This window comes from Phragmites australis, chromosome 2 (assembly GCF_958298935.1).
Source record: "Phragmites australis chromosome 2, lpPhrAust1.1, whole genome shotgun sequence".
Classification (NCBI taxonomy): domain Eukaryota; kingdom Viridiplantae; phylum Streptophyta; class Magnoliopsida; order Poales; family Poaceae; genus Phragmites; species Phragmites australis.
Genome location: NC_084922.1, coordinates 9,266,683 through 9,406,641, shown reverse-complemented (window position 1 = coordinate 9,406,641; position 139,959 = coordinate 9,266,683). Strand labels below are relative to the sequence as shown.

The 139,959-nt window shown below is 43.8% G+C and overlaps 13 protein-coding genes and 1 long non-coding RNA gene across 25 annotated transcripts; 8 read left to right on the top strand and 6 right to left on the bottom strand.

Annotated features, from left to right (window-relative positions):
- Window positions 1-9,739: 9,739 nt before the first annotated feature.
- Window positions 9,740-10,618, bottom strand: LOC133898601 (monothiol glutaredoxin-S2-like). Its single transcript, XM_062339300.1, has one exon. The coding sequence runs from the start codon at window positions 10,516-10,518 to the stop codon at window positions 10,150-10,152; it is 369 nt and encodes a 122-aa protein (XP_062195284.1). The 5' UTR covers window positions 10,519-10,618; the 3' UTR covers window positions 9,740-10,149.
- A 33,329-nt stretch (window positions 10,619-43,947) lies between these two features.
- LOC133898593 (BTB/POZ domain and ankyrin repeat-containing protein NPR1-like) lies at window positions 43,948-47,576 on the top strand. Its single transcript, XM_062339295.1, has 4 exons — window positions 43,948-44,610; window positions 45,612-46,359; window positions 46,550-46,750; window positions 47,094-47,576. The coding sequence occupies exons 1-4, from the start codon at window positions 44,080-44,082 to the stop codon at window positions 47,330-47,332; spliced, it is 1,719 nt and encodes a 572-aa protein (XP_062195279.1). The 5' UTR covers window positions 43,948-44,079; the 3' UTR covers window positions 47,333-47,576.
- Window positions 47,577-48,058: 482 nt separating this feature from the next.
- Window positions 48,059-49,004, top strand: LOC133909838 (EPIDERMAL PATTERNING FACTOR-like protein 3). The gene is made up of 3 exons (XM_062352386.1): window positions 48,059-48,463; window positions 48,577-48,626; window positions 48,745-49,004. Exons 1-3 carry the CDS (start codon window positions 48,361-48,363, stop codon window positions 48,955-48,957), a joined length of 366 nt encoding a protein of 121 aa, XP_062208370.1. The 5' UTR covers window positions 48,059-48,360; the 3' UTR covers window positions 48,958-49,004.
- A 23,173-nt stretch (window positions 49,005-72,177) lies between these two features.
- On the top strand, window positions 72,178-75,174 carry LOC133898584 (protein IQ-DOMAIN 6-like). The gene is made up of 5 exons (XM_062339288.1): window positions 72,178-72,678; window positions 73,326-73,622; window positions 73,714-73,941; window positions 74,049-74,186; window positions 74,278-75,174. Exons 1-5 carry the CDS (start codon window positions 72,610-72,612, stop codon window positions 74,884-74,886), a joined length of 1,341 nt encoding a protein of 446 aa, XP_062195272.1. The 5' UTR covers window positions 72,178-72,609; the 3' UTR covers window positions 74,887-75,174.
- A 15,907-nt stretch (window positions 75,175-91,081) lies between these two features.
- Window positions 91,082-94,753, top strand: LOC133898557 (uncharacterized). The gene is made up of 4 exons (XM_062339269.1): window positions 91,082-91,648; window positions 92,805-92,981; window positions 93,132-93,542; window positions 93,639-94,753. Exons 1-4 carry the CDS (start codon window positions 91,097-91,099, stop codon window positions 94,455-94,457), a joined length of 1,959 nt encoding a protein of 652 aa, XP_062195253.1. The 5' UTR covers window positions 91,082-91,096; the 3' UTR covers window positions 94,458-94,753.
- A 69-nt stretch (window positions 94,754-94,822) lies between these two features.
- LOC133898566 (uncharacterized) lies at window positions 94,823-96,096 on the top strand. 2 transcript variants are annotated; one of them, XM_062339276.1, is made up of 2 exons: window positions 94,823-94,979; window positions 95,221-96,096. In XM_062339276.1, the coding sequence occupies exons 1-2, from the start codon at window positions 94,823-94,825 to the stop codon at window positions 95,787-95,789; spliced, it is 726 nt and encodes a 241-aa protein (XP_062195260.1). In that variant the 3' UTR covers window positions 95,790-96,096. The 2 variants fall into 2 exon arrangements, with proteins under 2 accessions (XP_062195260.1, XP_062195267.1); XM_062339283.1 differs by having other exon boundaries at window positions 94,857-94,979; window positions 95,147-96,096.
- Window positions 96,097-96,669: 573 nt separating this feature from the next.
- LOC133898532 (protein ALWAYS EARLY 3-like) lies at window positions 96,670-105,845 on the bottom strand. Of its 4 annotated transcripts, none has more exons than XM_062339261.1 (16): window positions 105,524-105,845; window positions 104,491-104,634; window positions 104,233-104,328; window positions 104,074-104,136; window positions 103,758-103,835; window positions 102,390-102,564; window positions 101,770-102,216; window positions 100,813-100,896; window positions 100,560-100,705; window positions 99,489-99,755; window positions 99,222-99,403; window positions 98,838-99,120; window positions 98,080-98,280; window positions 97,778-97,957; window positions 97,520-97,669; window positions 96,670-97,433 (listed from the first exon to the last, which is right to left on the bottom strand). In XM_062339261.1, exons 2-16 carry the CDS (start codon window positions 104,596-104,598, stop codon window positions 97,236-97,238), a joined length of 2,658 nt encoding a protein of 885 aa, XP_062195245.1. In that variant the 5' UTR covers window positions 104,599-104,634; window positions 105,524-105,845; the 3' UTR covers window positions 96,670-97,235. The 4 variants fall into 4 exon arrangements, with proteins under 4 accessions (XP_062195245.1, XP_062195237.1, XP_062195233.1 ...); XM_062339253.1 differs by having other exon boundaries at window positions 98,068-98,280; window positions 105,510-105,844; XM_062339249.1 differs by having other exon boundaries at window positions 98,068-98,280; window positions 105,524-105,844.
- A 1,061-nt stretch (window positions 105,846-106,906) lies between these two features.
- On the bottom strand, window positions 106,907-108,840 carry LOC133898519 (uncharacterized). 3 transcript variants are annotated; one of them, XR_009906253.1, is made up of 3 exons: window positions 107,881-108,840; window positions 107,585-107,739; window positions 106,907-107,495 (listed from the first exon to the last, which is right to left on the bottom strand). It is a non-coding gene; the product is annotated as an uncharacterized LOC133898519 (long non-coding RNA). The 3 variants fall into 3 exon arrangements; XR_009906252.1 differs by having other exon boundaries at window positions 106,907-107,371; XR_009906251.1 differs by having other exon boundaries at window positions 106,907-107,739.
- Window positions 108,841-114,239: 5,399 nt separating this feature from the next.
- LOC133898496 (uncharacterized) lies at window positions 114,240-119,415 on the top strand. 6 transcript variants are annotated; one of them, XR_009906249.1, is made up of 11 exons: window positions 114,240-114,900; window positions 114,981-115,163; window positions 115,888-115,997; window positions 116,825-116,933; window positions 117,103-117,258; window positions 117,591-117,706; window positions 117,858-118,024; window positions 118,327-118,457; window positions 118,554-118,694; window positions 118,795-118,853; window positions 119,088-119,415. XR_009906249.1 is itself a non-coding variant. In XM_062339229.1 (10 exons), exons 1-9 carry the CDS (start codon window positions 114,307-114,309, stop codon window positions 118,659-118,661), a joined length of 1,674 nt encoding a protein of 557 aa, XP_062195213.1. In that variant the 5' UTR covers window positions 114,240-114,306; the 3' UTR covers window positions 118,662-118,694; window positions 118,795-119,415. The 6 variants fall into 6 exon arrangements, 2 of the variants coding, with proteins under 2 accessions (XP_062195213.1, XP_062195205.1); XR_009906250.1 differs by having other exon boundaries at window positions 118,776-118,853; window positions 119,102-119,415; XR_009906248.1 differs by having other exon boundaries at window positions 118,776-118,853.
- Window positions 119,416-121,876: 2,461 nt separating this feature from the next.
- LOC133909837 (glutathione S-transferase T3-like) lies at window positions 121,877-122,887 on the top strand. The gene is made up of 2 exons (XM_062352385.1): window positions 121,877-122,318; window positions 122,391-122,887. The coding sequence occupies exons 1-2, from the start codon at window positions 121,911-121,913 to the stop codon at window positions 122,697-122,699; spliced, it is 717 nt and encodes a 238-aa protein (XP_062208369.1). The 5' UTR covers window positions 121,877-121,910; the 3' UTR covers window positions 122,700-122,887.
- A 316-nt stretch (window positions 122,888-123,203) lies between these two features.
- On the bottom strand, window positions 123,204-124,556 carry LOC133902445 (uncharacterized). Its single transcript, XM_062344036.1, has 4 exons — window positions 124,312-124,556; window positions 123,796-124,239; window positions 123,518-123,705; window positions 123,204-123,469 (listed from the first exon to the last, which is right to left on the bottom strand). The coding sequence occupies exons 1-4, from the start codon at window positions 124,554-124,556 to the stop codon at window positions 123,204-123,206; spliced, it is 1,143 nt and encodes a 380-aa protein (XP_062200020.1).
- A 384-nt stretch (window positions 124,557-124,940) lies between these two features.
- LOC133898487 (F-box/LRR-repeat protein At4g29420) lies at window positions 124,941-128,191 on the top strand. The gene is made up of 2 exons (XM_062339207.1): window positions 124,941-125,956; window positions 127,108-128,191. The coding sequence occupies exons 1-2, from the start codon at window positions 125,437-125,439 to the stop codon at window positions 127,956-127,958; spliced, it is 1,371 nt and encodes a 456-aa protein (XP_062195191.1). The 5' UTR covers window positions 124,941-125,436; the 3' UTR covers window positions 127,959-128,191.
- Window positions 128,192-128,663: 472 nt separating this feature from the next.
- LOC133909836 (uncharacterized) lies at window positions 128,664-134,765 on the bottom strand. The gene is made up of 3 exons (XM_062352384.1): window positions 134,708-134,765; window positions 129,053-129,779; window positions 128,664-128,960 (listed from the first exon to the last, which is right to left on the bottom strand). The coding sequence occupies exons 1-3, from the start codon at window positions 134,763-134,765 to the stop codon at window positions 128,666-128,668; spliced, it is 1,080 nt and encodes a 359-aa protein (XP_062208368.1). The 3' UTR covers window positions 128,664-128,665.
- A 1,028-nt stretch (window positions 134,766-135,793) lies between these two features.
- On the bottom strand, window positions 135,794-137,442 carry LOC133909835 (dof zinc finger protein 4-like). Its single transcript, XM_062352382.1, has one exon. The coding sequence runs from the start codon at window positions 136,725-136,727 to the stop codon at window positions 136,101-136,103; it is 627 nt and encodes a 208-aa protein (XP_062208366.1). The 5' UTR covers window positions 136,728-137,442; the 3' UTR covers window positions 135,794-136,100.
- Window positions 137,443-139,959: the final 2,517 nt, after the last annotated feature.

The following is a 139,959-nucleotide window of genomic DNA, read 5'->3' as shown; positions in this document are numbered from 1 at the left end:
AAGTTTGTCTGTGATACTATAATTGTTGTATTGTGCATATCAACTACTTGATCCAGGGACTGATATGAATGGCACATGAGATCTCAGGTTGGGGTCTTACACTCCTGCTCCTTTCCAAAAGTAAAGACCTCACTTTTATGAAAATTTATCTTGAGTCTGGATACCCATTCAAAATAGTAAATAATGATCTTAAGATTGAGGATGGAACTGTCAGAGCCATCAATCATCAAGATTGTGTCATCAGCATATTGGATATGGATGATCCCTCCTTGGATCAGATGTTCAACCACTCCCTCAAGCAGACCCCTAGAGGAAGCTTTATCCATCATAGTATTCAAAACATCTGCTACAATGTTAAAGAGTAGAGGAGAGAGAAGATCACCCTGCCTTAACCCCTGGTAGGTGTTCAAAAACGGTCTCCATTGACCATTAATATTAATATGGACTCTGCCTCCCTTGACAGATTGCATAATCCAATCCATTCATATGGGGGATTCTTTCTCTTTTATGACTCCTTCAAGGAAAACTGTATTTTAACTTGTCATAGGTTTTTTCAAAATCTATCTTCACCAGCAGCCCTTACTTTCTTCTTCTTCTTAGCTCATAGATCACCTCATGAAGAGTCACCACACCCTCCAGGATGTTCCTGCCCTTGATGAAAGTAGTTTGGCTTAGGTCAATAGCCTCCTTGGCTATTGGGGTGAGCATATTATTAAGAACCTTTATGAAAGCTTTGAAATCCATATTGGGAAGGCAGATAGGTATGAAGTGCTTGATAGTGTTGGCCTCTTTGATTTTAGGAACCAAAGTTATTACCCCATAATTGAGCCTTTTGATATCTAGCCTCCCAGCATGTAGGTCAATGAACATGTCAAAGATGTCCTCTTAACATAGTTCCAGAAAGCTTTAAAGAATGTAGCAGCGAAACCATTGGGCCCAGTGAATAGTCTTCCTTTATGTCCTTGAAGGCATTTTCAATCTCCTGGGCAGAGAAGGGTTGGATCAATGCCAATGGCCTCAACTAGCAACCTGCTATGGTTGTCCTAGAAAGAGTCAGCTAACATCAAGCCATCTCTTGAGTCAGCTCCAAAGAGGTTTTTGTAGAAACATATATGTGACTCCTGAGTTGGTCTTGAGAGGTGATCTGATCATGATCAGTCTCCGTAGACAGGATGAGATTCTTTCTCCTTCTCCCATTGGCCAACATATGGAATAATCTAGTGTTGTTATCACCCTCCTTCACCGTAGTTTTTCCACAATTATGTTTCTAGAAGATCTGCTTCATAGAGATAATTTTCTCAAAACTTACTTTTAGCTTGTATCTATTCTCCTAATCCACCTAGATAACCCTTCTGATTCTACATTGTCATCGATGGCAGCCAGCTGAGCCGACAAGTCATGCTTGTGTTTGTTCTATTCACCGATCCTTTGCCTATACCAACCTCTCATAAAATACCTAGTGTCACATAGGCTGACATACTATTTATCCATAGAGTAGGCATTTTCAGGTCTTTTCTCTTTCTTTTTCAACCACCTCTGACACACAAATTCTTTGAAATTGTCAACAAGAAGTCATTGGCTTTCAAATGTGAAGTTTTTGCACTCTTGAATCCCAGCCTCCCCTGAGTCCAAGCAGATTGGGGTGTCATCTGAGCCAACTCTAATCAAGCTCCATACATGACATAAAGAAAGTGTTGTTCTCAATCAATGTATATTAGGAACCTATCAAAGTTTACCGTTACTTGCATCACCTGTTTATTAGTCCAAGTATATTTGTATTCAGCTCTCTTCACTTCTTAAGTGAAATTTTCCAATAAAACTATTGAATAGGTCTATCACGTTCTTATCTGAGTTCTCATTATTTTTATTCTAGACCTCTCTGATGAGATTGAAGTCCCATTCTAGAAGAATTGACAGTGACATCTTATCACAAATGTCCTCCAATTCACTGATAAACTTCTTAATTTGAAGTTATATGGTCTGCAGAGCCATATACTAAGATGAGCTTGCACCTGAAGTTAGTGATCCTCATCCTCGTAGTATCTTGAACATTGAATTGATGGAGCTCCCAATGCTCTACTTTTAGAAGGTCATCCTTGACCCACCAGAATTCCCCCAAATGACCTTGAGCAAGCAGCACCCTCTAAAAAAACTTCTCTGTACCAGCAACGCCTGTGCGTTTTACGCAGCCGGCCGGTGCTCGATGCACGTACCGTGTCATCGACACGCGCGCACGTTGGCCGGCCGCGCACTTGCCTGCTGCTTCGGACTCGCGAAGTGGCGCGGCACATCCATTCTTACGTACCGGTTAGTGTGCCCCGCGCACATATGCATGGCCATGCACGACTCCGTCCGCCGGCCGGGATACATGGATCAGCATACGTACTACGAGTGGCAGTTTTCTGCACGCATAATAGTTTACTGAACATTAAAGAAGAAGCTAGTTTGATCTAATCGCCCCAGGATTTGCACCTGTCAGCAAGGTTGGCCGTCCGGGCAGAGACATGTAGAAACAAACAAAAGATGATGATCTGAAAAGATGCTGATGCAAGGAACAGTTTACAGACCCGTGGGTTTGCTTACCAGCTGGGTCGCAAAAGCGCATTTTCAAATTCTATATAGCATAGAGTATTCAACAAGGTGGACCTTTGAGGATTCCTTTGGAGCCAAGCAAGGGATAGATATCGATTTATAGAGAGAGTAATGTATGGTGCATACACAGTTCCACCAAGTTCCTTCTGTTGATTTTGTAAAAGCTTCAAACATGTACAATGTTAATTAATTCAAACATGTACAAGTAGGTAGGATTGGTTGCTTGCTTTTACCAAAAATCCAAAATGGTCCCATGATCAGGGTCCCAATATTGTCCGGAATCCAATGTTGAGCTAGCACATATCAGTCCTACTGGTAGCATTGAGGCAAATTAATTATGCATGACTTTTGCCCAAAATATACTATTATTTTCATTCGATCCTTAATAAGGAGTACCTATTAACACTATATAAAAAAGATAAAACAGATACAAAATTAGTGACGGATTATCATAACCCATTACTAATATGCCATTTGATCCAGACCAATATAAAACCATCACTAATAAGTGATCATTAGTGGCAGGTCATAACATGACCTGTTACTAATGATAATGGTGACATATTAAGTTATGACATGTCACAATGATACCCTCGTTAGCGACGAATTATTTTAGGCCAGTCATTAGTACTGGGTTATAACTTGTGATCCATCACTAATGACCAATTTCAATAACTAATGATGGCATTCACAAATATATTTTTATTTTTCTTATATTTTTCTTTTATTCCTTCTCACCTTAGTAGCACTAGAATAGAAATCATTGCATATTTTTTCTCAAGTTTAAAGTAAGGGATAACGACTATAGATATAAACACGCGTTTCAAAAATAATGCAGAAACTTTAGAAGGTGATAACTCAATTTGCCAGGCCTAATTTGGCCTCAGTTTTTTTTAACCTAACATATTCGAAGAGAAACCGATGTAGTTTTTTCTATAGATGTCTGTAGAGTATAAAAACATCAAAATTAGAGTCTATATGTAAAAGTTATGCTTATTTAACCAATATGAGAAAAAAAAATAAGAGTATGTATATAAAAGTCATCAGTGACGAGAAACTATTACGACCTTATCACTAATATTCAGTTATTAGTGATAGATCATGATTATTACCCGTTACTAAATGATCTTAGCCAAAGAAGATTAAAATAAAATATCTGGTTTCTATTGTAACTACATGATGTGAGGTGGTAAGAGGTTTACATGCGCGATGGGGAGGTTGCGGGTTTGATTCCCATGGAACGCAGACTAAAAACATAGTATGAAAAATAATGTGGCTTGTGAGACATAAGCGATGGGCCTGCTAGGGGATGGATTAGGTAAAAAAAATTAATTTTTTTAAAAAACATAAAAAAACACTCATAAGTTATTATTAAAGGGTCAAGATTACGACCCGTCACTAATATTCAATTATTAGTGATGGGTCACGATTATAACCCGTTATCATTAGTGATGAGTCATTATCTATCACTAATAATTTCTCATTAGTGACGTGTTCAGAGTGAGTGATATAAAATCTATCACTAATATCGATTATCATCTATTATTAAAGACTTTTTCACGTAGTGTATGGACATAGTTAGGATAAATCGCTAAATTTAGGAATGTACATGTATCGATCCATGGGTTAGTTAGTGAATTAAGTTCGATCCATGCCCATCGCTAGCCAAAGTTCGTAGTTGATCTGGACTCATACTCTCCTGTTCTATTAAAAAAACACAATAAGAGCAAATTGTAGCAGATAGAGCCAGTGCTTCAATAACCATGTTGACGTATATATATTTCCATATTTGCAAAGCGATGACTCGTTCGATCGACGTCCAGTAGCAGATGGATGGACCATGTTGGTCGTTGTCTAGCTACCTAAACCACATCCTTTGCCATTTCTCTTGTGTTGTTGCGTTCTTGTCCATGAGTCCGTGGCATTATGTACCCAGCTATGTACTTGGCTACTGCTGCGGTTGCACGATTAACGTGTCGGCGGTGAGGTACACTAGGGCTACCTACAATACTTTTTGATCAGATCGAGGCATCGAGCAAGTATTGGGAGTTGTTCCAGTTCCTAGTGGTCGGATGGTGCCATCGTTAGTACTCCAAAAGGTTAGTGTAAAAAAAGAAACAGCACGAATGGCTGCTCTGTAGAAGAGAGCAAGTGAAGGCCGCCAAGGATCAAAATCCAAAGAATAATGTCCGATCAAAATGACAGTTTGACACGAGAGTACGAGACAAATAGTTGATGGCCGTGAACCATGTGATGTCACTTGACTCCTCAACACTACCTGTTTTTTTTTATCTTGTACTGAATCGTTGCCAAAAGGAAATGCAGGGCACTGTGCACTACCACCAGAGAGCGGACGAAAGGGTCAGACGGCTGAGAAAATTAAACCGCTAGCGAACACCCAAACGGCCAAACACCGGCTCAGGCATATCGCACATCGGGTAAATCATACGCTAGCACCGAACCAATTAGGCCATCTTTGCAGATTCCGATGGTAGTACTGTAGCATCTGCAGTAGAATCGGTCCTTAGTGCTATAGTGCGATACAATACTACGGAGAGGGAATGTAGTCCTGCGAATCTGTGGAGTAGTGTAGCACCCATAACACTGTAGCGATACTGTTTGCAGAGACTAACAGTGACCGGAGGAAGGAAACAACATCGGTTACTGTAGTAATACTGCAGCAGTACTGTTTATATAGGCTGACAGCGGGACCAGGGAGAGAAAAAGAGGAGTAGAAGTTAAAAAAAATAAGGTAGCTGCTGGAGATGAAAAAATAAAGGATACTGTAATAGTGATAGGGGATACTATAATAATATTTTTAAGGATGAAAATTTAAGATAGCTACTGGAGATGATCTTACGCTTTCATTCTTAATCTTTGAGATGATGCTTTGGATGCCTCTAGGCTTATATGTTGGTTTTCTTGCCCCTAAACTAGCAAGTGGAATAAATAAACATCCTCTCACATATATACCTCTTACGGATCTTAATGTATTCAATCAAATTTGGATGAAAATAAAATTGTCTAAATAGACCGTGTCTATTGAGCTGGTCGAAGACATGACATTGTAGGCATGACATGAGGCCATAGGTCATGCCTAGGCTTAGCGTGCGGTACGGTATGACCCGATTGAGTCGAGCTGTCGCTAGCACAACATGGATGGGCACGACCCAGCCCGGCATACCTGGCCTAGCTATTCTCTATTTTCTTTATATATTTTTTTAATTTTGTATCTATTTTTTATCTCATTTTTATCTATTTTCTATATTTTTTAAACTTTGTAGCTATTTTTTATTTTTTCAACTACCTATGGCACCGGACCGCCCATGCGCCGTCGAGCTGTTCGTAGCACTGTGCCGATCGTGCCGCCGTGCCCATCATGTACGTCGGGCCAATCGTGCCGCTATCGTGCCCAGATCGACCTGGCACGATACGATGTCTGACGGACCATGCTGTGGACCGAGAGCATGACCCATTATACTAGCCGAGCCTATCGGGTGAGGATAAAGCTATCTAAATAGACCGTGCCTATTGGTTCGGCTTGAGACACGACATTATAGGTATGACATAAGACCACAGGTCATGCCTAGGCCTAGTGCGTGGCACAGCGTGCTGGCACGGTACAGCCCAACTAAGTCGAGCAACACTGGCATAACATGGATGGGCACAACCCAGCCCAGCACATCTGGTTCAGGTATTCTCTATTTTCTCTATATATTTTTAAATTTTTATCTATTTTCTATCTCAATTTTATCTATTTTCTATATTTTTTAACTTTGTAGCTATTTTTATTTTTTATTTTTTTGGCTACCCATGCCTTTGGACCGCCCCACGCACCGTCGAGCCGCTCGTAGAACTGTGTCTGTCGTGCCCACCGGGCTAGCTATGCTTGTCGTGCCCACGGGCCTTCGTGCCCGTCATGTTCGCTGGACCGACCATGCCACAATCGTACCCGGATCGGACTAGTACAATACGTGTTGTGGACCGAGAGCACAACCCGTTACACTAGTCGAGTCTATCGGCCAGGCCATAGCTAGGCCGCCCCAATAGGCCATTTGGACACCTCTGAGTGGGGATGTTACAATTTGCATTTTAGACTTTTGGTCGCCGAGGCGTATAGTGAGTCATGTTTAGTAGATTTATTAGCCAAAATCAACAATATTGTAACTTTAATTTCAACTAATATACTATCCAAAAAGCTAAAATTTGATCCTTACAAGTGTATTCAGAGGCGCAATGTGTATAATCTATTTGTGCTCTTGTGCTTATGAGTAACAAAATTATTCAGATCGACTTTAGGCCTACCGTAGTTCTCTTGAAAAGTTGGTATACTTTCCCCAGAACTTTATGGGAAATAAGTCAAGCGAACCATCGGGTGTCCATACAAGTTACAGCCCAAGTATTTGTGCATGGGTCCATGCTCTTCTTTATTGTTGGTTGAGGGCTGTTCAGGAGCAATGTGCCCCTTTTCAGAAACATATTCTTTTTAGCGATTTCTGAAACATAACTAGAGGAAACGACCAATCTCGGTATATTACCAGGTCTCACCAAAGCTGTCGAGAAAATACGGCTCAAAGGGTAGTGCAATGTAGGCCCAGTTAAAGATGTAGAAAACACTCAGTTGGGCCGAACTAGTTTACCAGAAACCATAGTGGGTCATCTCAACATTGCTAACGGATAATGACATGTAATGCTTGTGGGCTATGACACACCCTCAGGACGAGAAAATAATTGTTAGGACCTGTTTGTTTTAGTTTTCGAAGCTAAAATAAATAGATAATTTTTTTTATAGTTTTTTAAAATTTGCTGAATGGATTGTGGGAATCTGAGAAGCTGATTTTTCTCAGTTTTTAATAGATTATGAAAGTTTATTTTACTAAACTGTTCATCAAAGGTTTTTATAATCTACAACCTAAAAACTTTTCATAATTCAATCCAGCTTTTTATAATCCAGCTTCTATAAACTGTTTTTCAAAATCTCCAACTGAAACAAACAGACCCTTAAAATAGAGAATGAACTTTGTTATCTATTTCATTGATTAGTGCTTGATTTATAATGATGAAGGGATGATTGCCGTTGAGGAGACACCTCTCCCCGAACGGACAAGCAACCGTCATTGATCATATGCATTGGTTCGTAACAATAATGAAGTGCAGCCGGATAGATGCAACTATGCAAAGCATGTGTTCCTTTCTGAAAAAAGATGAAAGCATGGGCTAAGATGAGTCTGATTACATCCAATTTGATTAAGCCAGCCGGAAACCGAAACCCAGCATGAGCTTGCCTTACACAGAAGCTGTTCATGCAAAATGAAAAACTTGTGTGCAATTCTGCTTCGGGGTTCATCATCCAAACTGCAGGAAACACTATGAGAGTTCAAAAACTCGTGTGAAGAAACAAGGATGCTAAATTGCTAATTGCCACCATGAGTAACAAAGGGGCAAAGGCAGAACCACATAGTTCAAGGACATCTTCTCGGGAGAAAAAAAAGGGGAAAAAACACGGTGCAAGGACACCGCAGCATGTAAGACGATTGCATCTGAACGGAAAGAAATTCTGTGAGACCGGGTCTCACAGAAAGACCCTCATCTTTGTGTGACACGTGTCCTGTACTTATCTCACATATATTTAATCAGACCGTTGGATCCAGAACGAACGGCGTAGATCAGGATCTCACGGAGACCTTTCTGCAGAAGGTCTCATATAATTTTCTTCCCATCTGAACCACCGCGGAAGCAAAGATCAGCACTCACCAGCCCATGGGTTGGCGCACAGAAACCAGTGGGCGACCTTCTCTTCTCAGCCAGCAGGGCATCAGAATTGGATCTCACAAACTGAACTCTGCACTGCACAGCTGCTAGAATCTGTCTATAATACTCTACTACAACCCCACTGCCCGATTAGCTACCCCTTCATGTGTGCACTCTACATACATAACTACAATTGGGAGAGAACGCTCGGATGGTTATTGAAGACGATTGTACTCTTTACATATCAAGAATTAAACTTCAGGTTTACTATTTATATGTCACATCAAGATGGATTTTTTTTACACCACATAACCGTTGATAGCGAGACGATCTTTAAATTTCATATATTTAATCTTAAGTAGATGTTAAAGAAGTACGTATGTGATAATATACATGCATCTACGTGTTGTACTATATTTAAAAAAAACTACGACTTGCGATGCTCATCAGCTGTCACGTACCTAATTACGAGTATAAAAACTGAATCTTGTAGCACTATCCGACAAACAATCAGCCAAAAAAGTTTAGAACACCGGTAGCTGCCAAACGAGTTGCACGCTGACAGTCAGTGTGACGTGTCCGGCGAGGCTCCCAGTCGCAGAAGCAGACAACCCAATTATACGGACGCTAAAATAATGCCACTCCATTAATGAAGTGCAGGGGCCTCTAGAGAGGAATATTTTGCACTCTACCCCTCTGCAGGTAGATCAGGTTGTATGGTTCGTTTGTCACACCTAAAGTTAGCTAAGCTATTTTAAGATCAGCTAAGTATAGCTTGTCACCTCATCTCGTCAGGAATTAAGCTGCCTCAAACTCGGACACATCGTCTCCCTCGCCGCGCCGCATGCCCTGCCTTGCCGCGTTGCCAACCAGAAATCTCACCTGGACTTCTCCTCCGTCCATCGATTTTTTATTTCTATACTTTTTAAATAAAAAAATTATGAATATATGTATCTGTTCTAAAAATAATACAGATCTAGGCTCTTTAAAAGGAGCGAGATATAGGCTATAGCCCAGCCCAAGCAGTGGAGCACTAGTTCTTCCAAAATCGACCACAGAAAAGAACAGGAGATGAGAATATCAAAAGCAGGCTAATTGCGTCATTAGTCAAAGAAGAACATCAAATGAGCAATAGTTTGCGGACGAGTATGAAGCTCTAGCAACGCTTCCAAATAGAACCGAGTCGATGAGGTTCAAGCCCCCATTCTGCATCCCTAAACCTCCAACGAAGACCGCGCTGCGCGAAATACTATTAAAAAAAATGAGCAGTCGTTCAGGTGACAGGCAAGATTAAAGCAGCCATTAGGGTTATTCTAATTAAGTTCGTGGTGACGTCACCCTCCATTACCCGTCTTCACACCCCGGGACTTTTAAATGTTATCTTCCAGGCATAAAATAGTTGATCATGCATCTTCCAAGTAGGATTATACGGCAATCATGTGTGCTAGTTTAAGTACATGCACCGAACTTAACAAAGCACATCACATCGGGACAAAATAGAAGCACATGAACTAGGTACTTAGTAGTAATGCTGTAAAAACAAGTATTACTCCTAAGTAATCACATTTAGGTCCAGATATTTCTCGGAAAACCCCCTGGTAAACTGTTTCCCCTCGCAAACACCTCCCTCTGGTAGCCTGGTGGAGTAGTGGTGGTGGTAACTTATTGTAGTGTAGTTTTGCATCCCGCGCCCTGAATCTCGTCCAAATTGCGGAGGCGGAGCCCGTTGGAAGTATGTACATGCGGGGAGAGGCGAGGCCTTTGGAACGGAGCGTGCGGCGAAGTGCCCACACGTGTGGGAGGGAGCTAGGCGCAGAGGGCGCCGACCTCCCTGAGCCGCGGCACGAGGCGGCCGCTGAGGTGGAGCCCCATGAGGCCCTCGAGCCCGCCCACGGGCGCGCCGCCGACGAAGAGCGCCGGGACGGCGCCGTGGCCCGCCTCGGCGCCGGCGTCGAGCTCCTCCAGCTCGGCGGCGCCGGCGTCGAGCTCGATGACGGTGGCGTGCGCGCCGACGGCGGCGAGGAGGCGCTTCATGACGTGCGCCATGTAGCAACCCCGGCGCGCGAAGATGACGACGGGGCTCTCCCGGACGAGGCGGCCCACGCGCTCCGCGGGCGCCTCCTCCTCCCCCGCCGGGTCGATGGTCAGCCCCCGCCGGATGCCCACCGCCTGCATGCTCGAGGCCGACTAGGTGGCTAGCTAGCCCTCAGGTCGCCGTCGCCGAGGCAGCACAAGATCCGGAGCTAGCTAAGCTAGGCGTGGACGGGGGAGGCGGAGGCGTGGCGCGCATATATAGCCGGGGCGGCACATCACATGGGGAGCTGACGTCAGGCGGCCGGTGTCAAGAGCGGTGGGGACGGAGGTTACGTCACGTGGCCGGGCCGGAAGAGTCCAAGTCCATTATCGCAAGTTTGGAATTGCTTTTTTTTCAGTTTTTCCAGAAAAAAACTAGAAACTATGCACGATTGGTTTGGATTCGGTTTCCAGGAGAAACGTTTTTCGGAGGCAAGTGATTTCGAGAATTGGAGATACAACTTTGAGACTGTTTCACGTTTCAACAAGAATCATCTCACCGTTTTAGAGAATCAAATCACCGTTTGGTATGGATTCTTGAAAAAACGCTTGAAAATTAGGTGAGAATTTATAACCAAACACGCCCTAAATAGCTTTTAGTAATGATTTCTAATGACTTTTAATGGTTAAGAAAGCAATTATGGTTAAAATAAACTAAAAACTTATAAACATATTTTGATTTATTTTTTTAACTTTTAGTTGTACTAAGAAGATAAAAATTTATTATAAAATTTAATAACCAAAATTTAACAGTCACGATCACTTACTCAGCTAATCAAAAATTTCAAAACCACGTTCTATTCAAACGGCCCTAAATCCAACACCGCACTCCACTGCACTGCACCACCCACATTTAACAGTGACACCGAGCGAATTTTGTATGGGAAAAAGAAAATAAAAGAAAAGAAATCGAATTCTTTTTGGTGGCGATTTTTGGTGGGAGCGAGCGATATGGGCCAGTCAATGAGGAAAGATTCTGCGTGCGTGAAGCTCAAAGATCGAAATTCTAATGTACCATTGCTCCGACCCTGCTAATGCTTGCGCTATGAGGTAACTCAGGCCTCCTCCCGACAACACATCTTCTTTTTTAAAAACTTTTTTCCATTCAAATATTTTTATTTTTGATAAGCATGGCTTAAAAAATTAAAAAAAATAGTTTAAAAGTTTTGAAAAAAATATGAGAAAAAATTAACTCAAAAGTTTTGAAAAAAATTAACGAGAATTTTTTTTTAGAAAAAGTTCGGTAGATAAGTCGTGCGTGACTTGCTAGGCTCACGTTGGTGCTTGGAACAGGATTTTCGATATTGTTCTCACGTATTGGTCAAGAAGAAGCTCATAAATTGAGAGCCTTTCCGAGGCAGCGTATCGACTGGGTTTCGTCAAACAAGAAACGTACGTACGCAAGCCAAGTGATCGAGAAGAAGACTGGAGTACTTCTACAGTTCTTATTACTACATGCAGCTGGGAGGGAGCGGTGCGCCCCACGTCAGCACGACGCGAGAATCAGTGCGGTGACGTCAGCGCGCCGCTCATCCTCCCTCCCCTCTTCCCTACTGGCGCGCCCATCGTCTCGTCTCGTGCCGCGGTCTACTTGCTCGTGCGAGGCGAGCGGCTGGCGCGACGCGTGGCGCGCCCGGCGGCCGTTGGCATCGCTCTTCCGTTTCCCCGCCGCTCGGGGCGTCCAAAGCCCGGCGCCATCGCCTCCGATCCACGGCCCATGGACCGAGCCCCACCGATAGCATAACCCCTTCGGTCCACGGTGCACCACCCTCACAGCTCACTCCGGTTCACAAATCCCGTAGACCAAGTCCACAGAACAGTAGCCCCTTTCTTTTTCCAGGATTTTTATTTCCGGTAAATCTTTTGATAGCCATAACTCCTTCGTTTTAATTCCGTTTTTGTTGATTCTTTCGCCGATATTCCTCTAAAATCATAATCTATCTCCTTACTGATTCTTGTAAATTTTGGAGTTTGTTTAATTTTCTCGTTCGGTATTTATTTTTGTGTCGCGGTGTTTAACCTAGATTTAGTTTAATTTTTATAATTGAAGTGAGTTTAGATAATTTGATAATTATGTTTAGGTTATAATCACAGTATAGTCACATGTGATAACCTAGCTTAGAATAACTAAAGGTTGCTTTGTTTAATGTTTAGAAATATATTGTTATTTCATGTTTAACTCAAAAGGTTTAATCTTATTTTTATAAGATTAACCAATGTAGTTGCTAGATAAATAAATATCAGTCATTAAAATATGATAGAATAATTTAACATTGGTAATTAATTAATTGAATACCTTTTTAATTAGATTAATATAGTAGATTAACCTAATTAATTAATTACATGTATGCTCTAGAAACAACAATATTTATAGCTTAATTAGAGTAGTAATTAAACAACACTAGGTAATTAAAATTAATTACTAGATAACCTTAGTTCAGTGTTATAGCTTAGATTAATTAATTGGCACTTAAGCAAATAATCACCTAAAGTTATACTTACGCATATATGTACACATACTCACATACATATAAACGTAAGTATCACACATACATTTATATAAGTATATGTGCACTCACCTGTATGTAGAAACCCTAACTGTCGTCTTCTGACAATTAGGCTAATAAACGCACACCTTGTTGTTAATAACTTGTTTATGCTTTCTCTTAAGTTAATGAAATAATTAAGTTAACAACTTAACCTAGCTTCGCTAGATAATCCTGCTAAGCTCCATACACTAGTTTCGTATAGTTTAGAATTGCCGATCGTCTTTTCGTCAGATTAGTTTTGTCATTTTCCCAGTCGTTCTTCTTTCGTTTTGGTGTTCCTTTGGTTTTGTTCTGGTGTTCCATTGCTTAGTCGTTGTGGGCTTTTCGTCATTAATCTGCGTAGGCTCGAAGTCAAGGATCTAAGCAAGAACGCGAGGAAGGAACTGAAGGCGAGGCCCAATAATGAAGAACCTCGGATGACTCAAGCAACAAGACCAATCTTGAATTGACCTTCGTAAAGGCAAGTCCTAACTCCTTGATCATATTTAACCTATACTTTCAGATAATCAAACATGATCAACTAAAACTGGACTTATTATCGCATGTGCTATGTATTGCGTTTTCGTTCAAACTACTTATAGTAGTTAATCATATCAACATTGCCATGCCTTACATGTCATCATCTAGAATAAATATCACCTTAGGAGTGTATGTTAGTAAATATATTAACGATGGGCGAGGCCTTAATATCTAGTATGCTTAGGATGGAATACACCTCCTCGGAGATGTCACTTTTAAAAATACGTCTTTTCAGAGATATCGATTTACTGTTATCAATGATAACTCATATACCATGAATTCTTGATGGTTGTGAATCTGTGATGGTTGTGAAGTCCTTGATGTCGTGTGGGATATGACGGGAGATGTGTAAAAATATGTGAAAACTATTTTGGCAGGAGCAAGCGAGATAGTCCTCGGAATTGGAGGCTATCCCATAAGTTGGAGGCTTGAGTTGATACTCATTGCCAACGCTGAAGATGCCTGCCACGACCGCTTAAGTACCGAGTCTTGGGCCGTCATGCTAAGCCACCCTAGTGAAATCATACATCCTGAATGAGCAGGACTTAACTCTTCTTTCATCGGACTAGGTTAGGTATAATACTAGGAGGCTTGAGAGACAACGTTAAGCCAAGTGTCTTTAGGTTCTGCGCGAAGGAGCTTTCACCCCAGTCGATCATCGAGGGTTTTCCCCTCTATTCGATACCTGAATAACTTGATGGATCACGTAGAAAAGCCCGATAAGAAAAGTGATTGAAGTGTCTCGGTATGATTCGCTCCTCCGCTTGCAACGGATGGAGGCTGAACATATCGTGTGGGTACAGTGTACAACCTCTGTAGAGTATAAATCTAATCGAATAGTCGTGTTCGCGGTCATAGATATGTGAAGTATTGACCTCACTTGCTTAGTCTAAGGGATGCTTATGTCTTGTTGAGTGAATGTGTGGACTAGATGTTATTGTGATGAGGTTTCTGGCTCGATCCGCTAGAAGTTGTGTGGTACTAGAGGTACATCAGATGTGATACACAGGGACTGCTGAGTGTGATGTAGCCCCTCCTAGAATCGAAAACCCACCAGATATAACTTGTTACTGTTTTCTGGATTTAAAACTATTTCAAAAATTTTGTTACCAAGTTACCTTGTTTTAAACCATTTCAAAAGCTTTGTTACCAGGTTACCTTGTTTTAGACCATTTCAAAAGCTTTGATACTAGATTACCTTGTTTTAAAAGCTTGTTATAAGGTTATCTTTGTTTCAAAATGTTAACAATAGAGAATATAACTGGATACCTGTATAAAATCTGCTTTGCGCTTAAAACTATACCGTAAAGCCTTATTCTTAAAATATCCATTATGTATCTATCAACCTCTTGAAGTAGTATAGGACTTGTTGAGTATCTTTCATGCTTAGTCTTACTACTTTCGTATTGTTGAGATGGAGATCAACCTCAACCCCGATAAAGTCAAAGAGAAGAAGTCTAAGATTGTGTCCGCACCCGAGTTGCTTGTGGAATTAGGTTGCATCATTCGTTTCGCTCTGCTGTGCTGTAGGCTCTTCTGCTTGGTTGGTCTGCAGTGGATTCTTGTATGTATTTGATTCATTTTGTTGAATTTTATACGTATCAGCTATTTGATCTAGGGACTGATACATGGGACACAGGGGAACTCGAGGTCGGGGTCCTGACAAGATGCGATGTGAGCAGGGGCGGCATGTACCGAATATGACACTGTTCATCGTATACAGGGAGTTTTCGGTACTTGAGGTACCGAATATGGTAAACAGTGCTATATTTGGCACCTCAGGTGCCGAATAAAGAAGTTTTCGGTACCTCAAGTACCGGAATCGATTTTTCAGTGTTTAAGGTGCTGAATACGTATGCTAAATTTACAAATACGCCGATATGTTATCTATTTTAGCAAATATGGTGATATTTGTTGCATATTTTTGTATTTTTGTCACAATAAGGTCGTATCTTGGGGTGTGCAAGATGACCGATGGCACAAGGCCCCACTAGATCTGGGGCCCTAATTTTGTGATTAGTGTGTGGATGAGTTGGTAAAAATTTAATTGAGGAAGAAAAAGAAATTGGGAAGACTTCGGAGAGGAGATAAACCTTTTAGCACATCTCAAATTATTTACACTAATAAATGTGTCCGTATAAACAAGAGGACCAACTTAGTATTTGTTTCTTATGCTAACTTTTATTATTATTTTCTAGATGTAGCAAGCTTCTATAATAAATGTATTATTTTCTACTGTTTTTATAACACTTCTCTTTTTTTTATTATCAATGAGATTAACCTAACAATTATTTATAGCAACAATATGTATGAATTTGCTTTTTTTGTCCGGTTCTTGTATTAAGTCATAACTTCTAATGGAAGTAATTAGTCTATACTCTAGAATTTTTTTTCATAGTGTACACTGATGGTCATTACGGCATTGCACAGGTAGTAAAACATTTGTGGAAGAGAAAAAATATATATGCAAGGGTATAAATTTTGTCTTAGAACAGGCCCCAAAAATCCACGGTACGGTCCTGATTAACAAGTCAGTCGGCAGTAGGTGGTCAGCAGTGCCAACGCTAGCTTAGGCTCGATCGAGTACGTAGGTATATAAAGCATCGGGATGCATGCATGCCGGCCACGTCGACCAGATGTTACAAACGCACATGTGACACGTCAACCAGATGTTATTTATTCAGTCGTCGAGAACAAGCACATGTTGATCGTCGGTGCACAATATAAACCGCCAGAGATAAGTAGCCCAAAGCACCACGCCGTAAGTACGTCTCGATCCATCGATTGGCGATGGTTAGTCCTAATCGCAAGGACGAAATAAAGCCTCGGCTTTGATCAGTTCAAGTTGCTCGAATGGTTGGACTTTGAAGACGTGTTTGTACGCTGCTGTTGCTGTCAGTGTGATCTGGGCCACCTCCTTTGTTCTAGCTAATTACATTTTGGTTCAACAGAAGTGGCAGGTTCTTTTTTTTTTTTTTTTGATTCAGTACGTTCCTGGTGGATCGAACAACAACGACCGACCTGGTGGAGCCTGTTCGTGGTTCACCGTGCACCTAGACGTACGTACATGCTGTTAAGGAAAAGCAAGGCAATTATATACCCAAATCATCTCAAAGAAGCATGCATGCATGATCGATGCATTGTCACGGCTGACATACATAGCTTGATCCTTCACTGTCTTTCTCCCAAGTCCCAACCACTTACAAGAAAGAGTACAAGCTAGCTGACCCTCTTGCGTCTCAATCCTTTTCCCGTAGCTTGCATCTAGATCTATGTGCTGCTGCTGGCGCAAACATGCACGAAGTCTCTTCGTGAGGAGCAGTTTCATTGCACCGTGGTTAAAGGTAAGTGGAAATACAATTCCTCATGTTCTTTAGCGTATGATCTACCTTATTTGTCTATTTCTCTTATATAATATTTATTCATCTATTGATTTTTTTATTTATTCCACTATTTTTCATATGTATTTTCAACACAAACCTTAACATAAATAAAACGGTCATGATAAGACACGCGTACTCAAGAGCTAACAGAAATCTACTATTCAAATGTAAACCTCGTCTCGTTGCTTCCTCCAACCATGTGAGGTGGTGGTGCGAATGTTAAAAAATAAGGCATATTTAAGTTTAATTTAAGCCATAATGAGTAAATTGATATGATCATATTATCAGAGTATAATTTAGACATGTGTATGAAAGCACAACATATGACTAGATTTACTATACTCAAAATTAGAAATCGCAGAAAATAAAGTACGATTAACAAAGGTTTTACATACTGGTCATACGTTGTGCAGGTCAGTACTGCGTTGTGAAGGTTGCTGAAGATGACGGTTGCACTGTGTTGACGGCACGATTGATCATGCTGATGACACACCGAATTTATTCACGATGGCAGCGCTCAAGCGACTAGGAATACGAGTCGTGGTAAAGAACTTGAGTAGTCACATTAAGCACTTTCAAAAATCTTATTCGCCATCTCCCGGTGCAAGATCTCAAGAGCGGGAGTTTTGGAGATCTGCTCTCCCGTTTGCTGGTGCACGCCAACGCTGGGATGAAATAGACTACAATGGCAGCACAACCGAGAGACAAAGAGGTTAAACTCTAACTTTTATATAACCCACGTAATGAGAATATTTTTAATTTTAGAGCTACCCTCAATTAGCAGTCTATGTTATACGTGTTCCCAATGAGGTGAGGTCTGTGCATATATATAGGGAGAAAACCCTCACCTATACCTCCATTATCAATATGGTACTAATAGAGGATGGATCTTAACATAGGCCACCTCTCCATAATATGGGCCTTTGAGATTTATTAGGAGTTATTACATGGGTCAGTCCCAATAATTCTAATAATCCCCCACCAAATCTCAAAGTCCTATAGAGAATTGACAGTTTCTCACGGTTGTTTGATATACCAATGTTTCAGTATAAACTGTTAAGTTGAATATCCACCTAGAACATCAAGCTACACTCATTCACAACTTGAACAATGGACTATGCTATAAATTGCAAGTTTGTGCAAATAATTTTTACTTAAAGTCATAACTAATACTTGACTGCCAGTAGGCTACCTATGGGTGGAGCATATAAGTCCTACTCCATGGTTTCTTCATGAGTTTACTATAGATCACTCAAATCTCATAAACTGTGACTAACAGTTAGACTCATATAGGTGTATTCTTTCAAGAATGCACTGTAGGTCAGTACCTTAGCTACTTAAAGCCAACAGAACACATTAAGGCAATAGCCAACCTGCCTTACAGATCTTTGAGAGTATTGCATCTTCACTCGAGTGGGTCAAACAACATAAATATTCTCCTCCAGTTAGACCAATAGCTTGTTCTTCCCATGTCCTAATTCACGGATCTCCAATCACATAGATTGGGTTACCACTATGGTATAAATCACATGGGTCTCATACCCATCTCCTTCGATGCATTATCAATCACACTCTATGATAGTCCCTTTGTAAAGGGATCTGTCAGGTTCTTAGCTGTTTGGATATAATCTAAGGTTATCACTCTGGAGTTTCTCAATTTTCTGACAGATTTCAATTGTCTCTTTACGTGCCTTGAGGTCTTGTTATTATCCTTAGAACTATTTACTTTGATAATAATCGTCTAATTATCACAATTCATAAGGATAGCCTATACTAGTTTCTCAACCACAGGTAAGTCCATCAACAACTCACGTAGCCATTCTGCCTCAACAATAGCTGTGTCTAATGCGATAAGTTCTGCTTCCGTAGTTGACCTCGTCAAGATGGTATGTTTGCAAGACCTCCATAACACAATAGCATCATCTAGAGTGAATACATATCCACTTATGGCGTAAATCTCATCAACATCAGATATCCAGTTTAAATCACTATAACCCTCCAGTAGCGATGGGTACCCAGAATAGTGAAGATCATAACTCATAGTACCAAGCAAATAGCGCATGACTCGCTCAAACGCACACCAAAGTTCATCACCTGGGTTAGAAGTAAAGCAACTCAATTTGCTCACAGCAAATGAGATGTCAGACCTTGTACATTAGCTAGGTACATGAGTGATCCAATAACCTGAGAGTATCTCAGTTGGTTCCTGCCACTTTTTTTATTATTTTGAAGTATCACACTGGTATCATAAGGTGTTGGAGAAGGCTTGTTGTCCTGTTAGCCAAAGCGGCTCAATACCTTCTCAACATAATGAGATTGTGAAAGAGTAATCTCATTCTCTCCTTTGATTAACTTGATGTTTAAGATTACATCTGCCTCATCGAGATCTTTTATATCAAAGCTTTGGGATAAAAAAGACTTGACCTCATTAACTATGTCAAGGTTTGTCCCAAATATCAGTATATCATCAATATACAAGCACAATATAACTCCCTCACCCCCACCATGGTGATAGTACACACATTTATCTACCTCATTGACCGAAAAGCCTGCAGATGTTAAAGTTCTGTTGAACTTCTTATGCCATTGTTTAGGAGCTTGTTTAAGGCTATACAAGGACTTCAACAACTTACACATCATGCCTTCTTGACCTTTTACTACAAACCCATCGGGTTGTTCTATATAAATTTGCTCATCCAACTCTCCATTAATGAAAGTTATCTTAACGTCCATGAGACCATATGAGGCTACCAAGGAAAGTAGCACTGGGATAGTAGTAAATCTCACAACAGATGAATAAGTATCAAAGAAGTCTTCACCTTCCTTTTGGGTATAACCCTTGGTCACAAGCCGAGCCTTGTACTTTTTAATAGTATCGTTAGGCCTAAGCTTCTTCTTGAACACCCACTTGCAACCCACAGATTTGCAACCATATGGTCGTTCTGTGACCTCCTAAGTCATATTTGCGAGGATGTAATCTATTTCGCTCCTAACAGCCTCCTTCCAGCAGTTTGCATATGGAGATGCAAACACTTCTGAAATAAACTTGGGAGTGTCATCCACAAGGTACACAGTGAAATCATCATCAAAAGACTTTACAGTCCTTTGTCTCTTACTCCTCCTAGGAGCATCACTGTCATCCTCCTCAGGATCTTGCTCATGTGTTTGTTCAATAAACTCAAGAGGTGGAGTAAGTTAAAAAATTATCTCAAAAGATAATCTAGACATGCTATGTAAATCTTTCATAGGAAATATGTATAAAAAACGTTGCATCATGAGACTCCATCATTGTATCGACATGCACGTCAGGTACCTCAGATTTGACCACTAAAAACCTATAACAATGCTCCGATGAGCATATCCCAAAGAGATACAATCCACAGTTTTTGTCCAAGTTTGCACTTTTTAGTTATTGGTATATTGACTTCCTCCAAGCCAAGTGCGTAAATAAAAAAGTGATGTTTTTCTCCCTTCCTATTATTCAAATGGGGTTTTCTCCTTATCCTTGATAGGAACTCTATTCAGGACATGACATGAAGTCAACATAGCCTCCCCCACCATGTCTTAGATAATCCTGTAGTGTCTAACATGTCATTAACTAAGTCAGTCAATGTGCGATTCTTCCTTTTGACAACCATGTTTGATTGGAGTGAATAAAGAGGCATCCTGTCATGTCCCAAATTCTTAATCACGCAATTAAGCGTAATCATGTTTCTTAAGTATTATATTTAATTTTGCGTAATTTTAATTCGGAATGCTAATGCACTTCATTAAAAGTCAATTAGATGAGAGAAGGAAATTCGAGAGAGAAAAGAGTTGAATTCGCAGTCAAAACAGACTCCTTTCTCTAACATGTGGGCCCCACACCTCACCCACTCCCTCTCTCAAGTGGGAAGCACCCCACCTGCCCTCTCCCTCTCCTCCTCTCACTCCCTAGGTCCCCACCCGAGCCGCAGGAGCAGCAGCAGCTCCCCTCCCTCTCCCTCAAGCTCACTCTCTCCTTCTCTCTCAAAATCCGACTGCAAGAGAAGGATTCGAGGTGAGTATGTGGTACCTACATGATCACAAGCTCATAAGTTACTCATCCATCCAATTCATTTTTGTTTTCGTGAAGGATTCGAGCCGATTTTGATATTTTTTGATGATTAGGGTTGAAACGTGAAGAACACCAAAATTCTTCGTCTCTCGAGTGTTTCCTCCATTCCCCGGCGGTCACCCAACTCCACAAGCATCTTGGGTAAGTTCCTTAGGCTTCCCATAGCATGAATTCGTGATTTGGGTGGTCGATTTTGAATTGAGCAAAGTTCATGAGTTTTGAAGTTTTGCACCAAAATGAGGATTTAGATGAAATTTGAGTTAGGAATAGAGTTGCTAGATTGATGAGTGAATTATAGACTTCATCAACCATCTCAAACATGTTCCCCTTTGGATTGGAGAGGATTGCAAATCGATTTGGCAAAGTCCCCCCCCCCCCCAAATGGAGCTTTTCTGGACAGTCCGGAAGTTCCGGACAATTTTTTGGAGGTTCTGCAGTCCAGAACTTCCACAAAAAATCGCGAATCTTTCGCAAAAGTTCGGAACTTCCACAGAAATTCGTGAATCTTCCGCAAAAGTCCAGAACTTCTACAGAAATTCATGAATCTTTCGCAAAAGTCCGGAACTTCCGCAGAAATTTGTGGAACTTCTGTAGTTACTATTTATCACGCGGTCCGAAAGTTGTAAAATTCATAATAAATTCTCCGTAGCTCCAAAAATTATTAAACCAATTTTGCTAGTCTCCTTATGGCTTATTCTATCTAGAAAAATTGTTTCCCTGCATTATGTGGCATTTTTTTGGGCATTTCTTCATATGCGCCTTGTGGCATATATTGTTGCATTTCATTCATGCTTATCATTGCACGTGTTATGTTTCATAGAGCACACCGATCCGTCGATCCTGGAAGCCCAGGACGATCCCGACGCGCCCCACCTATTTGAACCAGTGCAATAAGGCAAGCAACTAAGCATATTTATCCATCTTGTGTAATTGGATAAGTCTAAAATTGATGAAATATGCTTATATAAGTATGCATGTTTAGTGAGTCAACGTCGGGTACCAATGGGTAAAACCTATGCCGGTTGCATTCTTCTACTTTGAATACTTGTGTATTTACATTCTTTGTAGCCTTGAGATGTTGTGAATGTCTAGGTATGAGTTCGACTTATATGCTTAGCCATGCTTAAGTCATTCGGTAGAAGTCGAACGACGGCACATCCCGTTGTTCGCGAGCATAGGACCTTCTTATGATTATATACACTTGTTGAGGTTGAGATGGTTATATGAGTGGTGAGTATGACACGAGGTGTGGGCGGTGCTAGGAGGTCTTTTGTCCTGCCCAGATGTGGAGTTCCCCTAGGTAGGTCGGTAGAGGAAACCAGACACTGTAGATCGCTTTGCACCGGTTAGGCACCGATCATCGGTATTGTTGGCTTTAGCACTTACCTTACTCACCACATGCCGATATAATGGTAAGGCAAGCCGAATACCTTCGCAGCTGTGGCTTTTTGGGCGTGGACATCGACTGTGTGAGCGGGCGGGCTTGTAGCGGTACTAATTTGCTCCGAGAGTAGTTCTAGTACCGCTGCGCGCGAGGGATGCATGATCCAAATGGTTGGGGCTGGTTGGAAAAGGTTGTCACGAGTACCTCTTGTATGCACTTTGGCCGGTGGTACAAGCTGAATGGTCCTCGTGTCGTATGGGTTCAGAAGTATCCCCTGCAGGGTGTATAAATAGTTCGAATTGCCGTGCTCTCGGTCATGAGCATGCTTCTGTCCATCTGCATCGATCGTAGAGTTTCGAGCATGGTTTGTGGTTCGATATGTGGGAGATGGTGATATTGGTTCTTATTACTTATTGATACACATGTTGGTTACAGTTATACTTGTTCAATTGTTAGTTACGGGGTAGTTTTCATATGTTTTGGTTAAGTTTCAATCGCTCACACATATGTCTAGGATACTTAGTGCATATGTTTTACCTAACATGTGGCTCATCCTTGCTCTATATGGTTTAAGTTTTGCGAGTACCTTCGTATTAATGCTTGCGCTTTCAGGTACTTCTGCTGCTAAGGAAGAGACTATTTTTGGCTACTTCGTGCTTGCCGATCTTGGTGACGGGCAAGAGCAGTGCGTCCTACTCTAAAAGTGGCATTTTTGAGACAGTGCCTAAGGGCATGCGGCGCCGTTCTCTTTTGTTGTTTATAAGTTTAACTTTCCGCTGCGTAGTTCTTTTATTGTTAGGAGTTGAGGGTTTTGTCTCCTCCTAGCTCGCTTTTGTTGTAAATTATTGAAATTAGTTGCGTGCTTAATACTTGTAATATAAATATTTATTACTCGCTCTTTATTATGCTATGTTGTGATGTATATGTTGGAAGGAATGTCTTCCGATCCTTGGGCACAAAACACGTGCCGGGACTACTGGAGCGGTATTCTGTTTAATCGCTGAAGTCAAGATCATGTCAGTGATCGACTTATTGATTAGTTAGAATACTGTTTGGATGGTTCCTCACATGTCCTCTCATGAATAATCCAATGTTTCTCACAGAATAAATCGAAATCACTAAAGAAACACTCTCCACCGTGATCCGATCTAATTCTTTTGATCTTTCTCTTTAGTAATTCTCAACTTCTGCCTTATAGATTTTAAAGTGATCTAGAGCCTCATCTTTCGTTTTCAACAAATAAAAATAGCAATATCTAGTCGCATCATCAATCAAAGTCATAAGATATCTTTTTCCACCCTTTGTCAACACACCATTCATTTCATACAGATATGAATGAATGAGTTTTACAGGTGCCAAATTTCTCTCCTCTGCTGCATTGTGGGCCTTACTAGATTGTTTTGATTGTGCACAACTATGGTACTTAGAACTTTTGACCATAGAAAATTTTGGAATTAAACTCATGCTAGAAAGTTGAGTCATAGCACCAAAATTCAAATGACATAACTGTAACATCCCAATTTTGGCCAAATCAGTTTCAAAATTTGATTCAAATAAATTCTTCCAAAACAATTCAAAAACCATTAAGTCTTTCTCTTTCCAAAATCTCAAAACTCTTGTCACCTCTCTTGGGCTCAGACTCTCTCAGCCGGCCCATCACCCTTTTTCTTCTTCTTTTTCCACCCGGCCGGCCCGCTTCTCTTGGCTCGGCCTGCCCTTTTCCTCTTCCCTGGGCCGCCCCTCCTTCCCCGGCCCGTGTAACCCTCTTCTTCCTGGCGACCGCACACCAGTACGCACCGCGCTAGAGCTCGTCTGCCGAGCCGCACACCGGTGACCCCCCTCCTCTCTGCCGCACAACGCGCGCCCACGCCGCCGTGCCGTCCTCTCGTTTCCCCCCCTGCTCTAGCCCGTCACATCCCCGCGGTACGTTCGGCGACCGAGCCCAGGGAAGCCGGCCACCGGTACGCCGCCGTGTCGATCTCTCGCCCTTGACCCCCTCTGCCTCCGCGACAGCGCGTCCGCGCACGCGCGTACGAAGTCTGCCGCGCCAAACCACTCACCTACGGCCGCCATTACGCTGCCTGTACCGAGCTCGGCTAAGCCGTCCTTGCCGCCGTGCCGTTGCCGGCGAAGCCCACCTCTCCTCTCGCCTATAAATGGCCGCCCGAGCTCCGCCTCTCTCCACCGCGACCTCCCAGGCACCTTGAGGCAAGCCTCTCTTCTTTCCTACCCTTCCTCACTCCCGCTAATCTCTCTCTCTCTCTCTCTCTCTCTCTCTCTCTCTCTCTCTCTCTCTCTCTCTCTCCCACCGAGCCGAGCCCCCTATCGATCTCCTCGACCGAGCCCTCTACCATCGCCATTGTTGGCCGTCAAGCACCACGTGCCCTACCATCGCCCTCGAACACACTTTCCACCCCCTCCCATGCACTCATCGAGCCACCCACCGAGCTACTCGAGCCGCTCACATGGTAGCACGCCACCAACCGCCTCCACTCCCTTCCTCGCCCGGTTCAACGCAAAAATGGATTCCCCTTTCCCTCCTCTCTCTCCCGGTGTTCCCACCGCCGTGAGAGACGGCTGGGAAGACCAATCCGGCTGTTCTCCGGCAAGACCGCCACCGTGTCCCGGCAAATAGACGGCGGCGCCACCCATGAATCGCTCGGACAGGGCATCGATCGCCCCTGGGCCGGCATTAGGCTGCCATGGCCGAAAGGCCTGCCTCGGCCCGGCGTCACTTCGGCCCAATGGCCAGCAAAGAAAAGCCTAGCAAGCCAAAAGCTAAGCCCAATAAACATTGCGGCACAGTAACTCTCCCAATTTTTCCAGAATACCAGATTTTGGTGGAATATCCCGGGAATACTCCCCCTTTTCTCTTTTTCCCAAATCAAACCCCGGCGAACTTCCAAAGCCCATAAATTCCTCGTTCCAACTCCAATTTCGACAATTCATCCACCAATATTCTCCTAAATTTGAGTTCTATCTATTCATACCATTTTCATATTTATCCAAAATTTATTTATATATTTTATTTATTTTATTGTGTGCTTGCCTTGTTGTATGTCGCGTTTAGAAGTCGGAGAGTTCGTCGAGGAGGAGGAGGAAGTGCCAGGAACCTAGGAGTTCGAGCAGGACCCCCTCGAGGACTTCAACGAAGGCAAGTCTCAATCCATTTCCCTTTGACCATATTGAACCCGGTTTTATCAACACCTCCTGTAGCAGCCGTTTACTTCGATAAAATGCATGTAGTATTACTAGTGGGCATAATTTAAACTGTTGATCTAGCTATGACCTAAAGTAGCAAAGCCAACCATCGGTGTCTATCCTGTGAGATTAATCTTGGTAAACCTAGGATCTCGCCATGGCTACCTTACTTATGCCTACGCGATCACCTTGTAATAGCATGCTTAGGAATGATAACCTCTACCATGATTTCATGCTTAATCACATCTAGCTTTTAAAAAGGTGTAAAACTTGGTGTTGGTGTTGTGTGGTTTATGGATGGGTAAAACCTTGTTAGATGATAATAATAAATGCTTGGGTTGGGGTTAGAATCGGGGCAAATCTGAGTTCTTTCGGGAATATCTAGGGAGTCGGGGTGCTGTCGATATGACAGGCTTCGGGAGGAGTGCTGCCCGTGGAGCAGACTCCATGTGGAGGTGTTTGCCCTGGTTCGTTTAAGGACCGAGTTGATGTGACATCCTACCTAGTCGATACAGTATAACCACTCGACCCTGTATGGGCAGGGCTTAGTCTAATTCCCCCAGCTAGTCTACTACCGTCTGGAGGCAGTTGTGCAGCGGGAAACCATGGAGCAGGTGCAGACGGTGCAGGCTTGGCGACCCGGTTGGAGGCCTAGCTTAAGGTCATGAACCCCTGGTTAACTCCCGTAGGCGGCTAGTGTGATAATGCTGTTGTGGGTAATGACTTTGTTGAGTCGCACCTCCATAGCGGTGGATTGTTGTCGAGCTCAGCTTGTGGGTAAAGTGTACAACTCTGCAGAGGTAAAGCTATTCGAATAGCCGTGTCCGCGGTCATGGACGAACTGTGGTTCGGTCACAGCAACTAGCGTGGGTTGCGTGCGTGTTCCTTGTGAGTGAGTGGGCTGGGTATGCCCTGTTTTGGAATATAGGTCCGGCCCTGTGCCGTGGGTTGCCGGGGATAGAGTGTCCAGCAACAATAAAATTTGGACAACCATTTTTATTACCGATGTCGTTTACATAAACTGCTTTACATAAATTGAACCATGCATGTGTACAACTTAGCTTTCTGCAAAATTTAACCATACAGCTTATTCCTTGTCATCTACTTATGCATGTATTCGTAACCCCTGCCGTAGGGCGAGGGTTGGGACTTGTTGAGTACTCTTGTACTCACCCTTGCTTGTGCTTTCAGAGGACGACTCGGACTTCACCGAGGCAGACGGTGAGGCTAACGAGTAGGCCCGGTCGCGTCCGCACCCGAGTTGCCTGTGGAGTGGCGTGTTCGTCATGCTGTCTCTGCTGTGTACTCTGTTGTCTTGGACCCTTTCTTTAATGCTCTTAAGCTTAGTATTGTACGTGTTGCTGGGATGGTGGATTATGCTCACTGTCCTTCGTGTTGTATGGCATTGATAATACCTGTTGTAAGACTCTTATTTACCAGCGACTGACCCAGGGACTGGTATAATAATGGTTTTAAGTACCGGGGATAACCTGGGGCGCTTCAATAACCGCGAATGCCAAACACTAGCATCATCAATAACATTGCCACAAATATGGTTCATAGACTTATTGCTGAAATCAGAAAGGGGAAACGGAACAGGCCTCCACACTCATAGTCTTTACCAATAAATTGTTCATGCTTTGACACTACTATTTTATTAGACTTTAACACCACCTTAAACCCTTCTGTACAAAGAAGATAGCTGCTAACTAGATTCTTGTTCATTGTAGGGACGTGCTGCACATTCCTCAGCTGCACGATCTTTCCCGAAATAAACTTCAGATCTACCGCGCCAATACCACGAACAGAAGCATGTGACCCATTTCCCATTAGGTCGGAAGAATCATAGACAACTTGATAAGAAAAGAACATTAAGATATCAGCACACATATAAACATTGGCCCATGTATCAATCCACCAATTAGTGGACTGAAATACTAAAAATACTGAAGGTAAATTTTCATACACTGCAGCTCCATTTCCAGCTTCACCAATGGTCACCACATTAGTAGTCTTTGAGTTCTGCTTTTGTGGAGCCTTCCTTCTCTTGTGGTCTGGATAATTCTTGGCAAAATATCCAATCTAACCACAAACAAAGCAAGACCGTGTTGTTATGTTCTTCTTCTTCTTCTTGAAGGTGGTAGTTTTATTTGGCTTATTATCTTTCCCTTTGTTCTTGTTGTGGAAGGGATTTTGCACCATATTGGCGCTAGTCTGTTCCTCACCTCCTTTTAGACTCACATCCTTAGCCCGAGCTTTCTTCTCAACATCAAGAGACACGATCAAAATCTCAACAGTAATCTCTTGTCTCTTGTGCTTTAGAATAGTGGCAAAATTTCTCCACGAAGGGGGTAACTTGGCAACAATGCATCCAGCCATAAACTTATCGGGTATATTGATCTTAAGGAGTTTGAGTTTCTTCACGTTGTACTGAACCTCATGAGCCTGCTCGATTACAGAGCGATTTTCAACCATCTTGTAGTCATGATACTACTCCATGATATACAGTTCACTTCCTGCATCTGATGCACCAAATTTAGTATTCAGTGTATCCCACAGCTCCTTTGTGCTTTGTATGTGCACGTACATAACACAAAGATGGTCACTAAGAACGCTAAACATGCATCATACAAATAGTGTATTGGCATCCATGAACGCCTTTTCCTGCTCAGCAGTATGGGTTCATTCCGGCTTGCCATTAGCCACCCAGTAGACATTCATAGCTTTCAGACACATAGTGACCTTGACTTGCCATCTCTTAAAGTGCATACTAGAAAATTTGTCTGGCTGTCGAGACCGGTTCAAGAAACAAACCAATCTCATCTATGTGCTGAGCCTAGGAATCAATCCCAATACATAGTGACTTCACTGATAATAATCATTACAATATCCATACTTAATCGAATTAACCGTCTTACAAAAGTGACATTCAAGGATCGAAGAACCAAATAAACTACAGTGAAACTAAATGAACTACGAAGACTCTAATCCTTTACGACTCTTCTACATGCATCATCTATGTAAAAAGCATCTTAGAACGATCCACCTTTAGCGTACTTCGCGATACCTTCTCCAACTGAGTGTTTGGTGATAGCAAGAGTGAACACTTGTCGTACTCAGCAAGTTGTGAAGGAATAGTATGCATATGAAGGTTTTAACAAAAAATGGGTTGAATGGCTCCTTTCCATAAATCAACATTTAAGTAAAAACATTTGAAAAGCAAATAAAATTAAGTGAAGAACCAACCACCTCAAGATTTCATCCATATTGACTTAACCAACACATTAACCAAAGTTCCATCCACTAAGGTTGAACCTTCATTCATAGTTCTCACCACTATGATTGATCACCCTCAACTATGATTCCCACCATCACATTTGACATGACTAACCAAAACATCAAGTTATAATATGGTAGGTTTTCAGTGCCGCTCGTGACCGTGAGCACGGCTAAATATTCAGTTTTGACTCTGCAGAGGTTGTACTTTACCCATAATACGTAGCATCCCGTTTTGCCGAGCATTCATGGCCGACGGATAATTCTTACACACTACCGAGGTGTGAGCTAGAAATCCACTACAAAGCCTTTACAATGCCCCCTCTCAGCACATGTCTACCCGCTAAGGTTTCATTGCCGCGTGATTCCACCTCAACAACGAAAGCCCCCTATTGCGCCTTTCGGATCCTAATACTTTGTCCATTCACCGCTCTTCTACCTGGTCAACACTATGTTGAGAGTAAGCAAATTTCTTGGCTAGGCCTGTCACATTCTAGGCTTGTGACTGTACTATAAGCACAGAAAGATCACCCCACGAATCGGTCCTTAGATTTGAGCAAGGCTACCACTTTTTAAACCATACATCCCATCATACCACATGCTTAAATCCCTATACCATGTTGCTACAAAAGTTATTCCATCATATTTTTATCATTGTTGCATAGGACTATTATCAAGTTCGTAGAGTATTAATTATGATTACCATCCAAAGCAAAGCTAAGCATCATCTTCCCATCCATAACCCAAAACCATACTATAGCGACCAAGATGATAAGGGAAAAACTAGGGTAAAATTTAACGCTTGGGATTCTCAATATATTATTAGCATGCATGTTTATAAAATAAAATATTTGTAAAACTAGGATAAAATGATAAAGAACACAACTTGCTTTCACTCAACTCAGTTAGATCTTCAAAATCTTGATCCTACAGACCTTCTAGCTCCTCCGAAACATTGGCATCTACTTGCAACATACGCATAAAAACATCAACACATAAATACCAAGAAGAACCAAATATCACACAACAAACATCATCATCACAAGATTACACTATTCCGGACAATTTAGCAAAAAAAGGGTCAGAACGGAGCTACGACTTACAAGTTATGATTTTCCAAAGATTAAAACAGGACTGAAAAGATTATCTATAAATGAAATTATGTTGCTAGAAACTTTCTAGGATTTTTCAAAAGTCAGGTTTTTCTAGGATTCTAGAATTTTTTAGCATTTATCTGAATTATAAAACTATTTAAAACTATTAAACATAATTAAATACCTATAAAACATTTTAAGAAATTAATTACCTAATTATTATTAATTTTTAGTATTATTTTCTCATTGGAAAACTATTTATTGCACAATATTTAAGCTTTATGATGTCAGCAAAATAGATAAAATAATTTTAAAAACAATAGCTGACTAGGCACTAGAGCTGATGTGGCATGACATGCAAGCAGAAGCACTGATGCGGCTAGGGATGTGGCGAGGTCAGCTGACTGGGATTATGTTGCCACGTGTCGCGCTCAGGTTGGCTGGTGAAGGGGTATGAGGGGTTTCTAATCTGCACCGTTGGCTTCAGATCGGATGACTGTCATGGCTTGGCGCTCGGCTCCGACGGAAAAGGAGGCGGCGACGTCTCTCCCGCGGCGGCGCTCGGCCAGAAGCTCGCTGGAACGGCGCTCTAGTGACCTAAACTTGACGGCGAGCGGTAGAAAAGGTTCGGGAAGGCACGGGGAGCTCACCTAGGGCACGTATCGACATCGGAGAGGCTTTAGAGAGGCTGGCGACAGCGACAGGAAGCACAAAGCTTTGGAGCTCACTAGGGTTGGGCTCTGGACGATGTTTTTTCTCAGAGATATGGGCAAAATATGCGGGATGGTCTAAGGAGGGCGTAGGATCACATATATATATATAGGTGGGAGGTTACCTAATCTCTAAATCGAATCAGATTTGAAAGAAACTAGCAGCGGTGCCTCAACTCGATTCCAAGGATTCAAACGTGCTCGGGACTCTATCTCTTAGGCAAAAGCTCACACATAGGCTCTGGAATCTTCCTCATTTGAATCCATCGCTCGCATCTATCTCTATCTCATGAATTTGATTGGACGCTCGTGCGGCTGGCGGACTTTCTTGCGTGTTCATCTCGAATTTGAGTCGGGCTTAGGCAAAAACAGCGCGGGCTTGAGCTTCTAGATACTTGGGTGAACTCGTTCGACAGTTGGGTGTTTGCTCTTCAGCTCAGACACGACAACGGCGGCGCGCGCGTGCGGTGGTCTGCTGTTGCTGCTACGCCGAGCTGAAGCAGAGAGGGAGAGAAGAGAGGAGGGGTGCTGGGCCGGCAGATGAGCTGGGTTGTAGCCCAGAGAAAGGAGAAGAGAGGGGAGGGAGATGGTGATGGGCTGGGCTGGGCTGGCTGGATCGGACCGAAACTGAGAGGGGGAGAGAAAGAGATATGGCTTCGGCCTTTATCATTTTTAGAGCTTTTCTATTTCAAAACTCACTCACACACACCCATATATATATATATATATGCATACAATGCATATATACTACTTATACAAACACCTTAGCTCACATAATCAAGCAATCAAACAAGAATAAAAAATATATGCATATATATTATTTGATTTTTTTTTTTTTTGATTTCTATGGTTTTAAGAACTTTGTCTGTTACATTGGCCTCAGTGCATCAACAAATTCAGCCATTAATAAACCTAATTACCTACAATAAGATTTTTGGATTGTTAGAAAATAAGTCACATTTAGATTTAATTTAATTCATAAATAATTCATGAGTAAACTGATATGATCGAATCATCAGAGCATAATCTACATATGTGTACGAAAATACAACATATGAATAGATTTACTATACTCAAAATTAGGAATTGCAAAAAATAAAGTACGAGTAACATAGTTTTTACATACTGATCCTGCGTTATGGCGGTTGTTGAAATTGCTGGTTGCACTGTATTGACAACATGATTGATCCTGCTGATGACGCACCGAATTTGTTGACAGTGATAGTGGGCAGTGCCAAAGTAACTACAAAGACGAGCCGTGGTGAAAAACTTAAGTAGTCGCGCGGAGCGCTTCCCAAAAATATTATCTGTCATCTCCCAGTGCAAGATCTCAAGAGCAAGGGTTTCAGAGATCTACTCTCCCGTTCATCGGTACACGCCGACACCGGGATGAGATAGACTATTGCGACAGTACAACCGAGAAGAAAGTGGTAAAACCTTAATTTTTATAGGGCTACTTTCAATTAGTAGTCTATGTTATATGTGTTTCTTGTAATGAGAGCGTTCTCAATTTTAAGGTTACTCTTAATTAACAGTCTATGTTGTACGTGTTTTCAATAAGATAGAGGTCCTTGTATATATAAGAAGAAAACCCCACCTCTTCATTTATTAGTAATATGATACTAATAGAATGTGAATCTTAGCATGAATCACCTCTTCACAATATAAGCTTTTAGGATTTATTAAAAATTATTATATGTGCGATTCAATAATTCTAACAGCGAAGTGGACCATCAGTTTACGCATTGGAATTATTTGCCTCCTCCACCCCCCGATCGAAACTAATGGCCGTAGTTTTCTTATCCGGGGGCGACGTTCGTCTTGGTGGAAAGGCCGCCTTTAGTACTGATTTGCAGCACTAACTTTATATTTTTGCGAGGAATTTGCAGCACTAACTTCATCAGATAGACAGACAGATAGATAGACTGATCGATGGGTGGTGCATGCCATCACGATCATGAGCATGTTTCACGTCCCACGGCTCTCTGATGTGGATCCATGGCCTTAGAGAATCCATGAATCTTCCGAATCTCCCTGGAATATTAGCTACAGAGGTCAACTCAATTTGTGGTGGCAGCTCGATCAGCGCTTGTTATGGGGCTCTGCCTTGTTTGGAGACGTAAGAATCAGCCTCAGTTTCCTCGGATTTGCGGGGAATTCCAGATGATCTTTTTCTGTCCATGCATCTGAAAGGATTGGTACAATCCACGTATTGAAACTACAACTCAAACAGTATTGTTTACTGCCAAAAAATTGGACCTACCTTTAACAGCACCGGGGGGCACGGTCTCATTACCCTGCAGAAGGTACTCTCCTGTATTGGATGAACGCGAGCTTCTTCGTTTTTTTGGAGATCAGGATGAACACCAGCTTCTTCTTCTTGTTGTTTTTTTTTTTTTTTTGGAGATCAAGATGAACACCAACTTTGTGTGATGTGGATGGTTCTGGTCTGATGTCTGTTCATTTGCGTTCAAGACAGCCAAGGGCCCAGCAAAGTAAATAATTAATAAATCTTATAATTAGTGCAAGCATATCAATATTTACCCATTGATTGTCATCTTAGCCCATTCTCCTTGAAGAGAAATGGAGGTCAGTGCGATAGACTGATAGCAAGGTCTTCCAAATCCTACTTGAATGGGCAAACTTTTTGTAGAGAAAAGAACAGTGTTAGGTTGCATTAGTTTCCATCGTGTGAGAAGCCTTGCTAGGCTAATGCATACTGATACCACTATCGTCTATAGATTTGGATTGATGCATACATGTCATGGGCCATTGGAATTATTGAGTTGCCAAAGGCTAGCTGCTAGTTGTCATCACTGATCACCATGCATGCACCAGCACCAGCACCATATCATCAGTCGTCGTCTTCCTCTCTCGTTTCTTATTTGCCTAGCTATCATGTGAAGGGTCTAGTTCCAACAGGAATTACTACTCGTGTTCCAACTTCAACCGGGGCGACCGAGGCTTGAACATAAAACACCAGTAGACAGTAATGGATCGAAGACTATTCCCAACAGGCGATAGATTTTTCAGATCAGTCTAATAATCACGCGAAGCGTATAATCATATAGTAATACATAGAAGAAACCTCACACGTGGGCATGCAGGCCCTGTCCAACCACTGCCCTGTCAGCCTAGCTAATTGTGTCGGTTAGCTACTGCGGTCGCATCCTGTAGAAACGTATGCACATTCAGATCCATAAACATCATCATCATCAGCTAAAGCTCGGAAAGGAAAGCTTCCAAAGCGTGTCCAAGTTTTGTCACCATCGATCTCGCTGTGTCCTTGTGATCCATCTCAACCGATGGCGCACCTGACCTGCAGGAGAGACACCTCGCCATCTTCGCCCGAGAAGGTTAAAAGGAGGAAGCAACGAATGGTAGCTCGATTCTGTATGCTCGCTCGGGGAAAAAGCTTCGATTCTCGATCTCCTCCGTGCACGCCTCGATGCCCGGCGGCCCGCGCGCGCACGGCCGCGGGCGTACGTCCGGTGGTACAGCAACAGCAACCCTGTCATGGCAATATGGCATGGCATCAGCACATGGGCACGTACGGGCTCCGGCGGGGCGGGCGTAAGCCCACCGTCTGCTCGCGCCATTTTCGTCGTGATTCGGCAGAGAGGAGCTCTGATTTAGCCAGCTGCAGGTGTTGGTGTTGGCGAGTGAGGAGCAGCGGCAGCAGCAACCAGCGGCACCTGTGTCCTCTTGGGAAATGAGGAAGAAATCGGCAAGAGGTGGGCGTGGGTGGACCGGCCCAGCCCACTGTGCGTTGCTAGGCTAGAGAGAGCCCGAGGAGAGGAAGGAACTCTCGCCATTCTGTCCAAGAAACTTTTTATTTTTTAAATAAAAGAATAGTAGGAACCTCGCCGTTCTCTCTGAGAAACTTTTAGAATTTTTTAAAATAAAAAATACTAGAAATATGTATCTATTTTTGAAAATTAGATATTTAGACTCTTATCGTCTGTTACAAAGACAACATATTTAAAAATAAAAAGTAATAATATGTTCCAATACTCTTATAATTTAAAATACTGTCGAAGTAGTCACGAAAATTCTAAAAAAACTATGTGGTGTATAGTATGCTACCATCTAGCCCTTTTATTGGCTAACATGAGTCTAGATTTATAATTTTTTAAAATAGATATATATATATAGTTTTTATTTAAAAATATATAAAAATTAAAACTTTTATATAGGCCCAATACTATTGTATGAAGGTGGATGACTGGGCCGAAGCAGATGTGATAACCTACGTTCAAAGCACCAATCAATTTGTTACTTTTATATAGGCCCAGTACTATTGTATGGAGGTGGATGACTTGTCATATATTCTTTAAAGTAAACAACCCATGATTCCATTATCGCAAATTAAACCGGTGACTTGTTTGAACGTTGAAATTTTCCCAAATTCGTGCACAACTGAGATAAACTCCAGGTGCATGCATGCATTCGTACTTTTTTAAGAGAAAACTACAGTTTATATTGAAAGCCAATAAACAGATTCATAGCATATCAGAAAAAAAGAAAAAGAAAAACAAAAGTAACAGCTGAAGATACAAGCAGATTAGGATGCACATCCATCAGAATGATAGAGTAACAAATAAACAGATCGATCAGTTACATGTTTGAGTGAAGACACCAAAACAAATTTCACAAACGTCAGAAACTGGACCCTCAGCTGGGGTGAAGCTCCGTAGACACTCTCGGACCTGAGTTGTTGTCATGTTCACCTTAGCCCTGTCATCTTGGCTGAGGAGGATACTCCATTTCTGCACAAAGGATACAACGAGTGTGAGCACTTTAACAGGCTTGTGGGGGAACTTCTTCTCGATCGCTATAGTGTTTCGCATCCTCCAAAATGCCAAAGTAACCCCTAAAAAAAAGACCTAGCTTTTGAGAGATTTTGAAATGCTTCGGGAGCCAGCTCGCCCCTAAGTCGGTTACTGAGACAGGGAACCCATTCCAACCAAAACTATCTCTCAGAGCACTTCAAGTGAATTGTGCCAAAACGCATCAAAAAAAATATGGTTGGAATCTTCAGGTCTATTACACAAGCAGCAATACATGCTCCCTTTTCACCCCCTCTTCTTGAGGGAGGTGGACATATGAAGCTTATTGTGAAGCATTTACTGTAAAAAAATCTTAATTCTCAAAGGGAGTTTACAGGACCAGAGGGTTATTGCCCCTTTGCAAGACACCCATTCAAAGGTGAGAAACTTGTATAGAGATTTAGTGGTAAATTTCCTCAATTTATCTAGAACCCAAGCCACTTCATCCTCATCAGCATTCAACTGAACATGTTGCAGCATGTGCAGCAGCTCCTCCCATTGGTGTAAATTGCTAGTGGTTAGACTCCTTTTGAATTGCACCTCTCATTCGTTATGACTCCAACAATTAGAGACCACGGCATCAGGGTTAACACAGTGGTTAAACCGATCAGGAAACTGAGTTTTTAAGGGAGTGTATCCAAGCCACACATCTCTCCAGAAGGAAACTTTATTACCATTATTCACTTTGTACACCGCTCCCTATTGGTATAAGTATTTAACCTTATGCAAGCACTTCCAAAACTAAGAGGTGCCTCTTTGTCTGGATGAAAATAAATTACCAACTGGCATGTATTTAGCCCTAAGCAGCCTACACCAGATGCCCTCAGAGCCAGATAAAATCTTCTAAATCCATTTGACCATCAGACAATCATTTATTATCAGAGTGTTTAAAATACCAAAGCCCCCATAGTCCTTAGACCTGAAGATGACAGTCCATTTAGCCATATGGTATTTGTTCACATCCTCAGCCCCTATCCAAAAAATCTAGACCTGATAGTGTCCATTTTCCTGTGAACCCCTTTAGAAAGGAGGTAAAATCCCATGGTATATATAGGTAAGCTAGTGAGACATGAGTTTGTCAGTGTCAATCTACCTTCATAGGTCAGATTTTTACCCTTCCATGGGTCTAACCTTTCGATCATTTTTGGAAGGATCTCAATTGAGGCAGCAACACCTAAATGGTGTTCAGACACGGGAATACCCAAATAATTCAAGGGGAGCTGTCATAGTTTGCAATTTAGCATGTTTGCCACATTTTCCTGTTCTTCTTGCTGCATACCAAATCCAAATACCTCACTTTTTGTGAAAATTAATACTAAGTCCAAACATCCATTCAAAACATGAAAGGATGATTTTAAGATTGAGGATAGATCTATCAGACCCATCAATCATCAAGATTATGTCATCAGTATATTGAATATGGGTGATCCAACCTGGAATGAGATGGTCAACCACCCCCCTGAGCTGGCCCTTGTTTGAATCTTTGATCATCAAGGCATCCGGAGCATCTACTGCAATGTTGAAAAGCAAGAGGGATAGAGGTCCCCTTACCTTAAGCCTTTGTAAGTTATAAAGTATGGTCATCTTTTACCATTAATATTTATGCAAACTCTGCCCTCTTGACAGACTGCATAACTCAATCAATCCACATGGAGGGAACCATGTTCCTATCATGATTTTCTCTAGATAGTCCCATTTGACCTTGTCATAGGCCTTTTCAAAGACTATTTTCACCAGCACCCTCTGCTACCTAGTTTTTCTTAGTTCATGTATGACTTCATGAAGGATCACCACCCTTTCTAAAATGTTCCTACCTTTAATAAAGACTTTTTGACATGAACTTATAACCTTCTTGACTACTAGTGTCAATCTGTTGTTAAGGACCTCGGTGAAACCTTTGTAGTCAATATTGAGTAGGCAGATAGGTCTATATTGTTTAATGATGTTGACCTCCTTGACCTTAGAAATCAATGTTATGATACCATAGTTGATTCTTTTCAGATCCAAGTTACCAACATGAAGATCAGCAAACATGTCAAAGATGTCCTCCTTAACATAGTCTCAGAAGACCCTAAAGAAGGTAGCAGTAAACCCATTAGACCCTAGTGCAGAATCTTCTTTCATTCCCCTGAAGGCCTCCTCAATATCTTGTGTAGAAAAAGTTTGGATCAAGGTATCTTTGACATCAGGTGGCAAACTATTATGATTGTCCCAGAAAGAATCACCAAGCCTCATCCCACCTCTGGATTCAGATCCAAAGAGGATTTTGTAGAATTCATAAGTATGATCCCTAATCTCCTCTTGTGAATTGATTTGACCTTGATCAGTTTTCATAGACAAGACCAGGTTCTTCTTCCTCCTCCCATTGGCAAACATATGAGAAAAATTTAGTGTTGTTGTCCCCCCTTTAATCAAGATCTTTCCATATTTTTGTTTTCAGAAAATCTCCTCCATGAAAAGGATTTTCTCAAGTCTTTCCTCTAACTTATATCTAAACTCCTATTCCTCCACGGCCAACCCTTCAGAATCTACTTTATTATCCAGCATAGCAAGCTGAGCTAACATATCATGCTTATTTTTGTTTTTTTCACCAATATGATGTATATGCCAACCTCTCATAAACTGTCTAATGTCACATAGGCTGTCATGTCATTTATCCATAGGATAACTATTAACAGGTCTTCTCCCTTTCTTCTCCAACCACCTTTGATGGACACTCTCTTTGAAGCTGTCAACTAGGAGCCACTATCTCTCAAAGTTAAAATACTTACATCTCTGCACCCTAGCTTCCCTCAATCAAAACAAATATGGTTGTGATCAGAGCCAACCCTAATCAAGCTCCATGCATGACATAAGAGAAAATATTGTTCCCAGTTACAGGACACAAGTAATCTGTCCAGATTCACTATTATTGAGGTTAGTTGTTTATTAGTCCAAGTATATTTGGCTTCAGCTCTTTTCACTTGCATTAAGTGAAATTGTCAAATATCTATGTTGTTAGTGTTTCTGTCCTGGGCCTCCCTAATAAGGTTAAAGTCCCCTCCTAGAAGAAGAGGTAGTGACACCTTGTCACAGACCCCCTCCAATTCACAGATGATGTCTTTGGAAGTATTATGATTCGCATGACCATATACTATGATGAATTCCCATCTAAGATTGGTGGTTCTCATCCTCATAGTTAACTGAATACAATATTGGTGCACCACACTCTGCTCCACTTCCAACAAGTCATCCTTGACCCCAACAAGGATACCTCCAGAGTGACCATGAGCAGCGAGGACACTCCAAACAAGGTTTTCATTCCCAGCTATATCCTTAAGTTCCTTTGCTATTAAGTCCTTCTTCACAGTATCCTGTATGTCTATGATATCCAGCTTTTCCTGCATGATATTTGTTTTCTCCTTACTAGTTTGTCTAACCCTCTAGCATTCCATAAGAGAATCCTCATTTGTCTTTTTCTTTGGTCTGCCTCTCCCCTTTTTATGTATAGCTCCGCTCATTGTGGGCTCCAGAGCTCTTGAGTTAGGATTATCAAGATCTCTAACAGAGTTCTCAATGACCTCCATGATCATATCTTGTTCCAGGCCCTCCACTCTTGAGGCTTCCTACTCACTTTATTTTTGCATGAAGGCTTTATAATTTGCCTCTGCAATTCTAGCCCTAGCTACTTCCTCAGCTTTAAAGGCATCAATTTGAGTATTAATGTTATTGACCACTAAATCTAACTCATGGATGATATTAGCAATATAATATAAGTATTAGAGTAGTTGTTTAGAATAGTGAACTGGTTAGGTGATAAAGAAGTACATTCAGTTGAGTTTTTTTTTTACTGAGCTCTCTTCATAGCTTTGGCTTCAACTGGTATGCCATCTTTAGGGATCCTGGAGCTTGCTCTGGTGGCAATAGTTGGACCCTTTTTCTTGAGAATTCTGATCTTGTTTTTTTGGATAGGCACCCATCCTTTAGAGCTATCATCATCCTCAGTCCTAGTGCTAAAAAGTGAGAGATTGTCAAAGTTGTCCTCCTCTTCTCCCATAGGCTCAGTTGGCTATAGTTCATCAGATGTGTGAACCTCCTAACTCATATGAAGATGCTCGGTATTAATGTCTCGTGGGAGTGACAGGTTTGGTCAAGAATTGACACAGATCAGGTGGGGGCCCTTCTGATTATGAACATGCAACATTCCATCAGAAACATGGAAATGGAGGGGTGGGGTTGGCATCAGTGTCATATTAACCTTACTTGTTGGGCTGAACCTCCAACTGTCCTACTTCAAAATTGTGTTGTTCCCCCATATAGCAATCTGCATTTGTAACCTGGTGGAAGGGAGCTAAAGCTAACTCTAAAAGAGAGTGATGAACTACCTTCATAGCAGAATAAGTCATCAGGGGCTTATCTCTTGCCTCAATTAAGCTTTGTGATAGAGAAGGGTATTCCTTATGACTCTTCCCTACCTCCACTTTACTATAAACTTTAAGTTCTCTTATAATTGAATTAAATGATGCAAGAAGAGTGATATCCTAGTAGCTTTCTGAAGATATCCTGGCAAGGAGAGTGATATCCTGGCAAGGAGAGTGATAGCCCCCATGCACTTGCTTCCTTTTTCCCATTAGTTGGTGAGTACGTGCTTGATGTGTCTTATTCATAATTTTTATATCTTTCTTTGCCAGGTCATCATGACTGGCTTTTTATCAAAATTAGATAAATAATCATCTGACTCTTTATCATCATTTTCACTTTATGTTTTTTATCAAGATCTTGTCATTAAAGCATTTGCATTCATCACAACGAATGGAGCTCGGTACACTGTAACAGCCCTGCACCTGCATCCAAGTCTCGTGACCATCTCACTCGGAGCTGGAAGACCAGACCAGGACAGGTGAGCAGCTTGACACTGAGATTTATTTATCAAAGGAAAGCCCGAATCGCTTCCACGCATGGAGCCCAACCCAACCACATGTTGATCAGGCTCGTCGGCCAGTTCGGCAAACCACGCGTCGCCATTCGTGCTACTTTGACTTTGACTTCTTCTTTTTAACTAAAGCTTTCACTGTATATATATTCTTATTCTGCCCCAAAAAGTTGGCGTTGCACACAGGCATGCTCACCTGATACGTTGCGTACCCAACCCGGGCAACACCGTGTTGAACAACTTGACCCGTGTTTTGTCGGGCGGATGGATCGAGCTTGGAAGTATGTCTTCGGGTGTAACTAAATCAGATACGAACGGATATTTTTTTATATTTTATATTTTATTATATATTTTTTATTAGAATCAGAGTTGGATATGGGTGATATCGAATATAAATACGAATATAAATAGTTTCGGTCATAAATACAGATCAAATATGTGACGAGGTAGATACAGATAATATCGATTATGAATATTTCTTCGAATATTGAGTAAAAGTAACAACTATATATATCACATGTGTTATGATTGTTCGACCATTTCATATATCTAAAACTCAACTATATTAAAGATCTAACAAGCAAATTAGCAATATACTCAAATAGAATAAGTTATATTAGAGAGAAATTGAAGAAGTTACGAGTGCCTCGTATATTGACGGAGCATATTAATTATTTAAACATATTAATAATTTTAAATGAAAAGTATTAACTACAAACTTATAGATCTCATAAAAAACTATAATTTTTATATAAAAATTGTCTCTATCCAATTCTATAAAAAAAAAATTACAAGCTCTAAAAAATACACTCGAATAATTATCAGAAAATATTTAGAAATATTCACTCTAGTTCAACTTACCTAAATAATTTTATAATATAAAATGAAAATAATTAATTAATTAAGTTAAACTAAAATAGATCTACATATATCTCTTGGTACCCACCTCCATCCCTATCTGTCGGCTCCGGTGCGTTGAGAACTTTCCGTGTCCTCTCCTGCTTGCAGCAATACCTTTCAGTTACCTGCCAGTGCCATGGCAGCATCGATCGCTGCCGGAATTTGGTATCGGAGTCATCAGCACGACAGTCGTCGCTTCAGTTACCAGTACTCTTTTCAGGCCAAAAACCGGTATCAGCAGGGGGGTTGGTCCCTCTAGACAGTGACAGTTGGGAGTAGCCGTTGTTGGGCTAAGCTCCGGGTGCGGTTCCGGCTGGTCAGCCTGAAACGAGTGAAACGTGGCGTAGAGGGTACACCGTGCAGAGACGGCAAGTGTGGAGAAACAGGAGAAATATTTTACGAGGTTGGATCTTTTATAGAGACTTGTGCAGTATTTTAACACGTGTCTTCGTATGTGCAGATATGAGGGTTTTGTAGGGGTCTTAAGCGTGTGGACCTCGTAAAATTTTTCTCCAGAGAAACATCCCCGAACCTTCACGTCTTTTTTCCCCTTCCAATGCAACATGCAAGTGACCGGTATTCCCTATCTTGTTGCTGCACGGTACTTGTTCCGTTTAATCTCCTAAATCATCGTAATCTTGAGCTCTCATCCTATCACAGGTAGCCGGTCAGCTGCCTCCTGGAACTCGACTCTGCTCCAAATCACAAGTCACGGCTGAAGCTATCATGCATGAGCTGTGCCCAATCCCACTCCCAATGGCTCACATGAAGCCACGCAAAGAAACCCCTCTAAAATGTTCACATGATTGTGTGAGGGGGCATGGGAGATTGATACATACATACAAGTGCTTTAATCAGCACAACTCTAATAAGCAGAAGATTACGATATGATTCTAAAGTCAAAAGGCATGCACGCCGTGTGCAGCTAACTATGCCATATATAGTTACACTATACGCAGCTACAAGATTCCACGTACGATTAGACAGGTGTATAGCTGCCTCCAACACCTCGATCAGCAAAATAAGTACATCAGGAAAACCTCATAGGTTCATCAAAGGGTGGTCCAGCAGCCAATCGCTTCGAACTGTCCCATCAGACACGCATGTGTAAACGTGGATTAGTGCTTGAGCTAAAGGAAGCTACGCATTTAGCCATGCCGGAACTGGCAGCATCGTGGTCGCTGCGTCGATCGTGCGACTAAAATAAGGGCGCTCGATCCGATTCTGAACCGAAGCAGTGGGCTGAACCTGACCTAGCACCGGATGTATCTCGTAGTGGCCTGCCTTGTTCCGAGTAAACAACATGGGGCACTCCTTTAGTTTACAGGACCGGGCGGGCCCAGCACACTCGCTTGATTGCTTCCAACGCCATGGCGCGGCTAGAGTAGAATACGTCCAGCTGCAGTTGCGGTCGTAGTGGAACGGAATAAATTTATGCGTGTTACGTGGAAGAAGAAGCTTATCTTCTTCAGTCGCTACGCCTTGTCTTCAACCCCAGCTCCGGGTACCCAGTCTTTGCTGTCCGTTTCCTCCGGAGTTCTAGCTTTACCGTTTCGTCCTTCAACTCCTGCTGCATGTGCGCACCCACCACCATGGACATAGGAGTGCAGAACGTGCATTTTCTGTATTTTTTTTACCCCCAAAGCTATCAATTTCTCTTTAAGTGAAGGGGAATATGCTTGACTATCGGTTAGCAGTATACCGTGTTTATGTAGATTTGGTTGGATCCATAAAAATATAAGTGTTTCTATATTTCAGATGCGTGAAAATAAGGCAAATCTCCATCAATCATTCTCAACAGTAGGTAAAGATCTAATGGCTTTCACATTACTTTTCTCTTTGATCCGCCGTTTTCAAAGTGTTGCAACTGCCTTTTCGTTCCCAATCTGTTTTCTAAGTGTATGGCTCATCTTCCTCACCTTGCTCCCTGTGCCACCCTCCTCCGGCCATCTACAGTAGCGCTCTCACCGTCGGATCTGTCAACACTGCCTGTTAGGCCGTCTCCACTCACCTCCATCCATTCGGTCATCCTCCGTCACCCCCGCGCTCACCACCACTGCTAGGCCGATCGACCACCTGCCGATCTCACTCTAAGCCCGATGATGAAAAATCTCATAGAGAAGAACGCCATGCGCGTTCACACTCGTTCACACGGTCGTCTAAGAGGCTTCGGTATTTTTCATGTGTATGAGAATTTAGGTGTGTAAAAATATTTTTACTTCTATCTTTGTTGTCTTTGTCAAAGCAGTGATCCGTCAGTTTCTTTTAATTTCACGTCCTATAATCCACACTTTCAAAATATTTAACTTATCAAATAGTGGAAAAATTGTATATCAGGTCCGTCTTGAGAGATGCTTTAATAAAAAAAAAGAATGTAGGTGTATTAGTATGCACAAGTATCAAATTGAAAGCACTTGCTGACATACATTAAAAAGAAAAATAATCAACAACGTTGAATTAAAAAGAACGGAGATACTATGAGGACAAGAAAAACATAAAACTATATGTGGTGCCACAAGTACACAACATGGATAGATATGCATACTTGGCATAGCTGCAGAAAACAACAACAGGATGGTCAACTCTAGGATCTATTTACAAAACCTGCGAGGTAAGGGGCTAAATAGAAAGATTTCGCATCTGCCGCCTCACTCGCACCGTTTACTAATGCCATAAATCCATCCCTGTCGCTGCGCCCCTTCCTGTTTCCTCCCTCCCTGGCTCCTGCTCGGCTCGCTTCGACTTCCTCTCGCTGTCCAACCAAACCAACCGGGGTCAGCTCCTCGCGCCGAGGGCGGCCACCACAGCCAATGGAGCCAATGGACAGCCAAGTCACCGCCGTCGCGTTCTCCGACTCCGACAGCGTCTCCGTTGAGGGCGCGGCCGACGCGGCGGACGCCGACGTGCAGGCGCTCCGCCGCCTCTCCGACAACCTAGCCGCAGCGTTCCGGTCCCCGGACGACTTCGCCTTCCTTGCCGACGCGTCCATCGCGGTCCCGGGCGCGCCCGAGCTTCGGGTGCACCGTTGCGTGCTCTGCGCGCGCAGCCCCTTCCTGCGCGCCGTCTTCGCGCGCCGCGCGGGCGGCGGCGGCGCGGAGGCGGACAAGGTGGAGCTCCGGGAGCTGCTAGGCGAGGAGGTGGAGGTCGAGTACGAGGCACTGCAGCTGGTGCTCGAGTACCTGTACAGCGGCCGCGTCGGCGACCTGCCCAAGGCGGCGTGCGTCTGCGTCGACGAGGACGGGTGCGCGCACGTCGGCTGCCGCCCCGCGGTCGCCTTTATGGCGCAGGTCCTTTTTGCTGCATCCACCTTCCAGGTCGCCGAGCTCACCAACCTCTTCCAGGTCCGCCTCCCCCCTCCTCTCCCTCTCTCACGCAGCGCGCGCGGCCAAGATGCCTCCTTGGCCCGCGATTCTTGATGCCGTTTGTTTCGGTGCTTGCTGGGATGCGTATTGATTGTTCAGATGTTTCATGCTATTAATCGGTGAGTTTCAAAGACGCTTTTTTTTGTTTGTTGCGCACGTTGATGTTTGTTTAAAGCGGCAAAAAGATCACATCCCTTTGCTGCTTTGCATACGAAACGATATTGCATTTGGGAAATACTGTTAATCATTACAATTTGCCAGTTTTGCTGTTACGATGACAAGCTCATGCTGATTGAGTGATTGTACAGTATTTGGTGAAGTTGTCCTTGTACCCGGACAAGTTGAGTTGTTTGCGATTGTCAACTGTTTGCACGTGTGCAGTGTAGGAACTAAAGCTATCAGTGCTATGCAACATATTTCGTCAATCAGCTCAAACCATGCCCTGTTCCATTGGTCCAAGTACAGTTTGGTCCTAAATTATCTGGATAAATATACCTTACATGCTAACGATTCGCTCCAGTTTCACGAATTCTTCACGATAGATGTGTCGTAGCGAAACTTTCAGTAAGCATAATGCTGAAATGGAAAAACTGTCTACTATTTTCGCCTAAGGCCATTAGTTTTTGTATGCGTAGCTAATAGACTCCTCATTTCGTTTAGGATCTTTATTTTTGTCTCTAAAAGGGGGGGAGTAGAGCCCAGTAGTCCAAATTTCACCATTCATGCGCCTATCTTGTTTGTGCTTGTCGGTAAGGAACTTGGAGTTGTTTTTATGTCTTCTGATACTTCTAATTTTGCATTTAGTGGGGGTTTGATGGTACTTTCTTTTTGTTCACTATTTGTTTTAGAAAGTGATATTGGTGTTCAGATATGGTCGTTTAGTGTCCTAAGCCGGAATGTGACAGTATGCTATAATGCTACTGTTCCACCATTCTGACAAGCCATCACTAAGCCACATTGTTCCTGACTTCTCCCTGCAGCGGCGGCTCCTTGATGTCCTTGATAAAGTTGAAGTGGATAACCTCCCATTGATCTTATCTGTTGCAAACTTATGCAACAAATCTTGTATGAAACTGCTGGAGAGATGCCTTGACATAGTATTTCGGTCAAATCTTGATATGGTTACTCTTGAGAAGGCGTTGCCTCCTGATATTCTTAAACAAATTGTTGATGCACGGCTAAGTCTCGGATTGGTTTCGCCTGAAGACAAGGGCTTTCCTAACTTACATGTAAGAAGGATACACAGAGCCCTTGATTCTGATGATGTGGAGCTAGTCAGAATGCTACTCAAGGAAGGGAAAACTAATCTTGATGATGCATATGCATTGCACTATGCTGTTGAACATTGTGACTCAAAAATTACAACAGAGCTTCTGGATCTCGCACTTGCTGATGTTAATCATAGGAACCCAAGAGGTTATACGGTTCTTCATATCGCTGCTAGGAGAAGAGAACCTAAAATCATTGTCTCTCTTTTGACCAAGGGAGCTCGGGCATCAGATCTCACGTTCGATCATAGAAAAGCAGTACAGATTTCTAAGAGACTTACAAAACATAGGGATTACTTTGGGCTTACTGAGGAAGGAAAACCTTCTCCTAAAGATAGGTTATGTATTGAGATACTAGAGCAAGCTGAAAGAAGAGATCCGCAACTCGGAGAAGCATCGGTTTCTCTCGCAATGGCAGGGGACAGTCTGCGTGGAAAGTTATTGTATCTTGAAAACCGAGGTAATCTTCATTTTTCAAAAAATGTAGGATACACAATTTTTTCCCAAACGAACTGTTTAGTATTGTTCGCTGTGTTGCATTCATAGCACAGTTCTTTGTGGGCAGCTAACTATGTACCTAGTGTTTGGAACTTCACTTTCACGGAAACTTATGTGTTTACAATTCACATCACTGTTTTTATGATATACAGTTGCTTTGGCGAGGATATTGTTTCCCATGGAGGCAAGAGTAGCGATGGACATTGCTCAAGTTGATGGAACTTTGGAATTTACCCTTGGTTCTAATTCAAATCCGCCTTCTGAGATACAGCGGACAACTGTCGATCTAAACGATACTCCTTTTAAAATGAAGGAAGAGCACTTAGCTCGGATGAGAGCCCTCTCCAAAACAGGTGAAGTGTGTGTTTGCGTGCTGCTATTCACGTCTTTGCCATATCTCTTGTGATGGAAAGTGCAACTCTAATTTTTGCTTGCACCCTTCAGTCTGATAACTTTACTGTTAATACCTTAGAGTTAGATCAATCTGTCATGGGCCATTTTCCCCTTATGTGCTCTTTGAGGATGATAACTCATGTTTTCTAAACAAAAGATGTTTAGAAAATATGTGCACTTCACTACGGTCATATACTTTTTTTAGAGAAAAGAATTGCTTAATACTAGTCTTAGGCTGTAGGCATATTGTCTCTTTTTTTTTTTTGAATTTGGACTAATTGCAACATGAATTATGTGTACCAGTGGAACTTGGGAAGCGCTTCTTCCCACGGTGTTCGAAGGTACTTGACAAGATCATGGATGATGAAACTGAGCTGGCTTCTCTTGGAAGAGACACATCCATAGAGAAGAAGAGGAGGTACCATGACCTGCAAGATGCACTTCAGAAGGCATTCAGCGAGGACAAGGAGGAGTTTGATAGGTCGGCCCTTTCGTCTTCCTCATCATCAATGTCGATGGGAGCCGTCCAACGTAGGAGATGAAGAAAACCTTGGTCCCCTTCCCTCCATGTTGATAGTTAATGCCCTTCTGTTTAATGTGCTCAAAATTCAAATAGTCTAGCATCACCTGATATTCTCCATGGCCTATACGTTGGCCGTTTAGAGCTTGTAGTTATGCTAACTTTTGCTTGTACAGTAACAGTGCTTGCAGCCCTCTACGCAAATTGCTTAGCATGTATTATGAAAGTCGTGATCTTTCGGTGGTACAACACAAATTTTGCCAACATTTAAGTAACCCAGCAATTATGATCTAGGTGTAATATGGATAACTGAAGGTGCCTGAATTCTGAGAGTAAGTTGAAATTTGCAGTGGGTTGCTGAATGCTGACCAAATGAATTCTAACAACTTAGAGTTATAGTTTTTGGCTTCTGGCTTTTGATGATTGATGAGGGAGAGTTTCTTTCTGCCGTGGCATGATCGTTTTGCTTATCCGTGGCATGATCGTTATGTTACATATCTGTACTTAATTGCAGAACCATGTACCAGAAACGCACTGAAAACTGCACCGTTCTTACCCTGTTACCCTTACTGCTACTCTGGTAAAAGTAGCAGAATACTAGTGGAACAGTGTAGGACTCATGTAGTTACTGTTTTTCCTGCCGTGTTCAGAGTAAAGATTGCTTCTTGGACTGAACAGACCAGTGGCTCACGAAACCGTGGCCTATGCCGTCAATGCGACGCATGCATCTCTTTCTTCTGCGCGCTGCAGCCTAGGAAGGCCGATAAAGCCTGCACGCTTTCCTAGATCCGCTCCATTGCTAGCGCGTAGCCTTTTGATGCTACCGCGGCACAGGCGAACTCTCTGAAACGGTAGCCATGCAGAGGGGAACGGACTGACGATTGCAGTGGATTCATCTCCTTGGCCGCTTTGCCAAACGCAGAGAGGACCTTGTCCTAGAAAGAGAGGAGAGGAGAGGAGAGGAGAGCCCGGTCTGTGAAGTGCAGAGTGGAAGCGGAAGACATCTAAGACTCCGAGCAGTAAGCAGAGTGAAGAAGGCAGCACTGCGTGATGTGTGGAGCTCGCCGTCTGCAGAAGCGGAACAGGGCAGCTGCTTGGTTCTTCTTCCTCTTCTCCTTCCTGCTGCTTCTGCAGATTACCGCGACGTCCCAAGGTGAGGTGCTGAATGCTGATCCAGCTAGAGAGACCAAATTAGGATCGTTTCTCTTGCCTCCCTCCCTTCCATTTCTTCTTTCCTGAATGTGTCTCGAGTAATCATCTCCACAGGCAGCCACGAGCAGCTGGTGCATGTCAAGGAGGACTCGCACCCATCACCGGTACATTTCTCTCTCACCTTACCTCTCCTTGCGAGATGTGATGCTGCACGCTGCATCCATGCATGTCCTGGTGCGCGGTATGCTGATGTTGGTGAACAATGCGTGTTTCGTTGGTCAGATGGGCGGCGGAGGAGAGCAGAGGGAGCAGCAGGGGCTGAGCAGGCTGGGGTCGAGGCCGCCGTGCTGCGAGCGGAAGTGCGGAGTGTGCGCGCCGTGCGAGGCCGTGCAGGTGCGCGCCGGTGCCGCGGAGGACAGGCTTCGCCGGCAGTGCGCCGACTACGAGCCTGTCGGGTGGAAGTGCAAGTGCGGCGCCGCAGTCTTCGATCCATGATCACCTGATCAATTTGCAGAGTCGCTTGTTCTCCTGATTAATTTGCATGCGGCCACCGACGACGACGATGATGCCATGTACGTATAATATATCATGTACGTCTGCGAAAGTGCGTTAGACCTTTGCTAGATCAGTATAGATACTACTAGATCAGTAAGTGATTGTGTTGTTCAGTTAGTTATATGGTCCAATTTCTTTGGTGGGTGGGGTGGGGGGGGGGGGGATGGCTGAAGCTCTGTTTGTTTATTCCTTGGAACTAGCTGCAGCTCAAAACGGATGTGGTTTAGTTGCCCTTAATGCCCTTAACGAGCCTGGACTGCTATTAGGCTGTCCCAAAGAAGATGAGCTACGGTCGTGCCCAACATCCACAAAAGCCGTGTTTGTGCTCTGAAATTTATGGCGAAATGAGGAAAAAATCCATTTCGTCTCCATAACTACTGTGAAAGTCTGGTTTTTTCTGCCTCGAGTACAATACTACTTCCGTTCTGAAATAGACGTCATTCTAGAATACGCAGTCAAATTTTAAATTTTTTGAATATTAACATACACAAAACTATTAGGATTTAACGCATGAAAATGAAAGTAATGAATTTATCATGAAAAATATTTTAACGTCATCTAATTTTTATCAACTTTTACCAAGAGATAGTTATAAAAATTATCATCAAATATGTTTATTGGAGACCGTGTCAATGTTCTAAATAAAAAGTAAAAAAAATAGAGGTAGTACCATTTATGGAACACCCTCAAAACTTAGGACCACTCTGACATCTCGGTGGAGGCCACCATAAAAAAATAATATTTATGTTTTAACTAAAATACAAATATCTAGTATATTTAGAAGTTCATAACACAGACAACATTCTTTGGTGACAACGGTAATAAATTAGAAATAAAAATTATAGTATTTAACCACTAAGGATAATATTTTTTAGAGAATATCGTAATAGTCAAAGCATAAAAGGAGCTCAACATCCATTCATTCATTACCTACAAAACAAAAAAAAACATTTATGAGTTTCAATGCACGATGATCATTTAAAACAATTTCTTATATAATTTTTAGATACAAAGTTATTAATGATGGTATTAACATCAATCTCGTTCAACAAATTCTTCTCAATTCATAATGTAGACAAACCGTTTAACATCTCTTATGCATTGCTGACCTCAAATAGTTTCAACGAATCAAGCCTCGAGTAACTTTATGGTGAATTGGTGATCTATTTAACAGCGAATCAAACCACAATTAGGAAGAGAAAGAAGTGGCACCTATATGCAACAATTAATTGATGGATTATAGAGTAGAGCCATTACAAATCAAAGTAATTAAAGTCGGGTAGGTTGGGAATACATAAAATCAAAATATACTCCTCCATCAATTGTGGTGATATAAGGTGGAGAATGCGAGATGATTGCAGCGACATTCGATTTTGGGAAAGAGATAAGAATACTTCAGGGTCGTTTGGAACGAAGGAAAACCACGGGAAAAATGAAGAACTGCATTCTAGAGGAAACTTTAGATAAATACCGTTTGGAATAGAGGACTGCATCTTCCTGTTCCATAGGAAAGGGTTCCTTTCCTCCACAAAACACATGAAACAAAAAATCCAGTTCGACCTCAAGTTTTCGCGAATGCTGGAGGCAAGATGTGTGAGGAAGAGAGAGAAGGAGAGAAGATCGACGCTGGCATGGATGGAAGCTCGTTGCATCATGGACCAGGTGCCTGCCGCGCAACGAACTGAGGCCTGGAACGCTCCAAGACAGATGCACTCTGTGGCGGGGTGAAATCGAAGCTCAGCTTGGGGCTCCACTAGTTCAGCGCTTCAATCCATGGCCAGAGCGTGTCTTGCTACAATGGGTGAGGAAGAGGGGAGCGACCAGGACAAAGGATGAGAAAGAGCGAGATAGAATGAAGAGAGCAGAAAAAAGGATAAGAACGAGAAAGAGCGATCAGGACAAGAGAATTTCTTACCGCATCGATTCTTATTTGGGGTTTGGGTTGGACAATAATATCTCTGTGTAATTTGACTTTGAACCTATATATACTACAGACATACTTGGGTCAGAGCCCCAAACTTTCAGAGCCCTAGGTTGTCACTGCTGCTGCCCTTGTCTAGGGTCGGCCCTACTCAAACTCTCAATACCATTTATACTTCGTCTTTGCCTGGTTTCGACCCCAGTTTTGCTAAAGTGTTGTTGACACATCTACTAATTTTGACATGCGGCAGGGGTCCCATGTTCCAGCGTGTTGATCCGACCCACTTCTCCCTCTCGACCCGCTAGTGTTTGATGTGGGTGATAGCCTAGCTATTGTCGCCTCTCTAGCGCATGTGAGACACGGCGAGGTGGCATGACTCAAAGCTACCGGTGAAGCGGTGGCGGTGTGGTGTACGACACAACGGTGCTGGATGGGGAGGTGGGGTCGCACATACAGCTAACGGGGCCGAGCACAGTCCCACGTGCGAGCGGGGCTAGCAGGGTGGTGTAGGCTCGTGCGGCAGCCTTCACGTGGTGGAGGAGGCATGCAAAGGACGGGAGAGGCGGATCTCATGGATCCGCCTCGAACAAGGATGGTGTGGCTTGGATTCAATCCAAGCTCAAGGACGACGTCGGCGATGATGAGTCATCGGCGGCATATGCGGCGGTGCGTGCTAACAACATTGTGGTGGTGTGGAACATGACGTATCCATACGGATACACCAAGATTGGCATGAAGGTCGACTCAGCGACGGTGACTTCGAGACAACGACTGTGACCTCAGGAGGAGTCGATTTTGGAGTCAACCACGACGGTATTCTATGTCATGTGCGTATGTGTTGTGGCGGCAGCCTTCAAGCTGACGTGGTTGTACTCTGCAGAGTGTCACCATCGTCGACTTTCATGTCGCCAGCGGCAATTTCGTCGTGGTGGTATGTAAACCCCACCGCATGTACACGTTCGTGTATGTGCACAATGCATGTAGGTGTGTATGTATGTATTGGATGTACATGTCACATCTCGAAATGTTAATTACGTAATTAGGCATGCCTAATCATGATTGTATTATATTTTGTGTGATCGATTATCAATTCGAGTTTAAACGCGTTCCAAAAGTTATGCGTTTTGAACCTTTACATATTTCCTCCACATACACGTGAGTATTTGAGAGTGAAAATGGCTTAGAAGTTAATTAGGAGAAACACCATAGATATTAGGGAAAAAAGAATTAGAAAAGGAAAAAGAATGAGACTTTCAGCATCAAACTACTCCCACGGTCTGACCATCAGTACACAGAGCGCCCATTAAGAGGATCGATCACACTCTCTTGCTCTATCTTTTTTCTTTTCCTCTCTCACTCAAGCCCTAGAGAGAAGTAGAGAACACCTCGATGGATTCGACGACCGGAGATCGACCGGGCGGGGGACTCCCTCAAGCTTCCCGGAGGTTTCCCTGAGCTCCTCCCATCTTCTCCCTCGCTGGAGGAAAGTTCATCCAACCGCAAGCCCATACGCCACCTCGGAGCCCGATCCCCAAATCGAAGCTTCTCCGAAGTGGATAGATCCGCTAGAAAGCTTCCCTACACTAAGATGAGACATCCCCTACCATTTTTCCGTCATTCTCGAACTCTAATCAATCCCAATTCTATTTAGACCCAAGCTTAACCCTGGCTTAGGGCTTATCCATGAGGTATTTTGAGTTTAGCTCGGTGATTATTGTCTAAATCACTTTAGAAGCACTCCACTAGTCACATAGAGCATTTTGGTACCCTTCATGGTCGAAGGTTTCGCTAGAGCCTTCGCTGGCGGCCTCGCAAAGTGGCACCAGTAGAGTCTCGCAATCTAACAGCCACTAGGACCGGTCTGACCACTAAAGGCTAATACCTTCTGCATGCCAAGAATCTGACCGCCAATTCAACACTGGTCTGACTGCCAGCCACTTAAAGCTGTATGCACTTAGGTTGTCTTATCCAGGGTTTCAAACTTTGATACCCTAATTATTTGGCAGTCTTTTGCAAACTTTTTTGAAACACGACACTCTATCAATGTTCAAGCATGCATCATATGCATGTTGTTTCATCGTTTGATTATTTATGCAATGCATTCTTGATTCGTTTAAAGAGCGCTACACCAGCTATCCAAGCGAGTGAAGGCGACGCCAATCTACCGAAGTTCTATGAGTGCTGCATCAAGAGTATCAGGCAATCGCCAGAGCAGCAAAGCAAGCATCTAAGCATATTGCACCCTTTAGTTTGAAGTGAATGGAGTCTAAACTGATAAGTTGTTGCTTATGTATGTTTGCATGTTTAGCGATGACGATGTCGAGTTTATATAGGTAGAACCTATATTGATTTGTATTACCTCTACCTTGAGCTATTGAGTATCCATATCCTTGTAGCCTTGATAATATTGCTGATGTCTAACTTACGAGCTATTCGAAATGCTTAGGTCCTCGGTAGAAGACGAGCAATAGTTCAACTGTTGTTTGCGAGCTTAGGGCTTACTTATTGTTTACAAAATACAATGACAATGATGCTGGTGGTATGGGATGTGAGGATGAGACGAGATGTGAGTGATGTTAGGGATTGGTCGAGAGAGGAGCCAAGATGCTATAAACTGCTTGCATCATTTAAGCACCGTCTATCGGTGCTATTGGCTTTAGCACTTTTCGTACAACCACATATTTGGATAATGGATTAATGAGCTGAGTATCATACGTCGTGCTGACGCTTGCCTTATACCCTATGACATGTAAGAAAAATAAAGGAGAAGCAAGGTGGCGAGAAGCCGAAGGTGTCCGGAACACACTCGCGGTAACCCCGGTGCCATTGAGGCATGTGCAAGTGGGTAGTTCTATGTATGAGAAAGGTTGTCTCAGGGGCCAAGATGATGGATCCGGGCCGTGTGGGTAAATTTGTACCCCTTGCAGGTGTAAAAATAATTCGAATTACCGCGCCCTCGGTCATGAGCATGCTTCTATCCATCCACATCGGTCGTAGTTTCCGAATTTGGGTTGATTGGTATGATATGTCAGGTTTGGTTGTTGATGGTTTTGGTTCACATGAGATGATTCCATTTACATTTATATACAAGTAGTTGGTTACATGGTAGAAAGATATTTTTGGTTAAGTATATGTGCTCACACATAAGTGGTAAGGTTGCTTATGCATAGGAGTTTACTTAACCTTGTGACCTACTCTTTGCTAATAATTTAAATGTATAATCTTTGAAGTTAGGTTATATATATGTACCTATTATGGATTAAGTCTTATAAGTATCTTCGTACTCACGTTGCTCTTTCAGGTTCTGACAGTAAGGAGGAGCTTGTGTTTGGCTACTTCATGCCCACCGATATAGGTGACAGGAATGAGTAGTGCAAGCTGCTCGTGTGCGTGCTTTTGGGTGTAGCCTAACGGCATATGACTTCACAAAGTTTTTTATGTTGATCGGTGTTAATCTTTTATTGCGTAGTTTTCTAGTTTGGTTAGGAGTTAGTCTGTTCTTTATCCTTCTAACTTCTTTCAGTTGTAAATTATTGAATGTTTAAGAACTTGTAGTATAATTTAATTATTTGCTCTTTCTTAAGTTTTATTATGATGTTATATGTTGAAAAAGTCATGCGTTCCGATCTTTGCCACAAAATATATGCTGGGACTATCGGGATGGTATTCTAGTTAATCATCATGATCGAAATTCAGCAAATGATCGTTTTGCTGATTGATTGGATATTATTTGATCAGTTCCTCACAGTACTGTATATGTATTGCCAACGTGTCAAAACCGCTCCACATAAGCGCTACATAGGATGGAAACCATGGTGAAAATCAGTTAGGGAGGTCATATGTTTGGTTTTGAAAAGTTATGGATATTCCTTGTTTGGTCTCTATCTGTTTAGAAATAGTATGTATATTTCTTTTGAGTTCGGTCTTTAGATTTGGATTTTGATTAAAGTTTTCTCATAAAATTTATTATTTATAGCTATAAAACTTATATAGTAAAAATTGTTGTGAATTATGAACTTAATTGTATAATTTTAATACATAAGATATTTTTATAATTTAATTAAATATTAGTTAAAATACATAAAATTTGATTTTTAAAAAAATACATCTACTATTTCTGAATGAATGAAGTATTATATTTGATGGAGGAAAATTAGATTTTCGCAATAATTGGGAGGCGAGATGGACTTTTTGCGCGAAATGATAGGACGCCGTGACGAGACGACACGAGACTAGAAGCAAAGCCCCATATACTGATGGAAGACCCAACTATAACCTTGAAATCGGGGCCCCAGAAGAGTTAACCCACGAGATAAGGCCTATTTGGTCCAGTTTTGTTCAAGTATTGTTAATTTGTTTGTAAACCTAGGGCAGGCCCGGGTTAATCTGAAGCCCAACGTACGCACCTCCGGATCAAGATTTACTAATCCCCATCTCTCCCTCTCTCTGTGATCCAGCATCTTGCCCTTGACACCAACAAGATAGATAAGGCGACAAGTTGAAGTGCTCAAGATTCAAAATTCTACCTGCTCTTGTTTTATCCTCGCTCCAAAGTCCTAACCATGGACATCTCCGGTGTTGTTTGGCAGGGCGCACCGATTGGGATAAAAGCTGAACCCATGTTCAAATCTCGAGATTCTCTTTGGTGAATGCAAATGACAAGACCATACTCTTTTTTCTTTCTTTTAGCCTCTGTTGCTGCTGCCTTCTCTTTAGAATGAATGCTCTTTACCCTTTCTGAGGCACCAAACCCTTTGTCAACTCATGCCTGCCTCCATTTGCTGGACTGTTTTCAAATCATGACCATTTTAAACGAGTTCGAACTGATGGTCTGATGTGCACATGCAAGTAAGTAGGGAGCAAACATGCCATAGGCAACTGGGTAGCAGATCAATAATTAAGAAAGGCCCTGTCATTGTAGCTCTACCAATCTTGTAGAAGTCAGTAGATCATTAGCTCTGTTCAAATGACAGTCATAGATTTTAATATTAAAGTAGGATAAGATTGGGGATGATGGGGACATCATCCCCAAATGATGCCAACAAAGTGCTGCAGATGTGGGATAGGATAGATGAGGCTATCAGACAAGGGTGGCAAGTCAGTTTGCAGTGAAGAGTTTTGTGTGCATTTGCTTGGGAGTACATGCTTTTGGCCCTGTAGAAGCCAGGAATTTGTGAGGGACAGATCGACTAGGGCAGCAAAGTGTGCTCTGTGTTTTTCCCTGGGGGAATATTCATCTACGGTATGAACAGAAAGGTGCTAGATAGGGTTGAAGGTTTCTACTGGCTTTGTGATGACGCTTACTTTAGGTATGTAAATCATGGTGCGATAGATTACAGGCCGTTTGTTTTGGAGCCACCCGTAGTTTCTTAGTCATGTGTTTGTTTCAACTTCGTAACTATTGTTCACCGAATTTTCTTAGACCTTTATTCTGCATATTATAGGTTTATTTTCTTACCAAATTTTGCCAAAGGGTGGCCTCTATTTTGTTCACCATGACTTTTATGGCACCACACTATGGCTAAGAGGATCTCCAAGAGCCTTTTTATTTAGCTCTCTATAGCCAAATTTAGGGATTTATAGGTTAAAATCATTCTCCAACAAACTTTGTATCTGTTTCCCTATTTTTACCAACTCCATATCAATCCCCTTCCACTCTCTACTTCTGGGGAGGGGGAGTCAACTCCCTATCCTCCATCCTGCTCCCACACCCGTCTTCTCGCTGCACTAGACCTCCTGCGCCTGCCCTCCTCCACATGCGCCCCCACTCGCACCTTCCTCTCCTTCATGTTGCTTGGACATAGCCGAGTCACCGCGTGTGTAACACCCTGAATTTTAGCATATAAAAATATAGCAAAAATTCGCTCCAAATTAAAACTTTTTCTAATTATTAAACTAGTATAAAACCAAGGAAGTATATATTTGATATATATATACTTGTATGTATATATTCAAATATATTATTTTGGCTAAGTATTCCAGAAAGCACCAAGTTAGTTCTAAATTAATCGTTGCAATGAATTGATCATATGCATTTTGGTTTATTGGTTCTTATGGTTCTTTGCGTGGTGATTCGAATTGAATACTTCTCAATTCGAATACATTTTAATTCTTCTTGGCAATTCCCTAATTCAATTCAGATCCGAATTCAAATACTCCTGTTTGAATTCAATCCCAGATATCCCAAATCCAGTTTCAATCAAATCCTTCTCATTTTCATATTCGAGTGCGGTTCAAATCATTCATGGTGCATTCAAATGCCTTCCCGTTCAATCGCTTCGCAAACTCAGTTCATTCGTTTCGAATCAAGTTCCAAATTCGAATCTCATATCAAATCCATTTCTAATTCAAATCTAATTTGAATTATGCCAATCCAATTTAATTCGAATACATTCGTTTGAATCTTTCCAAACCCGATTACCAATTCAAATTATACAAATTGAATTACACAATCCACTTCAAATTCAATATATTTATTTGAATTATCACCAATCCATTTCGATTCGATTGCATTCAAATTGAATCACTCAATCTCAATTTGAATATTTCCAAATCCTATTACCAATTCAAATTATTCAATTTGAATCCTTGCAAATACAAATACAATTCAAATACATCTATTTGAATTATCACATATTTCATTTACAAATTCAAATACATCTTTTGCAAATCAATATATTTATTTGAATCGATATTCATACACAAATATCTCTCTCTCTCATCTCTCCTTCTCTCCAGCCCATGCCCTGCTCTCCTTCCTTCTCCCATGCCTACTCTTCTCTCTCTCTCTCTCTGAGCACCGACCAAATCACAGCACCCATGCCGTGCTCCCATACCGGCCATCACCTCCCCTCTAACCTTTGCCTTCACCTGCAAGCCTCCTCTTCCTCACACACAAGCATACATACACACCTGCAGGAGCTCAAACACACACATGCATACAAGCACAGCAGCAGCACCGCGTCGCCGCATCCACACGTCCTCCAGCTGTCGCGCCGAGCTGCCCTGCGCCGCCTTCGTGTCGCCGTACCGCGCCCATCGTCGCTCGCACCGTCGCCGTGGCGCCCGCGTCGCCGCTCGGTCGCACCCCTCTGCATCGTCCCGCGCCGTTTCCCATCGCCGACAGCCCATGGTGAGCCTCCCCCTCTGCTCGTTCTTCCGCGCGGCCGGGCCAAGCTCCGCCCGACCGAGACCACATCTGCCGCGCAGCGTCGCCGCCTCTCTGGCCGCGCAGCGTCGCCGCACGTGCTGCCGTCGTGTGTGCTGGCCCGCCGGCGCTTCACCGCCCCGGCCAACCTCCTCTCTTCCAGGCGCGCCACCCTCTCCAGCTCCCTCCTCCCCTTGCTCGGCCGTGCGCAAACTCCGGCACAGCCGCGCCGCGCATCCCGTCGCGCCACCGAACCTCCGCTGACGCGCCACGCGCGCCGTCCCTCTGGCGCCACTGCTTCTCCCTCCGGGCAGCTGCCGCCCGTCACTCGGCCGAGAAGCCCAGCCGGCCTCTCTTCCCACCGCCGAGCTCCCGCCGGCACCCACCCCTCTTCCTCTCAGCGTCGCCGCCTCCTGCCCTCCGGCGCCGCCTCCCTCTCCCTCCGGTCTCTCTCTTCTCTGTGCCGCTCGGGAAAAGCCAAAGGCCCAGCCGACCTTATCCACAGCTCAGGCCGGCGTGTCCACACGTCCGGTCCACGGTGGACCTTCCAGCCGAGCCGCCCTGGTTCACCGGCCCGTGGACCGAGCCCACTGCACCGAACCCCTCTCCGGTCCACGGTGCACCACCCTCGTATGCCCCACCGGCCCACCAAATCTCGTGGATCGAGTTCACGAAACAGTAGCATTTTCTAAATTCCAGGATTTTCTATTTTGGCGATCTTCCGTCCGCTATAACTCCTCCAATTCAACTCCGATTTCCGCGATTCTTTCGCCAATGTTCCTCTAAAATCATAATCTACCTCCATGCCAAATCTTGTAAATTTTGGAGTTCGTTTAATTTTCTCGTTTGGTAATTATTTGTATTGCGGTATTTGATCTAGATTTAGATTTTCTCCTTTAATAAATAACGTCAAGTTAGATAATTCGATAATGATGTTTAGGTTGTAATCATAGATCAGTCACTTATGATAACCTAGCTTAAGCAGATTAATTCCTTTTATTAATAAGAATAACTAAATGTTGTTTCAATTAAGTGTTTAAGAATAAATTGAGATTTCATGTGATGGCTTACAATTAATCTTAGCTCAATTAAGGTAATCAATTAACTCGTGTAAATGATAGATAAATAGATATTAGTCATTAGAATGTGATAGAATAATCTAATTAATTAGATTCAAAGGATAGATTAATCTAATTAATTAATTGCTTGTATGCTTTTATGATAGCATTAGAGTATAACTTAATTAGTGCGGTAATTAAACAACACTAGGTAATTAAGGTTAGTTGCTAAACGACCATGTTTTAGTGTTATAGATTAGAATATTTAATCTCCACACTTAAGCACTTATAATTGTCTAGAGTTATACTTATGCATATATGTATACATGCTCACATACATATAAATGTAAGTATTACACATATGTTATGTAGATACACGTGCACTCACCTACACGTAGAATCTCTAGTTGTCGTCCTTCGACAGTTAATCTAATAAGAGTTTACCTAGTAATCGTGATTTGTTCAGGTTTTCTCTTAAGTTGATAAAACAACTAGGTTAATAACTTAGCCTAGCTTCGCTAGATTATTCCGTTATTCTCTGTGTACTAGCTTCGTGTTGCTTAGAGTTATCGATCGTCTTCCGCTAGGTTTAGCTTTCGTCGTTTTCTTCGTCGTTCTTCTTCCGCTTTGATATTTCATTTGGTTTTATTCTGGTGTTCAATTGCTTAGTCGTTGTGCGCTTTTTGTCGTTAATCTACGTAGGCTCGAAATCATGGTTCTAAGCAAGAACGCGAGGAAGGAACTGAAGGCAAGATCCAGCGATGAAGAAGGACCCGAAAGATGTGAACGACAAGACCAATCTTGAATTGACCCTTCAAGAAGGCAAGTCCTATTTCCTTGATCATATTGAACCTATGTTTTCGAATAATATATATGATCAACTAAAATCAGACTTATTATCGCATGTGCTATATATTGCATTTCTTTCAAACTACTTGTAGTAGTTAACCCTATCAACACTGCCATGCCATACATGTTATCATCCAGAATACATATCACCCTAGGAATACCTGTTGTTACATATATTAACAATAGACGACACCTTGATATCTAGCATGCTTAGGATTGAATACATCTCCTCGGAGATGTCGCTTTTAAAATACGTCTCCTCGGAGATATTGCTTTTAAAACACTTCTCTTCGGAGATCAATTTGTTGTTATCAATGATAACTCATATACCATGATTCCTTGATGGTTGTGAATTCCGTGATTGTGGTGAAATCCTTGATGTCGTGTGGGACATGAAAGGTGATGTGTAAAAATGGGTGAAAACTGTTTTGGCGCGGGCAGGTAGAGTAGTCCTCCGGGGAGGATGCTCTTGGGGGCTTGAGTTACATGATGGTATTCATTGCCCGTGAAGATGCCTAGCCCGGCCGCTTAAGGACCGAGTCTTGCGCCGTCATGCTTAGACACCCCGTGCAACCATGCGTCCTGTATGGGCAGGACTTGATTTTCCTTCACTGGACTGAGTTGGGCATCATACCAGGAGGCTGAGAGCAACGAGCAGCCAGGGGTCTATCTGTCCCGCTGTTTGGAGGTTCAGGGACCGGCTTAGGCTTAAAAATGGAGGCTGACCTTCGGAACATGCAGCTCTGGAACTTGGCGTGTCTCGTGGAAAAGCCCGGCAGGAAAGGTGTTTGGAGAGTCTCGGTATGATTCGCTCCTCCGCTTGCAACGGTTGGAGGCTGAGCATATCGTATGGGTAAAGCTGTACAACCTCTGCAGAGTGTAAACCTATTCGAATAGCCGTGTCCACGGTCATGGACATGCAAAGCATTGACCTCACTTGAATAGACTCCTGGTGCGTGTGTCTTGATGAGTGAGTGTGTGGACTAGATGTCCGTGTGATGTGGTTCCTGGCTCGATCCGCCAGAAGCTGTGTGGTACTAGAGGTACACCAGATGTGATAAAAGGGACTGTGGAGTGAGGTATAGCCCCTCCCAGGACTGAAAACCCCCAGATACAACTTGTTACCTTGGTTTTGGTTTTTAAAACTATTTCGACAGTTTTGCTATCAGGTCACATTCTAATGCGTTGGGGACTTGAGGTGATACTCAATACCAACAGAAGATGCCTGCCTTTGTTTTCAAAAGCTTTGTTACATTTATTTCAAAAAGGTTAACAATGGAGAATATAACTGGATATTTGCATAAAACCTGCTTTACGCTTAAAACTATGCCGTAAAGCTTTATCCTTGAAATATTTATTATGCATCTATCAACCCCTTTGAAGTAGTATAGGACTTGTTGAGTACCTTCCGTACTCAGTGTTGTTGCTTTCAGATTGTTGAGTTGGAGATCAACCTCAACCCAGATGAATTCGAAGAGAAGAAGTCTAAGGTCGCGTCCGCACCCGAGTTGCCTGTGGCATTGGGTTGCATCGCCGTTTCGCTCTGCTGCGCTCTAGGCTCTTCTGCCTGGCTGGTCTGCTGTGGATTCTTCTCCACCAGACCATCTTTTCTCTTTTCAGGTATTTATTTTACTTAATTGTATTCGAAGTATGTATTTGATATCATTCTGTTGAATTATGTGCGTATCAGCTACTTGATCCAGGGACTGATACAGGAGGCACAGGGGAACCCGGGTTTGGGGTCCTGACAGCGTGGCCTGGCCACCACCCACGCCGGCCAACCACAGCCTGACGTCCCTCAGCCTCATCCTCTCCTGGCCTCCCCTCTCTCTCTCTCTCTCTCTCTCTCTCTCTCTCTCTCCCTTCAGTCTCTCCCTCCCATTTCCCTCTGGACACAGTGACCGAGCAAAGTGTCACCGACATGGGAGCTGATGTGCCACCGCCTGATTCCGAGTTGCGATTTCGCCATCTCCCGCCCGACCGAGCACTCCATCGCCCCTTTTTCCCCAAGTCCAGCGACCACCCCCCACCCCTCACCGTTGCGCCGCCCCTTTTGTAGACCCTCTCTCCAATTTGATAGCGAGGTGAGCTGCACAATGTCCCTTAGAGTCTTTCACGTGCGTCGCCTAGGATCCAGCCTGACGCCGACAAGGAGGCCTTCGCACGCCGTGCACTGTCGCCTCTGTACTCTCACTGTTGGCCATGCTCCGGTCGGCCCATCGCCCAGGAACCCTGCCATTGAGTTCATGTTGACGCGTTGAAGCTGCTGCTGCTGACCACCTAAAGGGTTTCTCCGCCGTTCACCGCCAGTTGGCCTACATAGTGCTGCCACCATGGCCGATTATGCTACTCGGCCGGTCAAAGTAACGAGGGGAGGAGGAAGAAGATGAATGGGTACTACGGCATATGGGCCAACCTATAGATGGGCTATCTTGGGCTCGTTGCAACTCAGGTCCAAAGGCAAATGCCAACCTATTAGAGTATAGGGGGCAAGAAATAGAGAGTCTGTTGGAGAAAGAGGAAATGTAAGGAAGAAATTTTTTAGATATGGCTCCCTATATGAGGACATAATGGGTGGATTTTAGAAAGTCTCTTAATGATGTTCTAACTTTAAGTGTGGTAACGGTCTCTTCAGAGACATCTGACAAGTGCGGCAATGTTAAACACCAATCAAACAATCCCAACGGAAGTACATGCCCAATCAAACAAGAACTTACAACATGATATTGACTTCATGGTATTAGGCCATTTCAATAATTTATAAAGCACAAACATTAACATTCAATCGTAAGTACATGCCCAACCATAAAGCCTTTTTAAAATTATTATTTTAAAAATAGCATGTGAGAAACTAAATTTATAAGAACTAGCATCTTTTGTCACGCCAAAGTACCTAGCGTGACTCCCAAACATGGTCATGTCATATGCATTGGCGTGACCAAGGCGACCACGCTGGCGTCAGCCTCGACGCCTTTACACGCCTAGCCGACGTGGCACACCCGAGTCACGTCAAAGGTGTTGGCATGACTCAGACCGATACAAAGCACCACGCCAGCCACCCTCTTCTCATTCTCCATTTCTTCTTCCTCGAGCTAGAGCCACCAGAACTGCCGCATCCTCTCCCCCACCTCATTTCTCTCCCCCTCCTCATTCCTCCACCAAATCTGGCGTTTTTGGCTCAAATCGAAGAGAATTTTGTGGGGAACTACACTAGGAAGGTAACTCCACCATTCCCTCCAAGTTTCTTCATTTATTTTGGCTTGCATTTGTAGCTGAATGGTGGTTAGGGTTTAGAAATTTGGAGTTGATGATCTATGAAATTAGTACGTTTAGGGGTAGATAGGAGGCCAAATATCGTGCAATTGATGTATTATTACGCATGTGTAACATGTAGATTTTGTTGCATGCAATTTATTCAGTGTAGGTAATGAAATAATATATGGTTAGTCTAAATGTGTATGATGGAAGCATGTTGTTGTATAATGCTACATTTTGACCGGGCATATGAATCGTTGTGACGAAATGGCTAGTGTAGGGTTTGAAATGTTATATGTTTAGGCTATATGGGGTGAATATTTTTTCATATATGAATAGTTTGGAAGGTATATGTGAAATATTTGGATGGTTTGTGTAGATGGATCGAATTGTTCGTATGTTTTGTGGTGGCACAATTAATGCAAATGGTGAGTTTGATAAGATGAGGTAGCAAGTGTTAAAATTTGAGAACCCGTCTTACTTCAATGAAAGTATTACTAAGGTTAGATCAATTATGAATGTTGATGTAGATGCATGTGATGTAACCGTATGTAGAAGGTTTGATGCTGACCAAGGTGGTAGGGCTCACTATATTGTCATGAAGTTGGCATCAAAGAATGATTGGAAGCTGTACAAGGATTGTGTGAATGGTTCTCAAGTTTCACATTGTCCCAGAGGTGGTAGGTGTCTCCAAACTCGCCGATGTTATGGTTCCGGAGGTACCTCGTGCCTCTGTTTAGGAGATAGCTGCTAGTGGTTCTAATAACTTTGATTTGGCTATGGTAAGTAACGACTTCAATGATGGTTTTTTTGAGGATGAGGAGGCCCAAGAAAATATTGAGGAAATACCAATCTTTTCATCGGACAGTGAGGTCGAAGATGAGGGTGATGAAGTAGAAGAAGTAGAACATGTGTCTGGTGTTGAGCAATGACACGTGAGTGCTGTGGTGAAAGGATAAGTAGGCGAGGATGAGGAGGGGACTTGATGGAATGGAATTTACACGGGACAGGAGATGAGGACACTGAAGGGTGTACGTGTGGATGTGCCCAAGGTGTCAGGCTACGTGGATATTTTATTGACCAAGAAAGCTCTATGTGATAATGGCTTAATGTCTACAGAGAATGAACGAGACAGTGAGAAGGAGTTGATCAAGAAAGGGCCGATATTTGATAGTCTTGACGAAGTGAAGTTCAGGTTCAGGGACTACGTAGTGCGGCACCACAAGCCGTACGACGTGGTTCATTCTTATGCGAAGGAGAGGTACACTATCAAATGCTAGATAGGTTGTGGATGGGGTGTATGGGTCCGTCTTATTCCAAGTGACGCCCGGCAATGGAAGGTCAAAAATATGAAACAACCTCACACTTGTGGGTAAGCGAGGTCTGAACAAGTGTACTCCCAGTGCACGGTGAGGTATCTTGGTCGGCGCATCGCCCCTATCATTGGCCCGACTCAGACACGACTGTTGCCTCTCTAATTAAGTCTATACTTAGGTTTACCATTTACTGGGTGTTGTATGGCAAGACACGGAGGGTGAAGCAACATACTATGGCATTACTATAGGGAGATCGGAAGGAGGCATACACGAGGTGCTGGAACCTCTTCGGATACACACTCACAGTCCTCTCAGGTGGGATGAGAGGTACGCCCCCTACATTTGGCGTCCTGGCTTCTTACCGTTGGCCAAGTTGGTCACGACGGGGTTACCAATGTTCGATGGTGCAACACTGACGGTACTTGTGGACCGCTAGAGGCCAGAGACACGCACCTTCCACTTCCCTTGCGGCGAGCTCAATGTCACGCTGCAGGATGTGGCCATGATACTCAGGCTACTAGTGAACGGGCAGGCTGTGTGTGGGATGGTGCAGCCTGCCGGATGACACCACATGGTGGAGGCTTTCCTTGGCAGTAGGCCTCTTGAGCCAAAGCAGGATGTGAAGGACAATAAACCTTTTGGTGTCAGCTTCGCCTGGTTGGTTCGCAACTTCGGGGAGTGCCCTGAAGATGTAGTAGAGGGGGTCATTGAGAGGTACACTCGCTTTTGGTTGTGGTACCTTGTTGGTGGATACTTGTTTCCAGATGGGAATGGCAACATAATTTTTTGGATGTTCTTGTATAATTGGCGAGGTTTGGGAGAATATCGGGTTGTACAGTTAGGGATCCAACACGCTTGCATGGATGTACCGGCAACTATGTGATGCATGCAGGCGTCGTGGGGACAATGCCATCCTTGGGGGATACGTGTACCTGCTGCAAGTGCGGATGTGGGAGCGGTTGTCATTGGTAGACCCTACCGATTTCATCTTGGGGTATGTATTTTCATTTCTACTATATTGCTATTTATACCATCATTTGCAATTGTCATTTGTTGTGTTGTAACTATAGGTTTGGGAGTTCGAGGATGAGAGCTCGATGCCGAACGTTATTTTCCTTTGGAAGAACGTCAAGTCGGTGACTAACAATGCAAGCAGCCGGTACCTCTTCTACACCAACGAGCTTGACTGCATTTCGCAAAGCCACGTGAGTGCAAATGGATGGGTCTTTTTTGTTTCATATACTTGCACATGTCAGTTGATGTTGTTGTAATATGTTTTTCATTTACAGGTGACTTGGGAGCCATATGACCATCCAGAGATCCTAGACATGAGCCTTAGCCTTTTATGCACATGGGACATGGTGAACTGGCGTTCTATTCTGCTGCTTATTTGCTTCTACATTGTTGAGATCCATCTTTCAAACCATGTTATGAGGCAGTTTGGGAGGTTGCAGCGTACACCTCCAGACACGATCTCCATGTCGGTGACCTTGCACAAGTGAGTTATTTTTATTGTCAACCTAATTTCCGGCAATGCTTCCATGCATCGTTTCTGCATTGTTTCATTTGTATATTTTTTTTCCATCTTGCAGGATTGACAGGAGAATCAGTGGGGTGCTAGAGATTGGCGAGAGGTCCACCATGCCTACTTGATGCAGTGGGCAAACTGGGAAGTTACAAGTAGCACCATGACGCTACATAAAAAATAATGATACAATATACATGTCATTTAATTCTATCTCATTCAAATTGTAAACAAGCAACCATACTCAGTTTTTACCTTTGTCATGCATTCACAAATGAAGTAAGGAGATCCCCAGAAGGTTCTCAAAACACACTTCGCTTTCCACACTTGGACAACGAAGGATCTGCTACACATCTTCTGCTCACTTCCCACTTCTTTTTATCCGTCAGTTTTGATGGATTTGGTGGAGGAGGAACCCAACGAATAAACTTGTCATATGTTTCGAATACTGAATAAACCGTTTCACCTTCAGAATCCTAGTGTAACATTCTGAGTTTAAGCATAGAGATTATAGCAAAAATTGCTCCAAGTTAATTTTTTTATAATTAATTAAAATAACTAAAAGCAATGAAATATGTATATGAATATATATATATACAAATATACTTGTATATATATTCTTATATATTAAATTAGCTAAGTATTCCAAAATGCACTACATTAATTTCTAAACCTATCCATGCATTATTACTTCATGTGCTTGGTTTGTTGTTCTTATGATTCTTTAAGTGGAGGTTTGAATTTGAATGTCTCTCGAATTTGAATCTACTCTTAGTTTCCATTCAGCTCAAATCCAACTTTAATTCAAATATTTTGGATTCAAATCATCTTCAAAATCTTAAAGCTTTACTCCCGTTTCATAATTCAAATATCCCTATTTGAATTTATACCAAGTCCAAAGTCAAATCCAAATTCAAATGTCTCTATTTGAATTTAAACCCAAACCCTTTTCTTTTCTTTTCTCCCTGGGCCTAATCTCTACCTCTTTTCCCTTTCTCTTGCGCGGCCTAGCAGACCAGCCGACCGACCCATTCCTTTCCCTCAAGCACTCGGCCCACGCCACGCCTCACTCGACCCACCTCCCGCGCGCTCGCTAACCTAGTCGCTCCCGCTCGTGCTTGCGCACGCACGCATGGCCGTCCACACGTCCCATCCGTTGGTTCCCAGCCACCGTGTTGTCTCCCTCCTCCAGTGTGGTAGCGTCGCGCTGTCCTCGCAGAGCCATCCCGACGGCCGATGCATTCAATGCGCCGGCAACTTGCCCCTCTCTCGCTCTCTCTCCCTCCCTCTGCTCTCTCACGCACGCAGCCCGAACCACCTGCCACCCGTGACTTTCCCGCCCTCGCGCCGTCGTGCATGCGTGGCTGGCGCAGTGTGGCCATGCCGCAGGAATTAAGGTGGTCATCGCCCTGCCACTTCACCACTGTGATGCTCGCTGATGATCACACGATGTCACAAATTTCCACACCGCCTCTCTGTTCATCCCCCTCCCTCTATAAATGGAGCACCAACTCCCCCTTCTCCCTTTCCTCCAATCCACTTCGTCGCTGCCACCATTACTCCATCACCGCAACTCTGCCAATGCCTTTTCCTCCCCATGAGTTGCCGAGAAGCACCACAAGCTCGATGTCGTCCCTGTGCCACCCTCCATCGCCCAGGAGCCCGAAGGGAGCGCGCCCGAGACAAAAATTGAGCCGCACCACCACCACCGCATTGTCGCATCGCCGATCGCCGTCCAATCTCTCTCCGATTCTGAGCTCAATGAGCATCCCCGTTCCCCCTTACACCCTCCTAGCTTGCATATCGTCGTCCTAGTGCTCTCTCTTCGCACGGTCGCGTGCAGTCGCATGTTTTCCCCTGCACTAGCCGCGTCGACCTCTTAGCCCTCTCCTGAGCTGGCATTCATGTCGGTTTAGCCGCGCAGACCTAATCGTAGGCTTGCAAGTGGCCCAGAGTGCGTTAGAAGAGGGGGGTGCTGCCCAATTTCCTTGCACCACCGTTGTCTTCTTCAACCGTCATCTAACGCCGCTCCAGCCACGTCAATAAGCCTCCAAATGAGTCCGTCGTGGCATGTTGAAGCCCGACAACCTTTCATCTTCGTGAATCCTCAATAGAAACGGATTCCGGCGAGACCCCAACGACACGCCACCGTGATTGCTCACCGTCGCCTGTTCCCCCACCGCAGTTTGAACCCCATCGGCACGCCGCACACGCATGACCAGTCCAGGCCAAGCCGCGACTCAGCTGCAAGTGGGCCGACCTGCTAGGCTAGGCCAATCGATCGAGGCAATGCCCCAGTGAGCCGACCCAACTTCCTTAGCCCGCAAGCACAATGGGCCCGACCCGAGTGGGCTGACTTCTATGTAGACCAGCCCAGGCCCAATCTAGGCCCATTCTGACCCAACCCAGGGAACTGTGCAATGGGTCCCACTAGTTACTATTAAGTGGGCCCCACCCGTTAGTCCCATGTATGAACAGTACAATATCATATTTTTCCAATTTAATTTTAGGTTAAACCTTTTGGAAGTCCTAACTTCTCCATTCTGGCTCCGATTTTAGCGATTCTTTCACCGAAATACATCTAAAATTGAGATTTACCTATCTATCATAGTGTCATATTCATTAGTAATCATCGGCTTTTCATTTGGTGTTATTTGATTCTTCTCTATTATAGCTTGATATTGATCATAGTCACGTTGCAGAACCAGCTGAGTTTTGCGAGTGCCACGCGGAAAGCATTAGGAGCGAGGAGGATCCTGATTTCGACCAATACTTAAAGGAAAATGTAGGAGAATACAAGTCCTATCTCCTTGATTATATTGAACCTATGTTTTTAAATAATCTACATGATCAATTTAAACTGGACATATTATCGTATATGCTATGTATTGCATTTTCTTTCAAACTGCTTGTAGTAGTTAATCCTATCAAATAATTGTCATGCCTTAAATGTTATCATCTAGAATACATATCACCATAAGATTTACCTATCATTATCTATATTAATGTCAGACGACGCTATGATATCTAGCATGCTTACGATTGAATACGTCTCCTTGAAGACATCATCTTGGAATGCATCTCTTCAGAGATATCATTTCATTGTTTATTAAATTAACTCATATACCATGAATCCTTAATGATTATAAATTACGTGATGGTTGTGAAATCCTTGATGTCGTGTGGGATATGAAGGGTGATGTGTAAAAATATGTGAAAACTGTTTTGACGAAGGTAGGTAGAGTAGTCCTTCGGTCGAGGATGCTCTTGGGGTTTGAGTTACATTTGTGGTATTCATTGTCAGAAGATACCTACCCTAACTGTTTAAGCATCAATCTTGTGTTGTCGTGCTTAGCCACCCCCGGGCAGTCATGCGTCTTGTATAGGTAGGACTTGACTTTTTCTTTCACCAAACTAGGTTGGACATCATACTAGGAGGTTAGTGAGCAGCGAGAGATCAAGTGACAATCTGTCCCTCTATTTGAATGTTTCGAGAACCGGTCAATGGCTTAAAAATGGGGCAGGCATTCAGTACAAGGCCTCTAGTACATGGGTATCTCATAAAAAAGCCCAGCAGGAAAGGTGATTAAAGTATCTTGATATGATTCGCTCCTCCGTTTGCAACAGATGGAGGCTATGCATATCGCATGGGTACAGTGTACAACCTCTATAGAGTGTAAAACTATTTGAATAGCCGTGTCCACGGTCATGGATATGCGAAGGTATGGTCATGCTCGATTAGACTCTGGGTACGCGTGTCTTGATGAGTAAGTGTGTGAACTAGATGTTCGTATGATGAAGTTACTGGCTCCATCCGCTAGGATCTGTGTGGTATTAGAGGTACAACAGATATGATGATAGAGATTGAGGAGAGAGATGTAGCCCCTCTTATGTCCGAAAACCCCTAGATATGACTTGTTAACTGATTTTGAACTACTTCAAACTGTTTTAAAGCTATTAGTAGAGAATGCAACTGAATGACTGTATAAAAATGCTTTACGTTTAAAACTAAACCGTAAAACCTTATCCTTGAAATATCCTTTATGCAATATCAACCATTTGAAGTAATATAGGGCTTGTTGAGTACCTTCTATACTCACTTTTGCTATTATTCTGATGAGGATGCTACTGTCGACTACATCGAGAATGGAGGCGCGGATGAAGAGTAGAGTTAGAAGTCACATTCGCACTCTAACTGCCTGTGTCTTGTGTAGTTATTTCCGCTATGCTTTTGTTGGCCGTTGGGCTAAGTTTGTAATATATCGTGTGGTTTGTAAACCATTTTGTACTCTAAACCATAATATCGTATGTATGAAGTTTGACTGTGACGCCATGATTATTATACTATTTGTATCAGCTACTTGATCTAAAGACTGATATAAGAGGCATAGGAGATCCTGAAAAATTGGGGTCTTACACCTAGGGTCATACACATCAGGCCCATCAATCAGTTGGAAGAAGTAGCACATCTCCCACTCATGCAAATTATTAAAACATCATGTCAGCAAAAGTAATATCACATACTTCTACCTTAACCCATAACAAATATACACTCATACGATAATTATTGCACATGTAGTAAGCGCGGCCAACAATATCTTCATATAGTGATTGAAGTACCACGACAGCCTTACCACAGTCACAAGTTGGGACGGGGAGAGCGGGAGGAACGAGGCATCCTTGCAACTAACATCGAGATACTTCTTGCTGATGTGTGCTCACTTTTGCTTACGCCACAAACGGTCTATCATACCATACAATTGTATAAATACCCATCCATTACAAATTTGACATAGACCAAAACTTTTACATTCAACACTATCAAATCCTATGCACTAAACTTGGCTATCATCTTAAACAGTCAATTTCGTAACACAACCTACAAGAGTAAAATGGTCTACATACAAACATAATAAACATGCTATATTAAGTATTGAACAACAACAAACAACCATTAGCTAATTTGAACAAATTTCAATATTTTTATCACCTAATCTCCAAACCCTAGCTAGCCCAAAACCATCTAAAACTACGGAGAAAATTAAAATTGAATGGATGCAATGGAGTGTTTACCTTCAATGAGCAATCCCTCGTGAAATCCTCTTTGATTTGGGTCAAAAATTGATATATTTGATGAAGGATTTAGAGGAGAGAGGCGATAGCAAGGTCTTCGGACTCGGTCCGAAAGGAAGAGGAGGAAAGGTAGAGAGAGAAAGGAGTCTGGTCCTAAGTCACGTCAGGCCCTTCTGCGTGACAGAGGCGACTTAGCGTTGCCACACATCGGCTCCATGTATAAATATGTTAAGGTTGATGTCAACGTAGCTAATCTAAAAAAAAATCAATTTAATACGTATTATTTTTAAATATTAATCTTAAGAAGGGCTAAAAGGAAAAAAAATATCCGCCACAGTTTTATCTTAAATTGCACAGTGGACTCAAAGGTGATTGACTCGAACAACTTTAGGCGTACAGCGTACATCGTCCCCTCTTTCTGTGTTATCCATCCTAATCCTTTCCATGCACCCTGATGCACTTGCCAGGCACAAAGGCAGTCAAGCAGACCACGTAGGACATCACAAGACATGTAAGAACAAACCGGAAACGAGAAAGAAATTACTTGACCCATTGTATTGGTCCAACCAAAGCAGCGTTCTCCCTCTCTCTCTCCCAAGTCCCAACCTGCAGCAAGCTGCGAACACAGCCACAAGCTGCGCATAACAGGTCCCGGGGTCACCACAGTCATCTGACCATCCAGCTTTTCTATCCGTCCCAAACACACGCAAGGCTTTCCCAAGAACCCAGAAAAAGATCAAAATAAAGCACGTAAAGTTGCAAGTCCCTGTTCTTCTCGCTGCTGTGACACGGTTTCCGATGCAGCGAAACGCGAGAATTTTTTTTACTGGTAGTCAAAAAATAAGTATTCCTACGAATGTGTCACCGCCGTCCATCAGACCCAACGACCACAAACATGGGTAAAAAAAGGCCACAGTAAAAAGAGAATCCAATGCGATGTGAAATGCTACCGGTAGTTGAAGCACATTTGCATAGGATCCTTCTCGAGCTGCTTCTCCAACCGCATCGATATTGCTTCTTGAAACATTCACAGTTACCTGCATACTATATAGAATTTCAGTCCGGAGCATTTTTGTATTTATTTGAGTGATTAGTGAGTAACCAATGGCAGTAATGGAGTAGTAGCTGTCCCTGTCCACTGAGCCCTGGCTTTTTGCACGCATATGCAGTGCTTGCGCTTGGCTGCTGCTCCGCTTGACCGCTTCCCTCCATTTCGAATTTCAAATTCCGAACGCCTCCTCCATTCCCCAACGCTCCCCCCACTCTCCCACTGCAAAGCGGCGCACGCGCACACACCCCTTGTCTCTCTCTCCCCCCCTACGAGCTGCTCGTGGTCTTGTTCTTGGCAAAGGCTGCTGCCGTGTAGGGTGTCGCTCCTCTCTTCTTGTTGTGTTTATCGCCTCTCGAGTTCCTCCGGTTGCTGCTGTTCTTGGCAAGAGCAGGAATAGATGGGAGGGTCCGGGAAATGGGTCAAATCGCTGATAGGGCTCAAGAAGCCGGAGAAGGAAGGCTGCAAGGTGAGGCAGGCATATGGATATTCTTGGTTTCTCGTGGCAAAGATTTTAATCCCCGTGTTTCTTGGGAGTGCTTTTCCAGGCCATATTCATGTTGCAGAGCATGTATTATCCCTGGAAGATTTGGTTTTTATATAGCTGAAACGGATATGTCGACACCTGCTGCTTTTCATAGTTGCAGGTTTCTCCAAAAAAAAGAAAAGATTTTACTTAGATGTGGTGGCATGTTCACACAAACTTTTTGGGGTTATGTTATTTGCCAAATTCCCTTTATAAAGTAGACAAGATCAATCTAATGTGGCCAGAATAGTGGCCACCGAAGTGTCTCTTTCATTGCTGCGTACTTGTCTAAATATTTCAGTAGTACATTGATTTCTTACCTCAAATGTGGTTTCCTGCTTCAGAAATCAGAACTAAGATTAAGTACAGTGTTTAGCTCAAAACTAACTTTTGTTCCCCTGAACAGAAGTTATTACATACCGCATTCATGTCAAGCCCCTTTCTCGTTTTCCCCTCAAATTTGAATATTAAAGTTCCAATCTTTTCCAAGATCATAGTTCAAAAATCTGGCCTTCAATTCTTTTTTTTTACACGACGAGATTTTTCTTCTGAAGTTATGATTGAAACTGAAAGTTTTGACTCCTGTTCAGGAGAAGCTGCAACTGCAAGTCCCATCTGTCAATGGAGGAGGGCGAGGCAAGGGCCGGAAGTGGAAGCTGTGGAGGAGCTCCTCCGGCGACCACGGCTCCCTGTGGCGTGGCTCGAGAGGCGGCAGCCACCGCTCGGCGGCTTCTGAGGCTTCTGACGATGCCTCCTCGGTGGCCGCCCCCGCCGACCCATTCACCGCCGCCGTGGCCACTGTCGCGCGCGCCCCGGCGAGGGACTTCATGGCCGTCCGGCAGGAGTGGTCCGCCATCCGCATCCAGACCGCGTTCCGCGGGTTCTTGGTACTCACATCACATCAACGCCTCGTCTTCTTGAATTCGTCTTGTTCTTCTTAGAGATGACATGGATTCGTGTGTGCGTGCGTTTGTGAAGGCACGGAGGGCGCTGCGTGCGCTCAAGGGGCTGGTGCGGCTGCAGGCGATCGTGCGCGGGCGGCAGGTGCGGAAGCAGGCGGCTGTGACGCTGCGGTGCATGCAGGCGCTGGTGCGGGTGCAGGCGCGCATCAGGGCGCGCCGCGTGCGCATGTCCACCGAGGGACAGGCCGTGCAGAAGCTGCTTGAGGCGCGCCGCACACAGATGGACATCCTCAGGGAAGCTGAGGTCCGCATCCTCAATGACCTCCTTACTTGATTATTCCGACTGTGAGGCACATCGAGTAGGAAGGTCTAGAACAATCGATCCTCATTGCTGCTGTGTTATTTTTTCAGGAAGGATGGTGTGACAGTCAGGGAACACTGGAGGAAGTGAGAGTGAAACTGCAGAAGCGGCAGGAGGGCGCTATCATGCGCGAGCGGGCTATCGCCTATGCGTATTCGCAGCAAGTCGACGGCGCTGCGAAATTCAATGTATGAATTATCAACAACATCTATGATTCTTCGGAAGTACCTGTGACTTTTGATCCGAATGATGTGCAAAATTTTTTGTGCTGTTCTGCAGCCGCCGAAGCTTACTTCTAATGGCCGGTTGAACCACTCCGGTTTGCTGCTCAAGCACCAGCATTTCGACAAGAACAACGGTAACTGGAGCTGGTTGGAGAGGTGGATGGCGGCGCGGCCATGGGAGAATAGGTTGATGGAGGAGCACAACCAGACCAATTCCAGCTCGCCAGACCTCCGATCTTCCAAGAATTGCGAGGATTCTTTCGGCGTCCTAGGAAACTTCTCGGAACCGAATTCAGTGAAGGTGCGCAAGAACAATGTCACCAAACGCGTCTGCGCGAAACCACCGGGAGCATCGCACCTGCACACCCACCATCAGCGGTTCAAAGCTCAGTCGATCTCGTCTCTGAGCACTGAATTGCACAACGATGAGAGCTCCGCATCGTCGTCGTCTTGTTTCGCATCCACCCCTATATCATTCTCCACCTTCGTCACATCAGAGAAGACCGAGGACAAGGACAGTGTTAGGACAAGGCCCAACTACATGAGCATGACGGAGTCTATCAAGGCGAAGCAGAAGGCGTGCAATGCCCAGAGAACGACGGCGCTGAAGCAGTCGGAGGATAGGAAGGCCTCTGGTGCCGAGTTGAAGGGTGTGCATGTGTAGTGTTCATGGATCTCCATTCTCCATGCGGAGATGAAGCCAACTTCTACATCCTCTTTAGGCTAGGATGTTCGCTAGGTGTCTTGCCACATTCTTGAGTGGCTTGGTGCTGCATTGCTGAGTTGTCTGTGTGTTGCTGGTCTCATTGTTCAACGTCGTGTTGTCGAATTGCCCCCTGCTTGGGCGCAGTCCTCATTGTCAGTGGCAGTGTCTGTAAGATAGTTCTTTGAGTAGAGAAACATTGTGGATCTGTTTTCTTGGTGTTGATTTCTGGTGGGGAAAAAAGATGAATTTACCATGTTCTTGCCTTCCTATGATTGGTGCTATGCTTTGGTCTTAACAAGATCACAAAGCTGGAAACGGTGTGCTGTACGCTGCAGTTAGTTTCCTTCTGACCTGAGATTGTCTGTTGCAAGGTACTAATGTCTGATAAAATGCGCCTTATTGTTAGTTTGCTACCAACAGGAAAGTCCATTTGAACAACTAGGCTACAAACTAGGGTCTAAGTGACTTCAATATTTTTGTTTGCCACTGAATCAGGTGATCCTACTTGAACTGCCGATGGTATGCAAGACCATCTCGAAATTTCAGATCACTTTACAATGGACAAAGGGCACTTGTTAGGCCTAGGTAATTGCCAAGACCAAGTCCTGCATATGGCATTTTGCTCCTACCAAGTAGACTACTGGTTGGTCCTTAGTGCATGATTTGGTTGCCGTATGGACTATATATGCAGGTTAAGTGGAGTAATATTTGTTTTAAAAAAATATTTTATCAGTTGTATCTATCTGAACAGGTTGAGTTAAGTTTCTATTTATTTGACTGACTCTGAGATCATATGAGTGGATGTAAAAGTTGAGACTATGAATGATTATTTGTACGAAGATAATTTTGTAACACTAATAAGTGGGCTCACATGTATGAACAGATACAAGAGCCTATCCGTTAGGCCAATCTGCAGATGTACATTTACATCCATCGGACTAAACTAAAACAGTGCATACGGACAACCAAATATATTTCTCCTTGATATTATATATATATCCACCGAGTCAGTTGCTCTTGTATAAGCAACCAATCACACCTCCTCGTTTGACATGAATCAGACACGGACACAGGGTTAGCATTGTTTGACCTCCTTGAACTGCTGATGTTTCCACATACAGACAACATAGATAATCTATGTCAAAGAACATTTCTGTCCCTGGTAATATAGGCCCTAAACCTAGTGATCTATGCGTCACATGCTAACAAATTGATAACTGAATAAAAGTCCAAAAATAAGGACTTGAACGATCTTCTTTACAATGAGTCGTTTCAAGCTGGTTTCGTTGGCCTGAACGAGGAGACATTTTATTTTTATTTCAGATAACAATGGCTAAATGACACTTTCATTGTTGGACCTTAGTACTCACCTTATTCCCTATTTAGCATAACTCTATGTATGATTTAAAGTTTGTAAGATAAAATAAATTTGTTTAAATATCTAAAATAAAAATAAAATGTCTCAACTAAAGATCATCAATCTGCATATAACTCTAGCTCAAAAATTTCTGGAGCTCTGCAAAACAGGATCTAAGGATATGTTTGGTCAGAGCTCCAGCTTCGAGATCCATACAAAATTTAGGATTTGTAGGATAAAATAAAATAATTTAAATATCTATTTCAATCCAAAATAAGAACAAGATATCTAAATCAAAGACTCAATCTATCTATAGCTCTAGCTCTAAAAATTTCTAAAACTAGAGATAATCAGTTCTAAAAAAAATTTAGAGCTGAAGCTTTGCAAGTAAAGCTTTAGAGTTTTTTTATGGTGATCCATACTACCTAAAGGTATGAGGTAGTATAAATCTAATCCGACGATCCACATAATTGGATATTTTGGTAATTGTAATAAAATTACCCACCATACTTTTGTTAATAGAAAGATCGACGTCACAAACGTCGGATCACTAACACTAGCCGATGGGTAGCAAATGAACTCTCATACCGAATGCAGATTAAAATATTAAAACGATAATAAAAAATTATTCTATTTAGAGACATATCACTACAGTTAATTACTTTCATACCATATATTTTTTTATCCAAAATAACCCTAATACTACCATACTACTCGCATATACTACCTATACTACTGGTGAGAAATGAGTAATATCCTGACTAATTTGGATCGTTGGACTCTAAAAATAAATGGCTCATATTAATTTTGGATCTTAGTAAAATTTCTCAAGCCTTCCTCTTCCTGATTGGCGAGATAAAGGGCACTGCAGAAGATTTTCAGGCTACCAATGTGCAGTTCTCATACTTTGAGGAATAACTTAAGTCCTAGATATGACATTTCACCAAGTAAACTGCTGGTTGGTCCTTAAATGACCAAGGACAAATTCTGCCGGGAATCGGACAGGGACACAAGGTTAGCCTTGTTTGACCTCCTTGAACTGCTGGTATTTCCACAAATCGACAAGAATCACAAGATAAAAAAATCTAGATCAACGAACACAGTTGCCCAGATAATATAGATCCTGGACCTAGCGATCCATGCATCACGTGCAAACAATTTTTTACTGACTAAGCCCACAAAAATAAAGACATAATCTTCTTTACAATGACTGGTTTCAAAGCTGGTTTCCTTGACCTGAGTGAGAAGAAAGAAGAGATAAGTCGAAGTTCAGAAAACAATGCTCTTTCAGAGATGCACAAAAAGTCTCGCAATGCACAATGCATCATGCTATTGGAGAAGTTGCGAAGTGTTGAGACTCTTCACTCTTGGCAATGCTCATGTTGCTTGCAAAGTGGTGGCCCTTTTGATTGCTTCCAGGTTGGCCTGAACTTGTCGCTACAATGATAGTCATACTGACAGGGCGAAAATTTTACTGATTGGTTTCCTCATCTCTATACTGAAAGTGCATTGATTGTGCTCCAGGTATCAGAATCTCACCGCAAATTTCAGGACCACTTTATTGGTCTGCTGGTCAGTCAATCAATGAGTGTACCTGCTGGGTCCAGGCATACTGCCTGGAGTGGAGCAGAGCCAGGGTGGATGAACCCATAGAGTCCTACCGTGCAAGGGTGCCATGTGATCATCAATCATATCTTATCAAAGTTAATTTCTATAATTTTAGATTATTAATTAGGTCAATAATCCATTAACTTGATCATTTATCTCACTGCGAACAGCTACGTCTTATGAATTTTCGTGTAAAGATTACTAAGCATGTTTTAGTCTTTAGGTGCAACTGAATTTTCATCACCTGTTTAAATTGTACACTATGATATAGCATATATAATATAAATAGACTCTTCACAAATCACAACTCTCCTAGATTGAACATTATTATATTTTTATGAATTTATCAAATATTTCTCTTTTATTTATAAATATTAACCATATATAACATTAATTTTGTTTTTAACAGTGCACATACAATTGTATTTAAAAAAAGATATCTTATTTTTTAAGAGTGTAATTTTAATTTTGCTCAGGGCCCTATATACTACGAGTATAGGCCTGAGCAGAGCCAGAGGGCCCGAAATTTTATTAGTACCGCTCACTATATGCAAGATCACACAAATGTGTACTCCAGAGTTCAGTCATTAGTCAACACTCAACAGTAGCTCAAATCTCAATCATACCGAAATGCTGAGGCCTGTTTCGGAAGGTGCAAAGATTGCAGAAAGCTTGCTTACATGAAACATGACATCTGGAGTACGTTGTGGACTTGGATGGAGTGGATAACACATTTCAGCAAAATTCCTATGCTGTGAAAAAACATTGCAAACATTTTTACCAAGTCGGTTTGTTACAACAAAGGCCCTCATTACAGAGTTTCGCTTTACAGTTGAAGCAAGTTTTTCAAACTAGATGTGGTCTCAAAATGTCTTGGCAGGCGATGCCACACCATCTTGGTGTCTGTCAGGATGCATCATAGAATGCAGAACCCATGCAGTAAAACACAAGACAGTGCTGCGAAGGACTGTAGCTCCTGCTCGTTCATCATGAGCATGCAACAAAACGGAATGGGACCGGACAACTGAAGCAAGTCTGTCTGTGCTTGTGCCATTCAATGAACAGCTCAGTGCGGTAGGCGTGCCGGCCTGCATCGGACTCACCTTCTATTCATTCGCAACGAACAATGGCATGCGATTGCCTAGCATAAATCAGAGGGTGAAGGGAAGAACGCTTGGTCGTCAACGTCATGCGTAAATATGCCAATGTATCAAAGAACTACGTATTTAAGAAGTTGTATCGTGAATTTACAGATTTTATGTGCTAATGTATCGCAAAATTACAAATTTAAGAAGTGTATTGCAAACTACAAATTTTTTAATATGCAGATTTATTTCAAAACTATTGGTTTAGTGTGTCAATATACCGTAAAACTATATATTTTAGCCGTGTAATATCTATAGTTTTGTGATACTTGACATACTAAATATGTAGTTTTACTATACAATGCACATAAAATATGTAGTTTTGTGTTACGACTTCTTAAATCTATAATTTTACGATACAATAATACACTAAATTTGTATATTACAATACAATTATTTAAATATGTAATTTTTTGATAAGTTTGCTAATCTATTTGTAGTTTTATTAAATTTACTCCACACGTGGATATCACGGACGAATTTAAAACCTGCGAATCCTTGCGAGGACAGCGGAGCTGATCGGTACGGTGAAGATACAATCCAACGGGTAGTAGACTAGTAGGTAGTACAGTACGAGAGCAAGGAGCCGGAGCCGCACGTGCGACAGCAAGCTGGAGACGGCGCTGTCGCGGTCGCGCGTCCCTGTCGCGGTTTCTGGTACGTACGTGCAGTGATGGGTGCTGGACGTTGGCGATGGTGAGCAGCGTTGGCTTTGTTCTCTTGCCGCGGCGCGTCCTCGATCGGTTAGCTGACCTAGGCGGCGACCTATCATTCAAACGGCGCGTTGCAATCGCCGGACCATGCATGATGCATCTCGTCCGGCCGGGACCGGAAAATAGTCTTTGTATCTACACGGTCTATTTCTATTATACATCTTTTCTACATAATACTTATTTATTTGTTAATTTTTTCATCTGCTTTATAAATTTTTTTACTTACTTGTTATATACGAATTTTAATATAAATAAATAATTTTGATAAATTATGTATCCACGTGCTTGTAGAATTTTCAGTTCGGTCGGGACGCACCGACCGACTGCTCCTACGCATCGCGTTGTTCATGGCATGAAGCTGCCGACAGCCGACCGACGCGTTACCTACTACCAGTCCTGACTTCTAGTGTATGTTGCACCATATTCCCTATGATATAGATGCATGCACAAACGCCAAATACGAAACAATATTCTACATGCCCGAGTCCTTATCACTGAGATACTTTTCTTTTTTTCCTGAACAGAATTTGATCACTGTAACAAGCAGGAACTTGGAAGGATCTGAACTCAAAGTCGATCGGCCCAAGAACCGACATTCCCTGGGCCGGATTTCAGCCCAGCAAGCATACTATTAGCCTCATGTTTGTTTGTTTCAGCTGCAATTAAAAAGCAGCATGTAGATCGTAGATTATACAAAATTAAATTATAAAAAAAATTATATTATAGATTTAAAAAATATTATAAAAATTTTAGTAAAATTTTAGTAAAATTATACTTAGTTTCTCATATACTAAAATCTAACAAGCGGATTATAAAAAAGTTATAATAAAAAAATAATTATTTATTTTAGTTTCGAATGATAAAAGCTAAAAGGTACGATCCGAAGTTGAAACAAACATATCTCATTCTTCATCATACATTCATACTCATCCGCTGGAATTTTTTATTCTGTAAATAAAAATTATAAATATATGTATTTATTTTGAAAATTTTCAAATCTAGATTATTATCACACGAGTCCGATTTGCAATTTAAAAAAAATCCCTGTCCGCTCGGCTTTACAAGTTGCCTAGTTGGCATCGAATCGCTGCCGTGCGATCGACCAGCGAACGAATCGCGACGCGTGATCTGGAAGCGCAAGAAACTGGATGGCGATTGACGACGGGGTCTAGAGGCTGCAAATTCTCGCACGGTCGAGATCGCGTGTGAGACGTCAGAGGCTAAGCTTGACGTCGCGTGACGAGGCCAAATCGTCAGAACGATTAGGATCGACGATGGTGACTCGTTAACTTTGGCACGCGCGCCGACACGGCTGCTTAAAACCTTGCCGGCGCACGCAACCAGCAGCTAGCGATCGAGCAGACGACTCCCCGTCGCGGCGTGCGCGCGGTTCCAAGTAATCTGAGAGAATCGTCTTCTTCCGGTCGATACGTACGTCAAGGTACGATGGCAGGACGCGGCCAAATCTTGGCACGAGCAAAGAATGCGGCGTGCGTGCGTGCCGGCGAAGCAATCGAAACGAGGGCAGACGACACGGCTCGATCGGTGGGCTCACGCTGGCGTGCCGTGGCGTCCCGTTGTGGCACGGCCGGTCCAAAGATTTTGATGATACAGAATGAAATTAAAAACATGACACCATGAAATTAAAACATAAAAAGTAATTAATATATAAATTGTAAATATAATATTTTATATATTAAACATTTAACAGTACATGGCATCAAGAACGAGTTGAAAATTAATAAAAATAAATTACCGGTTGAAAACTAGTGTAAAGATATAAAAACACCAAAACAACTTAAAGAAATCTTACTAATTATCATATAGGACTCGCAAGAATTTGTATGCTCAATCCATCAATTGATACGAGATGATCACGCCGATCGTCAAAGTCACAGACTAAGGCAGGACTGCACGAGAATATGAGATGATCAGTCGATAGTCGATCAAATATTTAGATCATGAGATGACAAGACGACTCGTCACCGATTAGTCGATTACTCTGCGCCACCAAAGGTCAAGTCGTTAAACTCACCAGAACCGAATCAACCGATTGGCAAATGGCGATTCAACTCCTGAATTCCGCTTGTTGTAATCCTGTCGACATGCCCTTGGAGGCTCGCACAGTCTCACTTGGACTCTTAGAGTCCCGCCATAGCGCCTGTGTTTTAGAGGCTTGGGGCAAATGCAGGGCATGTGAAGGGGCTGAGTTTTAGGGGCTTGGGGTAGCTATCCCGCTCCCAGGGCAAGCCCTGGGGCAACACGAGCGAGGCGATCGCCCCGAGCCCTCAAAATTCAAGGGCTCTATTCAGGTATGTATATGTATTGGCATGTCCTGCTACCTATCAATTCAGCTCAAGTCTGTACGTTGCACAACCTGCTAGCAAGTAACAATCAAATCCAAGTGAATCCCTAAATCTACAAATAGCTTAAGACCTAACATTGCGTTACTTAGTAACCTAACCCAGCAAACCATGGATGATGGATCGTTTCCAAATTAATGAAGCATCGTTCACAAGCTTGATCGTGTGGTATTGCAATCATACCATCGTCGACCCCAGTCAAATCGATTCCAATTCCCAGCAGCAGCAGCGATCATGATATTCACCTATTCCCCTCCCCTCTTCTTGACCTCTCCATGTCTCCATCCAAAATGGCACATCTGTAACAGCTCACCTGATCCTCCTCCTCCTAAAGCTCAAGATCGATCGTCCAAAATTAGCGAAGGCCTAATCTCCAACCTCAATCACGGTAAGCCATTGTTCACATGTTCCCCTCCCTTCCTTTCCTCCTAATCGCCAGCAAGCAGGGTCCCATGCTCAATCGAATCAAGGGAAAATCTCTAACCGGATGATTTTGTTTATTTAATTCAATTCTTTTACATCTTTGCACTAGTTGTCAATTGTTGATGGCTTTAATTTCAATTTTTAGGACTGTTTGAATCCAATTATTATTGTGTGATAAAATGTTATCTATGAAGCATGTAATAGCAGTGAAAAAGGAAAAAAAAAGAAACAAGTTGATAGAGTCACATAAATAAGACATTTGAAAAAAAGTTAATACCTAAAATATTATATTTATAATTAATATATAAATATTTTAATATTTATGTTCAATAGAAACTCTACTTTAATTTGCTCTAAGCCATAAAATCTTAGAGTCGGCGCTGCTCGCTCCCTTACACCCACCAACAGGGCCGGCCCTGCGCTCCAAGCACGGCAAGTATTGGCAGACCAGTTCAAGGCACCGTGCGAGTATTAAGGTTTACAAATTCGTTTCCCCAACGAAAACTGATCTCCGGCGGTTACCGGAAAATCACGGTAACCGTGATAACAGGGCAAAATTCGGTGAGAATTCACTCAAAATTCACTCGATCAAATTTAAAATTCGGTTATCAACCGCATTTAACAATTTATCGAGCGATTTTCTCGAATTTTAGTGTATTTAACAAACAAAAAAATAGCTTAACCTTGTAAAATCAATAACTAATTCATCTGAGCTTCAAATCAAATGAAACAAATTTTGTTGGTTTCCTTGTAACATGATCTACATGATAAAAGTATTTATACTCATAAAAAGCTGAATATTTTCTATGAGAAAATGTATTTTCTAAACCAAGTTAAATCATATTTTACTCTTTGCTAATCCAAAAATCATGAAACTAATTTTGTTAGTCTTCTTACATGATCCTATGTCTTTTAAAAATACATGAACTCATGGAATAGTTATTGTAACATGCAAGATTGTGTAAATATGTTGCAACTAGATTAATTCATAACTAACCCATCACACCTCCAAAATTAGTGAATCCACTTTTATTAGTTTACTTATACTATGCTTTATATAGGGAAAATAATGGTAGACAAGAAAAAGTTAATTAAAGTGTTGTTCCTTAACATATTCACTTTATGCTTCTTAACTTTGTAAAAATCATAGAGAAATTAATAAAACTCTAAATGAAGTGAAACTAATTTTAAATATCCTCTTAAGATACGCCCTACACAATAAAAATATGTGTTTGCATGTTAAAGTTTTTCTTAACATGAGTTAAGAAATGACCTGCACGCTTCAAGTTTTTTTTTCAAATTTTCTTCCTATAAAATATGATGCAAACGATATTATTTTTTTAAAAAAAAAATCACATAAGTTACTAGAATTATCTCTAGTTTTTTAGAATTCTTCTAATTTTTTTATCTTTTTTAATTTCTTAATTCAAATTTGATAACCGGTCAATTTATATTATTAAAGCGGAATGATAAAATCGGTTACCGCGTTAACGCTGAGGCGTAAGCGTGAATACGCTTACTTGCCTCTAAAGGTTCGCCTCTGGATGCGTCGTGCGTCCGGGATATAAACTTGCATGCCGTTCTGGAACTTGGACTCTGTCGTCGCACGTTTCCATCTTCCAATACAATATGGATCGGAGTACTGAACACGCACATATACGCGGCGAGTACACCGTGTTTTGTTGTACCGGTAAGTTTTCTGTTTCTTCGTGCACACGCCACCGGCTCGCGGGTCTGGCTTCCTCTCGTGACCGATCAGCGAGCCGGTCAGAAAATGGTTTCGGGTTCTCGATCGATGGGAGATGTGCAACGGGATCGGTCATCCATCACTAATATACATACACGCCTGTTCTTTTTTCTGTAAAAGCCACCAGCTGGTCGAGCGAGAAACATAACCCTTGGGCACTCTAGCAAAATACACATATTTTATTAAAACTCTTTAAAAATTTAGTGAAAAAATTAAAAGAAAAAGCACATAGCTCGCGACATGATCACATAAATTGTCTCGTTAAAAACTTTAACACGAGAAACTTTAGAAAAACTCATTTAAGGAAAAAAGAGTATAATCCACTAAAATGTTTGATACAATGTTTATGATTAACTTAGCATTTAATCTTCTTGACTAAGATTTAATTTTTTTTAGCGATATTATGTGCAAAATCTCTCCTAAAATATGGAAACTCTCTAAATCTCATCATCCTAATATCACAGATACATCTTTCAAAACTAGATGTAGGAAGAGACTTAATGAATAAATCTGCAAGATTTTCACATGATTTGGTATATATTATCCTTATTTCATTTATTTTATGTAATTCATGAGCATAAAAGAATTTGAGATTAATATACTTCGTTAAGTTGTTTTCTACACATTTCGATTGCGCTTGCACAATATATGTAACATTATCTTCATGGATAATGGTGGGGTGTTGTAGTGTTCAAAATATATGACTATTGGATATGATTGATCACTCTTCTAATGCATACGTATTCCGTTGTGGTTTCATATAAAGTTATTATTTTCGAGTGTTTCATCGAAGTAGATACAAAACTTTGTTTTTGACTATTTTAAGAAAAATTACAGTTCCACCATATAAAAAAACATAATCAGTCTGTGATTTCGCTGTATGCGGTCTGACAAATACCCAGCATCTGCATATCCAACCTGACTTAAAATTCTGATTCTTTATGTAGAAAAAACCTAGACCTTTCCTACCTTACAAGTAACGCAGAATATTCTTTACGTCCTTCCGATGCCTTTAGTGGGCTCTACACCGTATTAGGAATTCCGGTCCTAATACTTCCTACCTAGGTCTATAGGGATCTTGATCGTTTGCAATGACCTTTCGACCATGAGGATTTTAGCGGGAAATGATTTTCAAGATCAAACCGCTCTAACACCTTCTGAGTACAGTTGGACTGATGTACTAAAATTCCATCTGTCACATGCTCTAGCCACAGGTCTAAGCAAAACTTGATTTTACCCAAATCTTTTATTTTCAATTCATACTTCAAGTACAAGCTTGCTTCTTCTATTTCTTCTTCTATACCGATGATATTCAGATCATCTTCATATGCAAAAATCTATCTTGGGATCTGACTGTTTCAACCCATATAACGACTTTTTCAATTGTACGCTATAAATATGTCTATTTCTTCTATCCTGATTCAGCAATGGTATTTCTTTAGGTACCTTCATGTAAATGCCTGAATCTAGGTTCCCATAAAGATATGCGGTCACAATATCTATAAATTTTATTTTTAACTGTAGGTTGACTGCCATTGAGATTAAATATCAGAAGGTAATGCCACTCATCATCGGGAAATAGGTTTCTTCATAATTAACATCTAATCATTGAGTGAAACCTTGTACCACTAGTCATGTTTTTTACCTCATAATTTTATTTCTTCCATTCCTATTACGAACAAAACACACTTGTATCCTACTGGTTGGTGTGGGGAGGTGTGCGGCATACTGGTCTAAAAACATCTCTTTTATTTAGGGACAACAGTTTAGTTGTTATTGCTTTCTGCTAGTCTTCCCAATCTGACCTCATTCTTCATTCAGTGAGTGATACAGGCTCAGGGTCATGATCTATGACTATGACAATTTTATTTGCTAAGTATGTGTTGATTATTGTGGTTGCTCTATTCCAGAATTCTCCTAAATTCACATAGTGTGTTGCTATTTCATCATGGGTTCTACTTTTAGGTGCTTCTACATCTTACTCTTCATAATTTCTTTTAGGTGTACTTTCAGGTGTTTCTTCATTATTTTTTACTATTGAAGCAAGACCCTTTAGTTTATCAACGTCAGTTTCTATTTCAGCGCATGGCCTTTCTATCCTTCTAATCGAACTTGAAATTGGATTAAGAAGAAAGCAATTGTGAAAATGTGTATTTTCGCTGGTTTCTTCATGCTTTGAAAGATTCAAATTTGGTATGCCTACTTTTTAAGGTTCTATACCATCGTCATATCTCAACTGGCTACCCTTTATTTTTCTTTAGAGCATTTTTATGATCGTCTATGGTAAACTCATATTTTCCACTTTCCACATACGTCTTCGGCTATTTGGGACTTGAAAAACCGAATTTCTTATCCTTTATTTATTTTTTGGAGCTCCTAGGACAAGATGAGGGATAACCTCTTTTCGTACTTTCACCATCTCCGGTGTATTGCGTGTAGGTACATACGACTTAGTCGAGCTCTTCAAATGACAAAAATGATCAGGCAGATTATCTGGTAATTTCTGCAAAATAATATTTTTCTTTACTTTATCATCTGTTTCACTAGTGTGAGGATCATGTACCGTAATTTATTCGGCCTACCAAATAATTTCCCGATATTCTTCATCCAAGGATATATTTCCTTCCCCTAATGACAAAAAAATATTTTCATCAAAAATGTAATCAGTGAAGTGGGCCGTATGCAGATTTTTAGTTGTTGGTTCTTAATATCGGATTATGGATGCAGTCTCATAACTGATATATATTCTAACTTTTCTCAAATGTCCCATAGCTATTCGCTGTGGCGGCGATATCGACACATAAACCATTCATCTAGGTTTGCTTAAATGAGAAATTTTTGGAATTATCCCTTGCACTAGTTGCATAGTTGAATGGATGTTATAGAGGGATAGTCTATAATTAGTGAGAGTTGCTACATATAAGATTATATGTCCCCAACATGTAGCAGGTAAATTACAATGCTGCAACAAAGGTCTACCAATAAAATTTATTCTTTTAATCAACGCTTCGGCTAGTCCATTCAGAGTGTGGATATGGGGTACATAATGTTCAACTTTAATTCCTATACCAATGCAATAATCATCGAACGCTTTAGAAGTAAATTCTTCAGCGTTGTCCATTATAATGGATTTCACGCGATGATCCAAAAATTATTCCTGCTTTGTATGATCTGCAAGATCAGCTTTGCAAAGACGTGATTGCGGGTAGATAATAGACATACATACGATCGTCGCCATGGGCCTGTGCCTCGACCTCCCTCCCTGGCCCTTATGCAGGTCGTCGCCCGATCCCTGGAGTGGTGAGCTATCGTTCCAGGGAGTAGTATAAGAGGTTTCTTGACTCGCTCAGAGGTAGGTAGAGATGAGGGTCCGACAAACTCTTTCTGTCAATTTCACGTTAGTTACTTGAGCCAGGGAGGATAAGGCAGGCATGTGCCTGGATAGTTGGTCTGATTGGATGTAACTAGTTGGCTTGTAATCCTTCCTTTTTATGAATGAAAAATGTTGAGGTTTCATGACGCCCGTCTTTGTCCCATCCCTCTTGCTAGTCAGGTTCTTAGGGTGTAGAACGGCTCCTAGCTTAACAAACCCGTTGGTGGCGACCAACGCTCAGACCGAGTGAGGGTGAGTAGCCTTTTTTGTTGCTTCCACCCGTTCGTACCCCCGTTATCATGCGGGATGGGGCTTTGTGTTGTACTGGGGTGCCTTGTTGTTTGGCAGATCCTGTCATGGCCGTTAAGTGTGGTCGCATGTTGTGGTTAAAGAATTAACCTATCGGGAGCCTGTTGCCGGTCGGGGAGTCTTGCAAAACAGGGAGTTTGGTTTTTTGAATCTTAGAACTTACAAGTCGTATGGCACACTCGTCCGGAAGGCCCTGGAAAAATAGAGAATCATGCCCATTTTCGAGCGACCCTACACATAGAACTTGCGCAACAAAGTGATGTTCCAGGAGTTGTGTAATTCCCGATCGTCCTCTATGGCCCACCTGACCGCACTAGGCTGGGTGACATTGACCACCTTGTAGGGCCCTTCCTACTTAGGGGAGAGCTTGTTCTGACCTGTCTTATTCTGAATTTGCATAAGGACAATGTTACCTACAACCAGTGTTCGTTCTCGTACCTTCCGGTTGTGGTAGCGTCTGAGGCTCTGCTGATATCGGGCGGCTCGAATTAGAGCACGATCGTGGAACTCTTCGATCAGGTTTATGTCATCCTCTTGTAGCGTCACCTGGTCGTCGTCCGAGTAATTACTGACTCGAGCCGACTGGAGGGCGATTTCTGAGGGGAGTATGGCCTCCGCGCCAAAGACCAAGAAGAAATGGATCTCCAAGTACAATTCGGACATCCGACGCACAAGTGAGATAGTTGCAGCAATCTGCACTCAGCTTAGTGAACTCCATGTTCATGATGCGAGCCATCTTCGTATTTTAAATGACGCAAGTATTACTGCTAGTAAAGTTACATCATGTTACTAAATAGACAATGTATAGGGACGGTTTTTGGTTTCTGGTTGACAGCGAGGCCACCATTTTCATGCCAACGATGTGCCGTGCACCCCCTTTCCACTTTTTTCTGATCTGTGCAGGGGTAGTCACCGGTTTCCAGGCTGATGACGAGGTGGAGCGGGTGGTCGTCGGTTCTGGGCCGAGGACGAGGTGGCAGCTGTGAGCCCCACTATATCTGCTACTCAATGGTATAGATCTATTTTTACTGTTCATTGCTACATGCTACTATTGATGCGTATGCATGCTATACAATTCACAGATCTACTTAGTTGTGAAAAACAGTAGCATCGAGAAAATGTGCTGGACGATCTCGTATCTTTCAATCCTTGCGAGCGATTCATGTCGCGTAGGGTATATAGGCTAGACTATGACCTACCCGCTTGACGACGAAGTTGATGCAGTGCAGATCTATTCCGCTAATTTTGTTTCCGGCGGAGCTTCGTGCTGATAACGTGTTAAAAAACCATTGCTATCGAGTGTAGTCTAGCGATTCTCTGAGATAACGATTGTAAAAGAGAGACACAATATAAGAAAAATATTGTCTATTTTTATTAATTTGTATTTACAATAAGAAATGTTACCTTATATATTTTGCCAAAAACTCTAAGAGATAGAATTAATCCTCGATAAATAGACACTTATTCTAAGAAACCTAAATCTTTAGGGATCCAGTTAGACCTAAATTCTATTATAAAACTCTAGTTCCTAACAAACAGGAGGCTGCCATTAATCAATCATTTTAATTCTCTTTTACAACCGCAAAGCAAATTAAAATCGACCGGCTAGGCGTGGACACCGACCGAACCCGACAGTTCTTCGTACACGCCGCCGTCGACTGGAATACGAACAAAGGTACGGTGTCCGTATACACAGTCATACGTATACGTACGATGTACAGCTAGGGGCGCAGCGAGGCTAGCTCCAAATATACTAGGTCAATGATTACTAAATATTTATTTAATCCACAGCACCAAAGCACTCGTACTAATAACCTGCTCACACCGCGACTGATTTGACCTAATCATTTCTGGCGCCGACGGGCGAGGCCAGGTCAGCCCGGCTGGGCGGATGACTGGACCGGGCTCGCTCTCCTCTCCTGCTCCTGCCCCTGCCCCTGCCTCGATCGTGTGCGGCCGGCCGGCGACTCACCGGTGCCGGCCGGCAGCTTTCTGCAGCTAGCGCAGGTACGCATACGCACACGGGAGGCCGCAGTCACTCACGTATTAGTTGTACACGTACCGACGTACGCGCCCGCCCGTATAGGACACAGAAGCTAAGCCCCCCGCTGCTACGGCGTGCACGTACCGACGACGTACGTATCGGCGGGAATGAACCCTGCAACCACCGGGACCCCGACCAGCTAACCGACTGTACTCGCATCGACAGGCCCGTGTACGCTCCACATCAACCTTCCATCCATCGATCATGGATCGTTCGCCACGGAAAAGATCCTCTGACAGGAAGAAAAAAGTCATCGGTGAACAGTATTTTCTGTGAGGTGGTGATCAGTACTGTGATCATGGATCGTTCGCCACACCACTGCGAAAGCCGATCGACGGTCGCCGGTACACATTTGCATGCAGTACTTGCACCTGCTATATATGCTGATCTGATCAATGCTAGCTCACACTGTCACACGCTACGGATTGACTCGATCTATCGTGTATAAATCTCTTCTTTGTCCAACGGTTTTTTAAATCTCTCGGCTGTAATTTCACCTTGACGTGGACCAGAACTCAGAAGCCAAAGAAAAAATTAATTATATATCTCAAAGTTGATTGATCTTTAATATATATATATAATAGAGACTAGTTTGATCGTATTGAGTAAAGAGGTAAATAAATAGTAAAATATAAACATTATTATAAACTATCTTATGTGAGACATATGATCAAATGATAATCAACATTAAACATATTATTAAAGGTTGATCAACTTAGAATATATGATCAATTTTTCCGAGCGAATGCTATACCTGCATCATTTCATGTGAGATCGATTCCGTGTGATTCGCAAGCCAAAAAAGAAAATCGCAATGAGCGAAACACCAACACCAACAGCGATAATGACGTGGAAAAAACTTGTTAAATGCGCGTGGAAAAAACTTGTTAAATGTGCTGGTGGACTCGCAGTTCCCGCGTTTGGTGATGCTACGTAGGCGCGCAGCTGCACCGCCCCCTTTGGGCTCCTCCGCAGCGGCGGTTGGTGCAAGTGTGCTGTCCGGGCCCCACGCGTCCACATCCAATCTCCACGGCACCGCTGGCTCCCCCGCTGACACCCTGGCCCCGCACGGATCACCCAGCGCATATGCGCGTCCGCGTCCGGATCCCGTGCGGGCGGCCATTAAAAGCCACGGCGCCGAACGAGAGGCCCTGTCGCCTCGGGGCGGTTGAAATTAACGAAGCCGAAGACGAGCGCCCAGGAAAGCAACCGACGCACTGCCCCGCCTCGTCGGTGGCCGGGAACAACCCGACAAGAGCAGCGAAGCCGGCAGGGCAAGGACCTAGGAGAGGAGTGGGATCGCGCCGCGAGGTGGAGGCGGCGGCCGGGATGGTGGCTAGGAAGGCGCCGGCGGGCGCGCGGCGGAGCGGGGTCCGTGTGGGCCCCGCGAGGCTGGAGGGCCTCCCCGCGGCGTGGCTGGGCGCGGCGGCGGTCAAGGTGAAGTGGCCCGCGGCCGGAGGGGCGCTCTCGCAGATGATCACGGGGAGGTGGGCGCGCGGGGTCACCGCGGTCGAGGCCGTCGGCGCCGACGGAGCCGTTCGGTGGGAGCCTCGAGACGGCAACCGGTACAGGTTCGATGTCGAGCCGGCCGGCGCGCGGGGGCGGCCGGAGCGCGGCGTGTTCTTCTCCATCCTCTATGTAAGCGCTATGTTCCTCTCCTGATTTCTTCAAGCAAAAATCAATCACATAGCTTATGCTTGTAATCTAGTATTATTGTTTAATAGCGGCAAGCTTGTCTTATTCATGCATACTCCATTGGCAATCACTAATTTTGCTAGATCTTCTGATAGAAATAATAACACTGATTTAAACTCTGGACATGTTTTGTTTAAGGTGTCTTGATTTCATTTTAGTTTCTAGAAACATGAGCAAGTTAATTTTTTAATTTTAATTTTATTCTTTTTTTAATCGAACTGTCGTTGATATTCTGGCGCCGCATTGGTGATAAGGGGTGTGGATACCATTTCGTGTGAATTGGAAGTTTGTGACCGCAGCTTGGATGTGGAATGCTTCAGGTCAATGCATAGCTTTTTTTGATGTAGCGGTCGGGATTTGGGGAGGACAAGTCAATGGTTGGGCTAAGCATGGATCAATAATTCATAACTTAGTGCTCAGTTGAAGAAAAAATAATCACCTTTGGTGGGTGCATTTTGTCAAAAGTTTTAGTGTGAGGCTTGAAATCGTGAACAGAGGATGGGGCCACTGGGCCGTTCTTATTGGTCCGGCCTGTTTGACTTCAGTTATGCTTAGTTTTTTAGGTAGCAAGATCTATGTCATGATTTTAATTTTGACGATTAAGTTTGATCAGTACCTCTCGCTTTCTTGTTTGTTAAAGTTGCATTTCATAGATGTTGCCCTTCCTTTTAGTGTTGATAATATGTGGTTTGTTGGTTTTCTTGTGTGGCTTCAGTTCTATTCCAATTTATCGACTTTTAACTTCTTGTAAACATTTTTTCTTTTTTTCCGAGAGTAATCCAAATATTTTTGTAAGTGGTCAGTAAAAGTAAAACTTTTATGAGCTTTGTATCACAAGGACATCCTAATGTTGGGACCTCCCATGCAACAGAACCAAAGTAGGAATCAAAGCATATTTAGGTTCCTTCCAAAGCAGTAGTTTTGAGGAGTACTAGCATTTATCTGTCAGGGAATTCTATTCCTTTGCCATTTGGGGCAATCTTTCAGACTTACAGTGCAATCAGAGTACCAATCAAGGCATCTATCTTTTAGGTTCCTTTTGTGAATGCGTATGCTTGTAATCATCGAGGCTGGCAATAAGAATTGCTTTGCGATGCAGGGATTCCAAGAACAAGGAAGGGGCAAAGACCTGGTGAGGCTTGAAGAGATCGGGACAGCCATGATAAGCCTGGAGGAGTGCTGCTGGGAGATGCAACTGCAGCAGCAACAGCAGCAGCTGGTGGCTGTCCCCATAAGGGTGAGGAAGGATGGATGGGCAAGTGATGCCATGCTTTATGTAAGCAATATCTTCCTTTCCCCCACTCTCCTCTTTCAATTGTTGGCAACCAGCATCTCCAGTGGAATTACTTTGGGTTTCGATAGCTTATGTGACTATGTTTGCTGGAATTAACAAAGTTGTAACGAAGGAATTGCATGGTTGATTCAGGTTAATGTGGAACTCGTGGATGTGAACACGCCCTCGGAAATCGAAAGAGCTGTCTCTTTTAGGGAGAAGCCAAGAATGAACCTGGTGCCGAGAATGCGGGACAACAGGAAGAGCATGGAGGCAGCAACCTATCATGAGGTTCTTGATCTGAAGCAGTTGCTTGACTTGGCTGAAAAGGAAGGGAAGGTGGCCGTGTTCGGAAACAAAAGGAACTCCGACAGCAGCAGCATGAGCAGCATGAGCAGCAGTAGCAGCACAATTAGCCTCAGCAGTGCCAGCACAAGTGGTGGCGCGAGCCCGGAGCCCGCCTCGACGTCGAAGCGCCGGTTCCTGCCATGGACGATGAGGAGCAGGGACTTCGACAAGAGGAGCAACGAGTCGCTCTCCCAAGAATTGCCCATGAAATGCATGGTGAGTTTCTGGTACATGATGAAATGAAATCTGTACTGATCATATGCATTGGCATTGGTGATGTGAGCATTAAACGTGTAACGACGATCTTTGTAGGATGACGATCCGGCCGGCAGCTGGGAGGCGCGCGAATTCAGGAGCAGGGACGCGGAGACGAAGCTCAAGACGCCGGTGTTCTTCGCGTCCATCGACCAGCGCGACGGCAGCGCCGGCGGGGAGAGCGCGTGCACGGCGCTCGTGGCGGTGCTCGCCGCAGCGCTCCACGCCAATCACCCGACGATGCCCACCCGGCCAGAGCTCGACGCGCTCATCAGGGATGGCTCGTCGGAGTGGAGGAAGCTCTGCGACGACGAGGCGCACATGGCGCAGTTTCCGAACCGGCACTTCGACCTGGAGACCATCCTCGCGGCGAGGACGAGGCCCATCGCCGTGCAGCAGGACAAGGGGTTCGTCGGCTTCTTCCAGCCGGAGAGCTTCGCGTCCCTGTCCGGCGCCATGTCGTTCGAAGACATCTGGCGTGAGATCAGCAGCGGGAGCCGCGAACCGGGGCGCGCAGACGTGTACATCGTGAGCTGGAACGACCACTTCTTCGTGCTCAAGGTGGAGAGCGACTGCTACTTCGTGGTCGACACGCTCGGCGAGAGGCTGTTCGAAGGCTGCGACAAGGCCTACATGCTCAGGTTCGACGGCACATCGGAGATGCACTCGCTGTCGACGCCCGACAAGGAGGAGGTGATCGTCACCGGGAAGGAATGCTGCAGGGAGTTCATCAAGAGGTTCTTGGCCGCCATTCCGCTCAGGGAGGAGCTGGAGATCGAGAAAAAGGGCACCGGTGGCATGGACGGCGGTGCGCCGCACCGGCGGCTGCAGATAGAGTTCCACTTCACAGTCCTGCAAGAAGGCGAACAAAGATGATCAGATGGTGATCTGAAAGCAGCGGGGGATGTTTCTTTCCTGATTGCATTGTACTAACATAATGTAAATTCATCTACAGTATAAAAGAAACAGGAAATTGCAGCACTAAAAATTACAGGATAGGATTGTTGGTTTTCTTTGTTCCATTTGGATAGGAAATAGGAAGATGAAAATACAGAATACAGAGTGCTGGCCTATCTTACTTTTTTTTCGGTGGGGTTGGTCCATTTCTTGATCGCTTCACTTGTCAAATACCATTTTTGTAAGCCAGATCAATATTATAAATTACTTGCCTACCTCCTGTGGAAATCTGATTCATTTGCATAAACTTTGAATGAAATTCAGGTGGCTTCTGTTACTAACCAATGAGATGTGCCCTTCGGATGAGATGTTGGTTCGGAAGGAATGGACATGAACTTGTATGTTCATCATGTATAAATTTAAGGTTCAATGCAAAGAAAGATGACGTATCTCATTTCTTGAGTTCATCTCTTTATCTACAATGTTCTTTACATTCACAAGGTAAGCAACAATGATGACTTCATCCGTAATCCATGAAGTTCTTACCCCTCTAATATAATATTGTCCTTCATCTTCTTCCCCAATCGCACCGTCCCATGTATCACCGTTATGCCCACCACAACCTTCGTCCTGGCTATGGTTATCGCTCTCATCACGGCAATTGACAGTGTCTCCATGGTGCACGTCAGAACGTGCACAACAACAGTGTTCGCGTTGACTCATGCCATGGTGCACACCACAGGGTGCGTGACACCCACAATGCGTGTCATGGTGGGGGCACCTCTTCAAGGTGCGACGGCGGCACCCTTAGATGCAATGCCACTTGTTGGCGAGTGTGTCCACAACACAGCTCAGATGGTAGCGTCCCTCCCGAATGACGATGAAGGCGGCACAACCTCAACACCGACATGCTCCTCCTTCCCGTTCACCCTCGATGGTGGATCCACCAAATCCCGAGGGGGGGAGGGGAGGGAGGTCGTCGTCTCCTTCACGGTTGCGGCGATGGCCTCCAACGGCACCAGATCCATCAGGTCTGGTGGCCGCCTAGTCACCGCAGAGGCGAGGGTGACCTTCACAACCATGGAAGCCCATTGCGGTGCCTCTCCCTTCTACGCCTCCTCGGTGCTTCACCACGTCGACAATGTCATTGTGTCCGTCCCAGCCACCTCCGTTGCAGCACCATCTCCTGCTCGCCATGTCTGCTGCATGGTGGCGGGGGTGGCCAACCGACGTCCGGGACTTGTTCGCCACCCATGGAATCTAGTGGCTCTTGAGCTCAATGCTGACGGCACCCCTTCCGACGGCACCTAGTGCATATAGGAATGATGTAATACCCGATCTATTAATGTTTCTAGTTTCGGACCATATAGTCTAAGTGTTATGTTGTGGTGGGTTTAGTATTACCTTGATAGCTTTAATAGGTTTGGGCCAGCTTATAAGCTTCTATATTCCAAATATAGCATCTCCAGGTTAACCCTTTTACATAAAACATGGATGAAAAAAATAAGCTATATGTATGCGGGCTCACCCTATAAGTGGACTGGGATGTAAGCGAATTTTGAATGCGGAGTGTTATAGATGGCATTCAGAGTCAACCCTCCTTACACGAGTACATACGTATTGGCCTGTGGAGTGGACATGGCATGACCGTGACACCGATGGAAGATCTTGTATTTGTTTGTCATGCATGAAGAGGTAAGCTACTGAGAACGTCAGCCCTGAAGGGGAGGGATGAGTGTACCCGATCCATTAGTGTTTCTGTTTTCGATCCGTGTTGTTCAATTATTTTGGTGTGATGGGTTTAGTAACAACTTAGTAGTTTAAAATAGTTCCAGACCGGTTTATAAGCTTCTGTGTTGCAAATATAGCACATCCGATTTAACTCTTTTACACGTAACGGAAACAAAAATGTAAAAGATATTATATATATATATATATATACACACGGATCGTCCATATACGTAGATTAGACTGTAAACAAATTTTAGAGACGAGATATTACATGTGAACGTCGGCTACAGGTGGTGCACGGGTAACCCAGATCCCCCCTCCCGGCCTCATATACATATGGACCGATAGATTGAATGAGCATCAAGCCCATTCGATGAGTTAAAGAAGGCAGGCGTCCAAATTTCATAAAACCCCTCAGGTTTCAATGAATTTACACAGGTAACGACCTGTACAACATGTCTCAATGAAAGATACCGAATCTTATTTCCGGAGTTATCTCTCTGTCTATAAAGTTCTTTAGATTGTAGTGTACAATAACTTCCTCCAAAAATAAAATGCAAACAAAGTCGCACGACGTATCATAGTGAAGGGGTCCTGCCTCCCTAACTTTAATACATAAATTTCCTATCATGGTCTACAAAAAACAAGATATTATTCTATCAAATTAGACATCACATTATTCACTACAATGTCAGATGATCTCCGCTATCCTGAATCTGTATTTGACAAATACCAGACTACTCCGCTATCCTGAATCTGTATTTGACAAAAACCAGACTACAAAAGCTGAAAGATCTATAACCTATTCATGCAAGTCTATACACAGGTTACAAGGGAGCTACATAGTCAATGATCCAACGCCGCATATGCTATGCTTTGCTGCCATTCAACATGACTTCTCCATAACATCAAGTCACAGTCAGACGGCAGCAAAACCCGTGCGTTTTGAACTAACAACAGAGGAAGTAGCGTGTTCGACTGCTGGGCCTGGAAGAAATTAGTGGAAAATCTATCTGGCCGGGGCCGTCACAGGTACGACAAGGCAGGACCATTGCCCAATGTTGTTGGCACAAGCGCAAGTATCTGGTTCGCTATGACAGAGAGATAACTCTCTATGTCTTTGTAGATTGCGAGGTTCTCCGGACAGCTTGGATGCAGCATTGAGGAAGCACGCTCCAGGACACCTGCTATGTTAGCAGGAGGATGCCGCGAGTCGCTAAGGCGCTGCATGAAATTGGAGAAGGAAGGTAAGAGAGATGGAAACAATTGTAACCATATCTTCTCGTTGACTATACATGTAAATATTTTACCTTGATTGAAAGAACTGTCGCGATGCAGTTTGATATCAGGTTAGATGGAAGTTGGGCATCACCAACATCAGCTTCAGATTCTGGGCCTATATAATCTGTTGCTTGATTCGACGTGCCTACCTCTTTATCATCACTACCTTCAGAGTTCGCCTATAGAACACATCAACAACATATAGAGCACATCAACAACATATCGAGTGAAATTATGAAAATATTGTTGCACAGAGTTCGGTAATTGCAAGCTAGGTTGTAACCTACCTGCATGGCTTCGTTAACCATCTGCCTGGCTTGTGATAGCGATCTTTGGACAAATGCAGATATATATGACTCTAGCTCATCATTGTGACCAACAATGTTGTCTGCGCGACCTCTAGATTTTACAGTACCATCAGATGTACTCTTGTATGCTGGCCTTTCACCGTTTACTGCAGACTCAACCTGTGAGTGAAGCATCAACCAAAAAATTAGCCCTGAGAAACTATCATGAGTAGTATTATGTGAATACATGGTTACTTCAACCTGTGTAAACAAGATAAGTTGAGCCTTACTCTGGAGAGAACCTTAAGCTGTTTATCTGATGTTAACCACAGCCTTTTGGGCGTAGGTACAGTAACTCCATTTACAGTTTGGTCCCAATTATCACTGGATGCAAGCCCAGGAATACGCTCCACGTCCAGTATGCTGTGCGCATTACTTGAAAGATAGCTCCTTATGTTGTCAGGACGATTATACAACCAATTAACGGGCATACAATCAGTGTCCTGAGAAACAAATAAGTTCAGTTATGTCTCTTGATATAATATATAGCATCAGACCATTAGATTGAGATTCTCAACCACATGAACGCGAAAGACTGTGAGTAGTTAACATATGTTCTCAAAGTTAAAGGAAAATATGATCCAAAGGTCATGATTTTCATTTCCACGGCATGGATAAGTATATAACTACTAAAATGCATCATACAGCAAAAATGCATGGATGATTGCATGCCAAGTCGCAGAAGAGCAATTGGTATGTAGTTATAGTCATTTTTACCATATCAACATTATAGCTGGACACAAGGACTACAAAGGCTGACAATCTGCTATTGAACAGATTTTTGTTTGGTAAAGGACAAAAAAAAGCTTGCCACCACATTTCTGCATGAATAAGCTTAGAAATAAAAACTAGATTTATGCTTGATGAATTGAGAAATTGATTCTACTGCCAGAAGTGAAAACTGATGATTGAATGCCTAATATGAGAAAAGGCCTTATTACCTGCATTATGTAAAAAAGCATATTGAGAAATGATGAAAGCAGCTAAAATAACAATATACCTTTACAAGATCAACACCAAGGTCAGGGTTGCCAAAATGGACCTTGTAAAAATCCCGCCCCATCATCACCACTTTGCCATCACAAAGTTCTCTAGAACTTGGGTGGCAAACGATGACCTGCTGACCAATTGAAAATGGCCTAGCTAGGTCTGCTGGTAGAGAATCCCGCGAACCATCACTTAGTTGAGCATAGATTTTTCTAACTTTCTCCCGATAGTCCTCAAGTTTTTCTTTTTCCACAGCCAGAAAATGATCAGAAAATCGCCGGGGTTTGCCAAGAGAACTGCAGGAAAAAAAATTCAGTGTATAGTGCAAACAAACAAAATATCGACAAAATTGAGAATAAAAAAAATGCTACAGATTCCAAGGTTTTCTAACTAATACCTTCGAATTGTGCTCCACTCAGATCTAGCCAGCCTTGACACATGACTTAAATTTGCATGATTTAAGTAGTGAACAAACTCATTATTTGAAAACCATGGATAATCAACTGCGCTGTAGAACCACTCATACGTACACCATCTACGAAGCGATTCAGATGACAAACAGTGCAGCAATTCCTTTGTCTGACCATAGTCAAGAGTTAGGACAGAAGTCTAAGCCTAGGGCATATCTCAACTTGCAATATTGATATATGATGGCATAGAGTACCTGTAAATTATCCGAACCTTCATTGCATGACACATACTTTGTTTTGCAATGCATTTTGGATTTTCTTTTTGTCCTTCTTGATATTCTAATTTCAGGCTTGATTTCTGCTGGTGCATTGGGGTACACTTTAGCAGAAATATCTGCAGATAATTCTGGCTCCCCTCTTCCAGAGTCAGAACACAAGGAGGAAACCTCAGTGATGCCAACCCTATGTGCTTCTGGCAGAACTGAATTATTAACAGAAATGTTTTGTGCTTCAGCAGGCACCTGCCAAGCAAAAGAATGAAAAAAAAAGAGACCTACCATAAGACTATCTGAAGAGATTAACATTTTAACACAGGAGAACACATCAATGATGACCAATATTTAAGATGACATCAAATGATAAACATGTGTAAACAGTGGACACCGACAACTAGGAATATATTGATCAAAATGTATAACCATCAGAAACAAATAAGGAATGACTTTCAATGAACATCACATCTAAAATTTTACAAACTGAATGGGGTGCAATTGACATATTAAAGTTCCAACAATGCAGGGATGATGGCATATAGTTGAAGAAATAAAACAACTATGGAAGTGAGTGCCAAACAATATAAATACATTAAGGGTCTGTTTGGATGGGTTGTGGCTTTGAAGCTTCTGGCTAGCTGAGGAAGGGTTGTGACTGCTAAATTTTAGTTGTTGGTTTTTATAATAATTTTTTAGCTTCTCAACACACCAAAAAGCTAGAAAAGTCAGCTAGAACCTGCTTCTCAGCTTTTAGTTCATTTCAGCCACAGTCGCTTCCTCAGCTAGCAAAAAGCCACCAGAAGCCAGCCGTTTGGTTAGCTTATGGCTTTTTTCAGGGAACAGCTGAAAAAAAAACCTATCCAAACAGGGGGTAAAGCCAAACTGCTAGAGTTCATTTATCCCATCCCGACTCCTCCAAACTAAAAAATAAATAAAATAAATAAACTGACAAGGAAAACAGTTGAGACGGACTTATTTAGACCCAGAAAGGGACCGTATGAATTTAGAATCTGGAAGCACATAAAACAAGTTCAATATTAAAAAAAATCTTACCTCTGCATCTAATAATTTCTTATGCCTTTTCTGCCTAGCCTTGGAAGCACTGGATTTACCAGGCTTCCCTTGTTTAGATAGATCCATGGGAGAATGGCCTTCCTTACTTCTGCGAGATAATGCAGAATTGGTTTTTCCAAGTGAACCTGGATCAGTACATGAGATAAACAGAAGCATAAGAAATGAGCAACATGACTGAGATAACATAAAATGTGAAAAACAAGACGAACTAAGAGTTGTAATAGAAGCTAACCTGAAGGAATGTTAATCTTTAGTTCTGACATTTTAGAGGGTGCATTCACCATACTCTGCAATACATCTAAGACCAACATATCTTCTGCAAACATAACAGAATAAAAGTAGTCAAATATTTTCACCTAAAAAACAGTAGTAAAACATTTTACACTGCTTATTAGTCTTAGCAGTACCAAGTATTACCGGTGAGGATTAACATAAGGCCAAATAAATAAGTAGTTGAAGCCTTTCAACAATCATACTGCTGAAATCCTATGACAAGAAATGAACTTGATAGAGTTCAATCAAATATTGTGGAGGTGTTTCCGCTCAGGTTGTCTTTTGTTGACGGCTTAGTTGCTATGTGATGCTTTGGTGCCAGAACTCTATTTTCCTTTGATCCTTTCTCAAGTGTAGTGTGGGCTGTTTACGATTTCTTTTAGTTTCCACAGTTAATGGAACCTAAGGATCTGAGTTTCCAATCTCCATCTTACAAAATGAACAGTCACTGAGTCACATAAATAAGTATGCCAAACTGACAATGCAATCTTAGGAAAGCTATCATACATTACTTAGAACTTACATGAACAAATTGAAGATGCTAACTAAGGGCATGCTTAAGATATATTAATTTTGAGCAAAGGGCTTCCATAAGCTTAGAGTGGCCTTTAAGCCCTATCTTTAGGGATCTTAGAAGCTAGAAAAGCCTTGTGCCCGATGCCCAGGCCCCAGCTAAAGGGCAGATGGGGTGTGCGCATAGGTTCAAGTTTCCCAATATGGCCTGGAAATCTGCTCTGCAGAAAGTGGTTAAGTATATCTGATGGATAAATGATATACCATGACAATAGAAGAGTATAAAAGTGTCATAAACATAAAATGGAACTGAAAGCTAGGTGAATAATAAAGTCTGGACACTGGACAGCAACGAGTTTGCTGCCAATGACAATGAAAGGATGAAAAACATTGTGAAAAATACCTTCAGAAATAAAGTCGCTAAGTATCTGATGTTGGTTGAGTGAATCAACAAGTTTATTCCCTTTTTTAGCCGCCATCATTGTTTCATGCTCAACTTTACCGGTTTGACCTTCATCCATAGTTTTCTGAAGCTGAATTCTTATCGTTTTCAAACGTTGCTGAGACTGACATATCGCAGTGTCTCCAGTTACTTTGGTATCCAAGAAAATCTGACCTTGATCAGCTTTATTTGCTTCCGTGATTCCAGAACTTCCGTCTGGAGAGCACTCATTCTTCAGAAAGTTAGTGCAATCATTATTGATCTCTTCATATTTTCTCTTGGTAGAATTGATGACGTTTTCAGTTTCTTGTGTGGCATCATCAGTAGTGTTCCTGTCTGTAGGAACAATAACTGGTATGCGAGAAGTACGCTTCCCAACAGCACGACTTCGGCTGTTCCTGACCAGTTCTGGAGAAACAATAAAGTTGTTTAAACTTCTTAGTTAAAAATATTATCCAATGAAAACTCTTCTCAACCTTTCGTTAACTACTCAACATTCTTAGTTGGCAATTTCCTTATGAGAGAGACTGAAAGATTATTAAGGGAAAAAGGCAAAAACATATTTTCCTTGCAATACTTGCCTCCGTAGTATCTTTTTTTGAAGGAAGATGAAAATCCAGAAATTGTCCCTTCATGACAGGAGTTGTGTGGGTGAGACCCTTCATTTGCTTTCTGTTGTGTAACTTCTCCATGTTTCCGTGCCTTTCCAGATGCTCTAACCATTTGATCACCTACTCTATGATTTGCGGATTCATCCTACCATTTTAAGCATCACAAGTCACTCAATAAAATTTTATGAAAAAAATGATTCAGATACATTATGTTTTGCAGTGAATAGATTAGCCTAAACAATTCAAACCAAGGAGAACAAAGTCCTGTGCTAAGCTAGAACTGACAAAGTTCATAATTATGGCTTCAAAGTGAGCCAGATTTAGGTGCATTTCAAAATTACAATTCATTGGCCTTTTACTTTCTATGCAGATGCCGCCACTCAAAATGTAATATACTACCGATGACGCAAATATTCAGACTCCAAGATTTAATTGTGGCCATGAATATGATAGCAAAAGATTACAATATTTGAATATTATGATATTATAGAATTATACTTGTATAATTTTCATGAGGTTAAACTCAATACTTTAATATATTAGCATTCATGACTGGAAAATTTTAATTGCGCGCATGCCATGTTAATGTAAAGGCCAGTGAGAATTGACAGCTAATTAGGCTTTATGCTAGTCAAAAAATAAGAAACTAGGTTAAACTCCCTATCAAGATTTATCACCTTCACAATTAATTTTTTCAACTTGTCTATCCCACATTGTATTTCCTTTTCATCATGTCTGGTGGGTATTCACCAATTTGTATGAATCGCGCTTCAGAGCCTAAGAAGTACCAACTATAGTGAAATGTCTCAAGCTACTCTCAAATGGATGTTATTCAATGTTAGAAAAACCATCATCACTACAGAAGTACAGAGTACTCCATTCCTTTCTATTTATAAAGCAAATACAAATTTTAAGATTTCAACTTCGTGATTTTTGACTGACAATTAATCTAACACTATTTATATTTTGTGATACAGAAATGCCAATATACTAAAAAAACAGTCAAAACTTAGCTTTGGTGACCGCACCAAGCCACGCCTTATATTTTGAAGTGGAGGGAGTATATAGCTATTCTTGATTCATAATTTTTTTGTTAAAAAAAAGATTCATAAAATTGTCATGTGGCAAAAAAATTGTTATGCAACATTATGACTGAACTAAAAAGAACCAGATGATCAGGTGTGCTCATCTTCATTACAATGAGCTTAGCATGGTACCTTCATATGGTACAAAATGTTCACTTGATGAAATAACAAAAGAAAGAAATTGCCGGACATTTGACACATCAAAAGATAGTAATTCAAACAAGTAACACAAGTAAATCCAACATAAGCTTACTGAAACATTGTGATGGCCAGTCACCAATGCAATGAATCCCATGGCAGTGGCTTGATGTTCAGGAAGAGACAAGAAAGTCTACCAAAAGAAATAAACATGTCAATCTACAAAGATCATAGAGTGCAACATGAAAATATGCATCGAAACGTGAACCTCCAAATAAGTACTATTTTTGCAACAAGATGTGCCGTCCTATATGATCAGCAAAATATTGTCTTCAGTTTGACAAGCCCAGTAAACGGTGGAGGATGCAGAGATGGTGCACTTTGCAAAGAGCTAGAATACATTAACAATAGACTACAGAGTACAGACTCACCCGATGCATACTGTATAGAGATTGCACCATGTCTGATGATTTACCGCCCACCACTAAGCTGATCTGTGTATGCATATTCACCAATCAGCATTCACACAGCCAACAATTAACTCTCATTATGCCCCAACGGATGGTTAAAGGGAAATGAACAATTGAAACCTTTTTCCAGTCTTTCCCGTGTTGACGATAAGCTTCATAAAAGTGTGTAAGCTCATCCTTGCTCCATTTGGGATCTAAGTCCGAAATTTTCCTCTTCTGCAAAATCAAAACATTTTGATGAAGGAGAGAAAGCAACTAAATAATGCATTACCGCAGAGTGGAATGCTATTTTAGAGGATATGGTGCTACAATTACCGGTCACTATCTACGACCTGTGTATCATAAATATCCATACAGCTTCCAAATAAGCATGCTTACTTTTTGTTTAGCCTTGCTTGAACTAGGTGGATCCTCGTGCTGCTGTTGATCCTCATATCCTTTTATTATAGTCTTGTTAATCATTCGAGAACCTTTAGCTGGACCCATCAAAACAGTCCTTGACTTCAGACTCAACAAATATTGCTGCAAGCAACAAAAATGAAAGATCGATGAGGCAAAAGTCAAAAGAACATATATACAAACTGATGTACACGTTGAGCAACAAATTACACAAAAAGTTGCGGAATTCCCTCCAACCTTCAAAAGTCTCACATGCATACTTCGTCTAAGCTAAGATGCAGTGAAAAGGACTGATTTTTTTTTTAAAAAAAGAAATGGTCATTCTGCAACCCAATTACTAATCAGATTAAAGCAAGCTATCAACTTAGAAATGATAAGAAACTATCCAAAGCAGCCTCCCAAATCATTTAAGCATCAAAAGTGACGAGGGTTTTATTGGGAAAATCCATGCTTTACAAAGCCGGTGCCAAAAGAATAACTCCAAAGAAACAAGGGAGTTTCAATTTGTTCGCACAAACTTTATATGTCATGGCCAAGTCACCACAAAATCCACCAAACCCAGCAAACCGTCTCTTAATTTACCCAGCGTGGCAACGACGGGTCACAATCGAAGGTGCTCTCTTGTATGCCAGGGATGCGTGAAGTGCGATGGTAAAGCCTCTGCGGGAGGGGTGAGCATAGTGGCACCTACGATGGCGGCACGTCGGTTTCGGCAGGAGGTGGAGGCCGAACTAGGCACCCGCGTGCTGGAGCGTGGCCAATCCGGACTGCGCAGTAGCGCCCCCGCAGGCGGACGCGATCCAGGCGTAGTGCGGCCTCGCGAGCGGCGAAGAGGCTTCCGCCGCCAGCCACCGCTACCCACCGAGGGCTTCGACGACTCCGGCCTGACCTCCTCCCTCGTCCAAGAAACAACGCGAAACCCGCAAATTCCCCACCACAAAACCGCGCGAAAAACCACAGCAGAAATCGACCTCACGCCACCACCCAAACCATCTCACCAGAGATCACCCACCCGCGGAATTGCAACACGAGGCCCCCCGATAAAGCTCGCCTGGCTCGGATCTGGGCGAAATCGCGCGCGCCGCGGCGCCTCCTCCACGGCCCGGTGGAACTCCCGCCGCCGCCGCACGACCACGCAGGTGAAGGCTTCGACGAGGAGGAAGGGGGTCGCTTGGGGCTCGGGTTCTAGGGTTTTTGCTGCGGGGTTGGATCGGAGAGGAGATGGGGCGGCGAGCGGGGGCGGTGGCCGGTTTGCGTTTGTGCTGCGCTGCGGCCGCGGGGCTTGGCGGGCGCTGGATACAAGTAGAGGGGGGCGAGGAGGAGGAGAGACGGGTGGAGCCGGCCCGTGAGGTGGGTGGGGGCTTACAGGTGGCCCATACGCAACTTCGCGCGTTTGAAAAATTAGGGTCGGGGACGGGGATCGATGGTGGATTGGTGGTAACTGGTAAGTGGTAACTTGGGACCTTTTTATTTTTACTAGTTGAGTGCTCGTGCGTTGCAACGGAAACAAAAATTGCACAAGATGACATCAAGCATATGGCAAGATTATATGTGAGGTACTGTGAAATTATGTACTCATAGTTGAGACTCGTGATAATAAATTCAAATATGATAGCAGAGCTTTGTTCTGTATTAGGCACGTCAATTTACCTAACTACAAGCACAAACTATACATTAACATTTGGGTGCCAATCAACTTCGCAGTTCATAGATTTCTATTTGGCTCAGATGTTAGCAGTCACCATTGAACATAAAACATGATGCCAACTTGTCAAGTAGCCATTTATTTGGGGTTGTGAATTCTAACCACAATGCCAATTTATTGGATGTCAGCAACAGAACTCTACAGGTTTTGGTTATTGTTAAAAAGTTAGAATAAAAGGTGCTTTCCTCTAGATGGGAATTGGCCAACGGCCCAACACTGGTAGGGACTGTTTGGCTATGGCAAGCTGGAAGACCATGTGCAGACAGTACTAATGACCTGGATGTATTCGACAAAATTTTGCATCAGGTGGCTGTCACTTGACTTAAATGGACAGATGAAAGCAAAACATGGCAGCCCCATGCCAAAGTCAAAGGAACAACACGGAGAGCTGAGTTGTTCTTTCAAGCTTGAGTTATGGTGTACACGAATGTGCAGTTCAAATTTTACCATCTCTTTCCGTAGTTTGTCCCGCTCTTGGATGGTAGTTCTGGTCTCTTCCCTCAATTTAAACATGATAGCAGAGCTTTAAGCTCCTTATGAATTGAATAAAAGAGGAGAAATATTAATCGTGCATAACGAAAAATTCTACCATGAGAGGCTTTAGCTTCATAAACAACATTTGCTCTTTATTTTTGAACAAATAGTCATCTCTAGCCTTCCATATAAACCACAATCAGTAAATGAAAAATGAATGCTTTGTCCTGCTGAGACTGAACTTGAGTAAGAACTATGTATATAATTTTGAACAGATAGTCATGTCTACTCTTCCATATACGCCAAAGTAAATAAAAAACTAATTATCTGTTCTGCTAAGACTGAGCTTGACTCAGAATTATATGCATATATAATGCCAGTGCAGGATTGCACTTGCTTCCAGGACATGCATGTTCAGTTAACCCATCGTAGAAGCCAAAATTCAGTCTTCTCTTTGCCTACAACCCATGCAGTTAACCAAGCTGTTGAACGACTGAATCAAAGACTCAAAGAGAACTGCAAATACGTATAGCTCTTGGATGATGGTGTTATCGATCATTGCTCTTGAGTCTTGACTCCTCAAATGTCAGGAAGATGTCCTCATCTTCGTAGTGAACAAAAGGGGGCAGCTCTTTAGCTTGCATAGTTATCAGCAATTCTCAAAGGTTTTCAGGGAGGCTCCTGCACGTAGATGCACTACGTACTTAGATACCAATAGTCAACACGGTTTTTGTTTAAATGTCAATCTCACATGAATACGGAAACGCAAAGTCGTAACTGTTGTTTTTTTAAATGAAGTCAATACCTAGGCATGAGCGTAAAGAATATGATTCGATCAGAATGTTCAGTTTGCCTCAAAAGCTAAAAGCATAAAAAATGAAAGTGCGAACTCACCTGGACATTTGGGTGATCGGTATGTCAGGAAGCATCAATCTCAGGTGGCTTGTTTAGATGTATGTATTTTCTAGAGATGTAGATTTTGTAACGCGAAATAATTCCATTTGTATTTGGCCAATATATAGGAATGGTACTGACAAATGTAAATTCTCCTGAGCAATTAATCAAACAGGCTGTGAGCATTCACAGTATACGTAAGAAATGAGAAAACATGTAGAATCATTCATACATGAAAAAAAAACTGTGCTCAAATCACGAAATGAATTACACAATGGACAGATTATGGTGATTACCTTTCCACAACCTTCATGAGGGCACACAAAATTATTTTCTCGAATGTCCAGGGCTGTCAATTGGATCGGCAGCTTTTACAGCGTTGACAAGCATCTGACAATCAGAGAAGAAATGGAAGGAGGGCATCTGAAATCCTTGTGCAGTTTGAATTGCAAGTTGAAGTGCTGTGGCCTGTGGCCACTGCGTGAAGTCGAGATGGAGATCCCTCCTTTAGCTTGCATCCTGGTCCTGAAAGTAAGAATAGCTCACCGCTATTAGGAGGAACCTCCTGAGCTGGAGCTTGATGGCGCCGAAGATCTTCTGGGCGAGGCGACGGCGTTGCTGCACCTGGTCAGGACGCCACCCGGCCTGTGGGCAGGTGAGAGGCGAGATGGCGACGGCTGCGGGAATGAGATGCGATTCAGGGACAACATCCTAGCAGCAGCTTAGGGGAGGAAATAGGAAGCGGTGGCGAAAGCGAGGGATCCCGGCTGGTTCGGCTGCTTCGGGCGGAGTTGAGTCCGGCGATGTGGGGCGGCGTGGAGACCTGACGGCGACACGAATAGCTTCGGGCGGAGAGAGTCCGGTGAACATGTCCCTCGGAGAATCGCTCACATGAGACAAGAGGGGGAGGTCGCCGCCGCGAAGGAGGGGCGTCGGAACGATGCCGCGAAGGAGGGGCGTAGCATCGACGCTCGATCGCGGCAGACGACGGGCGGCCACGACAGCTAGCTTGGAGCGGTGCGGCGTCGAGGTGGGATGGGAGCGGCGGCGCGACAAGCGTGGGGGGAGGGCGCGCAGAGTGGCGGCGGTGGACGGGCGATGAGGAGGTGCGACGGGCGTGGTGGGGAAGGGTGGCGCGTGATTGCCGGGCAGGATCTGTTGGACGCGCGATGAGGAGACGCGACGGGCGTGGTGGGGAAGGGTGTAGCGTGATTGCCGGGCGGGAGCTGTTGGACGGGCGATGAGGAGCACGGGTGCGCGGGACTGATCGGACGGGGGAGGAGCGGACGATCGTCCGACTGGGGCAGACGAAAGGATGCATTGCAAACGTTTTAAGTGGTAGATAGAGGTAGAGATAGAGATATTTGAAAATAAAAAATTATAAATTAGGTATTTTTTAAAAAAAATTGGATAACTAAGCTATTATCTTCTATTAGAAGACGACAAATAATTCATTTCATTACTTTAAAATTCAAAACATTATCGAAATAATTATAAAAAATTTAAAAAAAATCTGAAAAAATTTGGCGGTGTAAAGGATAATCATGATTTAACTCTCTAAAAATGTTCAGACCCATCAATTATTACAAGAGGGCCCACAGACATGCACATACCATCATGCACTTACACACCAACAAATGTGTCCTATCACATGACTACAAATAAATCCACATTTGGTTTGCAGCCACTATAAACTTCGTGCTACAGGCAGGGTTAAATTTACCGACCGGAGCTCGGTTATCGAGCTCCGACGGTAACCGAAAATTCGCGATAACCGCGGTTACTGGTCAAAAAATCAATAAATTTGGAGAAAATTCATTTGGTAAAATTTGAAATTTGGAAAAAAAATCGTGATTTTAGCCGTTCAGTATCCGGTCGGTTTGGACCGGTTACTGAGCGGTTTTTGCGATTTATCGATCGGTTTTCTTGAATTTTCCGTATTGTCGGTAACCGCTCGGTTTTCTCGGTAAGCACTCGGTTTTCTCGATTTATCGAACGGTTTTCTCGATTTTCAGTGAAGTTCAACAAAGAACCCAAAAATTATCTCAATCTTCTAAAATCAATAACTAATTCATCTGAGCTTCAAATCAAGTGAAACAAATTTTGTTGGTTTTCTTGTGACATGATCTACATGATAAAAGTATTTATACTCATAAAAAATTCAAAATTTTCTGTGAGAAATTGTATTTGTTAAACCAAGTTAAATGAATAGTTTACTCTTTGCTAATCCAAAAATTATGAAACTAATTTTGTTAGTCTTCTTACATGATCATATGTCTTTTAAAAATACATGAACTCATGAATTAGTTATTATAATATGCATGATTGTGTAAATATGTTGCGACTAGATTAATTCATAACTGACCCATCACACCTCAAAAATTAGTGAAACCACTTTCATTAGCTTAGTTATACTATGATTTATGTAGGAAAAATAATAGTAGACATGAAAAAGTTAATTACATGCTGTTTCTTAACATATTCACTTTATACTTGCGAACTTTGTAAAAATCATAGAGAATTTAATAAAACTCTAAATAAAGTGAAATCAATTTTAAAGATTCTCTTAAAATACGCTTTACACAAGAAAAATATGTGTTTGCATGTTACACTTTTCCTTAACATGAGTTAATAACTGAGCTGCATGCTTCAATTTTTTTCAAACTTCCTCCCAATATAATATGATGCAAACGACATTATTTTTGAAGAAAAAAAATTCACAGAAGGTTTTAGAATTTTGTCTAGTTTTTTTTAAGAATTTTTTTAATTTTTTATTTTTTTTTATTTTTTTGAATTTTTTAATTCAAATTTCAGTTACCGTTCGGTTTTTGAAACCGGACCGAACCGAGAAGGTCGGTGTCGGTGAATCAGGAACTGAGAGTCCCCGAATCTCGAGACCAGGCCAGCAATCTGTCATGTGGCGCCATCCCACAGGGTCGCCTCCGCAAGACAAAAAAGATTAAGTCTCGGGAGAGGGCGCTCGGAACCGCAGTCAGTGGTCCCCGAGTACCCAAGTTTCTCGATGATCTGTGAAGTCTAAGTGCTGAGAAGAAAGTATTTGGGGAGGTATATGGTGATCCCCGAGCACCCGAGTCTCCCGATGACTAGGAAAACTAAGTACCGGGAAAGTGTGCCTGGGGCCACGAGCAGTGGCCCCTGGGCACCCAAGTATCCCGAGGATCCACTGAAGGAAGTTCCGGGAGAGAGTGCTCGGGGCTGCGTGCAGCGGCCCCTGAGCACTCGGTCCCCCGAGGGTCCGTACAAGCGTGCCCGGGAAAGAGTACTTGGGGAGGTGAACAGTAGCCCCCGAGCACTCGGTTCCCTGAGGACCGAGGAAGGGCATTCTCGGGAGAGAGTGCTCGGGGAGGTGAACAGTGACCCCTCCAAGCCCCTCCGTCCGTGGCCCCCCACAAGGGCCCACTGATGAGGTGTCAGCCGGTCAAAGGCCCGAGGCCGCATTTAAGAGCGCGCGTGGCCTGTCACCTTCAACTGCTCCCGCCACGCACGGTGTCAGTTCCTGCCACATTCTGACAGAAGGGTGTGGGGACATTAAATGCACGGGTCCCATCCCGTGTCATCTGACACGTCTCGAGATAACGTCGTGAGGGCCGAGGCGTTCCGCCTACCTCGCTGCTGTGGCAGGAGAACAAGACAGGGTGGGCACGCCGGGCCGCTCTGTGGCTGCCCGGTGGGCCCTCTCCACGGCGCCCGTTGCTAGTGCATTTATGGTGATGAATGACCAGGCGCGGGGAGCTTTTTCCACCCCCGGTCATTTCACACAGAAGCTATGATGACGCCCTTTCCATTTATGGTGCCTTGGAACTCGTGCCCTCTCCTTCGGGGCACGCTACTGCCGGCGGGTATTTAAAGCAGCTGGCAGCACGGACAAAGACAATCTCTGAACAAGCTCTCGGAAGTTGGACAGGCTCTGGATGAGTTAGACAATCTCTCAGAAGTGAGAAAATCCCAGAGGAAGTGAGTAGAGAAGATCAAGAAGCCCAAGAGCACCCAAAGCCAACAGATACACACAGACCGAAGAGCAAGAAGTCCCAGGCTTTATGATAGACAAACACTCTTGTAACCAGCAACATCCTTAAGGGACATTCTCAGGGCATTTATAGTATCCATACAGGAGTAGGGTGTTACGCCTCCGTGCGGCCCGAACCTGTCTAAACCCTAGTGCATTTACTTCGTTTCGCACTAGATCATTCCACCCCACCGGCCATCGCATTTATACCCATTTATTTCTCCGACAAACATATTCAGGATCATCCCCCGGCCGAATCTCTAAAAAGGAGTCCCTCAGGATCCCTGCGACAGGAGTTAACCCTCCGACAATCGGTAACCGCGATTTTTGGACGGTTACCGACGCATTTGTGAACCGTGGCTACAGGTTATTAGTATTTAAGCCCTCTAGTTTTTTACATCTCTTCTTGCAAAAGCTTGTTTAATATGTGCTATTTGATTTGCCACCCATAGTGTATGGTTGAACACACCTTGAAGAAAAGAGGCCTTAGAATTTCTTTTGCAAGTAAAACTAGGTCGTAATTATTGAAGTACAAGGAAATTGTTCAACATTTATCATCAGCTAAGTTTTTTAACTCAATTGTTTAGTGCATGCAACTTAGTATGATGTTAGTCCTAATGTTAGCTGGTTTGTGCATACAACTTAAAAACAACTTACCTTGAGCATTTCGAATAAGATGCAACTATAGTTTAATTATAGTTAACGTCATGTCGCACCACACTGTCTTAGGGCCTGTTTGTTTCAGCTAGTGATTCTGAAAAGCAGTTTATAAAATCTGGATTGTGAAAAGCTAGATTGTGAAAAGCTGGATTGTGAAAAGCTTTTAGACTGTAGATTCTAAAAAAATTTAATGGACAGTTTAGTAAAATGGATTTTCACAATCTATCAAAAGCTGAGAAAAATCAGCTTCTCAGATTCTCACAATCCAACCAACAGATTTTAAAAAGCTATAACCAAAAGCTGCCTGTTTGTTTCAGCTTTGAATTATAAAAGCTGAAAGCAGAATCCAAAGCTGAAATAAACAGGGCCTTAACCATACAACATGATCTCATAAGGCCGCTCCAGTGCTACATCTTGGCTTATTTTTAGTATTAAATGATCAGGTCACATATGATATTTTATGATGTGGCAAAAAAATTAAAAGAGATGAGAGAGTTAGTGTCTTCCATAAGACATAAGCTAAGCATGAAATCCAATACAAGAAATAAGCTAAGAAATACATTGGGGTGGTCAATATCTATATTCTTGCATTATGTTCCATGAAACAAAGCAAATAAATTTGAACCAATAGAAAATAAAAGTGGCATATTTTTTTAAGATGTAGAAGAAACTTTGCATTAGATAGTGATTTTTTATACTAGTGCCTATTTGAGGTGAAAGAGAATATACACTGCTCTAGGACATTTGCACTGGGAGTGGCCTAAGCTGACTTAACAAACAAATTGTCCACCATAAAAATCAATAGCCAAAACCACCTTTATATGTACCCAGGGCAAGTTATTTTTGTTGAGCTAGTACGATCTAATTAGATAGGATAATCTTTACTAACCATAGCAGCAATTTTCTTTTACGCCTCGCAAAAAGATGTTACTCCCTCAGTCACAAATAAATGTTATTTTGAGTTACATGTAGTCAACCATTCTAAATTTTGGTTACAAATGACTTTTATGTATTTAGTTTAGATATTTAAATATGATATTAGTAGATTTGTCTTAAAAAGTAATTTTATAATAGTATAATTCTGCTATGCTTTATAAATATATTATAGTAAAAAGTTGTAGGCAAAGTTGTGTGTTAGGGACCGTACCGATATAAAAATGACACTTGTTTATAATTGAAGGGAGTACTCATTCAGTCCGAAATAAGTATCATTTTGGGTTACATATAATTAATTATTTTGAACTTTGACTATAAATTACTTTTTATGTATTTAGTTTGGATACTTGAAAATTACACTGGTAAATTTGTCTCAAAAAATACTTTCATAATAATATACTTTTACTATGCTTTATCAATATATTAAAAAAATAGTAATTAAATATGTATTTTAGAGACAATACCGATATCTAAAACGACACTTATTTCAGACTGAAGGGAGTATTTACTATTCACTAACTGTTAAATCCACAATCTAAGTACACAAGTGCTTTGAGAAGCTATCACGATACTGAATGCTACTTTCTTGTGTATGTGTGTGTTGTTTATTTTTGATAGGATTCTATTTTCTTACTTTCTTGATACAAGTAGGAGGGGAGAGGAGGGACATGAGGTGGAGGGTGTCGGTCATGAGGAGATTGGTAGAGAAAATGAAGAAGAGAGCTAGGAGAAGAAAATGAAGAAGAGAGCTAGAAGATAATAGAGAGGCTGACGAATGAATTATACTACCACATCATCTGAAACTATCTTTAAAACAGCTTAGGTATGATTTGCACGATTCAAATATCTTAGTGAAGGGGATATCTAATTTTGTGGTTCATGGTGAAAATCTTGGAGGTAGACTTCTCGTAAATGCTACTCTGACTGGGCCTGACTGATGGGCTTGAAATCGATGCCCATGACTAAAAGGAGGCCGAGACATACATGGGCGAGCAGGCCCGTTTGGACAACACTCATCCCCGTCCTCGTTTTCTCTCCCGCTCCATCTCCACCGTCCACTGCCCATCCACGCCCCGCCGCGCCCGCGCCCGCCCCCCGCATGGCTTCCCACGCCGTCTCCCCCCTCAGCGGCGGCCTCCTCCGCCGCGGCGTCCCCCTCCACCACCGCCGCCGCCTCCTAGCCATCGCCGCCGTCGCCCCGGAAGCGCCTGCGCCTACTCCCACGCCGTCCCAGCCGCCGCCATCCCCGGCTTCGCCCCGCAAGGGCTACTTCCCGAAGCGCGGCGAGACCGTCGAGCTCACATGCGAGGCGCTCGCCTTCAAGGGTAAGGGCGTATGCAAGGTCGCCGGCTCTACCTTTGTCCTGCTCTGCGACGGCGCGCTCCCCGGCGAGCGCCTCCTCGCCCGCGTCCGCCGCCTCCGGCGCGGCGCCTTCGCGGAGGCCGCCAAGCTCAGGACCATCGAGCCCCACCACGACGCCGTCGAGGCCCCGTGCCCCCTCGCCGCCGACTGTGGCGGCTGCAAGACCCAGTCCCTCGCGTACGCTGCGCAGATCCACCACAAGCACCTTCAGGTCCGCGACTTGCTCGTAAACTTTGGCAAATTCGATCAGAAGTGCCTGGAGAGCTCGGAGCCAGATGCTATCCTTAAGCCCATCGTGCCTTGCGATGAGATATTTCGGTACAGGAACAAGGTGAGATTTGGGTGCGGAGTTTATGATGGGTTTTGGGTCCTAAGTGTGACTGACGCCTTGTTTGGTGTTCGTTTTTGCAGATGGAGTTCTCGTTCGGGACGAAGAGGTGGGTGCAAAAAGAGTTGAAGGAGAAGGAAGATGAGGGAGAGAAGCAGGAAACGAGTGAGGCAGATGGTTATGCACTTGGATTGCACGCACCAGGGTTCTTCGACAAGGTGCTGCATGTGCAGAAATGCTTTCTGCAGAGCGAGCCAGCAGACAAGGTGATGAATTGGTTGACTTAATGCATCGAATTTTCTTCATTCGAAAAAAATGATAATGTATCGGGTTCAGTGGGTTAATACTAACTTCATTTTTTACATTTTGGTGGATTTGGATAAAAATCTCCTTGAAGTGTGGTGGTATACTTATATAGCTCAGTCCCACTCGTTTAGATTTTAGCACTGGTACTTTTCTGGTTGGACTGGTTGGTGGTAGTCTTTGATTTGTGTGAATTTTGATAATATGCTGCACTTCAATTTGTGAACAAGGTTGCTTGGGTAGCGTCTTTTGTTGGCACTAGTTAATGAGGCTGCGACTGGTGTTAAACATTACATCAGAGAAACATTACATTTTGCTTATGTGCAGAAATGTATTGTGTACTCCATATATATTGTTTAGAGGTGGTTGTTGTATTCATATAATCTCTCTGTATCTGTACTAAAATTTTGGAACCATGTGACTTGGAGATTCTGTCAAACCCAGATTGCTTGAACCATGTTGCATTTCTAATGCTATGTCGTTGTAGAGTTAATGAGGCTGGTGTACTTCTGTGATCATCCTCTAAACAGGTGGTGGCCGTAGAAGTGGCATTATTTGTTTGTTCAAAACTTTGTGTGATTAGTTTACTTTACTATCATTGAATTAATGAGGCAATAGCATATTGCCTCTTAGTGTTTGATTAACATGTTATGGGATGCTGAATTGATTAGTTGCTAATTTCCATAGGTTCTTGCAGTTGTTCAAGAAACCTGGATGGATCCTTCTCTTGGCCTTACACCCTATGATGTCCACAAGCATGTTGGGTTTCTCAAGCATCTTATGATAAGAACCGGAAGGTATGGTGTCCCATCTTGTGTTTTTCACTTGTTCTACCAGTGACGTAGCATATCTCATTTTGCATGTGTGAAACCTGAATATAATTTATTGCATTTTGAATTTTGATCATTATATCACACACTCCCTCCGATAAAAAATACATGACGTTTTGGACATGACACGGTCTCTAATACTACCTTTGACCACTATTTTCTTTTAGAATATATATGTATAGAATCCAAGAAATTTATGAGATTATGGAAGTATTTGACAAATCTACAAATATGATTTCTATGTTTCCAAACTAAACATTTTAAAAGTTAATGATGGTCAAAGTTTCAAAAGTTTGACCGGATATTATCCAAAACGTCAAGTACTTATGACTGGAGGGAGTATCTAATATCTACTATTTAGTGTATAACATGATGCCAATTTTATGTATTATACATTTTTAGTGCTAGAATCTGGCTACGGAAAATGTTTATGCAATGGGCTCACTCACTTAAACAAACATGACATATATGTTGAATTGATAAGAAGTACTTTTACAGCTGGACAAATATTTCTATCATCAATATAATGTGTTTAAATATTTAAATACTTACTCAATTTAGTATTTTTTTTGGCTTCATTAGCTACTTGATCATATATTTCTATCTATGAAGATGTTCCGTATATAATTTTTTCTGTTGAAAATAAAATATCGCTGAGAAGTGACAAGTTGGGGATATGTGATGCAGGTATTTCCATGCAAACAAATAACTATTGAACCTTTTGCTACCATTTGAGCTAATCTTTTTGCGTGATGAGCACCTTTAAAGATTCTATTATGTTTGTTGTTTCCCAGAAATGTCAGTACTGGAGCTCCAGAAGTGATGGTCAATTTTGTGACATCATGTTATAAACCAGAGCTACTGATGCCTCTTGTTGACAATATCACAAAAATACCTGAAGTGGTATGTGATTCGAACCTTCTTGTTTTGATAACATTATGATAATAAGATGATTTTGAAACTACTTGATTTTCTGATCATATAGTTCACATAAGCTCTTCTATGCACGGACTGTTCTAGTTCTTGTGCCAATTAAACATTTCAGTTATCAATTCCTCTACTGTTAATGTAGGTCAGTGTCATAAATAATGTGAACACATCTGTTGGCAATACGTCTGTGGGTGAACAAGAATATACCTTGTATGGGAATCCAAACATTACAGAGATGTTGAGAGGACTTATATTCCAGATATCCGCCAACTCGTTTTTCCAGACTAATACAAAACAGGTTCGTTTTTGTTTCAATAATGGATTGAGGTTTTGTTACATATTTTTTTTGTCACCACTGCACCATACCATTGCGGTGTTTCTCCTATCCTCCTATGTTTGTTATTTTCCCCCCCAGTAGATGCATGAAAAGAACTGAAAAGGCACAAGCCAAATAAGACCCGCACAAGCAGATAAAAGAGCTTGTATGTTTGCCTAGATGACAAACCAGCAAATGGCAAACATGTAATTGTTGAAACGAAGTCCCTACCCAACTGTGTTTAAACTCAATGTTTAGTGCTCTGAGGGTTTCCTCCTATGGCTGCATATGAAAGTAGCAAGCTCTTCCTGCAGGCTGATGTTCTCTACAAGCTTATTGAAGATTCTGCTGGGCTCAAAGGAGATGGGTCTGAAATTGTTCTTGACTTGTTTTGTGGAACTGGAACCATTGGTTTGACCCTTGCCAGAAGGTAATTTTTTGTGGGTGTAGCTATTCTGAGAGACAATCGTTGCCAGCTTTGAGAGTCTAACTGTTTTGTTTGGTTAACATAAAACCCTTTAACTGTTATGATACCTCATTTATGGCAACCATAGTTAGTGATGCTCTTCTGCTTTGCTCAGGGCAAAGCATGTATACGGATACGAAGTTGTTCCTGAAGCCATTGCAGATGCTCGAAAGAATGCTAAGTTGAATGGTATCAGTAATGCTACATTTGTAATGGGTGACCTCAATAAAATCAATGAAACATTCGGGAAGGAATTTCCAAAGCCTGACATAATCATCTCAGGTTTGTCTTGGCTCATATATTGTTATTGGCACTGAAATTCAGTTGTCTCATGATGTCCCTACAATTTTGTTTGGGAGCAACAATTCTTTCTGAAAAGTGAAATTTGTCTTAAATCTTAGTCTTTCCACTACCTGCATACAGGTAATACTGTAATAGCACATTTAGATATGAAGCTTTTTTTTAGTGGTGCACTTCTGCAACAAATTTGATACGAAATTTCAAAAAGTTTTAGAGCTATCCTTGATCAGTTCTAATTCTAGTTTGGTTTGTTAAGACCTAACTAACAACAATAAATTTTTCAGATCCTAATCGGCCAGGGATGCACATGAAGTTAATCAAGTGGCTATTAGAAGTTAAAGCCCCTCGAATAGTTTACGTCTCATGTAATCCAGCTACTTGTGCACGGGATTTGGACTACCTTTGTCACGGGGTGGTATGTTTTGTCCTACTGTCGGAAGCTACCAATTTCCTTGTGGTATTGTAGCTGTGTTGTGATACTTAGCTGCTGCTTCAATGAATTTGTCTGCAGGAAGAAAAAGATTTGAGAGGATGCTACGAGCTGAAGAGTGTAATACCTGTAGATATGTTTCCCCACACTCCTCATATCGAGTGTGTCTGCTTATTGGAGCTGCGTTGATTTTCAGTTTTGGTCAGCTAAACCCACTGGAAGGTTTATACTACCTTGCATTTTTTCCTAATATTTCCTGACAACTTGGTTTTTATTCTGCCTTTTTTCCTCTGATATTCATAGTTTGTCTCGTGTCGCAGAGAGTGTTCATACGTTCCGATAGAGAGGGACTCATTTGCTACGTACGGCATGAATATCATGGTGATGTATTTGATATACATTTTCAAATTTGGGTACATTTCCATGATGCCCACGTGACTGAGGAGCCAGATCTCTTAACTACTGTTTTTCCGGAGTAGCAGTTGGGATATTAACCACGTGTTTCACTTAAGCAATTGGAAAGTTACCAGACAACTGATCTGGCCCCACCTTGTGTTTTGTTGGAACACTATTGATGAGTATGCCGTTTTGATGAATGACTTATTTATCTTACAGCCACGATATCTCAGGCAGAAGCTTGGTTCCCTCGAGAAAACAAACTGAAGAGAGGTGCCGGGGTTGGCAGGTTCAATGCTGATCGTTCACCCTTCATTGGATGGTCGTCAACGGTTGGAGATGCCCTTGCTTCCTACAGAGAATTGTATGGAAGGCACAAGCCTTTTCTTTTCCGTAATAATGAACAAATAGAAGATGCAGAAACAACATTTTGGAAACAAAATTAACAATCGTCATCGATAGTTGTGTGCGGTGATACAAACAGTATAAGTGGATTCACTTGTCTGATCTTTCCAAGTTGGTTCTAAAATTGCTCCAATCCTTGTTAGACCGAACCCAACGGGTTCCCGTCCCGGGGCTCATTCCCTTCGCGATGGGAAAACGCCTGAGACGGGAACGGGCGAGCACTCCCAATCGCTTCCCCTCCCGGCGCGGTGTGGGACGGGAAAGGAGAGAGGTTCCCTCGGCTGTGGGAACCTCTCTCCGTTCCCTTCGCGCAGACGGAGAGCGGAGAACTGTCCGGCAGTTGGCGTCGCGCGCTGGTGCGGAAGCCGCGGAGAGCCGGAGCGGAGGCGGCACGAGCAGGGAGGACGGAGGCGCAAGGGTTGGAGGGCTGGCGACTCGGGCCAGGGGAGCAGGGCGGCCGCGCGGGGACGGATGCGTCGACGTCGGCGGAGGCGGCCAGTCGGTGCAACGTCGAATCGACGGCAGGTACATCCCAGCCGCCATACCCGAGCCGTAGATCCGGGGAAGGGTGGGTACATGGATTGGGTTCCGGCGTGTAGTTGAGGTCAGTAGGGTCGTCGGCCCTTGCGGCGCGGGGGACGGAGGAGGGGGGGGGGGGCAGGCGGCGCCTGCGGTAGAATGAGCGGTTGGTGGACAAGGGGGAAGGACGCGAAGGTCCTCGGTATGTTGCAGCATAGCCGAAGGTTCGGCGAGATACAGTGAACAGGCGGAGGGGTGGGGAGGCGGCGGCGGCGGAGGTCGATTGAGGAGACCTCGGACATGGGGGAAGTCCGGACGGGGTGGGCGATGGAGGCATCGCAGGGGGTCCTGGGTTCTGTGCATCGCACTACGGCGGAGGAGGTGGTGGGAGGGCGGGGTGAACTTGCGTTGCCGTCGGTGAAGGGGAGTCATCGGCCTCATCGGATTGCCGTGGTGAACTATGTAGATGGACGCGGCAGCTCTGGCGACGCTTGTCTCGTTGATGCAAGACCAAGTGCAGGATGCAGCCGACGCGTTGAAGAAGGTAGCATCCGACAACATGAGCCCAGAGAGCACACCAGCGGCCGTCGATCTCAACATGGCGCTTCTACAAGTGGATGCAATTGCCGGCGATTTGGGTCAGCTAGTCTTCCAGGTGGAGGATGCGATGCGCCGGTGTTCTCTGTCCGTGTCCACCGAGGAGGAGGACAGGACTAGCGATGGGGTCGAAGGAGAGGCATGGGCTTCCTTCAACATCGCTGGTGATGACTCGGACCAAACTGAAGGGAGCTCGGATGACGTGCTGTGCTCCACTAGTGTAGATTGCGGTTCGATTGAGTCTGATAGGTCCTGGCGGTTGTAATCTGGCCGCCGGTAAGGATGGAAAGGTGTCATCCATTGTTGTGGTCTTGTGCGATGTGCGTCTGGTGCCCGTAGTTAGTTTGGTAACCCGAAAATGCTCGTTTGTTGTCGGCTTAAGCTGTGTGATGAACTGAACTGCTATCATGTTTATTGTCCCCACTTTGTTTTGTATCAGTATGGCACAAATATTTCCTCTGTATGGCAATAAGAATGTTGTCCGCATTTGGTGTCCGCAATTTGATTGCTTCTACTGGTCCATGGAAAGGCCATGAGTTGAGTTTGGGTGTACATCCTGAGTACCCAAGTTGCATTAGTCTTTGACTCAAATTTGGGTGGCAATTTTTTGCGGAATACAAAAACACCTAGATTCTGCTATGTCCTAATAAAATGTTGCAAGCAGTCTACAACTTGGCTCATGTGGTGGCTTTTCAGAAGCACCACTTTTTGGAAATAATGGTGCAAATCTTACTTAACCTGCTGAAGGTCATTTGTGCTACATGCATGCAGCTAATACGGCCATGGTAGACACACTATACACATTGCAAATTTTACTGAACCAGGTGTAGGTCATTTGTAATTACAATTTGATTGTTCTGGATAAAATTTATGAAACGATGAAGCTCTGTACTTTGGACACCAAACTTATGCTACAGAGTAAGTACCAGAAAAAAAAATGCCTTACAAGAAGCTTTGGAAAATTTAATCCTGGTAAAGGGTAAATGCATCAAATTAGGTAGTAACTACAATACTTGATAATGTATCTTGTATGGAGGAAAGCACCTTCTGGTGAATCAAGGATTGCTGTGCTATGCATAATGTATAGCAATGTTCTGCTTGCTATATTTGAGTGATATGTCTATTAGCATTGGGACTGTAAGTGTGCTGCTGGAGTGATTAGGTAGTCTTGTTTATGAATAGGCCATAGGTGGTCCAAAGGCCATGATTTGAGTACATTGTGGTGAATCAAAGATTGATGTACTATGCATAATGTTTTGTAATGTTCGGCTTGCTACATTTGGGTGATATGTCTATTAGCATTTGGACTGTAAGTGTCATCTTTATCACATATTACCCGCTTGTTGCCCTATTACCTGTGATCTTTATCATAAATTTTGAAACTTATCTTAATTGAAGGGGCGGAATGGATCCTTTTTACGAGAGCATCCTGCAGGACGGTTTCGACCGTATGACTTGGGGGGGGGGGGGGGTCAAGACATGGGTACCCAGGGGGGGTCAATCGACGGTCCACAAGCAGAGATGTCGCAGTTCTCACAGCCTACTGATCTTAGAGGGCAGTCCGAGTTAGGCCAGTTCAGTCTAGGGAGCGATGAGAAGGGTAGGAAGAAGGTCACCTCGAGGAAGAAGAAGAAGGTGGACGCGAAAACTGATAGAACCAAATGGACTGACGAGGAAGATGAGTTGTTGGTGTCGGCCTGGCTTAACGTTAGCCAAGATCCGGTTGTGGGCACGGATCAGTCCAGAGAGACCTATTGGGGCCGTATCGCAAAGTACTTCAACACTTACAAGAAGGACAGCATGATGCCGAGGATCGACAAAGCGCTCATCAATCATATGAAGCTGATCACGGATGCCGTGACAAAGTTTACGGTGCATTACAGGAAGGTGGAGCAGCTGAACCCGAGTGGCACCAATGAACGTGACAAGGTAACTGTACATTTCGCTGATATTGTCCATGCATGTATAGTCGAACATGACTTATATTTATATGCTTCGTAGATGGCTAGAGCGTGCTCCGCGTATAAAGCAATTGAGGGAAAACCATTCGCGTACACCCACTGTTGGGTGCTGCTGGCCGAGCACCCAAAGTGGCATGCACACGAAGCGGCAAAGGCGCAGAAGGTCTTGGAGCTTGCGGAAGCACAGTGCAGCCAAGCTGCAGGCAATGACGTCCCAAATGATGCCGCTTCCAACGCGTCGACGGACCTTCCCCGTCCTATTGGCCGTGACCAAGCGAAAGCTTCCCGAGCGCGCAAGTCACCGTCGCAGTCTTCAATTCCAACCGTGTCCGGAGGAGCATATGAATGACAATTGCAGGACATCAGTGAAACAAAGAAAGTGATGGTGGAGCTTAAGAAGGAGCAGCTGGAGGTGATGCGTCTCCAAGTGACTGTCCGAATGAATGACCAAGACGAAAGAATTATGAAGGTTGATTTGGACACTGTTTCGGGACCACTGCGGGAGTATTATAGGAAGCGCCAGGAAGACATAATGGCGCGGTGGAAGGTCCTAGAAAACCGAGAGTAGGACGGTTCAACTCGTCAAATATTTGTTATTCGGACTGTAATATTGATGGATATGTGTGTGTCATGGTACTGTGCACCTTCGGAATTATGAACTTTGCTTTGTAATATTTGTCACATTCAGGTACTTTCATTCAGGACTGCAATAGTAGCGCTTGTATTCATTCGCAGGTACAATGCACATGGTGCCTTCGTAGTAGTAGCATTATAATAAGATGTCCTAACCACATGGATTGGACCGACTCTACTTGGAACATTAAACCAAACTACATGCATTAAACTACCTCTTCTACTGTGCACCATGAATACTCCAAAGGTGCTCCACAAGGTCATCACGGAATTGACGGTGCACCGCACGGTTGCGGATAGCCTGAGTTGTTTCGACATAATGCAGAACACCTTCATCACCACTGCGATGGACTTGAGTTGGTTCCCCCATGAAGTCGAACACCTGCACCGGGGAAGCGCCACCGCGCTCATCCTCAATTATCATGTTGTGCATAATAACACAGGCGGTCATGATATTGTGCAATGTAGGCTGATCCCATACTCTAGCTGGTCCACGAACAATAGCAAACCTAGCTTACAACACACCAAATGCACGTTCGACATCCTTGCGGACAGCAGCTTGCATCGCAGAGAAATGGATGCTCTTGTTGCCTCGTGGAGCAGGAATTGCCTTCACTATGGTCGCCCATTCAGGGTAGATGCCATCGCCGAGGTAGTATCCCATGTCGTACCTGTTACCATTTATGCTGTACGACACAGGTGGGGCACTCCCATCGATAAGCCTAGTAAATAAGTTAGAGCGGTGCAATACGTTTATATCGCTAAGACTCCCAGGCATCCCAAAAAAAGCATGCCAAATTCATAAGTCATACGACGCAACCGCCTCCAAAACTATAGAAGGCTTGCGAGTATGGCCTGTGTACACGTCATGCCACGCTTTTGGACAGTTCTTCCATACCCAATGCATGCAGTCAATGCTCCCGAGCATTCCGGGGAACCCACGACGCTCGCCTTCTGCCAGGAGGCGCGCGGTGTCAGCTTCATTGGGAGCACGGAGATATTCTTCTCCGAACACCTCCACAATAGCTTGCACATATTTCCGCAATGCCAGCATCGCCGTGCTCGCCCCTATCCGCACGTACTCGCCAACTGCATCGGAACTGACGTCGTATGCTAGTTGCCGTATGGCCGCTGTCATTTTTTGCAAGGGGCTAAGGCCGAGCTTCCCCGTTGCATCCCTTCCCTGCCTGAACCAGGTGTCATGGTCCTCCACAGCGGCCGCAATACGCAAGAACAACCGCCACGACATACGAAACCTGGGTGCGTGAACATACATGACTCAGTGTACACAAAGAAGGTTACGGCTTCCATTACGAAATCGCACTTACCTTCGACGAAACAGGACATCTCCGTACACAGGGTTGTCGGCGAAGTAGTCGGCGTACAGCCTAGCAGCACCTTCGCGGTGTTGCCGGTCTATAACCGCATGGCCGGGCATCGACCCACGCTGCCTGCTACGACGCGCACCTCCTGCTTCTTCCTCCTCGATGGCAATAAGCACAAGCAGCTCGTCCTCTTCGTCACTCGAATCCGAGGTGAACATCATCATTTCCTCCGAATCTGAGGAGTTCATCTTGTATTTGGAAAACGAGGAACTAGTGTGAGTCCGCTTTGAGGATGCCAGCCCTTTTATAGTGCTACAAATCTTCTCTGCGAAGCCACACTTCGGTAGCTTCCATTACAAGCCGCTTGAAAAGTCCAACGTTTTCTTCCACCACAAGCCATGTACCCAGTCAAAACTCTAATCCCGTACTGCATACGACCGTACTATCGCCGTAAAAACACATTCATCAAAAAAATACGAATTCGGTACCAAATATATTAAAATAGTGAAAGTCTGTTGGGGAAGGGAATGGGGAAGGGAATGCTGTTGGGGTGCAGGATCCTGAAGGGAATGAATCTGGGAAGGGAATCCTGCTGGGAAGGGATTTTGGAGTAGGAAGGGAAGGAAACGGTTGGAGTTGATCTTACGAGTACATGTGAGCGGAGTTCAGTTCTGGTTGAGTTTTGTAGGATTTTTAAAATATATTTTTAAATTAAAAATTGTAAATTTCAAAATAGACGTACAGACTCACCAAGGGTTGGAAAGGCGACAAGCTATCTATCTCCATTCCAATACTCTCGGAATTTAAAACAATATTGAACTAGTCATCATTTTTTTAAAAAAAACAGGTCTACATGTTTGCAATTTTTATTTTAAAAATATATAAAAAATCAGTTTTGTAGCATAGAGGTGTTGAAAACAGAAAAGCAGCCAAGCAGGGGAGCCGTAGAATTGCCAGGGATAGGCCCATGACGCAAATTAATTAATATGTATTCCATCGATTCTCTTTAGTTCCGTTAATTGTACTATTTTTAAATTTTATTTAATTTATTTTTAATTTTTTAAAAATAGTATTATTAGTTGAACCGGATATATAGACATTTCCTTCGGAGAGGAGTCGCGAGGACCCATGATTTCTGTGAGCCGCCGTATGTCAGCCTCCGGCGACCCCCTCGACGCCCTCCCGTCGGCAGTCCTCGCCGACGTCCTGGGCCGCGTCGCGGACGCCGGCGACATCGCCGCGTGCCGCCTTGCCTCTCGCGCGCTCTTCTCCGCGTCCTACCAGTGCCCCCGCGTGCGCCTCTGCGCGGCCGACCGCGCACGCAGCCGCCTCGAGGGCCGGGGCGGCGGCGGGGGCGGGTCCCCCTCGTTCCGCGCGACCGTTGGGAACCTCGCGTCGCTCCTCGGATCGCACCTCTGGTCCCTGGCGCTCGACGCGGCCGACGGGCAGGGCTCCCCCGATGACGCGATGTGGGTGGAAGAGGGTGAGTTCGACGAGGCCGACGACCTGCACCTCACCAGCGGGGAGGCCGTGGCGGCGTGGGCGGCCACCTCCGCTGGCCCCGTCCTCCGGGAGGTGGAGATCGCTGACTTCTGGCCGCAGGCGTGCTGGAGGAAGGCTGAGGCGCTACCTCTAATCTCCCACTTCTGTGAGCTCCTCTCAGATTGCGACTTGGTTCATTATTTTGATTTTTCTGCCGTCAGTTATGTCCTATTTATTGTAAAAATGAACGCACACCACTGCATTATTATTGATCTTCAAAAAAATACAGCACTGGTCACTAATCTAGGGCACAATACTATTATAACATGAACAAGTACTGTGTTTCTGTGGACGCATTTAATCATTCGTTAATAACAATGTAAGTAGCATTCTTGCTAAAGCTATGTGGTCACCTTGGAATAAACTCAATCTATACTACTCATTTCGGCTTCAGTTTGGTTCCCTTTTTTTTTTATAGTTCACCATTGTTGGTTGAACTATAGTATATCTTGTTCAAGGAATCTTTAACTTGGGGGCAAAATCTGAGCTCTTGGGAGTTTTATGTGACCAATTAAAGTTCTACAGTAAGTCGAGGGCTTTCTTTGGGTTTGGGTGTTGAAGTTCAACTATAGTCTCATTGCAATTTGCAAGACGCTCATATTTGGGCTTAAGTTCAGTAATTATACTGATGGGTATAGCCGTCTATGCAATAGGGCCACTCTATGGACGAGAAGAGTTTATAGTGTGCTGTTTGTAGAAGCTAAATTTTGGCCGAAGTATGGTCTGGCTTTGTAGGTTGATTGACAAATGCTACAGAAATAGGAAAATTTGACCTAATCATGCTCTAGCCTTGCAATTTGCAAACTTGGCAATCTGTGCTTTTAAACAATAGGGAGAGTTCAGGATTTGTTGCTCAGCCACATGACAGTGGGGCAATGAATGGCAAATTCTGAAATACAAATAATGGAGTGGCAAATCCTAAATATTTCCCCCAAAAAAGAAAGGTCTTGGGCGGACTACTTAGCTTATTTTGCCCCAACCCACGCCCGCTTTGAATCAATTATGGTGATTCCATAAACTCCATGATAAAGATAGCTTACATGTCTGATTTGTCTCAGTATAGCATCAGATATCAGGTGGGTATTGAGCTTAAGACTTGATGTGACAACTTAATAAACAAATAAGCTTGTTTCAGCATTTGGTTAACTATGCTCAGATGTTTTTCATGTGCATGGTGAAGAAGCCATCTGTCATACTATATTTTGATCTAGATGTTTGACTGGTTAATTCTGCCTGTGGTCACGTGTTTCTACGCAGGTCCCAGTCTTGTCAAATTGGGCCTTAGAAAAGCATGGCTTTCTGTTGATGGGCTCGAGAAAATGCCAAATCTTACTCATCTGACGCTTGAGTTCATCAGACTAGATGATGAGAACCTCGACAAATTGAATGAATGCTTTCCTTGCCTGCATACTCTTAATCTTATAGGAGTCGGAGGGCTCAAGGACCCCAAGGTTCACCTTCCTCAACTAAAGACTTGCCGCTGGGAAGTATCAAATATCCCAGGGTCTTTGGCCGTCCATGCACCAAACTTGGTTTTTCTAGACTTGAAATGTGTTCGACCAGATAGGCTCATTTTGGATACTCCATCCTTGTCTACCATGAAGCTCACCATTGATAAACTCGGTGCAACTGTCCAAGTTGATGGTCTTGTGAGTTTGATAAATGTTCACATAGAGTCACTGGATCTAAGTTCCCTCTTTCCAGTATTCATAGACAATCGAGCTATCAGTACATTAGAGCTTGAACTACCGGATTCTGCAAGCCAGTATGAGCTTCTTCAAGAAGTTAACCACCCAGATTATCTTCTGAGAACTCTTGCCAGCATCAGTGAAGTCAAGTTGGCCCCAAGATTTTCAAGTGAGCTGATAAGATGTCTTGCCCTATGCAGAGATAATCAGTTTAGAAGCTCCCTGAAGAAACTTCTAATTCATATACCACCATCTGACTGTACTTTTCAGCTGTTACCCTTGTTTCAGATCTGTGCACCTTTTTGCAAGGTGACTGTCCTTTTCCATGCTGATTCATCTGATGATATCCGCCAAGCTGCGATGCCAATTTGGATTGAAAGTTTTCCAGAGATCAGATGGCAGTGGGGTCCTTGGAAGTAATCCTGCATAGATATGTTACGTGAAGGGTATCCAGAATTACATAACTACACTATCTGTGAAACTGATACTTTTGCAACGTAGTAGCCCCTTTTACAGAAGAACTGGGAGCTGGGTTGTTTGCTTGCGGTGTATTGTGGTGGCTAGATGGATGCATATAGGCACATGTTTGGCGTGGTACTATGCACAAACACATACGTGATAAGCAAGTATGGTTATTCTCTATGTTTGGTTTATCCCCTTCTCTCTCATTTGTTGAAGTTACATGGTTGTTTACATCTGTGCTTGCTTGCTTGATGTTACTTGCTACGTTCTTTCTGCATGTAAGTACGTTGAACAGAAAGGAACGATTAGTTGATGATTATCAGGTGAGGTTAGCATCATACCAACCTAGCAAAATCATGCATTTTAAATTTCAATTCCTTCTCAACATTGTACAATGTACTGTATACTCTGTCTCGGCTGATGTGCATTCCAAACCCGTCTGCGTCATATAGTCCTCCGAGAACACAAGCAGGGAGGGGCAGGTGGGGATCTACTCCATGAAACGATGCCTAGCCATCTAGCTCTCCATTACAAGATTAGGCCTTCAGCTCGGTTGGTTACCAGGAATCCATGCCCTGTGGCGCGAATCTGCTCGGGCCTACAGCTCCAGTAACCATGGTTGAAAGATTAGCTCGGTTTATTTTTTTGATTTCCCGCCAATTCTCTCAGAAGTAGAGGCACCAGCTGCACCGGCAGAAGCTGGGGCAGGAGCAGCCACAGCGCCACCACTGCCATCGGCAGCAGCAGCAGCACGAGCGCCAGGAGCAAGCGAACCAGCAGCAGCCGCAGCACTCTCCACAGCAGCACCACCCCGTCCCCCTCCGCCGCTCCTCCGCCGTGGTCATCTCCATGAAGGCCGACACGGGGGATGCGAGCGGCGGCTGCTGGTACTCCTTCTGTAGGGGCTGGTACGGCGCGGCGCTGACGTAGTCCCTCTTCTTCGGCGACGTCTCCGCCAGTCTGCAGACGAAGAACGTATTAGGGCGGACAAGATCAGGAACAGCCATGGTGCATGGACAGGGAAGAAACGATGATGATGCAGCGTCGCGTACATTGGGAACGCGAAGGAGAAGTTGCTCGAGCTGCCTCCGGAGCCGCTCTCGTGCCGCCGGAACACGGCGGCCTTCTTGGCCCCGGCGCTACCGCCGCTGGCTTCCGACCTCCCGCTGCCCGGCATCGTGAACTCCTTAGCGTCGAACGCGTCCCCCGGCTCCGACCCCTCCGCGACGGTCGGCAGCTTCGAGTCTGCCTCCGCGCCCGCCGCCATGGCCTCGTCGTAGAAGTAGTCGAAGTGCGACCTGCTGCCGGCGTAGAGCCCGCCGAGGTCGGCGGATTGGCTGGCGCCCTGGATGCTGAACAGCGACTCGTTGGACGTGACGCTCCACTCGGCCTGCGATAACGACGACCTGGGCTGGAAGACGGACGCCGGGATCCTCTCCGGGTCGAACCCGTTGCCCCCGGTCCCGGCGGCGGCGTCCTCAAGCTTGGGCATCGTCTGGACCTCCGGCGCCAGCGTCAACCCCGTGACCACCGCGGCGCCGTCCGACAACAACGGGTCATCCGCGACCTGAGGCGGCTGCTCCGGCCACGTCGCCCAATCGTCCGGTTTGACCTCCGCGCTCTCTACTGGAGCGGATTGTTCATCCCCCGGCGCTGGCACCAACGGGCTGCCGAGCTCGACCACGTCGATATGGAACAGGCTCTCAGCCGACGACGAGGACGAAGACGATGACGACGACTGCCTGTCGGGCTCAAGGGCGGCGGCCTCCTCCTTTGGCTCTGTTAGAAATAGTTTGTGACGTGTTGATGTAAATCCTGGGCAGGACGGCATGAGAGTTCATGGTTGTAGGTCTGTTACTAAAGATAGAATCTGTAAAATAGAAACTGTTGTATAGGATCCTAAAAACATGGGACTCTCATGCCGTAATCACCGGAGGTTGTTGCCTTGTATATGAGCTGCGCTATTGGCGTTATAAATCAACACGTACAGCGCCCCTGGCTATCATCTTGCTAAGCGCTTCCATCATCTGCCCTCTGTATTTTCTACATGGTATACAGAGCCACAAACACTCAATAGATCCAATTGCCGCCCACCATGTCTTCTTCGACCCCCCATCCTCTCTCGGCCGGCGCTGTGACAGAGAAGCTTACCAGGAGCAATCACTCCATCTGGGAAGCCCAGGTGCTCTCGGCCGTGCGCGGTGCTCGTCTGTACGGCCATCTCACTGGTGTCTCTACGCCGCCGGTGACGGAGATTGAGGACAAGGATGGCAAGAAGGTCTCCAACCCGGCGTTCGAAGAATGGGAGGCACGGGATCAGCAGATCCTCAGCTTCCTTCTCACTTCCGTCTCTCCGGGTATTCTCAGCCACATCGCCAAGACGAAGACGGCGGCTGATGCATGGGCTAAGCTTGAGGCCATGTTTGCCTCACAAACCCGTGCGCGCGCGGTAAATCTGCGCATCTCCCTCGCCAATACCAAGAAAGGTAACTCATCTGCTACTGATTATTTCACCAAGATGAAAGGTTTCAGCGATGAGATGGCGGCCGCTGGACGACCAATCACTGATGACGAGCTGGTTGAGTACATACTCACCGGCTTGCCCGCGGAATACGAGTCACTGGTTACCTCTCTCGTCACGAGGGTGGAATCGGTGACCATCGACGAGCTGTATTCACAGCTCCTCAACTTCGAGACCAGGATGGATCTGGTTCAAGGCGGTGACCAGAGCTCGGCCAACATGGCCGGCCGTGGAGGAGGCCGTGGTAATAATCGTGGCCGTGGTGGTCCCTATCGTGGACGTGGGCGCGGCCCTCCAAATGGTGGGGGTCGTGGTCGCGGTCAAAGGAGCAACCAGCAAGGTGGCGGCTCCAACAACAAGAAGCAGGACAAACCGATCTGTCAGGTGTGCTTCAAGGAGGGGCACACTGCAGCTCGTTGTTGGCACCGCTTCGATGAGGACTTCGTCCCTGAAGAAAGGCACGCAGCAGCGGCAACCGGTTCATACAACATCGACACCAACTGGTACACCGACAGCGGCTCCACTGACCACATCACCAGCGAGTTAGAGAAACTCTCCATGCGTGAGAAGTACAACGGTGGTGATCAGATCCACACCGCAAGCGGTGCAGGTATGGCAATTAAACATGTTGGTCAATCTACTATTGGTACCCCTAGCCGCAATCTCCAGTTAAAAAATGTTCTGCATGTACCTAAGGCTTCCAAGAATCTTGTTTCAGTTCATCGATTTACTTCTGATAACTCTGCCTACATGGAATTTCACCCCACCTATTTTTTGGTTAAGGATCAGGCAACCAAGAAAACTCTGCTTAAAGGTCGTTGTCATCGGGGGCTATATCCTCTTCCTTCACCACCAAAACAAGTCCTCACGGCGTCTCGCCCGTCCCTGTCTCGATGGCATGAACGACTAGGACATCCAGCTTCCCCGATCGTTCGTCGCATCATCAGCAATAATAGCCTTTCATTTGCTTCAGAGTCCAATAATGAGCATGTGTGCGATGCTTGTCAACAAGCAAAAGCACACCAGTTGCCCTATCCTAAGTCAGTGAGTCAATCTAGTGCTCCTTTAGAACTTGTGTTCTCTGATGTGTGGGGTCAAGCTATCGAGTCTGTTGGCAGAAAACAGTATTATGTTAGTTTTATCGATGATTACAGCAAGTTTACATGGATCTACCTCATTAAATATAAGTCTGAAGTCTTTCAGAAGTTTCATGATTTTCAGAACCTAGTTGAAAGGTTGCTTGATCGAAAAATAAAAGCCATCCAAACTGATTGGGGTGGTGAATATCAAAGGCTTAGCTCCTTTTTTACTAAAATTGGCATCTCGCATCATGTTTCATGTCCTCATGCGCACCAACAAAATGGTGCCGCCGAGCGCAAACATCGGCACATCGTTGAAGTTGGTCTAGCTCTTCTATCATGCGCCAGTATGCCCCTGAAATTTTGGGACGAAGCGTTCCTCACAGCCACATATCTCATCAATCGCCTTCCTAGTGCAGTCATCAATTTTACTACGCCCCTGGAGCGCCTCTTTGGTCAAAAACCAGATTACTCCTCCCTACGGACGTTTGGTTGTGCCTGTTGGCCCAATCTTCGCCCGTATAATGCCCATAAACTCCAGTTCCGCTCTAAGAGATGCGTCCTTCTGGGTTATAGTAATCTTCACAAGGGGTATAAATGTCTGGACATTGCATCTGGGCGTGTCTATATCTCCAGAGACGTCACATTCGATGAAACAATTTTTCCTTTTGCCGAGATGCATCCCAATGCGGGTGCTCGTCTGCGCTCAGAGATCCTCCTGTTATCTCCTGATTCCGTGGCTACCAAAGGGGACAGTAGTTTGGATGATCAACATGTTAATTTGCCTGTTAATTTGCCTAATGAATTTAACAATCCTGGCGGAGACTCTAGTTTGCCTCAGGTGCTAAATACAGACGATATCACCGTTGGAAGCAGCGACACGAATCACGGAAACGATCCCCGGCCGATTTCTGCGCCCACGTCGTCAGGCGGGTCTGGCAGCCAGCCGACCGCGCCCGTTTCCACCGAGGTGATGTCGCGTGGGGGCCAATCAGTTGCGCACCCGCTCTCACCTGTCGCCGAAGTCTCTCCGACATGGCCTGCGCCTGCTTCAGGCGCGGGAACGACGCCACCTGATGCTGAGACACGGAGCCCGGGGGAGATTTCCACTGGTGGATCCTCTGCCGGTACACCAGAAGAGGTCGCAGCTCCTTTGCGGCCGGTAACAAGGCTCCAGCGCGGCATTCAAAAGAAGAAAATTTATACTGATGGCACGGTCAGGTACGGGATGTTAGCAAGCATTGGTGAACCGACTGATCTTGCTGATGCACTGCAGGATAAAAATTGGAAACAGGCCATGAACTCTGAATATGAAGCACTGATAAGGAACAAGACATGGCACCTAGTTCCGCCACAGAGGGGAACCAATGTTATAGGGTGCAAATGGGTGTATAAAATCAAGAGAAAGTCTGATGGGAGTCTAGATCGTTACAAGGCTCGCCTTGTTGCCAAGGGCTTCAAACAAAGGTATGGAATTGATTACGAAGATACATTCAGTCCAGTAATTAAGGCTGCAACTATTCGAGTTATATTGTCTCTAGCTGTATCTTGTGGATGGTCTCTTCGCCAACTCGATGTGCAGAATGCATTCTTACATGGACTCTTAGAAGAAGATGTATACATGCATCAACCTCCTGGTTTTGAGGATCCAAACCGGCCTAACTATGTGTGCAAACTTGATAAAGCTTTATATGGGTTGAAGCAAGCTCCTCGAGCATGGTACTCTAGATTAAGTGAACGGTTGATTCAATTGGGGTTTAAAGCATCCAAGGCTGACACATCCTTGTTCTTCTTCAGTAAGGGAGGCATCACAATGTTTGTTCTTGTGTATGTCGATGACATAATTGTGGCGAGTTCCACCGAGCAAGCAACAAGTGCATTACTTCGAGATCTTAAAGAACAGTTTGCATTGAAGGACTTGGGAGAACTTCACTATTTTCTTGGCATTGAGGTACATAAAACAAACGGTGGAATTCTGCTTACACAAGAAAAATATGCGTCTGATCTACTGAAGAGGGTCGGCATGGCAGATTGTAAACCAGTCAATACACCATTATCCACTAGTGAGAAGCTATCTCTGTATGAAGGAACTCCTCTAGGAGCTCAAGACACCACAAGATACAGGAGCATTGTAGGAGCATTGCAATACCTAACATTAACACGGCCTGATATCTCATTTGCTGTGAATAAGGTTTGTCAGTTTCTTCATGCTCCAACTACAGTACATTGGGAGGCTGTGAAAAGAATATTAAGGTATATAAAGCAGTGCACTGGACTCGGGCTAAAGATTCACAGGTCGACTTCCACACTAGTAAGCGCCTTTTCAGATGCTGACTGGGCAGGCTGTGTGGATGACAGAAAATCCACCGGAGGATTTGCAGTTTTTCTAGGAACTAATTTAGTGTCTTGGAGTGCTCGCAAGCAATCCACTGTCTCTAGATCCAGTACTGAAGCAGAGTATAAAGCAATAGCTAATGCTACGGCAGAGGTTATGTGGATACAGACTTTGTTACATGAGGTAGGCGTGAAGAGTCCTAATGCTGCCAAATTGTGGTGTGACAATCTAGGCGCCACATACCTTTCAAGCAATCCTGTGTTTCATGCTAGAACAAAACACATTGAGGTGGACTATCATTTTGTGAGAGATCGAGTCAAGCAGAAACGTTTGGAAATTGACTTTGTCTCCTCCAAGGATCAAGTAGCTGATGGATTCACCAAGGCTTTGCCTGTGAGGCTAGTTGAGAATTTCAAGATCAATCTCAACTTAACTAAGTTGTGATTGAGGGAGGCTGTTAGAAATAGTTTGTGACGTGTTGATGTAAATCCTGGGCAGGACGGCATGAGAGTTCATGGTTGTAGGTCTGTTACTAAAGATAGAATCTGTAAAATAGAAACTGTTGTATAGGATCCTAAAAACATGGGACTCTCATGCCGTAATCACCGGAGGTTGTTGCCTTGTATATGAGCTGCGCTATTGGCGTTATAAATCAACACGTACAGCGCCCCTGGCTATCATCTTGCTAAGCGCTTCCATCATCTGCCCTCTGTATTTTCTACAGGCTCGTCCGGTACCGGCATTTCTCCAGAAGGCGTGGTCACCTTGGCACTACCTGGTTCTGACGACGGCGTGCCCGGAGAGGACGGCGAGTCGGGCTGGGGCTCCATGACCACGTCCTGCAGCCATGAGCATGACACGACAATGACCCTTTATCAGCCATGAGTATACAACAGAAGAAATCGATTCTTAACAGTCAAATCCCCGGCTCACCTGAAGAACAGGAGGAGCCCCAACTCGAGGAGGATGGAGTTGCGGCAGGAGGGAAGAACCGGAGTTGGACGCAGCCGTTGCAGCTAAGGAGGGCACCGCCGTTTCCAGCCGGTACGTGCGATACGAGGCCTAGCTATTTTTGGTTGACTCGTGTCACTGCGAATCATTAAGCGCTACGAGCCCGGGAAACCACAAAGCCATCCTGGCCCGAACCAAATCAAGGCATGACGGTGGATGTGTTCCTCTGCACATGCATGCACGCAGATTTGCAGAGTAGTTTCTTGGTTCAAATCGCAGTGCTGAAGCACGTACGAGGCTGATCGGCGGCGATAGCTCGAGCTTGCAGTCTGTAGTCTGGATCCAGCAGCCGGAGGAGGACGCACGGCAGGGCACCCGTCCGCAGCTGGTGTGAGCCATAGTGCGCGCCACCCGGTGGGAGAGGACGGTGGCGTCCATCGCCTCCTGGCTCCTGGCGCCGGCGGCTTGTAACGACACGCGTTGAAGCACGATTGCCATCCGCGACTCGATCTGGGCCGGAAACACACGAGTTTTTTGGGCTGACAAGTTGCCCATCTCGTCCTTCTGCAATGCGCGCCAGATGGACAGGTTTATGCGGCCCAGGTTAAATTTTAGCACTCTTCAAGCCCATAATTCCTTTATTAGTTAAAACGGGATTCCTCTCGGAAAAATATTAAAGTCCAGATGTGTTTGGATCCGAATGTATTTTATTCAAAAACAGATTGTGCTCTCTCCTCAGAGATATCTTTGCAACGAAAACAGGAGGAGATGGCTTTCCACGCTCAGATTCATGTTTGGTGTGAAGAACACGAATCCAGTACGAAACCATTAAACTTGAGCCACACGGCCAATTTTTGCCCAAGAACTGCAAAACAAACGACAAGCAAGAAGGAAATTCATCCAGACGAAGGAAAAACAAGACGCGTTAATCACTCAAGATAAGATGCTACTAGCATCGAATGGTCATGCAATTGCAGGGTGCTCATGCAAACAACACATGGAGATTAACACCATCAAATCACTCACAATTCCTTCTTCCTGAATCCCAAGAACAGCTCTCCTTTCTGATTCCTAAACCATTTGGCTCTAAAAAAGATACTAACCTGGATGCAACACTAGCTAGCAGGCTAAAAGAGAATGCTAAAATATTAGAGATGAACAGTAATCATTGGTTGGGCATGGACGTTGCACTGCGCGCTCGCCGGAGAGAGCTCCTAGATGGACAGGTCCGGCCACCCCATGCTCCAGATCAAGCCCTCCGGCAACGCCTGGGACACTGGCTGCTGCTGCTGTGGTGGCGGTGGCAGAGCAGGAGGCACCGCGTGCGCGAGCCCGCCAACGAGGAACCCGGCGGAGAAGTGGCCGACCGGCGCGGGCGCGGGCGCGAGCAGCGCGCTGAAGCTGCCGCCGAGGTCGAGCAGCCGTCGGTCCGGGTCCACTGCCGCCAGCGGCGATGCCAGGGCCGGCGCGAAGGACAGCTCGTAGGGCCGCTGCGTGGCGTAGGGCGCCGACGCCGAGAGGGGCGTTGGCGACGCCTGCGCGGCCTGGGCGCCTCGCTTGCGGCGGCCGCCGGGGGTGGCTTTTCGCGTGCCGCCGCCGACGGGGACGTTGCGGAGCGCGCCCCCGCGCGTCCAGTAGCGGCGGCACCCCTTGCAGAAGTGCCGCGGCTGCGCCTGGTTGTAGTTGTTGTAGTAGCAGAACTTGGTGTCGGTGGACTCGCACCGCGGGCACGGCAGCCCCGCCAGCTCCGGCCTCCCTCCTCCCGCTCCTCCACCGCCGCCGGCCGCCGCCCTCCCCTCCACCACCTGACCCGCCTCCATGGGCGCCGCGACACGAACCATAGCTCCCCTCGCCTTCTGGCTCCAAGAAACCTAACACTTAACTGTACTAACAAACTACGCTACCTCTTTCGGTCTTTCCTGATGCAAGTGCGAGAACTGCCTCGCGACAAGCAGGTCCGAGGCAATTTGTAGCGGAGGATAGGGGAGGAAGAAGACAACGCCAGGAGGGAGCGGTTGCTAGCCTAGCAGTAGGTGGCGGTCTTTGAGCTCGCAGAGGGCAGAGGGCCACAGTTGGCAGAGGCGAGCAGGTGTCAGGTGGAAGAGGACTGAGTTTGAACAGGGGGGTTGAGTTGAGACTTCTATTCCGGGCAAGCGGACAAGCGCGGCGGCAAAGGACGCAGCTTTGTGTCCGGATGTGTTACTTGCCGGTGGCCACCACTGGCCAGTGGCCGCATCAGTACAGTGCTGTGGCGGTATCGCCTTGAAATCTCCAGTCAAAGCGAGGAGCTCTGCGGTGGCATCTGCACAGCGATTCGGTTGCTGGGCTCCTGCAGAATGTCGCACAGCATGAGCATGCTTCAGAGGGTACCACTGCTATTTGATTCCCCTCTCTCTCTCTCTCTACTTCTCTGTGGGTTGGTTTTGGCCTCTAGGATGCCGGCAGCTCAGCTCATATATAGGACAAAGGTTAGGGTTCTTTCGCGGCATCTGCGACGGACAGTGCAAGTTTGCAACCGATGTGATTCGCGCACATCGAACTGCTTCACTGAACGGTGCGGTGCAATCGCACGTCGTGTGGAGCGCAAGTGCGACTGCACGGTGCCTGTTCTTGAACGGAGTGAACTTTCTCTGCAAGTGCATGCATGGAGCAAGCAACAAGTCTAGCAAGCTAGACGGCATGGCTAATGTGTCCATGGCTCTGTACGAGTTTCGGCTTAGGCAGCGCACAAACTCTGCAAGGTTACGTACGCAGCCTAGCTAGAGTAATTCCCATGCCACCCAGTTGGGCAGCTGCAGGACCGAGCTGAAGAGGTGTCTGCTACGAGTGGTGTGTTGTTTTCTTGAGTTGCGAGAAGGTAACTCAGTGGAGATACGATAATGCTCGCTTGCGCAGCATGTCATTTCACTCGCGGCAGTTGGTCTCGAGTGGATGCCCGATCACCTCAGGGCCGGTAGGAAAGGGTGCCCGGTCTGCATCAAGTCAGGTCCGGTCAGTCAATTCACACGTGTCTTATCTTGTGCTGCGACTAGTTTGGCAGCCCATCCTAGGCTTAAAGCTGAAGGAATCGAGTCGAGGTAGAATCGACTTTTACTACGGAGTGCGACTTTACCATCCATTAGACCATTAGTCTCAAAAGTTATTGGTGAAAATAAGTTCCTTTCATAACAGCCGGTCATGCCACGTACACCTACGTGCTAGTATGTGAGATAACGCACATTTGCTACGCTGCAAGCGACTAAAAATCCGACTCCTTACGGTCCTTGCCGCTCCACTAGCCGCCGTCGAGCTTCGGGCTCGGGTTTTAGAATTAAATTCTATAAGATTTATTTTTACAAAAAATTATCTTCTCTGTGATGATATGTGTTTATTTTCTCTTCTCTTCGATTTAGCTACTAGATCATAAGATATGTGATATAGATAAAATCTCACGAGAGTTTTTTTATAAGATCTTAAAAATTTTGTTTTCTAAATTATAAAGATGCTGAAGAACATATCGGTACAGCAGTGGTGAAAAATGGGAAGGCAACGGACAAGATACCAGGTTAGCGTTGCAGAGTGGCTGCCGGGAGGCCTCTGGAGACTGGAAGATAGACGTTCAAATCGTGGGTTCGTCATCTGATTTTGTGTATTGTCAGTACTCAGTAGCTTGTAATGTAGATTCTCCCGAGATAATTGCACTAGCGTGCTAGCAGATGCATGTATAACGTACGTTGGCATCACCAACAGGATGATGCGATTTGCATGGATTAGATTTCGGTAGCCGGCCGGCTCCATAAAGTAGCGATGAAGAGGTTGTTCATTTGGCGCTGTTGTTTTCTCGAGCTACGAAAACTGTCTTTCATGACATGTGTCACCCTATGTTCGTACCGATTGAACCACGCTATTGCTATTGTAGCATGACATAATCGATCACCGATTCGCCGGAGCAAGTTCTTTCAGAATTCAGATCGCCATGTTCTACGCGCACTCATGGATCATTATCATTGCTCTCACATCTTCACCTCACAGTAATCGCAACATAGCATGGCTACAGAGATTCAAATACTCCTAGCTCCTAAACTGCAGTAGTAGTAGTGCACGAAACGCACACCATACCACCAACTCTGACTCGCTACAGTGGAGCGATGCCATGGCCTCGCAGAAGGTATCAACGAGCAGATAGATGCCCATACCTGGTGGCTGCGCTGGTAGTACTAGCTAGCAGCGATAGGCGCAGGATGGTAGGCGCCGCACGGCTGTCAGAACGGCCAGCCCAAGCACCACTGTGCATGCCATGGCGGTGGCAGACTGGCAGGTGGACACAGGTAGGCTTTGGAGCGCTGCTGCCAAGCTTGTTTGTCTCCATGCGCTGCATGCCCGTCCAGTCCACCGCTGCTGTGCCACCGGCGGAGGAGGCCAAGCCCCTGCCCCTGCCCCAGCGGCCGGCCGGCCAGTGTGCAGGCTGCACCTGCAGTTTTGCAGCAGCACGCAAGGAGTTGGTGAAGGTACGCAGGCTGGAAGGCGACCGCTGATCGGTTAACTGGAACTTGGTAGTGGAAGTTACACTCAGCGCTTGACCAGGTTCAGTTTCGTTTTGAACCCATCAATCGATCTGGATCGTCTGATACTACTCCGAAACACAATCCCTGTGGGCCATCTAATTGCCTCTCTATGTTCTTAATACGAGGTAATAGAAACAGGAAACAGGAAAAGGGTAGCAAAACTGAAATGCAACTCGTGAGAAACAAAGGAATTGATCGTACAGGAAACCATAAGATGAGACACAGGAAATCAGCCGGTATCTTGATTAGTTAGGATTATTTGGGTCAGTGACTCATTTTTAATGGCTGTTTGAGTTGTGGCGGAGTGTTAACTAATCTAACAACTAAGGATATATTTAGCTCATACCTAACTTTGTCATAACTAATTTCAATTAAATATGGCATGTTATAAAAAAGTACGTGTTGGAGGGTTAACTCCTGTCGCAGGGATCCTGAGGGACTCTTTTTTAGAGATTCGCCCGAGGGATGATTCTAAATATGTTTGTTGGAGAAATAAATGAATGTAAATGAGACGACAGGTGGGATGGAA

What these genes read in the sequence shown, in the direction of transcription:
- LOC133898601 (XM_062339300.1), bottom strand. Translation starts at nt 10,518, where the DNA reads ATGCAGGCGGTGGGCATCCGGCGGGGGCTGACCATCGACCCGGCGGGG.
- LOC133898593 (XM_062339295.1), top strand. Translation starts at nt 44,080, where the DNA reads ATGGAGCCAATGGACAGCCAAGTCACCGCCGTCGCGTTCTCCGACTCC. An exon ending in ATTGTATCTTGAAAACCGAG is followed by an intron (nt 46,360 to 46,549) that starts GTAATCTTCATT and finishes TATGATATACAG; the next exon opens with TTGCTTTGGCGAGGATATTG. An exon ending in GAGAGCCCTCTCCAAAACAG is followed by an intron (nt 46,751 to 47,093) that starts GTGAAGTGTGTG and finishes TATGTGTACCAG; the next exon opens with TGGAACTTGGGAAGCGCTTC.
- LOC133909838 (XM_062352386.1), top strand. Translation starts at nt 48,361, where the DNA reads ATGTGTGGAGCTCGCCGTCTGCAGAAGCGGAACAGGGCAGCTGCTTGG. An exon ending in GATTACCGCGACGTCCCAAG is followed by an intron (nt 48,464 to 48,576) that starts GTGAGGTGCTGA and finishes TCATCTCCACAG; the next exon opens with GCAGCCACGAGCAGCTGGTG. An exon ending in AGGACTCGCACCCATCACCG is followed by an intron (nt 48,627 to 48,744) that starts GTACATTTCTCT and finishes TTCGTTGGTCAG; the next exon opens with ATGGGCGGCGGAGGAGAGCA.
- LOC133898584 (XM_062339288.1), top strand. Translation starts at nt 72,610, where the DNA reads ATGGGAGGGTCCGGGAAATGGGTCAAATCGCTGATAGGGCTCAAGAAG. An exon ending in CGGAGAAGGAAGGCTGCAAG is followed by an intron (nt 72,679 to 73,325) that starts GTGAGGCAGGCA and finishes ACTCCTGTTCAG; the next exon opens with GAGAAGCTGCAACTGCAAGT. An exon ending in CCGCGTTCCGCGGGTTCTTG is followed by an intron (nt 73,623 to 73,713) that starts GTACTCACATCA and finishes GCGTTTGTGAAG; the next exon opens with GCACGGAGGGCGCTGCGTGC.
- LOC133898557 (XM_062339269.1), top strand. Translation starts at nt 91,097, where the DNA reads ATGCGCGTCCGCGTCCGGATCCCGTGCGGGCGGCCATTAAAAGCCACG. An exon ending in CAAGTGATGCCATGCTTTAT is followed by an intron (nt 92,982 to 93,131) that starts GTAAGCAATATC and finishes TGGTTGATTCAG; the next exon opens with GTTAATGTGGAACTCGTGGA. An exon ending in AATTGCCCATGAAATGCATG is followed by an intron (nt 93,543 to 93,638) that starts GTGAGTTTCTGG and finishes CGATCTTTGTAG; the next exon opens with GATGACGATCCGGCCGGCAG.
- LOC133898566 (XM_062339276.1), top strand. Translation starts at nt 94,823, where the DNA reads ATGAGATGTGCCCTTCGGATGAGATGTTGGTTCGGAAGGAATGGACAT. An exon ending in ATGTTCTTTACATTCACAAG is followed by an intron (nt 94,980 to 95,220) that starts GTAAGCAACAAT and finishes TGCACACCACAG; the next exon opens with GGTGCGTGACACCCACAATG.
- LOC133898532 (XM_062339253.1), bottom strand. Translation starts at nt 104,598, where the DNA reads ATGGGTCCAGCTAAAGGTTCTCGAATGATTAACAAGACTATAATAAAA. An exon ending in AAGGTTCGGATAATTTACAG is followed by an intron (nt 99,404 to 99,488) that starts GTACTCTATGCC and finishes GACTATGGTCAG; the next exon opens with ACAAAGGAATTGCTGCACTG. An exon ending in TGGTTAACGAAGCCATGCAG is followed by an intron (nt 97,670 to 97,777) that starts GTAGGTTACAAC and finishes TGTGTTCTATAG; the next exon opens with GCGAACTCTGAAGGTAGTGA.
- LOC133898496 (XM_062339229.1), top strand. Translation starts at nt 114,307, where the DNA reads ATGGCTTCCCACGCCGTCTCCCCCCTCAGCGGCGGCCTCCTCCGCCGC. An exon ending in CTTATGATAAGAACCGGAAG is followed by an intron (nt 115,998 to 116,824) that starts GTATGGTGTCCC and finishes GTTGTTTCCCAG; the next exon opens with AAATGTCAGTACTGGAGCTC. An exon ending in GGTTTGACCCTTGCCAGAAG is followed by an intron (nt 117,707 to 117,857) that starts GTAATTTTTTGT and finishes TGCTTTGCTCAG; the next exon opens with GGCAAAGCATGTATACGGAT.
- LOC133909837 (XM_062352385.1), top strand. Translation starts at nt 121,911, where the DNA reads ATGTCGCAGTTCTCACAGCCTACTGATCTTAGAGGGCAGTCCGAGTTA. An exon ending in GCACCAATGAACGTGACAAG is followed by an intron (nt 122,319 to 122,390) that starts GTAACTGTACAT and finishes TATGCTTCGTAG; the next exon opens with ATGGCTAGAGCGTGCTCCGC.
- LOC133902445 (XM_062344036.1), bottom strand. Translation starts at nt 124,556, where the DNA reads ATGAACTCCTCAGATTCGGAGGAAATGATGATGTTCACCTCGGATTCG. An exon ending in GATGTCCTGTTTCGTCGAAG is followed by an intron (nt 124,240 to 124,311) that starts GTAAGTGCGATT and finishes TCACGCACCCAG; the next exon opens with GTTTCGTATGTCGTGGCGGT. An exon ending in TGTCCGCAAGGATGTCGAAC is followed by an intron (nt 123,470 to 123,517) that starts GTGCATTTGGTG and finishes TTCGTGGACCAG; the next exon opens with CTAGAGTATGGGATCAGCCT.
- LOC133898487 (XM_062339207.1), top strand. Translation starts at nt 125,437, where the DNA reads ATGATTTCTGTGAGCCGCCGTATGTCAGCCTCCGGCGACCCCCTCGAC. An exon ending in ACCTCTAATCTCCCACTTCT is followed by an intron (nt 125,957 to 127,107) that starts GTGAGCTCCTCT and finishes GTTTCTACGCAG; the next exon opens with GTCCCAGTCTTGTCAAATTG.
- LOC133909836 (XM_062352384.1), bottom strand. Translation starts at nt 134,765, where the DNA reads ATGGAGCCCCAGCCCGACTCGCCGTCCTCTCCGGGCACGCCGTCGTCA. An exon ending in GCCGTCGTCAGAACCAGGTA is followed by an intron (nt 129,780 to 134,707) that starts GTGCCAAGGTGA and finishes TATTTCTAACAG; the next exon opens with AGCCAAAGGAGGAGGCCGCC. An exon ending in TTCTCCTTCGCGTTCCCAAT is followed by an intron (nt 128,961 to 129,052) that starts GTACGCGACGCT and finishes CTTCGTCTGCAG; the next exon opens with ACTGGCGGAGACGTCGCCGA.
- LOC133909835 (XM_062352382.1), bottom strand. Translation starts at nt 136,727, where the DNA reads ATGGTTCGTGTCGCGGCGCCCATGGAGGCGGGTCAGGTGGTGGAGGGG.